We start from the raw sequence: 144,179 nt of genomic DNA on the forward strand, positions 1-144,179 counted from the left end.
TTCTATATAAACATAAACATAAATCCCTTACCCCATGACACACGAGAGGAAGAATAGTAATGCAAATGTATTGTCATTCCAGTGTTGAAACTCCATAGCCTTGTCTAGATCACCGGTGAAGTAAGAGACGGCCAGGGTCGGAAGAATCATAAAGACTGCATTGTAGTAGAGGATACCATACTTTCCCAGCTCCTATATAGGAAAATAAAATGTGTAATCCTCAATGACAGAGAGGTTCATGAGTGTCATGTTTACATTTCATTATACTTTACTAGTAGAATACTTCAAATCTAATTCATATAAATAAAATAACCTTTTCTCTCTCCTGAGGCATGGCCATATTTTTGGTACAAAAATAGAGAAGCTTTACCCTGTGAATAACTTCATGCTTTCCCACTGAATTTCAATATATTTACTACAATATTTCTAATACAATTCAAATATATATATCCGTGTATATCTTCCCTAATCAGACGTTGTCCTCGTGGTAAAGATATTGGGCAATGCCAGGATATTGAACATACCTGAACGAATGCAGTAATTGACAAATGAGATTTTTTTAAATAGAATAAATGAGCAGAGTTATATTTGTATACTGCACCTTAGAATTGAGTTTCTTCTTCATGACCACGCCATTAGCTGCTGTGAAGACATCGTTGGTTAGAATAAAAAAATACCCTAAAGCATCGAAGGCCAAGTCATCGCTTCAAGAAAGAGGGGAGAGGGAGACAGAAATATGAGTCTATGAGGGTCCTGTATCACACAAGCTTATTTTGGGTATCAAGTGTGACAAATATGCTCTCAGCTAATTAATAAGGAACAATATATATAATTCAAAGTAAAACTTTAGAAAAAAACATGACATTTTGCCATTTTATAAAATTGCAGTAAATGGAAGAGTAGTCCTTGCTTTACATCACTATGAAAATCATCAATGCAGCCAATTTGAAGTCACCATGGGAATAGTGATTACCAATTTTTACAACTTGTAAAAAATCATAACTTTCTTTTGTTGTAGCATTGTTCAAACTCTCACCTATCTACTTGTCTGATTATTCTTTTTCCTCTAAAAACAACTTTTTACTTAGATTGGACTCCCCTTTCAAAACAGGCAATGGTTGATTTATCTTCTCAAAACTAGGAGCTATAAGTTTCCTTATAGATAAAAGCCATGATCTTTGTACCTTTTCCCCCGATAGCATATAACATGTCATTGATTTCAATACTTACCTTGCTGCAATGATCGCTCCAATTATCATAGAGACAACAACTACTTGCACTCTTGATGATGCTCGTACTCTGAGGAAAAGAGAGCACATAATTTATTTTCAAGGGCTACTTTTTACAATCTATAGCCTTAATCTGTAACATTGGATTTAATGAATGAGAAATTTATGGGCCTTTCCTCCATTTTCCAGGGGTTATACGAGCAATTTGGGAGCAAAATCGCCTTGAGTCGCCATGTAAATGCTTTCCTGCAAAATACTTTATCAAAATATAAAAATACTGAGTCATGAATTCGGTGACATGTCACATAAAAGGAACAATACCGTAACTGGTATATCTAAAAATCACAGCATACCATATGGCTTGCATAGGTCTAAATTTAGTAAAACACTGCATTTTGCTTTAATATTTCCATAACAAACAGGATGGTCTTATATGAAGTTACAGAAAACCATTACAGTATAAAAAAACTAATAACTGCAAGCCTTTAATTAATAGTAACATCCTAATTCTCTAATATTGCAGTTTATTGTACAATTACTGTACCAGCATTTCATTCTGAATTGATTTTACTTTTATACCATTGAATATAAATCTTCAACTTAATATTCATATCATTTATCTAGAACTTAGGACAGAAGTTTGTTCCATCTGTAAATATTCTCATTAATTGTTATAAAGTTTTATTTCAAATTTAAATCAGAGACTAATCGTAAGGTGTGTAGTGGTCATAAACAAACTGTATACTTAAGATTTACAATTCATAAGACAAACACTTGGTGGTAATTTCATGGGATTCTGTTTTAACTCATTTTGAGATTGTTGTCACAGCTGGAATTTATGATCAAGTATGGATGATTCGAAATACTTGTGCAATAGTACATTGTTATGTGTCAAGCGGTCATAGACGGTATGACACATCTAGTGCTTGGAAAATCTAGATTTTGTTTATACAAGCATTTTACATGACAAGGGGGGTGTTTCACAAATATTTAAGTATGACTTAAATCGCACTTAAATGCCGACATGTATCTGAAATACAACGCGCAATCTAATTGATCAATACGCAGTAGTGCGCGTCTTCTTTGCATGATCTGACCAATGCGGTTATGCCTTTTATACCGCACGCAACTAGGCATTTAAGTGCGATTCTAAATCATGCCCTGGGGGTGTTTCACAAAGAGTAAAGTATGACTTAAGAGTCATACCTAGTCCTGACGTGTACATGGTTTGCAACGTGCATTCTTATAGATTAATACGCAGTAATGCCCATCCTCTCAGCATGATTTGTCCAATGCGGTGATGCCTTTTATAAATTTATACCGCAGGAAAATGGGAATTTAAGTATCAATCTAAGTCACACATAACTCTTTTCGAAACCCCCACCTGGGCAATGTTTTGTATTTTTGTAAAATCCTCCCTAGATTTTGCTATGTCATTTCTGGAGCTTACGTAAAATATATCAATCAATGAATCGTTTAGGAAGTTCAATGCAACTCACCCCAAAATTAAAAATTCTGCAATCATAGTGAATAATATAGAGAATCTCCTGAGAACTGTGAACATGGGAAGGCTGTAATAGAGTAAATAAAAAACATCAATAATTCATTCAAAATTGATAGCATGCTGACAAATGAGATGTGTAAGCTGTTATTTTTGAGTACATGATTTTTAGTGAATAGCGGGGGTCCCAACATTTTCGCGGGTTGTTGAATTCGCGATTGGAAGATGTACCTAACACTTCCACAGCATTTCAGAGAAGCAAAAATAGTGCAAAACATGTGCAAAAATATACTCCTCAAACTCTCCATGTTGACATGTCTTTTGTATAAATATGTCAATTTTTTAACCACACAGGATATTTACAATAGCAAAGCTTTGCTGCAGGGGACATTGGCACTGATTACTAAATTTGTCCATATTTTCGCGCGCTTTTAAATACGCGGCCGATCGGCAATTCGCAAAATCTGCGTAAATAAAAGCCCCACGAAAATAACAGCTTACACAGTAAATTTCCTTTGTGATTTACCTTAAATCAAAGGCAGCTGACCACCAAGTCCTACGGAAAGGTGGCAGCTACAAAATATCACGAAAAAGATCTTAAGTGATCTAGTACGAATAAGGCTATTACTGTACATAAAATTATTCCCAAGATCTTAAATGCAAGCAAATGATTGATGTTTCTTGGGAATGTGATACATCAAGGATTGAACCATCTATAAGATGAGGGGGGGGGGGAGGGATGACCCTCCTAAATAGGTTTGTGCATAAAATTTGAAAATCAAAGGGGGGGTATGTACACCCCCTCCCCCTAATCCAAGTATCACAAAGCTCAACAATTAACCTTGAAAATAAATTGTAAACATATTGTGCTTGCAACAAAATTTTGAAATAAAACAAGGCCCCCTTTTGGGCCCCCAACCCTGGTCGATCCTAGATACGCCATTAGACGTGGTTTACTTACTTGAGACGTTTTGTGCTTCCTAAACCAAACACAAGATTCAAGATGTAGATGAGAGGTAACGGCCATATCTGAAACAAATTATCCAAACAAAAATAATTAATTTCTTGCATCTTCCCATACCACACATATCGTGTTGATTATTGCATGGTGCATTATGGGAGTCAATGAAAATATAAGCTGTACCTCATACATGTTCCCTGGGGCCGAGGTCACTTTTGCACTTGAAATGTGCAAAACATTCCATTACCGTTGGTTTAAAAACAAAAAGTCATTTTGGAAAGAAGAGAAGTAAAAAAAAAAAATAATAATAAGCCACCCCAAACATAAAATTGTTTTTCCTATTCTTCACTCCAAGACCTCCAAAATTATACACATTATTACCAAGCTACACCAATATTCAGTTGATTTGCATTGGTATAATGACAGTCAGCAAGCAAAACAAAAATAAACATCACTCTACATAATATCATGATAGTTTAATTTACTAAATTTAAATTCATTATTATTTTGTAATTTTTTAGATCAAGGGGTAAAGTTGATATCAACTGATACCGGGCATGGTGGCTCAGTGGTAGAGCACCTGCCTCATGAATGGGAGGTCGTGGGTTCAATCCCCGGTTGAGTCACTAATGATAACATGGTATGTTATGAATGGCCCACTGGAAGTCCAGCTTACAGCTGAAGTGGCTATCCTGGGTAAAAAAAAAGAGTTATTTTTTATCACCATTATTATTATTAATTAATTCTGTGAAACATTACCTTTCTTGGGATCTGCCAGTTCCAGTCAGGGAAGTGAATGATACCCAAACTTTTACCTAATAACAGAATGACAATTGTTGACAGCATCTACAAGAAAGAAAACAAAAGAAATAAATTGTTATTTGTCAATAAAATTTTACATACTGTGTGACATGTATTGTCTTTTCTTTTTAATTTCATGTAGTAAATATATTGCCCCATGAATTTATAGCATAAATGTTCAATGTCACATATATTTACAATCAGAACAAATCAGTTCCATTCTGGATGTAGGTCCCATTTAATGTGTATCAATCAAGACAAAATTTATTAATGATTGTAGGTAACCATGTCAACCAACTTTTTTATCATTCAGCATACTTTGTCCTACCCTACTATAAAACACAAAGGAACATATTGCATCTTATTCCTAATTCTTACAGGCCTTAAAATTTTGAATATCTATATAAAAATATCCATCCATGACGATGCAAAATTTCTTGTTAATCACTTTTCTTAAAATCATTTTGCAAATAGAAATTTGATAGCTTACCTGGCCTAAGCCAACCATTTGAAACGAAGGAAATCTGTAATGAAAAGAGTAACTATGAATAAGTGCATAACCGAATATCAATCTTTAAAAGAAACTTGTATAATTACAATAGAATTTATCCAGTTCAAAAAGTGAGCACAACATTTTTGTTTAATTAATGAGAACATTCTTATGGATTCATGTGCACAACTGAAAAGGTAGGAAAGGAACATGACAGAGAGATAGAGAAAAAAGAGGAGAAAAGGAGCAGTGTGGATAAAGCATTTTAGTAAGATATAGTTACACTGTAGAAGAAAATAATATCACCACTTTAATAAGAAATAAAAGTAGAAAAAAAAACCAATTCATCTAAAATCACATCCATGCAAATCTACAACACTCCCGTAAGTGAAGACGCAGTGTTTTAAAACATGTTTTTTGTAGAATGACAGGTGCTTTAAAATGCTGTGTTTTAAAACATTTTAAAACATTATAAAATGTGTTAAAACACAGCATTTAAAATGTGCCAACCCTCCACAGAGCAGAACTCGAAATTTTCCCAGCAAAACCATGGGCAAATTAAGAAACCAATCATATGATCACAAGGGCATCCATCATTGGTCTGCACAGGTCTGTCATGACTTATTGCCTGCGTCAGCTGTGTGATTAAATTTGCGCTGGATGCCATTGCCATTAGTTGCTACTCTGGGCGCCAATGCAGTTTCTCACCGCAGTCACCGCAGTCACCGGCCGTTACCAGCATGCCTCACCACCAGTAATAAGGTTTATCGCTAATCAAAACCGCAATGCACCATCATGGGATCGAAAAGGGGGCAAGATAGCTAGCTCTGCGCATGCGCACTGCCGTCTCTGCCCCCATTTTAATCCTATAATGCTTTGCGGTGCAGCTTCCTCTGCTGATATTTTGCCGATTCGCGATAAACCTTATTGTTCTCAAATGTCATGGCAAGTCTCACAGTCACATTTCGAGGTCAATATACCCACCGCTTTTCCGATTATCGCGATCAGGAATGGCTGTATTTTGGCTTCGATCTCAATGTCATCGTTTGAATCCTCAGTCAGGCATCGCTTTGCTTGGCCTGGCTTCGCCGCGCGCCGTAATGTTGATATGGACTAAAGTTAGCGACCAAAAGATTTGCCTGCAGTGAATATGATTTCATATCAAAATTACAGCAAAGCCAAGCGAAGCGATGTCTGAGTATTCGAACAATGATGTCGAGACTAAAGCTGAAATACAATCAGCAGTTAGTTGGATTTGGAAAAGCGGCGGGCATATCATCATCTAGACCGAAAGCTTCAGTCTCTGTATTGTGGTTGTTCCGCTGAACTACGTTGGCTTCATTCACCAATACATAGACTGAAGAGTTGTTGGCCTGTACGTATAGACAGTGGTATACTGAACTAATGTTTTATAGGTCGCGATATGAAACTGTTTTAAGCGACGAAATTTACAGTTTCATGGTTTCCATTGCCAGGGACATATAAATAACTTAAGACAATTGCGTACCTTGGACCGGAGTTATTGAAAAAAATCATCTGGATGATTGAGAAATCTTTCATCTAAGACATTTTCACCTAAGCCGACGGTTTTTCTTGCAAGTTGCCATCTTGAATGACGTCATTATCCTTATTAACTTTTTAATGCTGAATGTCGTCTGCTACCTGTGATCGTAGCGGTTTAGCTCGCATATGGATCAGATCGTATAATATCTAAAGCAATATCAATATCACATTCGTAAATTGTTGACGCCCTCTCCGTTCGTTGGTAAATATTTCATATTTTAGCTGCCATTTTGGGGGGTAATTCTCGAGACCAATACAAGTAAACATCGGTAACGTACTATTTCAACACCTTTTAATCTCTTCTTTCATGTCTTGATTCTTTAGATATTTAAGACACTATTTAGGTAGTTTATGAATCCTTAGACTGTAAATGAGATTTTTAAAAAAATATTGAAGTCTAGATCTATATCTAGACACTATTATTAAATCGCCCGGATTGGGCGACGTGATAACACATGCAAGCTCACACTAACTACAGTCGGTGAATGGGGATTATACTAGTAAAATGTCAGAAATTGTTAAATAAATCCCCAGAAACAACGGTTATTCCTGTCTAATCAGAATCATCATTGTTTATTGACAAAAATTGTCAAATCAATCTGAGTACTTTCAGATTTAAATAAAAAGCTTGTACAATTCCCCATAAGCTATGTATTATAAATGTGCCATGCCCAAAACAAAGAGAATAATAAGATTTCGCAATCATCTTTTGTCCACAAAAAGCCCTGTTTATGTATCACAAAGATGACAATAACTCGACTTCTAGATATCGGAATTTGAAAATTCAAACAGTTTTGTGAATCATAGATATTGAGCCTCATTGTGAGCATTTCAAACATGCTGGAACCACCCACTGCAACATCTCAGCCGCCGACTACAGAATAATTGAAGGCAAGGCGCATTCAACAAATAAAGTTTATTTACGAAAAATTAATACGAGGACTTACAGAATGAAGTCCTCCTACGAAACTTACGAAACGATGTGAAGTCAATTCCTCATAATTTGATGAATATCCCTCAAAATGCGTCATTTAAGCGTTGATTTTTCTTCTCGTTGACAAAATACGAGAGCTACCTTTCTAGCTCTCAAATTTTTCGTCTAATGAGTGAAAGAGGGCGCGCGATTTATCTTCATATCAAAGACACTACAATTGAAAGACTAGACACAGAAATTATCTTACACGTAAATCGATGCAAAGCGTTACGCAAAGTCGGCAAATTGTTCAATCTTTTTATGGTAAAGACTTTGGTGGAACGTTAATTGACAAACGAACGGTAGCACTTGCAGGCTTTATTCAAGCCTTCAAGGTACATAGAATTTTCTATATTTTTTGTTTAATTTGTCATCGTTTTGAATATTTTCCAAAAAGTATTATCGTCAGCAAAAATAATAAAAAAGTATGTTTTTTAAGTTATTGCATTTATTGGGGTCTCTATTTTATCAAACAATTATTGGAATTGCGCATACAATGAATCATGAATCTAGTTTTAAAAATACCACCAAGCTGAATTAAGGTTGTGAACTGTATTAGCTCACCAATGACCTTCCTTTTATTTCCGTGGAAGAGACGTGCGAAGCCACTTTCCAGGCGGAGGTAAGCGATTTTGCTCTTTTTTGTGTCCTTTTTAAATTACAAAAATATGTTAAAAATTGATAATGGAACGCTTTCTACCAGAAAAAGCCCTGGTGAGTAGCGGAATGGGTTTCGGCTAACATCATTCACGTTATGAAGCGATGTTAACGACAACTCTAAAATCCACTACAAAAACACGTTGGTTGTGCGAGGTTCGTATAGCATACTATTTTTACTAACCTCGCAATAGTGTGAGTGTGCTGGAACAGCCTTTCCTAATTTTCACCTGAAGTGCCTATTAATTATTGACCTCAAAATCGAAATGTGACTGAGCTGAGAGACTTGCCATGACATTTTTTAACAGTAATACTGGTACTGGTTAGAACTACTGGATGGTGGTGAGGTATGTTCACTGGGCCGAGGGTCAGGCTGCATGATCCTGCAACCATGATCTTGAGCTCAGCTTCCCCATCACGTCGGCGGAACTTCTCCTCGAGTCACGACCGAGAGCGCTGCGGTGCCTGTGCTGTGCCCGTGGAATTCAATTTGGAAACCTTCGACGTGGCGAATCCTGCGGTCACACAGCTCTGCAAAAATGGACATAAACAACGCATAATATAATGAAACTGGCACATGAAACTACTGAGACTTACTTGTATGTTGTCAGGACCGATTTATTGATGAATACTATCATAATTGAAGATACTCCATAAAAGACTGCTGCCAGAAATCGGCTGAGACGAGGAGGGGAGTCCCCCATCACCTGCCCACCTGTACCTTCACCTGCCATGTTTATCCTATACCCGGTATATGGGATGGTGGCCTCGAACAGACGAAGGTAATTCGTAAAATTGGTCGCCCAAGCTGCTAGAAAGCGGATAGTACTCTAATATAGTAGGCTTATGTGACGACTCTTTGCTCTGGCCGGGTACCAGCAAATAAAAGTGAAAAAAAAATTCAACAAACAAACGAACAGGTCAAATCCTTATTTTGATTTTTTTTACTTAGGGAAATGTGAACATGATGAAGGATAGCTTTTTTAATGATAATGGACGGAATCCAACGGCCAAGCAATAAAATATTTTCAGTTTAGATATTGATTACAATCACAGTATGTTTATGTCAAAATGCATTGTTTGATCTGCAGTAGATTGAATGACCAAGACAAGCAATCTTTTCCACTGTCATCAATTACCTTTGTAATTCTGAGATTTTTGTGTGCGTACTGTGAAGTGAATTGAGGCAAAATTTTTAGGTCGGGGTTTTTTGGGGGGCAAATTTTTTCCCCCCAAATATGCAAACAAGCAATTAACGACAAGTCATCGACATAAGTATACAAACGACGTTAAAGGTCACCGTGGTCAGATGTCAAGTATAAGAAATTCAATAAAATGATGATGTTGAAAAATACAATAGACATCAATTCTATAAACATCATTCTACAGACATCATTCTATCTTATATATACCACAAATACCAATTTTATTATTTTTTGGAAGGACGGGGGGGGGGGGGGATATGCATATGCATCCCCACGGGGCTGCAAAACACTAAATTTTCTCCACTATAAATGAAGTCATAATTCAAATGAGGCCATGCAGTTGAGCAGTACAATCGCATATTATATTTAGATTTACTTTTGGAGGGTCCGTGGCTGAAAGCTTAAAAACGAAATGCAAGGAAGAGGAGGAAGACTAGTTTACACGTAGTTTTTAAAGACTGCTGTAAATCCTAGACTTAAAGCAGATCTATACCATTGCATTATTAAGTCTCCCCGTCCTATTCTCCCATACTTCCCATGGGTTATTTTTATACCAGTATAATTTCAACGAGATCAGTCACGGAAATGATTCATGGCGCCATGCTTGACGAGTACCAGTGGAATGTGAATATTTATGGATTTATGATAACAAATGTCACCAAACTGTTCCCATCATTGTTTTGGCACATTAAACAATGTAATAAAAAGATAAACAATAATAATCTTCCTTGTAATGGACTATTGTATTTCTTATTCGAAAAGGGCATGTCTTTCTGTCTCTCTTTCCACCTTTACCATAATATTGTAATAATTATGCTATATAGCATTTTATGAGGAGCGGAATATCTAGTTACATAATATTCAATGGCGGACTATATATTACACCGGCTTTAGCCCAGCTGCTAATTTATGCGCTTGATGCAAGGAGTTAATTCTGTTAAGGCGACCGCACACCTTACGATTGGTCTGCGACCCGATTTCAGAATAAAATGTAGTAGAATTTGATGCTAACATTGAGACTTGGAATATCTTACTGTGTAATGTTCTAAATCATCGTACGAAAACCTATGTTCAAATCTGTGACTATGCTATCATCCTTCATAGAATAAAAGCAAATTTAATATCTTGTCGTAATGACGTCATAGCAGTCGTCGATTGGCTACGATTTGAAACTAATTTGGCCTCAAGTTTACTCCGAAATAAAGGCTTGCAATCTTTCATAAGGGTTATATTAGTATTCTTTCAATTAATTTAAACCTCAAATAAAATGATACGTCCCATTCACATTTTCAGAAAATGAGCAAAATGCGTTTTTAAATCGGATCTCAGACAATCGTAAGGTATGCGGTGGCCTTCAGGGACCCATTCACCTCACAGCACAATAAAATAATAATAATGGTGGATTCTTTCAAAGCGCACATTTCCGCCAGGCATGACGCTAAAGGCGCTATTTACAATCATAAAATATAAATAGCATAAAATTGTCTTACATCTTACAATTAATAATTACAAACTTTCATACTTAATGATACAGAATTGAAACTGGAAGAAATGTATGCAAATGTCTTGCTGTAGGAAAAAAAGGCCTAAGAAATTAACATATCCTATTCGTGGAAGGGGTGCAGAGGGACTTTTATGATAGGTGTAAGTAAGCCCATAGTTAAAATCATTATAACAATGGAATTCTATATGATTTAAAGTATACTTTACTAGATATAAGTTAACAAAAAAGATAGAGAAAACGTATATATAAACCCCTCAAAAAAAGTTTGGAAATCTGATTTTGATCGATAATCCCTTTTCGGTATTAGTGAACATTAATGTGTGATTGATACCAATGAAAATATCATTTAATTCCTTTAAAATGATACCCTACATGCTTTGATTATGGTTCGCATGGAGGTGCAGTGCCTTGAAATGTGAGGCAAGGTTAAAATTCAAAAGTTGCAAAATAACACAATATTGAAAGTCACTGTTTTTTTTTTCATCGTGGTTATGAGTGAGTTTAGCGGTTTCTTTTGTTCTCATGCAGCTTAACATCGACTTTAACATGGAGATCTCTGAGATAACATGGTTTGAGTCGTGGTTTGAAATACCATGCATGCATGCTTTGTTTGTTTGTTATGTGTTTGCTTGTGCAGAGGTGTATTTGATTCCATGTTAATGTTGATGTTAAGGTGCATGCATGAAAACAAAAGAAACAACTGAGAAGCTCCCTCGATCATCACCACGGAAAAACGAACAGTGATTTACAATATTGTGTCATTTTGCAACTTTTGAATTTTGACCTTGCCCCCACAATTCAAGGCACTGCACCTCCATGTGAACCATAATCATATCAAGTAGCATATCATTTTAAAGAAAATTAAATGATCCTTTGAATGATATCAAAGATGCATTGTGTAAAATTGGGAGTTGGGAGAAATTAATGTTCAAACTCAGATTTCCAAACTTTTTTAGGAGTTTATTTATAAAAACAACATCGGAGATAGGGACTATGGAAAGAGAGAAGGGGGGGGGGGGTATAGAGTGTGTGCTCAAGACCCATAATGGCAAAAACTTCGATACTCCACTTTTTTCCTCTGTCAAATCATGTAAAGCAGTCTAGCGCCCTCTTTTACAAAATTATTATAATTGCTTTATCGATATGTTCCCCCATAGAGTTGGATAAAGCGCTTTATCCAACTCTATGTGTTCCCCTCTTCAAATTAAAGGCAAAATACCATAAACATGGCCATGCCCATTATCTTAAAATACATAATTTCACTTATAAAAACACCCTTTTTTAAAACGTTTGTGAAAAAAAGGTGAAATCTCATACTTCACATATCCGAAATTGTTCAAAGTGGCGTGGGGCCGGGGGGGGGGGGGGGGTGGGAGCAGTCAAATATATTGCTGTACACATGCGTGACAAAAAAAAAAAAAAAAAACGCGTTGAAAGGCTTTTTTCAGTTTTGGACGCTGGCCGCGCGTGCACTCGTTAAGGGTATCAAAAACACTGATTTTCAAGAAAAAGGATGGTTTTGAAAGACTGGTCAATGGTCAATTGCGGGGTCAAACGTATTTAGGATATGTTTTTTTTCCAAAGCTTTTTTTTTAAAGACTAGCCAATCGTGTCTAGGGTATGTTTTTTCCCCAAGCATTTTCCCCGGGGTCATATTCTAGCTACAACTTGTTTAGGAGCCAAAATGTGTAAACAAAGCTCGCGAAAAACTCATTTAGGGGGTTATTTTCACACAGAGAAAAAAACTCGTTTAGGGGGGTGTTTGGAAATAATTTGGTTACGCATGTGTACAGCAATACATTTGACTGCCCCCCCCCCGGGGGGGGGGGGCGTAGTCTTGAGTTTCTTTTAATAGAATTCCAGTGTTACGGTGAAAATATGTCCCTCAGTTATTTTCATCTTGTTTGTAGCTCCGAATCTTGCATCATTAGCGAGTTTTTGCAACCGTGACGCAGAACGGATCAAGAACACAGTAAATGTATTAAAATGCCAATCAAATGGCAATGAACAGCTGGGAAGTCTTTGTCGAAAACTGGTGGACCGGAACACCAGTTTCGTCCTAAGTTTTGGAGCTGACAACGAATTGCAAATTTGTTGTTTGACCAGTCCAGAACGAAGCTGCTGCTTTGATTCACAAATTTTCAACAAAGACTTCTTGGTCGCTCATTGTCATGAGGGGCATTTGATAATAGATTTTCTATGTTCTTGAAAGCGTTTTGTGTCGCAGTGTGAAAACACCCTAATTTTCATATTCCATCCACTTTTCAACGTGTTTCTCTTTCTTTTCTCTCACTTCTCTTCTCTCTCTCCTTTCTTCCTCCACCTTCCTACTCTCCCTTTTTGCTCTCTCTTTCTTCTCTCCTCTCTTTTCTTTCTCCCTTCTTCTAATTCCTCACCCTTCCTTTGTCTTGCTGTCTTTCCCTCTTTCTTTCTCCAATCAAATATCCCTTCTCAAATCCTGATCTCATCTCTTCTATGTCATTTCATTTAATAAAATCATTACTTAAATTGCTGGAAAATTTAAGATTTATCTAAATTTCATTTACTTATTTATTCATTTGATTTATTATCTTATTTTTTATTTATTTCATTTTTATATTTCATTATTATTATTATTTATTTATTTTTTGTTGGGGGGGGGGGGGTGGGCTATAGCTAGAACTCTAAATTCTAACATTTTAAAATAATATTTCCATCCAAACCTGAACCTTACTTAACAGAACATGCGCTTTCTGAAAACAATCTACATGTATATTCAGCACCACAAACATATGATAATACTTGTAATTTATACATCTTCTCAGGCATTTTAATGACATTCTTTTAATACAAAAAATATTCCAAGACATAGACAAATCATTTGATTCTTGATTGAGCAGACTGCCAGAAGGCAAGATAGGAAAATATCTTGACCCAATCCAGATATAGATAGAGTACCAATATCTAAATACTGTTGCATTTAATGTGACAGTATTTCTAATAAATTTGATTAAATTGTGGTACAAATTTACACAAAAAGTGTTTGTTAATAAGTTAACAGTAAGAAAATTAAAACAGCATCTGTATTTCACAAATTTAGCTATTGAAACAAAATACCTTTGGGGTGATATATGGCCTGCCATATTCTAGTTGACATATAAATAGACATGACTTCATTGGTTCAAGAATGAGATCAGTCAAGGAACATAGATAACCAAAGTCTGAGGAAAACACTGTTGCAATCAGAATTTCACCATAAATGGTTTGAAGCAATTATCCGAAAGCATGTCAATGTAGTCTTGGTCCTTGGTCACAAAGACATGATTCACCACTTCTATGAGTTAGTTTGTAATTTATGCATTTGTTCTAAGGTTTTGGACAATCTACATAGATTGAAAGAATTCATGCGGTTTATTCACAACTTGAGAACAAGCTAATCATAATCAAAATTTAGCAGACAGTATGAAAATGATGACCATTGGTTAAGGTGATGGGACTAACTACCATTTCGAGGCGATTTGGGAATTTTGAATGCTGCTACCATTCTGAAAAGCTGAATAAAAATTATGTTGAGATGAATTACAATATTGAATAAGGAATCCCAATCTTCAAGTAAGAAATTGTTAATAACATTTGATAAAGCTGGTATTGTTATCAAATATAAAATCATGCTTTTGATTTAGGCCATAAATAATGTTAGTAGCACTTACGGCTCGGGTACTAATCCCAGCTTGTGTTGCCGGACGTCAGAATCCAAGGCATTTCTGCCTAATTTCACGAAATTGGCTGGAACTATCTTTGGTAACATGACTGGGTTTCGACAAATCACCCATTCAGATCATTATGATGAGGGCATACAATACACTTTCACATTGCACATTCCCCGGACATGATCAATGTGTTATAGCTGTTTTAATACTTGAGAGATCAGTGAACAGCAGAAACATCTTGTTTCGTTAATCATGTGATCCAATTTCTCCATTCAGATAGCAACATTCTAGGTATGTGAAATAGGTAAACTGCTGATTCGTCTATTACCAACTCGTCCACTCATCATTATGTAATCATAATGTTAAATTATTTATTATATGTTACAAGTAAGTAACGAGTCTGTAGAGTGTGATGGGGTGTGTGTGTGGGTTTGGGTGCTTCTGTGTGTTTCTGATGAATCTGCTGACGGCACAGAGGGTTAAATTGGGATTTTTAAAGATTTATTTCTTGTATATTTTGCATATCATGTACTTTATAATTTGTATGTATCTTGATTAACAGGGCCCGATTGCAAACCAGCTTTTTATCATTGTTAATGATTTTTATCGTGTATAGCTGAATTGGTTACCCTGTACAATGATGTGAAATAAATAAATAAATCACATGGTCTACCTTCATTTAGTCTAATACCATTCCGTCCATCAACATTTCGTCTAACAACCATTTGGTCCAATAACCATTTGGTCCAATAATCACTTCGTCTAATCACCAGTTCATCTATGACCATTTTGTCTAATAACCAGTTGGTCTAATACCCATTCTCTTTTCATTCATTTCACCCAATAAACACTTATCCAATTAGACCAAACAGTTTATGGACTAAATGGCTATTGGACCAACTGGTTATTAGACGAAATGGTGAGTGGACGAAATGGCAATTAGACCATGTGGATAGTGGACGGATTGATGATAGACCAAATTGGTAATTAGAAGTATTGGCATTAGACCAATTGGAAATAATGGAATATATTAAATCAAAATTAATAATAATATATACCAATTATGAAGGGCCCAATTATCTTGTTGCCTATTCAATGGCGCACTATATATTACCCCAGCTGTTAGTAGCTCCAGCTACTAAAAGGCTCTTGGTGCATTCAATGAATTAATCCTGCCGTGTATCCACTCACCTCGCCTGGGTTGAGTGCAGCACAATGTGGGTAAATTTCTTGCTGAAGGAAAACACGCCATGGCTGGGATTTGAACACACGTCCCTCTGACTGGAAGACGAGAATTGTACCCCTCAACATTACTTAATTTACCTGCAAAATACATAGAATCGCATGTATTCTTTCGATGCAGATGAGATGTTGGGTGAAATACAACCCCCCCCCCAAAAAAAAAATACATGGAAAAACATTCCACTATTTGAAATTGTATTAGTTTACCATATTATTCAAAGCCATTTCCTTTTGCTCAATCAACTTTAAAAGAACAATTGAAAAATTCAGTTGTTTTGAAATTTCCTTACAGGTATTCTCCTAATTTATAATGCAATAAATTATGTGTTTATCAACTTGATAATGCTTTCTCCTCATATAACACTTCAACCTCCTCCATCTTTCTACTGGAGTCTATTCCACCTGCCTGAGCTAAACCCTTGATTTCACTCAATGTGATCTTTCATTGGACTTCAGAGTAAGCTTTAACTGGTCGCATGATGACGCCACAAGCAAAAGAGAGTGAGCAGAAATCTTCAATCACCCTGCCTTTTAAGTCTATCCAGTATCGACAGTGGATATCCCACTTTGGTCCATTAAGATCAGCTCTAGGCCAGATGGCAAGCAGCAACCCTCAGTAAACCTGTTGTTCAAGTCTGTCACATTTGTCACAGGCCTCCTCTCTGTTGTTCTAAAGATTGGCGCAGAACAGAACAGGTCTCTTCTGTAGCTTTCTAAGTGTATAGAAAATCTGGGTCAAAGTGCTATTCAGCATCCCTCAGTCTATTTGGTGTTCTAGTCTGCTGCATCTGTCACAAGCCTTCTCTGTTGATCTAAAGCTTGGCAATCCCTGATCCAAACTGATCTGCTTTCTTTGGAAGCTCTATGGAGGCAACTCTCAGTTTACTAGTTGTTGCTCCAGTCATTTGGCAGCTCTGAGAATACATGTACTCTAGGGCCAAGACTCCGTTCTGCAACACACAGTCTCCTCATTGCTCAAGTCTGTTGCATCAGTCAGACGGCTTCTCTCAGTTGTTTCCAATCTTGTCAATCTTGGACCAGAACTGGACAGCTCTCTTTTGCAGCTCTGAGAATACTCCAGAGCAAAGACACTGTTCTGCAAATCTCAGTCTATTTGTTACTCCCGTCTGTTACATGGGCCAGAAGCCTTCTCTCTGCTGTTGTCTAGCTTGGCGATTCTGGATCGGAACTGTATTTCCCTCTTTGGACCTTTGAGGACACATCCAACCCGAGATGCTGTTCAGTGAACCCTCAGTCAACCTGTTGCTCAAGTCTGTTGCATCGGTCAGAGGCCTTCTCTCTGTTGTTCTCAAGCTTGGCAATCCTGGATCCAAACTGAATCGCCCTCTTTGGTAGCTTTGAAGATGCGCCCAGGCCAAGACGCTGGGCTGCAACTCTCAGAAGAAGCTTCTCACCAACCCCTCTTGGAAGATTTAAATCAGCCTGTAATGGTAAGATGGACAAAAAAAATGCATATTCATCGATAGAACCCTTCACTTTAACATGACACACTGTATCTACTTTTTATTGTAGTATGACATTAAAGAGGAATCCAAACATTGGTCATAAAATGTTGAGTGAGAGAAAAACAAATAAGTAAAACTAAATGGTGAAAGTTTGAAAGAAATCAGACAAGAAATATAAAGAACATTATTGGTGTTTAAAATTGACTCCTAAATTGGCAACTGACTTTGTACATGAAATCATGTTTTTGAGCAATTTTGGTCTGACATGCACTTTCATAATGTTGCATAATTTATAATTATGTATCCAACCTCACAATAGGTTGAAAGAAGTTTGCACAACGGATTTATCATGAAAAATACTAAAGGGGCTGAAACGCCCCCATCCCCAGGCAAGTAACACAGTAGGCTAAATTCTCAAGAGGTTAATCATTACAATTACTTGATTTGTGTAAAGAAACAATTATCATCTCTCAATTTCAAATATTTTACAACTAATTACAAATAATAAAAAAATAATTCATTTGAAAATAATTTACAACTTATTTCAAATAATTTTCAAACAATTCTAAATAATCATAAATAGTTTAAATTTCAATAATTTGCAACTTTTAGTTGGACATACCTTGAAGTACATGTATAGACAGGGTGTGAATGGAATTTCAAATTTCAATAATTTACAACTAATTTCAAATATTTTCAAATAATATCAAAAATTTAAAATAATCGCAATGATTTCAAATAATTTTGGTGATTTGCAACTTTTAGTTGGACATAAATCTAAGTATTTACAGGTTTGAATGAAATTTCAAATTTCAATAATTTACAACTAATTTCAAACATTTTCAAATAATTTCAATTAATTCAAAATAATCACAAATGATTTCAAGAAATTAAAAAAATTGTCAAATAAATTCAAAAAAAATTAGACTATTTCAAATAGTAAAGTCAAAAAGGGGCCTAAGCTTTCGATCCTAGCAGAATCTTCGTCGGAGGCAAAATGACAAACATATAAAGTGGAACAACCATAATATAGACCACAAACAAGCTACAGCAACACTAGAAACAAGGAGACAAATGGGGCATTAGTGAGTAGAGAAGACCAATCAGGTTAGTGAAGGGGATGAAAGAAAAGGAGTAGGCAGACACAAAGGGAAGTTAGTGTAAGTAAGGCCAAGAGGGATTAAGATAATGAGGCAGGCAACATCAAACAGGATCTGGAACAAAACAGTGATAGAGGGATGAATAACTAGAGAATTAGTGAGAGGTGGGTCAAACAGGTTACAAAGAAAGGCTTAATAAACTGGTGCATACATGTAAGAGGGGGGGGGGGGGGAAAGAAGAAAAAGAATGGGGAACAACTGATAATGTGCAAAAGACATATAAGTATATATGATAAAGCATTAAACCAACTAAGAGAAGAAGGTAAGTGTAAATATGTATCTATAAGTGATATGTATATAAATATATCCAAAAAAGAAATGTATATGAAAAAATATATAAATATATACACATATGGTGTAACTGATATGGTAATCCGCTAGGTGTGATGGGAAAAAACATAAGACTATATAGTAGGAAAGAAAAAAAATCTGTATATGTGAAAAAGAGGAAGCAAATTGCCTAAAAAGGTAAAAGCAAATATAGAAGAGAGGGGGTGTATTATGAAGAAACCATAGTATACATGTAAATAAGCAAATGTGGTAAATCTAAAAGAGGTGAGTGGAGAAAAAACAAATATATATTTATCACTTGATAAAGAGTTGCAGCGGCACTCGAAAGCTCGTGAACTTGTAAGCTAGTGAACACTTTTTGCGAGAGTGATCACGAATTTCCTAGAAAGCCAGTGAACACTTTTTGCGAGAGTGATCACGAATTTCCTTGTTGACCATAGTAGATTGCGAGACAAATGAATACCCTCTAGCGATTATATATATATATATATAATAATTATTATATCGCCTGAATAAGGAAGGAAAAATTGGAGCTGAGCTTGTATGAGATATGGGAGGAAAGTAGAGTAAGAAACTATAATGTAACTATTCAAAAGAGCTGAGGGGAAAAATTATATGTATATATAAATTGAAAGTGGATAGGAAAGAAAAATCAGTTGTTCCCCTCTTGGATGTTCAGGCCATGAGGTTGGGTGGTGCGAAGTCGTCTCATCCAGAGCTTCTCCCTGCTAGTACGGACTGAGTCAGGACGGGTACCTAAAGATTCGATGCCCTGTAGCATCATGTCAGTGATGGAGTGGTTGGGGAGGTTAAAATGGCGGCCAACTGGAGTGTCCAGCTTTGCTGTGTTGACGGTGGATCTGTGCCCGTAGAATCGTTTCTTGAGTGTGCTACAGGGCATCGAATCTTTAGGTACCCGTCCTGACTCAGTCCGTACTAGCAGGGAGAAGCTCTGGATGAGACGACTTCGCACCACCCAACCTCATGGCCTGAACATCCAAGAGGGGAACGACTGATTTTTCTTTCCTATCCACTTTCAATTTATATGTACATATAATTTTTCCCCTCAGCTCTTTTGAATAGTTACATTATAGTTTCTTACTCTACTTTCCTCCCATATCTCATACAAGCTCAGCTCCAATTTTTCCTTCCTTATTCAGGCGATATAATAATTATTATATATATATATATATAATCGCTAGAGGGTATTCATTTGTCTCGCAATCTACTATGGTCAACAAGGAAATTCGTGATCACTCTCGCAAAAAGTGTTCACTGGCTTTCTAGGAAATTCGTGATCACTCTCGCAAAAAGTGTTCACTAGCTTACAAGTTCACGAGCTTTCGAGTGCCGCTGCAACTCTTTATCAAGTGATAAATATATATTTGTTTTTTCTCCACTCACCTCTTTTAGATTTACCACATTTGCTTATTTACATGTATACTATGGTTTCTTCATAATACACCCCCTCTCTTCTATATTTGCTTTTACCTTTTTAGGCAATTTGCTTCCTCTTTTTCACATATACAGATTTTTTTTCTTTCCTACTATATAGTCTTATGTTTTTTCCCATCACACCTAGCGGATTACCATATCAGTTACACCATATGTGTATATATTTATATATTTTTTCATATACATTTCTTTTTTGGATATATTTATATACATATCACTTATAGATACATATTTACACTTACCTTCTTCTCTTAGTTGGTTTAATGCTTTATCATATATACTTATATGTCTTTTGCACATTATCAGTTGTTCCCCATTCTTTTTCTTCTTTCCCCCCCCCCCCCCCTCTTACATGTATGCACCAGTTTATTAAGCCTTTCTTTGTAACCTGTTTGACCCACCTCTCACTAATTCTCTAGTTATTCATCCCTCTATCACTGTTTTGTTCCAGATCCTGTTTGATGTTGCCTGCCTCATTATCTTAATCCCTCTTGGCCTTACTTACACTAACTTCCCTTTGTGTCTGCCTACTCCTTTTCTTTCATCCCCTTCACTAACCTGATTGGTCTTCTCTACTCACTAATGCCCCTTTTGTCTCCTTGTTTCTAGTGTTGCTGTAGCTTGTTTGTGGTCTATATTATGGTTGTTCCACTTTATATGTTTGTCATTTTGCCTCCGACGAAGATTCTGCTAGGATCGAAAGCTTAGGCCCCTTTTTGACTTTATAATTTACTCCATTGGCTCTCTTTTATTAGATAAGCAGTTTTCAGCAGCTTCTTTTTGCCATATTTCAAATAGTCATGAATAATTTCAAATAATTTCAGACTATTTCAAATAGTCACAAATGAATTTCAAATAATTTTTAAAAATTGTCTAAAAATTGTCTAATAATTTCAAATAAATTCAAATAATCATAAATGAATTCAAATAATTTCAATAACTTGCAACTTCAGTTGGACATACCTTGAGGTTAATAGGAAGACTGTTGAGAAAGGAGACAACGTCTTCATCTAGGTAGGGTAGCCGAGACTCTCTTCCATGATCAGATATTACTCTACAGAAAGTACAGAAGATTTGAAATGAGAAAATTAAATTATTTATTTACTTATTCATTTATTTATTTATCTATCTATTTCTGATACTTTGTCAGGGTAGCCCATTCACCAATAAGCAATGATCTTCCATGGTGCCCTGAATAATAATAAACATATTGCATACATTATGCATACAAAATGCATAATGTATGTACAGAACGGTTTGACATTGAAATTCATAGTTAAAGTTGAAACTAAACGTACAAACAGATCAATGATAGACTTAGCACAAGCGAAGCGCAAACGAAAATGGGCACCTTCAAATAAATACTTCAAAAGAAAAAAGAAAGCTACTTAATACAACTAATGTCAAGGTGGCAATTCAAAATGCAAAGAGCATTTTTAGCATATTTTGAAGATAAAATATCAAAGCTGAGATGAAATATGCATGGATAGTCAATAAACATATACAATCCCCCAAACCAAACAACAAAATGGAATATGTTGTATAGGTTATAAACAGCAAGATGAGAAAATTCAACATGGCCTTTGAATATAATCAGACGATGGTATTGGTAGTATCATTTTCAAACATCAGCTTAGATCTTCACTTCTCAAATAATAATAATGGAAATTACAATGAAAGAAATTCAGGTTTGTCTTTTAAAACTATAGTACAGCATTTTAAAGTGACAAAATCAATGCTTTATCTGATCTAATAAGGAAACAGAGTAGCTTGTACAAGAACCTGAACTTAACATGGAACGCTCATCAATGCTGTATAATTATGATCACACTTTTATGAAAAAATAAAGATTATTGACATGGATTTAACAACTTTTAAACAAACTTTCATGTTAAACAGAGATTTTCTAAAAAGTAGGCACATTATTAAACCATTTGACTTCATGATTTTAAATCAAAGTGTTTTTTATAGAAAGAATATTGATTTTGAAAGTGATTTCTAAGAGGGGTCTCAAAGTTATTTTTTTTAAATATCTCCAACGGAAACGGACCCTCCCTGCAAACAATAAAGGTATGAAAAAAATGGAGGAGCATAAAGATTAAATTGTAATAGACAAGGAACACAATCACAAGTGAGCTTAATGAAGTCTGTGTAAATATATATTTTTCTGGTTTTTATTGATTTAAAGAGAACAAATTTCAAATGAATTATCAAAAAAAGGAAGAAAAAAAAAAACAAAGCAAAAAAAAAATGATGTTGATGTGTATCTTTGGGAATAGGGGCAATAGAAGAATCCAACTTGCAGATAAGAAAGACTACTAACACAGGAAGTTATGACACATTCGAACAACTAGAGGTGATTTACGAGCTGACACTAAACCATGAACACGTGTCAATAGCCCACATTCTTAACATTACTCCCGAGACACGTTAGACCTCATTACACTTCACACAGTGACTCCGCACATGATCCCGTCATACAAGTAAACAAGTCGGCCATTAGGGACTCCCCACAATTGTCTCTGAACATACATAGATGTCTCAAAAAGGCAATAAAAATAAACAATGCTCTTATAAAAGTCACTGCTTGTGAAAAGGGGGGGGTGGATCCCATTAGTAATAGCAAGAGGATTGGTGAATACACGGATCATGTGGTTAATGAACTAACACAACACAGGTGTCTGGTGTAACTTAAGGGTCGTAAACTGTAACCAGGTCAGAAATTTGTGAAATACAATGCTGCCCTCTTGAGTCTGATAAATAATAAATACTATTCCATTGGGCCACATTGGGCCACAGGCGTGCGCCTGTAATCCAAGCTGTGGGGAAGTTACAAATTGATGCAGAGGTTCGAGGTTCGAGCCCTGGTCACGTCTTTCGGATGGTGATGTTAAAGGTCAGTCCCAGACGTAAATAATCATATCTGATTGATACACGTCTGACAAAACTCAAATACACACACACATATTCCATTGGGCGCACCTGCTCTATATCTGTCTGAAAGAGGATGACAAGAATTACACACGAGTACTGGTATACATGTATATCAAATCACTTCTACTTATCGATTTTTTTTTTCCAACACTGCCTTCTCTTAGATAAGTGAAGTTTCACCTTTCAGTGTTTGAAAGTTAAGTAATGTATTTAATATTTTTCCCCTGGCTGCTATTCATCTACGCTTCTTGTGTATGATAGCTGGCCACTGCATTCAAATTTCTATTATCTATAGTTATTATCATGTAACTGTCACATTTGTAATTTGATCAATAAGTTTGTATGTTTTATGTATTAAATCCTTATTGATATTTTTTTCATTATCATTAACAATAAATGAAGAAACACCTGCTGAAAAAATAATCTGATTAACAAAAGAGAATGAAATATATCTCCCATCCAAGTGATTTAACATAAATATTAAGTCCTCCCCCAATGGTCTGACTAGTCAAATGGAATAGTATACAAATAGCGAATAGGCATGAGTGCGATGGTGCGAGATTTCGCATGAGGTGAAAAAAAGATGCTCTATTCAACGAGGCGTTAGCCGAGTTGAATAGAGTGTTTCTTTCTTTCACCGAATGCGAAATCTCGCACCATTGCACGAATAAGAATATTCGCTATTTGTGTTGTACAACGCCTCGGAGTTTAGCGAATTTATGAAAAAACAAAGAGTTTTTCCTGCAGTAATCTATGAAAAGGGAGCAAAAATATGAAAAGCGAAAAGCAAAATCCCACAAGCGAACACCTCGGGCATGCATTGCGCATTTAGCCAGCAGGCTATACGCGTATTGCACCTGCATTTTTACTGAGCGCAATGAATTGAATCGTATTGTGACGTCACCTCCTAAAGCCGTGCAACGGTACATTTTGGACGGTACATTTTGGATGGTACGTCTTTTGTGCAACGGTACGAATGTTTGACATTCAGCCTCCCATTTGCTCGCGTACAACAAGCTAAGTAGGCGTTGTACAATTGTTTTTATTTCATCTATACAGGCTTTCTGTAAAGGGGGGAGGGGGCATTCTGTGCCTATAGAAATGGATAACTTTAACTCCTTTCAATCCGTTAAAAATAGAAATTACTGCATACCACATGTATTACTTAAAGGGGTACTTTTTATTATATCTAAACAAATAGCGTAAAATTCACCGCGCAAAATGCTGAAAACTTCATCAAACTCTGAAAACAAATAACGAATACATATATTTGTTTTTTAATTTAGCAATATTTTGTGAAAACAGTTATATACATGTTGTCATGAATATGCATTAGGTGGGCTGAAGATGTCCTGTCATGCCTCACATTTTTCTATTTCTTACGTTATTACATGAAATCATAATTATTGCATATTTTCATAAATGCATGTACATGTATGATATGTCTTCCTTACAATAAAAGAAGTTGCAGCAATGAATATCTAATGCAATAAATTTGTTTCCAATCCATTTTTTTTTAATTCTTGGGGGACGAAATTTGAATGAACATAATGTTGTATACTTTAATACAAAAGAACAAGTGGGGATATGACATCATCAGTTTGCTTATTGTCATGAAGATATGCATCGAACCTGTTTCACCGAAACAATGCAATGCTTTAAAAAGTAAAAACTCCAAGGAGTAAAAACTCCTTGTCCGATTTTAATGCCATTTTCAGTGTTTAGTTTGTCAGATTTTACCACACTATTCATTAAAATCATATCATTTTCAGCCTGGAGTACTCCTAGCTGAATGTCAATACTAACCTGTCATCTCTACCAAGATTACGAGCAGAGATGCGATCCACCTCCATCTTAATTTCTTCTAAGAGACCACGCCAACCTTCTGACCTGAAGGATAAAAAAAAGAAACGGCCATTATTGCTAACCCATGCATTCAATAACTGCATGTACATTAATACATATTCCAATTGAACATCACCATCAACATCATTATTTGAATAATAATAATAAAGTAGTATTTGTAAAGTGCACATATCCACCTAGTTAGGTGCTCCTATATTACCCCGGCTAAGCTAGTCTACCCATTCCGGTGCTCACAGCTTTTTGAGGAATTACTTCCTGCTGGTACCCATTTACCTAGCCTGGGTTGAGTGCAGTGTGATGTGGGTAAATTTCTTGCAGAAGGAAAACACGCCATGGCTGGGAATTGAACCAATGTCCCTCAGATTGAAAGATGAGAATATTAACCACTAGACCACGATGTCCCACAATGGAATAGCATGGTGTAGCGATCCCCGCACAGCTGCCTTTATATGCTATAAAGGTACTTCCATCAGTGGGTCATCAGTCATTTATCAGTTAACCAATTTGTGAGTGCCCAGGGGACCATTTCATCAACATGTTTCTTTTGACAAGTTGTCAGATCTGACAAATTTCCTTGATTCTGATTGGCTGAGACGCACTGTTACTATGGTAACTGTCAGATGAAACAGGACTTGAAACGCTCCCAGGCCTTGTCCCTGGATCTCTCTCCATTCCAAGGGTGCTTCCAAGAGCAGCTTTTGACTTTGGGGTGTTGCAAGAAACTCGCAATGGATCGTAATTCAATTTAAGGTCCCAACATCAAATGAAAGTCATGCATTTCATTGCAAAATTGCAAGTTATACATGTAGATAAGAGATAAGTCATTATAACTTTAAAAAATACAGTCTAGACCCTTTGCTTATCACCAACATCATCATGATCATGATCACCATCATCATCATGATCATGATCACCATCATCATCACCATCCTCATCATCATGATCATCATTATCATCATAATCATAATTCTTATCACAATCACAATCATTGTCATGATTACAATCATCATCACCATAATATTATTCATCATTATCATTAGGCACCATCATCACCATAATCAACATTGTTGTTGTCGTCGTCATCACTGTCATCATCAAAACCACCATCACCAACACCACCACCATCATCATCATCTTCACATGGTATACATCTTCCAGTTATTTACAATTAAGATTTGAACCCAGAACTTTCAAACTTGAAGACCAAGGCTTAGCCAATAGAGCTTTAACACCCCTTCAAATGATTTTTTAACAAACTTACTTGAACTTTGATCTGTGTCTTGAGTAACCAGCTAGCTGCTCATCAGCACCCATGCCTACCAACACAACCTACATGTATGGACAAGGTTTAGAAAATATTGATAAATTAATGAAATTAATATTACAAATACACTCTATCTTATCTACATGTTCATAAGTGTGTTGGCTCAGTTGTTAGAGCATCCATCGTGTCAGGTAAAAACAAATCTTTAAGAAGATGGGTGTCGCTGCTACACTGTTTGGCACTCAACGAGTTAAGGATAGAGCAATGTCGATCTGGCGCTGCACAGTGGCTGCTGGGTGCACAATCAATCGGGCAAGTGAATTTTCAGAGTCTTTATATTTCGGATTTCTATTTCGAATAATAGAACATGGATTTCATTTTTTTTTCATTTTCATTTTCACAAGATTGTGACACATGTAGCTATACAAGATTTCTGTTCTACCTGAAAAAAAATAAAATGCTTGCTCTACTATTATAAACTTTTTTCTTCATTTTTACCCCCAACAATATAAACACACAGGTAAACTTCTGGCACACAAGGACACTGGACATATGTTCTGCACCTGGGTAAATTTCCAATTAACGTTATACATACAATGACTGCCAAAGCAAGCAGAGTATTAAACTTGAAGTGTCATTGCAGATAAGGGCTATCCCTATCTCATTAAATACAGTGCAGTGTACACGATTAAGCTTGAAGTGTTCCTTCGATGTGCCCAAAGAATTGATAAGTTGATAAGGGCCATCATTTTTTCCATGATTCCATGAATGTATCAAGCCCATGGAATGCCTTGAAGTGTCATTTTGATATGGGCTTTCCTCATTTCATTAACGTGATATTATGTACACTTTGATTGCCGTTAACAAAGTAAACAGGAGCGACTTTGACGTGTCACTTTGATGCGTCCCCAAAACCAATTACGGGTCATCATTTTTTCATTAATATTACACACAATGACTGGCAAAGCAAGCAGAGTATTTAAACTTGAAGCATTATTGTGATAAGGGCTATCCTTATCTCATAGATATATCAGGTACAGATAGACAGCAAAGCAAATAAGAGTCACTTGGAAGTGTCACTTTGATGTCTCCCAAAGAACTGATAAGGGCTATCACCATTCTAGTCACTCATGTCATTCATCATGTTCAATGACTGCATTTATCATAGTAAGTCAACGTAACTTTGAAGTGTCATTTAATAAAACCCAGGAACTAACATATCCAGCTCATGATGCTATACATCAAATACAGCGACTGCATGAGGTAGCCTACCATATTTCCAATGCAATTTGAATTGTACTTTTCATGATTTGAGATGAACAAACTGTATTAAGGATGCTGTTGTTGTGGACATAAATGAAACGAGATGAAATCTTACTATAATTTAAGACTACTGTCTTGACACATGTGTCATAAAAGTCCTTTCACAGACCAGCATCTCAAAACAATTAGTGGACAAGTTCAGCAGGGGTTAATGGTTGCCTTTGCGATCCACAAGATGGAGTGAAACAAAGACAATGCAGCACCATCGAGCGCCAGAACGACCCAAGCCAATCTCGTGATCAAGTAGAGTTTAACATGGGATTTTGGTGCTTCTGCAGTCATGTACATGTACATGACCCGATCTTGTGTGTAATTTACATCCTGCGATTTCAGCCCAAAGTGTCGTAAATGAATGAAAAACTGACCAACGTTACTCACAGGACATGCACAAAATCCATGCTGTTTTTCTTGATTTACTCCAAAAGAATCAGGACGGACTTGGGTCTTTCTTGTACTCATTGTTCTCACGTATTCAATTTGAAACCTACTCTGGGATGACGTGATAAACTGAACCGGAATGTCTGATACCCCAGCGAGGGGGTCATTAAAGACAAAGAATGTTGGATGTTATCATCCCAGCGAGAGAACATAGTGTCATCTCATCATCATAAACATCAAATAATGTTGATGCAGAGAGTGCAACAATCTCATATAATAATTCCACATTGTTTGGAGGGGAAAAAAAGCTTTTTGAGGTCACTGCCTGATAAGCATACACATATTCAGGGCTCCACACTAACCCTTTTTTCTACTGGTCCAACCTGTTCATGTCGGACTAGTAAGGTACCCAGTTTTTCAATTTTTTACTGGTTCAAACCTTAAATTCACTGGTCCCTCAAAATAAAGAAAAACATGAATAAAGATTTGTTTATTTTGCTATCTTTTATTGCTTTTATTGCCCCCCCCCCTCCAAAAAAAAAACAGAACACACACACACACAACACAATTCATGAGAACCATTTCTCAATTTTGGAAAGCCATTTTTTAAGATGCCAAAGCCATTTTTATTATTAACTAAAGAGGAGAAAAGATCATTTATATTGATAATTTGATATATTTTTTACTGGTCATGTCAGACCAGTAAATCTGGCTATTTCTGAAAAGCTACTGGCCCGACAGCAATTTTTACTGGTCTGGGACCGTCGGACCGGTGCCAGTGTCACGCACTGACATATTCATTGCATTCTTTGAACATGAAAAAACCTGAATGTTGAATAACTTATTGGAAATAGAACTTAACAAAATATGCATGGATTTATGTACATGTATGAACACAGTTAATTCATGGGAAGCGTTTCAAGAGGAGTTTTGTCAGTAAATTTCACTGAAAATTATTATAAATACTGAAAATTATTATAAATACTGAAAATCATTATAATTATTAGAAATTCAACGATATCAAATAAAACCACACCCAAATATATATATATATATGTATTTTTGGATATATAAAGAACTTATTCAGTGAACCCAATAGGTCCTCTAGAAAATGATCTCAAAAGTTATAAAAACAACATACATTTCATGTACATGTACATGTATGCTGGAACTAATCTTCTAATCATATCCCCTAAGTACGTACATGTATAAACCTTTCGTGACCAGGGTCATTTGGCATAAAAGAATCATAACTTTGCCATCCAATGGTAACTTCCATGTAACTAACAATGACCTTTGACCTTGTGACCAAAGAATCTGATCAGAATATCTTTGCTTCCATGTATTAGCAAACCAAGTTTGAAACTGTCACTTCAAACATTTTTTTAATTGAATGCTGAAACAAAAAGAGACAGACGGACAGAACAGGACATCCCTGAAACATGCCACCGGAGACCCACCAAAGGTAGGTGGAGGAATAACAGATTCAGCAAGATTATCAAGAAGCATACCTTAGCAGGGCTGTTGTAGGATTCTTCAAGGCAGTTCGCTCTGTGAGGTCTGGGATTGATCAGTCTGCCTAGACCCCTGGCAGCAAACCAGATGGCGCAGCCGATGCTGTCGTCCAGGACAGTATCTTGAGGATAGATCAGATGGCACAAATGCTCAGACCTGCAGTGGAAAAAAGAGAATGGATAGACGATGATGATGAACAGGATTAGTATAGTGCCATTTATCTGTAAAAAACATTCAAAGACATTTGTAGTACGGGAAGGCGGGGTACATGTAAGTTGTGACACTTCTTGCATTTTGCATGTTAGAATTGATACGACTAATAATATTGTAGAAATAAGTACCTTGCCTTTAAATTTGATTCTTGGGAAATATTTTTCACCTAGACGGAACTTTCTACCCCCACACTGAATGTCATTGTGAACTTTGAAAAAAAACGATGTCAAATGGCTCAACTTGCCCCACCTTTTGGGGTAAGTTGAGTCACAAAACTATGTACAAAATGTATGCGGGAAGAACCAGCATGTCAATTTTTTATTTAAAGTCTTTTCACTTCCTAATTCTCGATAAATACTAACATCCTCTAAAAGCAAAACTGTCATATTAATTTGCTCCTTTCTGTCTGCATATCAATGGCTTTTTAAGGTTTGTTTATTTCTATTATACATTACCATATGAATTACCATGGCTCAACTTGCCCCATGTTGGCTGGCTCAAATTACCCCAGTCCAAACTTAATGCGATATTTTCACATCCACGCATTTCTTATGCATCAATCATGTAAAAGACTATGACAAGAATGAAGATCCATACCTGGACTAACAATATTGTTCTTATTTCTTTCTTATATTTAAAGACGTGTGTGGGTAAAAAGCACTGATCGTTTTCACACCCTTTTTTTACTTTTTTTGGCTGAACTTTGCATTTTTCCCTCTTAATAAGTAATTTTTGTTTCAAAGTTGAAAACAATGTGGTGGGGTTAAGGGTTAAGTAATGGGTCATCAATACATTACACCACCCCAATGTCTGACTCATTCATTTTTGGCCTGGGGGTGGTGGCTCAACTTGCCCCTATGCTCAACTTACCCCACCTTCCCCTACAGTCCATAAATGAAAAATGTTTGTGCAATTGGTGAAAAATGAATCACTATATTGTAATAAATATGCCTGTGAACAACACAGTGGCATTCTGTGTTTCACTGATTTTCAAGTCAACAGCTTCCATCTACGATACATGTTCATATCTGGAACATGTACACAATGAAAGTTTGATGCACCATGTACTATCTTTGCTAACAGTGTGTTGCCCCATGTACTACTAGCGCGACAACTAATACTATCATCCAGAAAAGTATCTTGAGGGTAAAGATTAGTAGGCATAACTGGTTGGACCTACAGCGATAAGTTTGTTGACTGTACGTTGTTGTACCTCTAGGCACACGGTATGAATAAGTGTCAATACAAACTGATTACCAATGCATGCACAATGTATAGTAAACAAAGGAATGATTTTTTGTTTGCCTAATTATTTCAAGATTAAGTGTTAAGCTGAAAAAGATATATAGTCTAGATGAGGAAAACTGACAGATCTGTACACGAAAGATCAAAGACAATCACAGGTTATCTTATATGTAACATACCACTCATCATTAGATGTAATCAGTAGGCAACTACATAGAAACACTCAAGGTGAATTTGATTGTATTGTTACTGTAATGAAATATTTATATTCTGTATCAGTGATTATCAATGACTTCATACATACATGTAGCCTGCCCTATTGAAATAAGAAAAAGAGGAGAAAGAAATGGTAAAAAAAGAGGAGGATAATGACGAAAGAGGAAGAAAGAAGAAGAGGAAGAAGAAGAGGAAGAAGAAGAAGAGGAAGAGAAAGAAGAAGAAAAAGAATGGGAAAAAGAGGAAGAAAAAAAAGAGGAAGAAGAGGAAGAAGAAAAAAAACAAGATGGAGACAAAGAAGAAGAAGAATAGGAAAAAGAGGAAGGAAGAAGAAGAATAGGGAGAAATGGAGGTGAAGAAGGAGAAGGAGGTGAAAAAGGAAAAGGAAGAGAAGAAAACAAAAAAGACGCAGAATAGGAGAACAAGTTGCACAAGCAATAGAACCCAAACGAGGAGAAGGAGAGGGAGAAGAAGGAAAAAGAGGAGAAGAAGGAAAAAGAGGAGAAGAAAAAAGAAAAAGGAGAAAGAGAAGAAGAATATGATGATAGTAATGGTGATGAAGATAGTGAGAAAGGGAAAGGAAGAGAGAAGAAAATGAAGGAAAAAAAACCCAAAACAGATTAGGAGAACAAGTTGCATAAGCAAAGAACCCAAGAGGAGGAGAATGATAAATAAAAGAAAGCAAAAAAAAAAGATGACAACTACAAAGAACAAGAAAGAAAAAAGAAAAGTATATTCCATACTATGCACTTTTATCCATACAATACTCCATTTTTGGCAGGAATCCTCCTCTCATACTTTCCACAACAATAGCTTGGGGAATCTTCATGGTAACGCCTTCCAGATGTTCAGGACATCTTTGGTTTGTTTCTGGCTCACGTCCAAATCCCTGAGGAATTGCGGTTACATCACATTCATGTGGCTTCTGCCAAATTTCAATATGTTCCGAGTTCTTAAAGGTCTAACAGTAGATTGTATTCAAGAATCCAACAACTTAACTGAATGGAAATGTACATGTATGTATTCTTCATTATTCATATCCATTACATGTTACTTTTTGCTCATTAGCAAGATAATTTGAAAATCATAAATCAAAATACACAGACTAGCCTTCTGTCACTTTTCGTTGGTATAAAGTTTGACTGATGTTAGTTGTGACTAAGTTTGGTCAATTATACTAGGTCTTATTACCTTATTCGTTATTAACCACATTATCAAACTATTAACAATTCAAAACGGATACAGAAAGTGCATTTGAATACAACGCTACTTGTACAATTAAAACAGAGTTTCATTGTTAAATTTGTTCACAATTAAGTTTTAATAGGCTACATTGCATTAGCCATTCAACCTATTATTTGAAATCACTCCTTCAAAATAGGAAAAGCTGCCCTCAGTCCCATCTTTGAAAATATTAAAATCTTGAAGAATGTCAAATAACAATGTCCCTTTCTCCTAATTTTACGATAAATGTTGGTTCATATTCAGCTTTAAATGGATGGTCCGGGCTGAAAATATTAATAGCTTAATAAATAGTTATTGAATTTTAAAGTTTAGCAATATTTTATGAAAACAGTCGTCATAATATTCATTAGGTGGGCTGATGATGTCACATCCCCACTTATTCTTTTGTATTTTATTATATGAAATTAGGTTTATTCATTTTTTTTCCTCCAAGAACTAGAAAAATTGGATTGACAACTGATTTAGTGCAATAGATATTTATTGCTGCAACTTATTTCATTATAAGGAAGACATATTATTCACACAAGTATGAAATAATGAAAAAAATATGATTTTAAGTAATGACATAAGAAAACAGAAAGTGGGGATGTGACATCATCAGCCCACCTAAAGAATATTCATGACGACTGTTTTCACAAAGTATTGCTAAACTTTAAACTTCAATAACTTTATCATTTGTTATCCGATTTTGATGAAATCTTCGGCATTTTGCTCAGTGAATTCTACTCTATGTATTAAGATATAAATATTTTCAGCCTGGACCATCCCTTTAAGCAATCCAATATGAAGCTTAGGATCTCCATCCAACTGTTTGCTCATAATCTCCTGGATTCTTGGAAAAAAAATTCTTCCAACATGAGTTGGATTTTTGAAAAAACAACCATTGTTTGACATATAGCTTCTGAATGTCAGGCAGATGTCAATTAGCAGAACATTCTGCCAAAATGAGAACAATGGCTCCTTAATAAATTATCAAGTATTCTTGGCAATCAACTCAAGACAATTACGACCTTGATCGTGTACTTGTACGTGCTCGCAAAAAATCTGGTTTTACACTTGGTATGATAAACTGCTTGCCAGGATGAAAAATGTCAAAATGATGATAGAAAATAAAATAATGACTTTTAGATTATGGAACAAAAGATGAAAAAATAGGATGTGATGTGAAGCATTTGGCAATAATCTCTTTCAGCAAACAAAGAAATAAATGGGAATGAAATATCTGTCATCTTGTTATTCAATATCCGTTTGCACAGTGGGCGTGGATGTTCCTGGAAATCTCTCATAAACATTTTAAAATCCCAAAGCAAGGGAGTGTAGAAGTTGGGAACATATCTCAACAAGCAGATTTGATGTTCAGACCTAAAACAAACCTGTAGACTATAAAATTTTATCAAAATTTTATGCATACTTATCAAACAGAGGTCGTTTTTGATAACTTAACAGCACGCTATCAGGTATGCTAGGATCTAGCAATAAGTATTTCATTAATCAATTGTAAATAATATCAGACAATATTACAAAGCACAAACATCCACAATTACTTTCGCTATTTTGTGCATGACTCTTGAGAAAAACTGGAGCAATAGACATTTTCTATCTTCTAAAAGATGTCCGGACATCGTACCCCCTCCTATAGCAAAAGGGAATTCATGCAGATGAATATATAAAATAATATATTTTTCAGGGGTCCCAAAATCTGGAATACTATACCAATAGAAATAAAATCCAAGCCCAACATTAAATTATTTTAAAAGGAAAATGAAACTTTTTCTACTTCAAAACTATTCACTGGTAATTCATACTCAATAAAATGTGTGTGTGCACGTTCAAATTCGTAAATAGGTGTTGATGATGTTATGTACATGTATGAATGTGCAGTACCTTAAATCCTTATCTTTTGTTTAAATCAGTGATATATGTTTTGGTTTATATGTTTAGAGCTTGGCTTTTATATAAGGCTCAGGCTTCCTTTCACTCCTCATACCTTCAGGTCTGTCCGAGTAAAAGTAATTCTTCATTCTGGTTTTTTTTTTACATTGTTTGCTTACTTTTTATTGTCATAATTATTTGTTTTATATCTTGTCTATGTTGTGTCTCTGTACTATGTCTGTTTTTAATGAAAGTATTAAATAAATGAATTGAATTGAATTTGCAAACTGGACTCCAAGTATTTATTTTATTAACATCTAACAAGTTAAAATGAATACATAACTTTCTAGGTCTCAGGAAAAAAATTCATACATTCAAATTAATCTCTTAAGTAAACATTCCTATTGAAGAATGAATTATTGAAATGAATAATAGACATTATGAAGATTAGCCACATGGGTGGATTTGATGTGCGGATATGGCAGTGAATAAAGTGATTTTAAAGGGGAAGATCACCCTGCTGGTGAGTTGGGTTTAATAAATGCATAAAAAATAGAGAAAATATTGGTGAAGGTTTGCTGAAAACCCTAAAGTATAAGAAAAGTTTAGAATGGTTAAAGTTGCTTTTGTTTGTGACTTCACTGCGAGCAGCTTCATCATACATGTATATCATGTAATACAAATTCCACAATATCCATCGAAAAAAGGAACATGGTGATTGAAATATATTTTACCTACAGAAGGGGAAGGGAAAGATGTGTCTGCACAAAAATATCACTTTCAATATTTTGAGAAAATTGCACTAAAAAAAAATATCATGTGACATATTGAGGGGCTGCTCGTCTGTGACATCACAGAATAGAAACTTAAAAATTTCATAACTCTGTTATTCTTTGATGAATTTTCATTTCATTTTTACCAACAATTTTTATTTATTTTTTCTGCTTTTATTAAAATCAACCTATAGTCAGGGTGAACTTACAGCAATGATGATTGCAGCAAAACAATATTACATGGTGATAACTTTAGATAAATGTTAAAGATAAATGCCAGTTGTGGTAACAAATTAGAGAATCCAATAAAATGACCACCAAAGTGTCTGTTTGTATGAATAAAAAATATGTGCCAAAGGATTCGGGAAGAAATTGTGTAATTGCTGAGAAATAAGCAAAATAAGCGCGGATTTGGGCACTTCCATCGGGTCTTTATTTCAGCAATAAAAATATACACTGTCCAACGTGTGCCTATCTGTGTTGGCGATCTTTAGTGTGATCGTTTTTTCAGCTTAGATTTTATGATTTCACCAAGTTCAGTTTATGTAACTGTACCAGATCTAGATCCACGATGATATAGTAATACTTAACCTTGGTTTTACAGACTTTCTCATGAAATCAGTGTTTTACTGCAACTACTTTCATTTAGCTTTAATGTTGTTCCTACTGACAATCATGACAGTTTAATAGTGAAATGGGTGCAGTGAAAAAAATAATGTAGTGGTGAAAATAATACCAGTTAACATATGTGTATTACCCAAGGGAATTGTGAGAAAGGAGCCTCAAGTTCTGGGCCCCATCTTACAAAGAGTTACGGTTGATCCAATCAATCGTTACTCTATGGAAATCCATCAGTGTCATAATTTTTTATACAGGAAATTGTAAACAAAGGAGAACACGCTAAATTGTCAAGAAATCAACGAATTTATGGATATACATTCATATCTAGAAGAGTTTTTGAACATACATGCATTTTTCTATGTTGACTTTGCTGGCTATCATCGCAACTCTTTGTAAAAAGGGGCCCAGATGTTCTTTTTCCAAATAAATCACCTAGTTTTCATGGGTTCACTAATCAATATAAATCTATGCTTTTTGTTTTGTATTTGCTCAAATGACTTTTGTCAATAGATCACAACATTAGATATTTAGACACAGGATATTTCACCTAGTTTTCATGGGTTCATTATAAAACTGTCTTTTTTCTATTGTTTTTTTTACATTTCTTGCTCAAATGACTTTAGTCAATGGCTTACATCATGCGTGGCGTTTGTTTTTCTAACAAAAACAACTACACAGTTCATAAGTTCGCCGAGGTGGCTAAAAATAAACTCAGAAATCTGAGCACGATCTCCACGTATTTACTCTACGGCAATAATGGTTTCATCTCTTTCAATCTAAAACCCAACTTTGACACCATCATTTTAACTTGAAGCTGCTCGAAAAGCATGCATAAACCCCTAGTTACTCCCTTCATCTGTCATCGCAATAGGCAGCTGCTCGGAAAGAAACTGTGCCAAGAAACGACATGGTTTTGATTGCTGTGCTCACCTCATTGCTTGGAGTTCTTCCAAAGTGACATCGATCTGGTAGTTGAGGAGAAGAGAGAGAGAGAGAAGGGAGGGGGAGAGAGGGAAATAGTGGAAAGGATATATTGGAAAGGCAGAGAGAGAGAGAGAGAGGGTAGGAGAGGAGATTAAAACAGAGAAACAGAGGGGAGAGGAGGAATAAAGAAAAGGTTTTGCCGATGAGTGAGAAGAATTACCAGGGGAACAACAAAAGATTTTTAAACAATGGATAACTGATTTCAAACAGATTGAAAGTACATTTTCAGGTAAAAGGCTTACTCGATTTGTGTCAAACATATTCTTTTCATCTTATACTGTATTTGGCCTATTTGATATACTCGCATTTAAAGTAAGCACAATTTACCAAAGTACTGAAACTGTCATGCCTGTTCCAATTGAATGAATCATTTTGGTAGTAATTATGAAAGAAAGGTTTTGAATTTGAACTGTGTCTTCATTTCAATATTTGTTGCTGTTTTTATGATAAATATCATTTCTTTTAACTTTTTGCACATACAGTACTGTATAAGGTGAATAGCAACCCACTTCCCGACGCCCCAAACATCTTAAATACAGCAACACTGAAAGATCTTTTGATTTTATTGAAATTCTGAACATCATTTCATTCTACATCCCTTAATATGCCCCTTAGGATATGTTTTATATAAGTCACCTCTACAAAGTTCCATTTTCTAGAAGGGCTGATTGCTCGGAGCTCCTCTAAACCTGATATGCCGGTCAGACGATCAGGAACATCGAAGCTGAAAAAAAAATGGATATGGGAGTCATCAAAACATATTCTCATTCAAATTCAATTCTAACATGATTATAAGAGACTTCTGAAATATTATATATAATATAACATATGAAATTCTATACAAGTCCATATATGTACATCCCCTATCTATTCAGCAATTGCAAATTTTAAATGTCTGAAAAAACCCAAAGTATAGGAGAGAGTTCATAATGCGATAATACTTAAAAAAATTCTACTCCTTTTAAATTTGGGCAAAATTCAATTTATTTCTAATGAAGTAGTTGTTTGATGTGTTTTTTTTTTACTTGTTTGATTGATCTGGTTGATAATAATCGTTTCTTGAAATCTCGAAAGTTGATTGGAAAATCAGTAGTGAATGTCAATCAGGGAGGAGCCATGATAGGCCTATGGCTTTTTGCTACTCCCTCCTATCCCATTAATTACTTTATGATTTTGTATGTTGTACAAATTTTACAATTGCCATTGTTGTTTTATGTCATTCAGGAATCATATGCTTCATTTCAATCTCGATGTAATGTGTCTTGATTTTTCTAGAGGTATGGAAATAAATGAATTGAAAAATATGAAAAATAATCAATGATTTTAATTCATATTGTTTTGAATAAAAATTGCACTTTAAAATCCCCCTTTTTTTCAATCTCACCCTGACATGATTTTGGCAAAGATTTACTTGTTTTCAAATCCACAGAAGGATTGGTTTACACAACTGAGCCTAGGATTTACCAGAGATTTACAGATCTGAGATGAAACGACTTCATCTGTGACCTGCTTTCGCGTAAGAGGTTGTTGGGAATGATATTCTGATTGCACACATGTCCTTTTTGGCTTGAACGTACACATCACAAGGATACATGTACTTTCTATCAAAGAAACAACTCTCATTATTCCTCCCAATTTTATTCCAGTAAAAGTCCTCCTCCTCTTCTCCTTCTTCCTCTTCTTCCTATTCTTCTTCTCCCGCTTCTTCTTCTTTGTCTTAATCTTTTTAATTTTCTTCCCAATCTTCTTCTTCTCCTTCTATCAGATACATACAGAAGAATGTTAAATGTTGATAGATGCCTAATTGTCCCATTAACCCTTTCCACGCGTACTTCGCACCAATGCACACTCGGTGCCGTGCGAACTTCGCATTTCACACTCATCAAACAATGCATTGTTTCCCTCCCTGAAAATAATTCAGTACAGATGGGTTCATGGTCCAGCGCACAAAGAGTTAACAAATTTAATTAATTTCTATCAAACTGTTTTTTTTTCATACCTGGGTAAACAATCACTACTTTGTCAAGAGTTTGTAAAAAAGTTATATTTACCAAACTGAAAGAGGCTGAATAATAATACTCCCATCTATACAACTTTAACTCTACTCCTCAATGTACCATTCTAAGTTGCAAATTTAATTTTATTTTCAATAACAAATCTCTTTGATAGTTCCTCTCCCCTTTTTCTTTTGCTCATCCTAACACTATCTACACTAACATTTGTCCAGTTTTCTACAGCCCTATAAATCAATTTGTCTCATTATTCCTTGCTTGCTTTCTGACTTCTTGTGATTGTTAAACACATCTCTTTCTTTTCTCTCTTGGCATACCTCCAAAAAGATTTGTAAACATTATGACCAACCTCTAGATGTTCACTGCTCTGTCAACATATACCAGGAATGAAAAGTGTTGGGGGATTATAGTGGTCTAGTTGTTCTGACTCTTGTCTTTCACACCAAGGGATGTGGGTTCGAATCCCAGCTGGTGTGACTTACCGTAAGTAACGGTCTATTAACCGCACCTTTTTCTCGGCGGGATAGAAGCAAAAGTCGGGGGTGCGGTTTATCCACGGTGACGGGTCAGAGCCAGCCCGCCGTAACCCCTCCCGAACATGTAAGACGTCTGCCAGTTCACAACACATCGAGTGGCCGGGCGTAGCCGCCCAGGGCAATGTCGTTTAGAGGGGTAAAAGCCGCGGGTAATGGGAAGCGATTATTACGGTCTTAATCAAATATTGTCCATAACAAACGCACCCACCTTCATGACACTAATTTCGACTTTATTCTTGATTCAAAGCAGCGAAGTACCCTGGCTAAGTTCAAAGAGAAACCAAGCATACTCGGTAATATTTTGTCACAGCTGAGCGAGAGTTGAGCGAGCTGAGAGCAAGAGCTAGCTTGCGTTGTATTGTGGCTATATAGCTAGTGCGACTTAAGCTGGTGCTATTCATTTTAACCCCTCCCGGCCGGGAAAGTCCCGTTTCGCGCCAGCTTATTTTTTCTTTCTCGTTTGCTTTTCATAAGATACCATGTACACCACGCAACGAGAGAGACGGCACGAAGCCGTAAAAACAATTGGAAAAAATGCCAATTTCTTTGTTTCTTGAACCTTCTTGTAATCCCGTATCCAAAATTCATGCTAAGACATTGAATGCTAGACAAATTATGAAAGTGATTGTGAGGTTGTGATGCAAGAAATGTGAATGTTTCTTCCTCCTACGCCGGGAAAGACACATCATAATTTGATAAGATGTACTACTGGTACGTATCGTAGTTTGCAATGTAAGAACAGCAGTGCTGTGTGTGTGTACACTGTGACTGTGAGGTGAGTGAGTGTGTTAGTGGCCAATATTGTCGGGACTTTTCTTTCTTGCTAACATTTAGATGAATTGATCAAGAACAGCAGATTTCCGCATACCGGTAATCTCTTTGGATACCTTGAAATCTTTAACTGAGTTTTTGTTTCTTCGTACTTCAAATATGCATGTAAATGTGAGAAGGATTTTTTATTTTATTTATTTTTTTAGTCCAAAGTTGGGGGTGCGGTTAATACACGGGTGCGGTTTATAGTCCGTTACTTACGGTACCTTTCAGCAAGAAGTATATCTACATTGTGCTGGACTTGACCAAGGTGAGGTGAGTGGGTACCTGGTAGGATAAAATCCTTGATACTCCAAGTGCTGGTGATGAAATGGCAGCTCAAGCTAATAGTTGTGCATTGTATCAATTACCATACTTAGTTATACAGCTGTTGTGACTGAGTGGATGAACCATGAGGTTCGGGGTTCAGTCCCACTACAGCACTCCTGTCCTTTAGGAAGGCGTTTATCTATATTTGCCGCTTTCTATCCAGGTGTTGTAAATTCCTGCAATGCCTCAGCACCTAGGCAGCCCAGCTAAAACCAGGGTAATACTAGCATAACCATGTTAACCAGGAAAGAACAGTTTCTGGATCGAAGTGGCTACCCTGGGTAAAGATGACATTATTTCTATAATGAATATTATCATTACAGCATTTATAATAATAATATGCAACAATGATATAGCGCTTAATACATCGTTTATAAGTGCGGTACACTATCACCCCCCCTCTTAAGCTTGGCTACCCTGATCAGGTGCTCAAGCATGCAAGGAAATCCTTCCTACCCATTTACTACACCTGGGTGGAGAGTGGCAAATGTAGATAAATGCCTTTATTCCTGTAATTTTCAGTATCATATTACCTTTTCTTCGGTAGTTTGGGGTCTTTTTTCTTCCTGCCTTTGCTATTGGTTTGGTGAGTAATGTTCCTCTGCTCAAAGGCCACATTGAAGAGATCTATAGGTTGATCATCAGGTACATACCTACATAGTAAAGCAAGCATACACACTCACATATCATCAGTGCATTTACTAACAAGCATAAACCTCATTTTGGAAATTTGAGGGTTTTTTTGCATTTTCTGAAATTACAATATTAAACTGTATAGAATTAAAAATTCACATCAAAATTCTTATTGTTTAGAATAAGATTGAAATTTCCCATCTCTGATTTCACAAAGCATACTAAACCTATGTTTCTGTAGAAGTTTCCAGAATGGCGCGCAGGAGTCAAAAACTCAACCTGCATGTAAATGCTGGACATACATGTATGCATTGGGTGATTTTACAAACTAGCATAAACCATAAGCATGATACGTGTGTTTTTACGAAAAGACCTAAAACCCCAGTTTTCCATAAAATAATCACGTTTCTGAAGCGCCTACCTACACTTCATTTCAAACATTAAAAAATAAGATTCAAATTGTGAACAAAATTTTGCAAATCATCACAGGATAGAATTTATGATTTAAAAATTGGTAAAAATCATTGCTCTGGTTTCTTTCAAAGCGCAAATGAGCATCGGAAAAACATCTGAATTTGAACGTGGTTATCTCAAAATCATGTTTTGGAGACCAGCTGAGGATTAAACTGATTCATAAAATTGCTGACAATATGTTTAAATGTAAGAAGCAGTGCATATATTTGTCGTAAAAAAAGTTACATTGCTCTCTTGGTCCTCATTCATTTTGCTTATAAGGAGGCTATATTGGGCTTAATTACTCCCTACAATCTCATCCCACCATAAATACATTGGCCTGATGTTTTATAATCAACAAAAACAAAGAAATATTGAAGTATCTTACACTAAATAGAACCACATACCCTCTAATCTTCATAGAAATGGTGCCCCCGTACATTACACTCATTTCTAGCTATATGACTTTCGTAGATGAAAACCTATACTGACGTGAACAGATTGAGTGAAGCAAGGCTGTCCATTAATGTATATTTCCCTTCTTAAATTAGAACAATTGCAATGCACTTTTCTTTCTTTTTATTTATCTTTAACTTTTCTCACTTTTTTCCTCTCTCAATATAACAAAATCTGGGTTTACATAACAATGATTACCATGAATGTTTTCATAAAAACACTGACAAGGGACCAATCAGAAGTGTTGCTTTACATTTGCTATCCATTGTAACCCTTTTTTTTTATTACAGGGCCCAAGTGGGTGTTTCATAAAGCTGTTTGTGAAATTAGGCACAACTTTACGCACAACTTGGACATGTATGTTCTTGGAGGCCAAGTAAGTTCTGTAGGGATATATCATGAAGTACAGGAAAGGATTACCAGTCGTGCTTAAAGTCATCCGTAACTTACAAAGAGCTTTATGAAATACCTACTGGATCGCTTCTGAATGTTACCTATCGGCCAGAGCAGCCAGAACAATGGAATCCAAGCCACCGGAGAACAGCACCCCAACTCTACTGCTCTTCGTCTCTTCCCCCTGACCACGAGGGCAGCACACTGCAGAGGAAGACGAGGTGTTGCTACATGTTGGTATGTCTCTGTCACACTCCCGATAAACATTCCCAGCGTGCACACGGTCCTCCGCTCCGGGTGAGGCAGTCATCCCGCCGTCAGTGGGAGATGATTGACACCCGTCAGGAGATGGGTTCACGGTTCCGACAAGGTCATTGCCATGGCAACGAGGGATGTGGTTTGCTTGAGGTGAAGAATAGGAAGGATCATCACCTGGCTTCCCATGAATCATGTTAACATCATGGAAGATTCTGTCTCGATGATTCTTGTGCCTAGTTCTTTCCTCATCTTTCCTGTGAGCCGCTTCATGACCATCCTCTTCAGTCCTGAAACATGGCTCTGTACTGGACAAGCCTGGTTTCAGACCATCATCAGAGTGAGATTCCAAATGGAGATTCTGAAGCCGATGGCTTGCATGAACTGCTTCGGTCCCCAAAGGCACATTGGTCACTCTCTTCCGAACTGCCTCTCCGAGCACCCTGATCAGCTCCTCAACCTTCTCCTGCAGTTCTCTGCTCGCTTGAAGATCAGTATCTGCATCATTCTTTCCATCCCCCTCATCATTCCTCATCTCACAGCCCACACTGGATGCTGCTGACTGGTCTGGTAAGAGCATATTCAGAGGAGAGATGGGGTTGTCTAGGCAACCGTCCCCAGTGATGCACTTCAGAAAATCACCAAATGGTGACTTCACACCATCTTTCTCCAATGTGGTTACAGCTTGAACGGGGAGAGCTGGATCATCACCTGTGGACCCATCTTCGTGCGCCCTAGACTTGGTAGAAGTTGGTGTCATCAAGGAAGAGCTGGGTAGAGGTTGTCGCCATGGATACCACACAATTTCAGATGACCTCCCTGTAGATGCTTCAGAACACCAGGATGCAACATCCAGGCAGAAGATACCAGAGGCTGGAACTTCCTTCCATTCAGATGCCTTGAAAATAAAAATAAAAAGAGATATTTCAAATAAAGTTATGCTGTCATAGTGTGCCCTTATTCTGTCAATAAATACCTGAAAGGATGAAAAGTAAATAAAAGTATACATTCTTGATTGGAAAATGAGATAACACATTGAGGAAAAAATCTACTTCTGTACATGGAGCTAGCTCCATGTTCTGTATGATAAAATAAAAAATACCATGACCTTTATCCCTTGGCATAAAATTAGATAAATACACATGGAATAAGTGAATTTCAACCTCTTACTATCCCTCCCCCCAATGATTGAAAAGAAATAATAATGATGATGATCATCATCATTATCATCATGATCATGACCATCATCATCATCTTCATCATCACTTTCATCATCATCATCATCATCATCATCATCATCATCATCATCATCATCATCATCATCATCATCATCATCATCATCATCATCATCATCATCATCATCATCATCATCATCATCTTCATCATCCTCATCATCATCCAAACAAAAATGAATAGAAAATTGTATAATCAAAACCCTGGCAATAACACAGATGCAATCAAAATCATATTACGATAAGAGGTGGGAGGTCTGTGATATTACGAAGCAGAATGCAACCCTGTGATATTTTTTCCCTACTGGCCTGGAAACTAATTTCCAGGGCCCGAATTCAGGTTTTTTTGCCTGAAAGTAAAGCCCTCTATTGTTCCACCTCTATCTGATCTGTAATAGCTCATGACAAACCAGCAGGTGTCAGCTCCTTTCTAATACTGGTAATAATAGTGACAGCCTTGCATGATAATTGGAAGTTTAAGGGTAGTCACAATTCCTTATAAATAGCATCACTGATGATCAGAAATTGAAGCTATCTACCTCTCCTTTTTTTCCACCCTTGATTTTTTTTTTCATCCCTGCTCCAAAATTTGCCCCCACCTTGTGTTGCAATACTTCCAAAAGATCCTAATTTTCCCACCATTTTCCCATATTTATTTTTAAACTTTTATTTTGATTTTTACTTATCATTTATTTTTATTATATATATATATTATTTTTCCCCCCTTTTTTTGTGGGGGGGGGGGGGGGGGGCTAACATGTTCCCCCTCCAATGGTGTTTTCTAAACCCCTCCTCTCCCCCTCCCTTTCTCTCTTCCGCTCCCTCTATTCCCCCTCTCTCTCCACCCCTCTCTCACTCACACTGAACTGAACTTCATTCCCCTCTTTCAATTCTCACCTTGTAAATCAGGCTAACCTTTTTACCTTAAAACTTAATGCGGTGGGTGACACACGATAAACAGGGTGCCAATTCAATTTATATGGCGCCCCCTTGTTAACTCATTTAACACAATAATATACACCCAGGAATCTTAAAGGTCAAGTCCACCCCAGAAAAACGTTGATTTGAATCAGTAGAGAATAATCCAACAAGCATAATGCTGAAATTTCATCAAAATAGGATTTAAAATAAGAAAGTTATGACATTTTAAAGTTTTGCTTATATTTCACAAAAGAGTTATAAAAAAAATTATATTCAGTGACATACATGTACAAATGTAATCAATGATGTTCCTCACTCACTATTTTTTTTGTTGGTTATTGTTTGAATTATACAACATTTCAATTTTTATAGATCTGACAATAAGGACCAACTTGACTAAGCTATAAAATGTTAAAACAATGGTAATACCACATGTTCAGGGAGGAATAAAACTTTGTTTCACATGACAATGAGAATATTTCATATCTCATATAACAAATGAAATACATGTATAAAATAAATAGTAAGTGGGTGAAGTCATCAGTCTCCTAATTTGCATACCGATCAGAATGTGAATATAACTGTTTTGTGAAATCAACCAAAACTTTAAAATGTCATAACTTTCTTATTTCACATCCGTTTTTGATGAAAATTTCAGTGTAATGCTTGTTGGATTTTCTCTTTTTATTCAAATCAACTTTTTGGTGGAGTGGACTTGTCCTTTAATACTCCCTGATGACACACTCCTCACACCTTGCCGCATCATGGAATTCACACGCTCTCCATGACGCTACATCATTAATGTGCATTGAGGTTATTGAAAGTTAACGTGGGTTCACCAAGTGACATGGTTTTAAGTTTCAAACTTGTTTTTCATTTGTCTTATCATCCAACTGGCCAACCATGATGCACTTCAAATATAACAATTCAAAGTGGGATTCAAATATATGATAAAAAATTGACAGATATATTCAGAACAAATGACAATACCCCGCATGTCATTAATTATTCTCCCCTCTTTAGTGTGATTAATAGACACAAGGACTTAAAGGAAAAGTTAGCCTTGCCAAAAAAAAATACAGAAAAAATATAAAAGATAATGGTGACATTTTCTTTAGGGAAAATCCATCAAAGATTAAGAAGGTTATTAGAAATTGAAGGTTTTGATTTGTGACGTCATATAGAGGCAGCTGCCCAATACCCTATGAAATATGAAATGCATATATTTTAATTTTATAATGGTTCATGACTCCCATCTTTTTTCTTTTAGGAGTGTGAAATGAATTGTTATGTTGATAAACTAAATGTACAATAAAAACCATTTTCAATATCTAGAGAAAATGACACTTCACTTATTTCTTTACCACATGATATATGGGGAAGCTGTTTGCATATATGACGTCACAAATAAAAAATTATGATTCCAATAAATTTTTGTAGAGAAATTTCTTCCGGGGGGGGGGGGGCAAGATGCGTAAAAATGTGAGCAAATCAAACAAACTTATCATGGTAACGCTTAGGCATTTTCTGAAGTGAAATTGAAGGATTCTGTGCACGCTATTGGTGAATTTTATGAAATTTTTTTTCAGAGAAAACAATTTGAAAATCACACCCCTTACATACTGAGAAAGAATTATCTAATAATTTGATAATTCAATCATGAATGATCCTAGATAACCAGTTTCGCAACCTAAATACATAATTGCACTGGAGATTCAACTGGGTTAAGGACTAAGAGGAGGGTAAACAATGCCCCTAACAAGTGCCAAATGACCAGAGAGAGAGAGAGAGAGACGAAAAAAAGAGAACCCGGTCTCACTATACTTTCTAAAACTAGTTTACTGAAAACCGGTGCAGGAAACCAGTTTGGAAGATCACTTTGCTAGTGTTCCCATTTGATCACTCAAAAGAAGTTTTCAGAACCACTTCGCCTAAAGCGGTCTCATTGCTGCGGGAATGCTCTCATCAGTGGGGTGACATGAAGACATGAAGAAGAAGAGGAAGAAGAGGAGGTGGATCGAAAAGAGGTCTGGGTTGGGAAGTTCTATATTACCCCTTTCATTCAATTGAGAAAAAAAACGATGTTACCATTAGTTTATCCCCCCCCCCTATATCAAGCTACCCTGGCACCATACATTCACCTGTACAGTAAACTAGCCCTTGACAACTACCATTTTGACTTCTTTGAACAATCAACTAGTGGGGTATATAACACAAAATTAATGACCACAAAAGGCCTATTAAACAACTTTAAATCACCAGCTTAAATTCATATAAATGGAGAGTTGAGGCCCAGTGGATTAGTCTTGACTTTGAAAGAGAAGGTTGAGGGTTCGTATCCCAGCCATGGCATAATTTCCTTCAGCAATAAATTGATCCACATATTGCTGCACTAAACCCAGGTGAGGTAAATGGGTACCTGGCAGTGATTTATTCCTTGAAACATTGAGCACATAGTAACAGTATCCTGGCCAAAATCTGGGTAATTATAAACCCCTCAATAAAAGTTTGGAAATCTGAGTTTGGCCATTAATTTCCCCCAACTCCAAATTTTACACAATGCATATTTGGCATCATTCAAAAGATCATTTAATTCTTTTTAAAATGATACCATGCTTGTTATGATCATGCCATCACAAAAAGAGCAGGATTCAAAGTGTTGGATGAAGTCTGAATTGAAAAGCTGCAAAATGAGCAAAAAAAAGTTTGGAAATCTGAGTTTGGCCATTAATTTCTCCCAATTCCAAATTTTACACAATGCATATTTGATATCATTCAAAAGATCATTTAATTCTCTTTAAAATGATGCCATGCTTGTTATGATCATGCCATTACCAAAAGAGCAGGATTCAAAAGTGTTGGATGAAGTCTGAATTGAAAAGCTGCAAAGTGAGCAAAAAAAGTTTGGAAATCTGAGTTTGGCCATTAATTTCTCCCAACTCCAAATTTTACACAATGCATATTTGATATCATTCAAAAGATCATTTAATTCTCTTTAAAATGATGCCATGCTTATTATGATCATGCGATTACCAAAAGAGCAGGATTCAAAAGTGCTGGATAAGGTCTGAATTGAATAGCTGCAAAACGAGCAAAAATAGTCATGAATGGGCAATGCACAACATGATTCTTTTGTCTGTATCAATAGAGATGAAATCCATTCAAATCAAGCCCCTGCTTCTTCATTTTTATGTTTTGTTGTGGTTTATGTAGTGATGGTTTGTTTGTTTGTTATGTGTTTGCTTGTGCAGAGGTGTGTTTGATTCCATGTTAATGTTGATGTTAAGGTGCATGAAAACAATTAAAAGAAACCGCTGAGAAACTCAATCACCTCGGAAAAAGAACAGTGACTTTCAATATTGTGTCATTTTGCAACTTTTGAATTTTGACCTTGCCCCATATTTCAAGGCACTGCACCTCCATGTGAACCATAATCATATCATGTAAAGTATCATTACACATTGATATTTACTCAAACCGAGAAGGGATTATCGATCAAAGTCAAAAGAAACCACTGAGAAACTCACCCATCATCAAGAAAAAAGAACAGTGACTTTCAATATTGTGTTATTTTGCAACTTTTGAATTGTGACCTTGCCCCACATTTCAAGGCACTGCACCTCCATGTGAACCATAATCATATCATGTAGGGTATCATTTTTTAGAAAATTAAATGATCTATTCATTGATATTAATTACACGTTGATAATTACTAAAACCGAGGAGGGATTATCGATCAAAGTCAGATTTCCAAACTTTTTTGAAGAGTTTATATGCTGCATTTATTGTAGAGCTCTTATAAGTCTTTTACACTTGAAAATATTTCCTTAACCCTGTACTATAGGTGGAGCTAAATAACAAACCCCACCTATAGTACAGAATTATTTGGCCCTGCAAAATAGCAGGGTTAGCCGAGCAATTGCGGTGCTAAGAGAGATAGTCGGGGGGGGGGGGGGGGGTTACGAATTGCTAGTGTAAAAAGAAACCCAGCCAAGCCAAGGACGTTGCTCAATATATGCCCTTGGGGCAATGGAACCATCACTGACTTATGATTTCCATTACAGATCGAGCATGCGATCTTATAAACACATAGGAGTAATGCCGAAATTTTTTTTTTCAAATTAAAAGTAGTTGCAGCAAACAATTATTTCATCAAAAAGTCTTTAAAATCTAGCTTAATTGTCACCGTATTATCAAAAGATCTGAAAACTTATAATTCTGATGATCACTAACACAAAAAGGCATAAGTAGAAAAGTGTATTACTATTGCTTGGAAAAATACCCAACATTTAATGCTTATTTCTCAGCAATTAAACGTTTTCTTCTAGAGTTTTGGCACATATTTATTATTTATACATATGCAAACACAAAGGTGGTCATTTTATTGGATTGGGTTCAAACTCAATAGATCATTACCACAACTGGTATTTATCTTTAAGGATAGTATGGGGTTAGCATTAGCACAGGGTTAAGGAAACGTATCGTAAAAAGCCTATTGGAAACCTCCTGATAAAGAGGTATTAGGCGCTATGCAAGTATAAATAGCATTGGCGTGCCCTGGAATCTTTAGGTGGTTTCAGACCGCCTCGAAGTTCGTCAGTTCCAGGTATTCTCTGATCGGGAAATTTACCCCGATCAGAAAATACTAGGTATTTTGGTAATGTGAAAGCAAACTACGCGTAATTTCCCCGAAAGAAAATACCCGCTAAATAGTAGGTACATGTACTTGGCGAAATTACGAGAACTTTCGCGGGGATTTTTCCAAGGTCGCAGGTATTTTGGCAATGTGAAAGCAATTTACGGGAACTTTTAGCCCAGCGTGTCGTTGGGCGCGGGCGCCGTGGGTGGCTGCTGGGCTAGTGGTTTTGAATCTCGCGCCTTGCCTGCTTATAAGACCATACTGCGCATGCTCCTAACTTATCCCGAAGGGTATGTTTTGGGGCGGTGTGAATGCAGGAATAATTAATGGGTATTTTTTAGCCTAAAAATGTTCTCGTAATTTAACGGGGATTCTTGTGATCGAGGCGGTTTGAAACCACCTACTGAGATTGCATCGAACTTTGTCCTCACATGCCATGCCCCAGTGACGAAAACATTCCAATGTTTCAAATGTTCCCCTCAGTTTTTTACACTCCACAGACCTTGTACTGTACATATCAAAGTCAATGATGATTCATCAGTAACACTAAAGTAATATAAACTCAAATTAAATTGCACTTGTCAAACACTGTAATAATGCTCATTGTATTCAGTTGTGATAGCTTGTATCAATAATCGGAACAATGCTACCAAATCCTATCAGCTGATACCTGTTGTCATTCAAGTGTCAGTTCTGAAGATATACAATGATTGACAATGATTGGTCTTTGACAAATTTGACTGATTTCTTGCAATCATCATCAAAAGAAATACATGCAGGCCTTCTACATGTATTCAATTTTAGAAGCAAAGAAAGAAAAAATTAAAAAGAAGAAAAGAGCTGTTTGGGCAACATTCTGGAGTCCCCCCCCCAAAAAAAAAAAAATTAGTTGTACAGGAATGAACTCTTGGCTTAGTCTGTTTCGTGAGTTCAAAAAGTGTCAAGATTTAGTTTACAATTTTTTTTTTGCAATGATCATCAAAAGAAATAAGTGTAGGGTTTTCTATTCAATATTAGAAGCAAAAAAGTATTTAAAAAAAAGAAAGAAAGAAAAAAAAAAGAGCTGTTTGGGCTTCATGTACATGTTGGATTCCACTTCATTCTGGAGTCCGCCAAAGTAGGTGTACATGTACAGGAGTGACCTCTTGGTTTCCCTGTGTTCAAAAAGTGTCTCCGCAATTTTTAAAACAAATTTTTCGCAATGATCATTTATAGAAAGAGCCCTTATGTTCAATATTAGAAGCCCCCCTCCCCCCCAAAAAAAAAGAAAAGAAGAGAAAAAGAGCTGTTTGGGCTACATGTAAAGATGGTATCCAGTTCATTCTGGAATTCGCTGAAGTAGTTGTACAGGAGTCAGGGCGAGGAGTGACCTCTAGGTTTCCTGTGTTCGAAGAGTAGAATTGGAGGCCTGTGGCCAATCAACAAAGCGAATGCTTGTTGGAACTTGGAATGGACAAAATCATGTCTCTGCTTCTCTCAGCCATAACCCTCACTGTATCACTTATCTGTTCAACTTCCCATTCTTTTCATCAGATCTTGGACTTAGGTCCATTTTCTGATCCACTTGTCTGTTTCTCCATTCATAATTCTCCCTTCCCTACTCTTTCCCTTGCTTTCTTTCTCAGTTTCTTTATGTCTTCTTAATAATAATTATTACTCCAGCAATCGGATTCAATCAGTCATTCCTGTACAAAATTAATGTATGCACATCATTCACTCCCTGGGGAGTATTCAATCCAGTCACCATCGAGGTGAGCGTAATACTGGACAAGCTCTAATGACTTTAAAATCCTACCGGGTAATCCTTTAGCACATGGGTAGAGGGTGGCAAAGTGTGGATAAATGCCTTGCAAAAGGAAAGCACAACTAGGCCGCAGTTGGATTTGAACACATGACCCTCTGATTACAAGGCAAGAGTCAGAACCACCACACCCTTGTTCATCCATTTATGTTGCTTTCATTCTTTTTCTCCGTCTATACATCACTCTCTCCATGACAAGCAACATGCACCCTTCATACTCTCTTTCTTCTCCCTCTACTCATCCTCGTGCTCACTTCCTCTCCCTCTCTTATTCTTCCTCACTGAGTGACTCTCTCACTTTCCGAATAGCACTTGGGAATGAACGGACAAACATATCATTCACCCCCTTTCATTCAAGTTCCACGTGATGAAGTAATCACGTGTATGAAAAATAGAACGCTTGGGTCAAGTTCATTCACTCACCTTCTTGAAAATCATGTACAGTAGTAGTATTTGCACATACGATTATAAAGTTGGTTAGGATGAAATTTGCTGTGGGGTATCAAGGAGGGGGGGGGGGAGGGTAGGTGCACTAAGTGCCATCTTCAGGGGGGGGGGGGTGTAAAAACATGCAAAAGTATAAACAAAATCTCAGGAAGTGAAATGTGAAGAACAAATAATGAGGTAAACCCAAGTCAGATGGTGGAAGAGGCACGAATGCTTACGACTTGTCCTGCTTTTCCTAGTGATCATTGCCTTGCTCTTTTCTAAACTTCATTAGTCTATCTTAGATTAGCTCATCTGCCACTCGGCATTTCATCTTCATTTAAGATATATGTTAACTTGCAATAATGCACGTAAATTAGGAACAAGGGAGGGAAAACAAGACAGAGAGAGAGAGAGAGGGGGGGGGGAGAAAGAGACAGAGAAAAAGACGTATAGTTGACTAGAGGTAGCAAGATCTTGAATGAAAATAGGAATAGGGGGAAAATAACAGAAGAATGCGTAAGGAAAAGGAGAGTGACGAGAAGGAGCGGGTTGAGATAAGAAGAGCAGAAAAGGACTGAATGACATCATGTCACCTGACCTGATATTTGTTTTCCTCCTTTGCCTCACAGCTGTCAATTTGGCGACATAAGAACCCTTTTATCCATCCACTCTTTGCATTTATGTTCCCTTTATAGAAATATGGGGTTGTTGAAGTACAAGTAGGCCTACGGTTTCCGGGTAATAATTTCAAACTGTGAGAACGCAAGTACAGTACTAAATACTACTATAGCAATAGTGTTTTCATGGTAGTAAAAGGCACCCATAATACAAAGCTGAAACAATCAAGACAATCACAATATATTACGAGTAAAATCGCAGAGGATCAATGCAGATCACTTCTGACTAAAATCAGGCCTTTTACAACAAATAACATTACAATACATGAATTATCCCTGTCCCCCCTTCCCTTCTCCCCTACCACACTCTTTGGAGTTAAATGGGGACATTCATGACATAATCCCATAGTGGCCCCCAGTAGGCAGTTCATGAAAGGTGCCTTGGGAGTTCACCCCCCTCTCTCCATCCCCCTCTCCGATTCCTCCTCCCCCGCCTCACTCCCTCCTTCCCTTACTCTTTGGAGTGAAATGGGGACATTCATGACATTATCCTATAGTGGCCCCCTGTAAGCAGTTCATGATAGGTGCCTTGGGAGTTAACTCCCCCTTCCTTCCCTCCCTCCCTCCATCCCCTCTCCCCTTCCTCCTCCTTCCACCTCACTCCCTCCTTCCCTTACTCTTTGGAGTGAAATGGGGACATTCATGACATTATCCTATAGTGGCCCCCTGTAGTCAGTTCATGATAGGTGTCTAGGGAGTTAACCTACATTCACCCTATCCTGTCTCTCTTGCCATACCAACAGGTGCATATACTTGTTTACAAATCTCCTAATACCTCTCAAACATTCTTCATTTAATTGGACATTTTCACTTTATTCTCTCTTTCTACGTTCATATCTAGGTTTCAAGGGGGGGGGGGGGGAACTCGAATTATAACATGATACCTATGTGCTGCGCCAACTCGAAAATAGGGTCTCCGGAGCAGCTCTTGGATCATCGATTGCTAAAAATGCAATGCTCTGGAACTTATCACATCAAAAACGTTGGTCTCCGGAACTCATTAGATCACAGGCGTAATCGGTAGCGGCTATGTAAAAAACTAGATCCATAAATTTTCAAAGTTATGATAGTAATTCAACAAATACCCCCAACTTGACCAAAGTTCATTGACCCTAAATGACCTTTGACCTTGGTCATGTGACCTGAAACTCGAGCAGGATGTTCACTAATACTTGATTAACCTTATGCCCAAGTTTCATGAACTAGGTCCATATACTTTCCAAGTTATGATGTCATTTAAAAAACTTAACCTTTGGTTAAGATTTTGAAAATAATTCTCCCAACATGGTCTAAGTTCATTGACCCTTAATGACCTTTGACCTTAGTCAGGTGACCTGAAACTCAGGCAGGATGTTCAGTAATACTTAATAAAACCTTATGTCCAAGTTTCATGAACTAGGTCCATATACTTTCTAAGTTATGATGTCATTTCAAAAACTTAACCTTAGGTTAAGATTTGATGTTGACGCCGCCGCCGTCGCCGTCGGAAAAGCGGCGCCTATAGTCTCGCTCTACTATGCAGGCGAGACAAAAATAGGGATTTCAATTTTTATTAGGAGAAATTACAGTGTAAGTGATGTTGCTGTATAGACCTACAATATATCGAAGAGCAAAGCAAGCGCCTTTGTGTATGGTTTTAAATTACATTCCACGATTTGACCCCACTGTTCTAGTAGCAACAACAACAACAGTAGCTTGTTATAAGATGAAGCATCGCACATCTCTGAACTGGTTCAGTTCAGTGGATCGGTCTAGAAATGTGACTGTGTCAGTGTGAACGGGGTCTAGTCAAGTCCAATATCAGTCAAAAGCCCTGGATAGAGCCGGCTAATTGATCCTTTAGGTAGTGTACAAGTGTAGATAGTAGGCGTACTCAGACCTCCTTGAAGTTAAAAAATACCAGATAGGCCTATTCTCTGATCTGGAAATTTGCCCCGACCTACATGCATCCCGATCCGAAAATAGCAGTTATCTTTGCCAATGTGAAATAATATTAATATCAATAATATTCCCTATTAAAAAGACAATACCTGCTAAATAGTAGGTACTCGTCAAACTTACACAAACTTTTGCAGGGATTTTTTCCAAGATCCATGTATTTTGGTAATGCAAAAGCAAATTACAAGAACTTTCTCAACCAAGCGAATAGTGGGCACAGGCGTTGTCAGTGGTTCTGCTGAGCACGCGGTTTTGAATCGCGCACTTTGCCTGCGAATTAGACCACAATGTGCATGCTCCTAAAGGCTTGGTCCCACAGCACTTTAATAGGGATGCAGAGAGAATGTACATCGGAAACGAATCTTGCCATCCGTAGAAAAACCTTATGTATCCGTTGTGTACTCTTTGCATACGTGTTTCATACTCTCTATATCCATCGAGCATCCGTCCACTGTGATTTCATTGTTTGCCCATTTTGTCCATTGTCTGGAGCGGACGAAAACGGATGGAGCCACCCCAAAATTTTGCTTGTCTCCTGTATCCATTATGAATACGTTTTGTATCCATCGGCCAGTGGGACCAGGCCTTTAACCGCAAAAACTTATCCTAAAAGAGTCTGCTTTGGGTCGATATGAATGCTGAAAATAATCATTGGGTATTTTTTGGAGCCTGAATAAATTCTTAGAATTTAACGGGTATTCTGGTGATCGAGGCGGTCTGAATACTCCTCCTGTGGATACCCCCTCTGTGGGCCAGTGGTTAAGGTCACATACCTGTCTGTGATGCTTGCCATCACATCAGTCAAGTGGCAGACGGGGGCAACAAGTCTATTGTGCACCTGTCATCTCAGTAGTGCTACCAAGACTTTGACATTCAGACCGGCCACGGGGTGGATGACATGTTTATTGGAGTAATGTGTCCTGGTATGCTCACGCTCTATGGGGGCTATGGCACAGGATTGTTTAAGAACTTCATGCATGCACCTCGGATACAAAGTGTCCAAGTATGAAATAAATCAAGGTTCTGTTATTATTTCTATCATAAGGAAATAATTTACGATATTTTTACAGAGGCCTATATGTACATACACTGTACATCATCATATTTGTTCTTAAAATAATAATAACATATTATGTTATGCAGGGCCAGTTGGTAAAGTAGTTTCCTAACTGAAGTGGCTACCCTGGGTATAAATAAAATGTTATTATCATTATTATTATTATTAATCTGTAGGCTTACACATTGATGAACAAGAAGTAATCAAAATTTAAATTTAAACAACAGGTTGTGCAAAAAAGGGCAGGATTTGTTTTTAATGTTATAGGATGAGAATGGATGCAGACTCATATTTACAAGTATACATGTACCTACATATATAATTCCCAACAGGCCTAAATAATGTAATTATTTTCCCTGGCATCGGCTTTCGTGGAAAGGAGATTATGTTTTGCTGAACGAAGAATCAATAAAAAAAAGAGGCGAAAGTATTAAAGAGGTAAACGGAATAAAGAGCTATCAAGGAAGCCAGCAACCGGCTGTCCGAGCAAAACACACCACACCTACCCTTTCGGTCAGGAGTGAGAATACGACTTCGCGTTGCTAGATCAGTAGATAAAACATAACATTGTTTGTAATAAATCTTTGCAGATTAGAACTGTGAAACGCGAAAGTGCAGTTAATACCATGAGAGAATGCTCCCTTTCGGATGATTTTAATATTGAAAGGCTCCTCACGATTCGCTGTGAATTAGGAAGAGTGATATCTACTGCTTGGATTGGACTAGTTTTAGTGCGAACCTGCGAACCCGGCACAGACATGAGGTAAAATAATATCTGAAAGGGGTATTACATAACTGTTTACCCAGCATTCCAAGCAAGACATCTTCATGACGACATCTACTTCCCATGTACCCAACAGGCCTACATACTTTTAATGATATGACATTAATTATCACAAGCAATCTTCAGGCAGCGTGCAAATGTAACCAAAGTTCACAGATAACTGGGTCACATTCCCTGCAATGTGAACATTCGGGACTGAAGGTGACATTTAGATAGAAATGTGCAGTACATGTACTTGACCCACTTTACCCTAAGGTTTATTCACGCACATTGCCCGCTGCCGATAAAAAGAATTATTCCTTCTATTTATTATTCGACAGAAGAAACCTCTTGCAAGTAATTAACAACTCAGGCAAAAAATTATCATTTATTTATTCATTTATTTATTTATCTATTTATTTATTCATTCATTCATATAGTTATTTATTCATTCATTCATTCATTTATTTATTTACTTATATATTTATTTATTCATTTTTTTTTTTTTTGGGGGGGGGTGCTTTTCACAACCTATTTGCCTAAATCTACAACAATGGAGAAGCTTTAACATTGTAGCGAATGGGGATTTTCCAGGGCTTATTATTATTTATTTTTGAGGGCTATTTTGAGCATTTCGGGGGCGAAATCACTGCGAGCCCTGTGATATACTACTAGATTACTAGTGAGGTATTAAGGCAACTTAAAGTATTGGTAAACAACATCATCCATGTACTTCAGATATCCTATCATCAAGATGGCAAAACCTATTTGTTTTTTGTATTACAGAATATTGAGCTATTTGTTATTAATCAATTAATATGTTAATTCCTCCAATTTCAGTTAATGGCCTGCTCACTCGGTCATAAATTAATCAAATGGTTCATTATTTCATTCATCCACTGATTCACCCATTTACTAATTGTTTATATATCAATATATTAAGGCATTAAATAATTAATGTATCATTAATTTATTCATGCATTTATTAATAAATTTTTTATTTATAAAAGCTATCTATATTTCCTTATATATGATTTGATATATCCGTCAATTCTTCCATCCATTTATCTATTTATTCATTTAGCATTCATGCATGTAGAATTAGATATTCATTCACAGACACATTCATTTATTCATTTTGTCATGAATTTATTATTAATTCATTAAATGTATGTAATTTATCAAATATATAATTGTTTGTCCACATCCATCCATTCATCCATCAACCAATCATTCAATCATCATTCAATTTATTGTTCGTTCGTTCTTTCTTTCCTTCGTTCATTCCTTCCTCATTAATACGTCTGTTCATCCATCCATCCATCCATCCATTTCATCCATCCATCTATTCATTCATTCCATCAATTTTTCATTCTTTCATTTATTCATCTACAACTGTACCCATCTTCTTCTTTTTCATTATTATTCTATTACTATTATCTCTAATGCCTAATTATTCATATCACTGAATTTTCAGAAACATGATCAAGCGGCTTTATCCGGTATTAAATCTGTCCCACTTTAATCCACCTGAAGCACTATACCATATAAATCCATCAAGCCATTCATCCATCAATCCATCATCTGGTCAATTACCCTGACATATCAACATACCACAGGGATACCTGTCTCTGTCTTGGAGGCAACAGACGAAAGGCCAAAGGTCATCGTCCTTGCACCAGACTGCGCCCATAGCCACAGGAGGCTGCGTCTTCCGAAGAAATCTCGTCCGAACCAAAGCTGCGAAGTCTTCTCCTATACGGAGACATGATAAAAGGTAAATTAATATACTACTGATTACTGAAATTTTTTTAATACAGGGGGAAGAAAATCACACAAGGGCTAGGGGTAATATTGCCCCTGAACTGTTCAAAAGAGACCTGGGGGGTGTTTCACAACGATTTAAGTATGACCTAGAGTCGCACTTAAATGCCTATTTGCATGCAGTATAAAAGGCATGACTGCACTGGTCATATCATGCCAAGAGGACGCGTATGGATCAATAAGATTGTGCATTGCATATCATGTACGCTTCGGCATTTAAGTGCGACTCTAAGTCATACTTAACTCTTTTTAATCTGGAAACTAAAAAGGAGCCCTGGAAAAGCCCCATTTATTACTATGTACATGTAGAAGCTTATCCAATGTTGTAGAATTAGGCAGTAAATTGTGAAAAGTAGCCCCCGAAAAAAAAAAAATTGCCTTATTCAATGAAATGATTACATGTAGATTCAATTTAATTTGATCAAAAGATTAAAGGATCACTAAAAGTGTATAAATTAAATAATAATCTGAATGAAAGGTGCAAAATATGTTGGTTTGATATGGGATGAGTGGGAGGTGGACAAAATGTATCATAGTGAAAGCAGGTCTCTGCCTCTATATAATTATGGCAATTACAAATGAATAAATAAATTTTGCCAATTTGATTTTTGTATGATTGAAGGATCATTAAATCATTTGACTTTTGAAGGATTATTAAAGCCTAAAAGGTGTGCAAATAATACTATAAATTAAATGTGCATACTAAAGATAAGTTTCGCTCTACAGTATGTAAAAGGTAGAGAGATACAACGACTAAAGACAATTAGTATATGCCATTAACATTAATTAATTCAATTGAATGATTAAAGGATCAGCAAAGGTACATGTATACAAATGATAGCTTGAATTCAAAGTTGCATTGTTTTCATACTTAAGTGGAATTTCTTCCTACATATGAATTAGGCATAGAGAGATGAATGATAATTTAAGAACTAGCACATCAGTGATGTGGAGCTCATCCGGCATCTTGCAACGAAGTTTAACACAATTTTAATTTCAGCCCAGTTGACAATGTAGTGAATTATATTGGTGACATAAATTGAGGATATAGAATTGAAAATGATGAAGAAATGACATAGAAGCATTTTTTTTTTATCTATGAATAAATACCATATAAATTAAGCATAAATAATTTTCTAGTCAAAATTCCTATGTAGAACCTTGGTGAACCTCATGTAGCTCTCAGATGGAACAAAAATAATCAAAATTCAACAAATAAATAAGTATTTTTTGTGAGTTTTGAAAATATATGAATAGATTAGCATATTTAATGAGTTTCAAAATTCTGTGTTGAAATTTTGTATCACCACTTCGAGCTATCATATAAAGCAAACAAAATTGAAATTGATCAACAAATGAAGAAGAAAATTTTTTATTTTGGTTATTTGTAAATAAATTTTGCATAAATTAGCATAAATAATTTTCTAGACAAAATTTCAGAATTTTGTGTCTAAGTTTGGTGAACCTCGTGAAGTTCTACCAGATGGAAGAAAAAAAAATCAAAATCGGTCAAGAATCAAAGAAGAAGCATTTTATGTGAATCTTTAAAAATATGCCTCAATTAATTTTGCATAAATTAGCATAAAAATTGTTCTAGTCAAAATTCTGTGTAGAAGATTGGTGAACCTCATGACGTTCTACCAGATGGAAGCAAAAAATTAAAAATCGGTCAACAAATAAAGAAGAAACATTTTTGTGAATTTTGACAAATGCGCATAAATTAGCATATTTAATGAGTTTCAAAATTCTGTGTAGAAGTTATGAATCCCCCACCTAGTGCTATCATGTAAAGCAAACAAAATTGAAATCGGACTTGAAATGGCGAAGAAGAAGCATTTTGAAATTGTGGACGGACTACAGACGACGACGACGGACACCACGGCATAAGCTCATCTGGCCCTTCGGGCCAGATGAGCTAAAAATTAGTACCGGTATAAAAGAATATTTAAATTAATTAATTAAAATGGAATCTAAATTAAAGGTAAAAGACAGTAGTTTCAGCAAACAATTATTTCATGAGAAAAGTCCTTTTAATCAAGGTTAATTGTCAAAATATTATCATACATCTAGATCTAGTATAGTAAAATTATTATCTCTGTAAAATCATGAAATCTTAGCTCAAAATCGATAATTCTGATGATCACTATTCACTAACACATAAAAGCATATGTGGGACAGTGTATTAATATTGCTTTGAAAAATACCCAACATTTGATGGAATTCCGTGCTTAATTTGCTTATTTCTCAGCAATTACGCACATTCTTCCAGAGCTATTTGGCACATATTTTTTTATTCATTCATACCCTGTACAAACACTTTGATGGTAATTTTATTGGATCCTGTTTGAACTCATTTTGAGATCCTTACCACAACTGGTATTCTTCTTTAACAAAACTCATAAGTTCATAGACATGCCCCTCAGAATTCTTCAAAGAGAAAGTTTCCCCATTCTGAACAAATTACAAAATGATTGGATATTTCAATATAAATAAAACTTGTACAACATGGGTTACATCATCAAATTATTAAATCAATCAAAAACTTAGAAATACATGTAATTTCTAAAAATACAGCAAAGTAAATCAACCATTTTACTACAAAAGCCAATATTACAGTAAGAAAACACATCTATGAGTATTGAAGCTAAATAAGTTCAAGACACTGTAACGGGTAAAAAAAGTCAAGAACAAAGAATACAAAGTGAAATATTGATTCTAATAAAAATAAATCAAATTAAGTAAAATATTTTATCATTCTCATCATCATAACCATCGACGTCATGGTCATCATCATCACCACCACCATCATCATAACCATTACGTCATCATCATCATAATCATATTCATTGTTGTTGTTATCATCATCATCATCATCATCATCATCATCATCATCATCATTGCCACCGAGTTAAATTCTTGTCATAATTTACTCTTTGTTCTTTGCTTTTACATTAATATAATTTAAAAAAATATCTAGAATAAACCAACATTTTTATTGGGCAAATCAAAGATAACAATCCAAAAGAACAAAACAAGGGAAAAAAATTACTGTTTCAAAGTGCTTTCCTACCTTTTTTGTAAAGGTTGAATACAAGTATATAGCGAGGAAACAAGATCACGTACCTTCCAATAAATAAAGCTCCATGGACCTCTAATGGCTCCCATCACATTCAGGATATCTTGTGCATTCCTTGCACGGCACAGGAGATCAGACAGGACTGAGGTGTCATTCCGCCCTTGAACCTACATACAAGGAATACATTTTCATTTTCATTCATCTTTAAATTCAATCAATTATCAATTTCATATTATGATACAAAGAATTTATACAAAATACAAAAAAAGACATGCAAAATAGTGGATGGTGTAAAGAATGCAATTTATAACAACAGACTGAAGAAAACAAAACTAAAAAAAAATAGATGTGAAATATGTATTGGTCAAATAGCAACATATTTTATTAACCATACCTCAAGACCATCGAAGACCTCCCCGTTCCATAGCAAGATATTCCCCTGCTCATCTTCGACAGGTTGAGGGGTTGGGTCACCACGGAGATGAAGCACCTGTCCGAAGAATGAACCGTACACCGAGTTGCGTTCAGAACTTCCACATTGCTTCCTCTGTTTACTATCCGTCGTATCAGAACCTAAGTTCTTAAAATCTGTTGTTGCTGTACATCCCTTGCTATCGCCTGTATTGTGAATATCCGCATCATTTTCAGTATTTTTCTGTATTGCTAAAGAGTCATTTTCAAAGTTTAGTTCTCCAGAAGTAGCATTCTTCTTTGATATACTTGGATCCAAAGGGTACTCTTGGCAATCCTTGGGAGTGTCACTTCTCTCAACATCCACACCCTCACTGAGATAGTGTTCTATTGGTGGCTTCCTGCATCTTGTTTTGTAAACAGGATGAAGACAGAGCACTCTACTTTCAACTGCTCCCGACAAATCAGGTCCCCTTTTCTTTAAATTGGACAGTAGCTGTTAGAACAAAACAAGAGGTTTATCGTGAGATAACAGTGGTGTCTGTAAAGGCACAAACGACCCTTTAAAATTATTCACCATATCAATCCCCTTCACAATGAATAATAAAAACAAAATTGCTAGTGAATTAATCATGAAGTCAAATGCCGAAATATATAAATCACTGAGCAAATTCACTGAACAATTTACAAAAATATTAATCAATAACAGAATGAACAAATGAATGAACATGAGCAGATATAACTAACTTAATACATCAAACTCATTATTGACATAAAAACAATCATACAATCCAAGATCCACAGTAACAAAGGCTAGTCACTCGGTAATTCAAAGGTGAATTGTTTTTTGTTTACAAACTTGATGTATTGATATTGTTGCATGTATTGATGCATGTAAGTTACATAGCAAAATCAATTTGACAAAGCATTCATGTCAAGATTTTAAACATCTGAATATAAATTGCACAGAAGTTGAACTAGGGGAAAAAATATGAAGGGGCTTGGGGCAATTTCACCCCCAAAATGATAAAAATGAGCCCTGGAAAATTCCCATTCACTGCAATGTTAAACTCTATTGAATGTTGCAGATTAAGCCAGTAGCTTGAGAAAGTAGCACCCTAAAAGAAAACATTTTGGTTTTTGCCTGGTTGGAACATAATACATTCAAAATTTAATTTCCTCTATAATTTGCATATTGTAAATTTTATCTATTTTTAATATAACATGATCCAAGGAACATATTTCAGTGTTCAACTACTATATGTACAGTACATCAATTACCTTAGAGTGCAGTAATGCACCAGGACATGAAGAAGTTGATAGCACACAACAAATGCCACACATATTTCTTCCTCATTCACAAAGAATCATTTCAAGATCTGGGGATTAAAAATAAGAAAAATTGAACCAAGTCAGAACCTAAAGTTTGAGTTTTTACTCAAAATCTGACCAGTGATAGAAAACTTGTAGAAAAAAAGAAGCATCTCCCTAATCTAAGTTAGTGAACATCAACAAACCACTTCATACAATCCTATTTAGACACGGTGTGATAAAGCTCAGCAGTATGATCTTCTTCCTGTAGAGTACAGACTGCCGTTGGCATACTTTTGAACTAGTTGAGCTTGTCAAGTGCCCAGATGAATAGTGCCAGTAAAAATCTCTACAAAACTATGCGAGGCTAAAAGAGGCCTTATGGATAACAAAGCCTCCTTTGCTGCACCTCCTGATTGAAAGACGCAAGGGAGGTGCTATGGACAATCTTTGCTAGGAGTGAGTTCCATATTCTAATAGCATCAGGAAAGAATGTCTTTAGATATATTTGGGTTCTGGCATATGAGACTTGGAACTTGTCAGGAACTTGTCCATTGAATGAGTGCACCAGGGGTATTCCATGAATGCAATTAGGTATTACGATCAGTGATACGTGATCACCCGTATGTCCACATTTCGTGAACTAGATCCAGAAACTTTCAAAGTTATGATGGCAATTCAACAAATACCCCCAACACAGCCAAAGTTCATTGACCTTGGTCATGTGACCTGAAACTCACATAGGATGTTGACTGATGCTTGATTACTCTTATGTCCAAGTTTCATGAACTAGATCCATATACTTTCAGAGTTATGACATTTAAAAAACTTAACCTTGGTTAAGATATTGTTTTGATTCCCCAAACATAATCTAAGTTCAATGACCCTTAATGACCTTTGACCTTGGTCATGTGACCTGAAACTGAGACAGGATGTTCAGGAATACTTAATTACCCTTATGTCCAAGTTTTATGAACTAGGTCCATATACTTTCTAAGTTATGGGCTTATGATGACATTTCAAAAACTAAATTATTTATAATCAAGTTTCAAATTTTATTATTTGTTAAGTAATAATTTTTATCTATAAATTGTTCTTAAAAACGGCATTTTGTATTAAACATCGCTTTTTAATATCAAAGCTACGTCATAACGAAGCAGTTCAAGGGTCAAGCCTATTTTATCTGCGGTATTTATGAATGGATTGAGGGATCTACACGAGATCGGCCATTTTTGTTATAACAAAAATGGCCGATTGAGACCACTCACACTAATACGAGGTTCGTATATATATACGAACCTCGTACACCGGACCGTGTTTGACCGTAGATTTCGAAGTAGTCAGCAAACATTGCTTCATTGCTGAAGTAATATTTGCCGAAACTCCTTCTCGCTACGCACCGGGGCTCTTTCCGGTAAGTAGCAATACATAACAAAATTATACATATGGGCATTTTCACCACAGATGGACACAGAGGCAAAAAAATCAAGTTGATATTCATGTCAAATGCTTTATGTTTTTTAATAAAACACGACCTGAAGTTTCTGAGACAAAAAAAATTTCCGACTCTGGCAGCCATTTTTATTTAAAAATGGCTGCCAAAGTATGGATACAAATTAGTGTTGAAAATAGTATATTGATACATATTTTGTTTTGACAGATTTTTAAAGAACAGGTTTGATCATGTTGTTTTCGCCTGTGATTTAGCTTGCTATTATAACACTTTTTAAAATCCCACAGAAAGAAACACCAGTAATTCATTCATCTGATAAAAAAACATTGATGAAGTATGTGATATGGTATGTAATGTCAGTTACCGAAAACATGAACTTTTTTTTCTCATTTCCTGGAAAAGAGGATATATTATATGAAACTTGGTAGATTTCCTCTCTAGGTAACACCCCTCCCTTCTACACCAAAATTAAAGATAACCAATTAACAATGAAGCCATAGGGTACCATTAAATATATGTAATGTCAGTTACCAAGTGGAAAATGTAATGTCAGTTACCGAGATGTAATGTCAGTTACCATGATAAAACGTTGGTTACCAATATTGAAATGCAAATATGTGGTCAATTTTATGGTGAAGAAATATTGTATACTTCTTTCACTTTAAAAGTCACACCAGAAGGAGCTTGCTATTGACTTTTAAAAGGTATAGTTCACAAGGAATACTATATGAAATTATGAAGGAAGTTGCATTCCCATCGTGCAAAAAAAAATTACTATGAAATTGTTTTGTACATGCACTTACCAAGTACCTACAGTAATTGTTTGTAATTTTGTATCAGACAATTTTTTGTTTGGTTTTCGAGGGGGGGGGGGGGGGGTAGGGGGTACTTTTCCCAACCTATTGCCTAAATCTGCAACATTTTTTAAGCTTAACATTGTGATGAAGGGGATTTCCAGGGTCCCTTTTTTAGTTTCTAGGATTCTTTTGAGCATTGCCTCGCTAAAAGTAAATTCCTGGATGTGTGATACAATTTTGTTTTTGGTTTACAAGTATAGATGAAAAGTGAAATTTGACAGTTCTGATCAATGTTGCATGGATCTACTAAAACTTTTTTTTTTTTTCTAATTTACAAATAGTTCAGTTTCAGTTTAGAAGCTGTAGTTTATTTTTTGTTGACAGCTTAAAAAAGAAATTAGCAAAGAAAATGATTTAAAAAATTATGAAGAGAATTGAAATCCGACAGATATGAACAAGCATTGCTTGCACTGACCAGAATAGAAATCAATAAAACTACATGGCTGCATGAGATTCGGGGGAGGGGTACGTGTAGCATAGGGGAGGAAACCCTTATTCATTTTGCCTTTTTTGAGGGGAGGGGGAGTTTGGAGAAGGATAAGGTTTAAAAAGTCATTATAAAACTGATGAATATATTATGGGTGTATAGTCAGAAAAATCCATGTGTACAGTCAATGCAATATTAAATTACTATAGGAAAACATGTAGCTGCTATGACCCACCCCCCCCCCCCCCCCCCGAATAAGTAAAACATACATTTCTTATCTTTTGATAATTAAAAATGTTAAGTATTATGAAACTTTTATGATTTTAAAAAGCCTTACATACATTTAAGTACCAAGAAAATTATGCCTTTGAAAATCATATAGCGCTGGTAAATGTTAATGTGTATTGTCAGTTACCGACAAGTAATGATAACAAGTGGAATGCCTCTGGCCGTCTCACCTGCATCACGCGATTCAATATAGCAGCAGTGCTGATTTTGAAAACTACTATAACTCGCACAAGATGTTCAGTGATACTTGGTTACTCGTATTTCCACGTTTTATGAATTAGACCAATACACTTATAGAGATATGATGGCAATTCAACAAATACCCCCAACGTGGCCAAAGTTCTTTGACCTTACATGACCTTTGACCTTGTTCATGTGACCTGAAACTCGCACAGGATGTTCAGTGATACTTGATTACTCTTATGTCCAAGTTTTATGAACTAGACCAACACACTTTCAAATTTATGGCTGTAATTCAACAAATACCCCAATTTGGCCAAAGTTCATTGACCCTAAATGACCTTTGACCTTGATCATGTGACCTGAAACTTGCACAGGATGTTCAGTAATACTTGATTACTATTATGTCCAAGTTTCATGAATCAGATCCATAAACTCTTAAAGTTATGATGGTAATTCAACAGATACCCCCAATTCGGCCAAAGTTCATTGACCCTAAATGACCTTTGACCTTGGTCATGTGTCGTGAAACTCATGCAGGATGTTCAGTGATACTTGATTAACCTTATGTATAAGTTTCATGAACTAGGTCCATATATTTTCTAATTTATGATGACATTTCAAAAACTTAACCTTAGGTTAAGATTTTGATGTTGATTCCCCCAACATGGTCTAAGTTCATTGACCCTAAATGACCTTTGACCTTGGTCATGTGACATGAAACTCAGACAGGATGTTCAGTAATACTTGATTAACCTTATGGCCAAGTTTCATGAACTAGGTCCATATACTTTCTAAGTTATGCTGTCATTTCAAAAACTTAACCTCAGGTTAAGATTTGGTGTTGACGCCGCCGCCGCCGTCACCGCCGCCGTCGGAAAAGCGGCGCCTATAGTCTCGCTCTGCTATGCAGGTGAGACAAAAATGTTCAAATCAAAGAAAGGAATTAAGAAAAAGAAAAAAAAATTTCATAGAAATGTTCCTAGAAACTCAGGTATACTTCCACATCAAGCTCACTTTCATGTGAAGCCCTGCACAGAAGATACAATGCAATGATTCCACACATTTGACTTCCATGTGTTATCTCTATGGCAAATTAAGTGTAATGTCAGTTACCGTAATGTCAGTTACCAGCATGGTTGTGGAAAAATTATCATAGCCCCCAAAAGACAAAAATGAATTGTTTAATATTTTGACACATCTTAACCTAGTAACGGAGGTATATTTACATATTCAAATTATTACTCTATCTATTCAGGGACATGAGATATTTCAATTTTACTGAACACCCTGAAATTGCATGTCCTTTTGCGTAATGTCAGTTACCGACACATTTTTGCTTGCTGATGCGTAAAAAAATGTGGTTACATAGGAAAACTTAGTATCAGAGTATACAGCAAGGTTCACTTTATTAACTCTATCAAAAGCAAACTCCCATCATTTGTTGTTTTAGAGATACACACAATGAAAGGTGTGAAAACATTGTGCCGTGTAATGTCAGTTACCGTGAAAATGCCCATATGATATTTAACTCATTTCATTTAAAAAGAGCAAATTTCGCTTACCTCGGCCTAGCAAGTGACTTCGTTTGTCTCTTCTACGGAAATACAAGGAAGCCCGTTAGTGGCGCTAATAAATTTCACAACCTTGATTCAGCTCCTCGGTAATTTTATAACTGTGTCTAAATTCTTTGAATGCGCAATTCTTATGATTAATTTACTAATTATGGGCACCAATAAATAAAATACCTTCAAAAACATAATTCAGGATTACTATTGGCGATGATAACACTTTTGTTGCAATTAATTTAAAACGATGACTAATATAATTTTTTTTTTTTAAATACACATGCCTGGAACGAAACCAGCAGTACAAGCAGTATTAACGAACGTCACGGTATACCAAAGTCTATACAATGAAAAGATTGGACACTTCACGGACTTCGCGTAATGCCTTGCGTCGATTTGCGTGTAAAATAGTGTAGGTTCCTAATCTTTCCCTTGTCGTGTCTTTGATATGAATATAAATCGCGCGCCCTCTTTAGGCGAAAATTGATATCTACGCTGACCAAATTTTATCTCCGTGAAATCTTCACTAAAGATCAAGAAAATATACATATTTTTAAGAAAAAACTTCAAGGAGAAGTCACGGAAGGATCTAAATGATTCGGTAAGTGTCATAGCAGAATGTGAAATACCAGATTATTGGTGATATTTTATGTGGGCAAAAGCCCACTATCTTTTTGACTTGTCGTGTGTGTCGCGTGCATATGACTGATATTCCTTCGCACGCGAGATGATATGAACCCATGGGTGGATCGAGACTGGGGTAGGAGAGAACTTTTCGTTTTTTGAATTTGAGGTTCCAGTCTGTGCCTCCATGACCATGTCAGGAAACTGCCACTCGTTAGACCTTCATCCATATAATCGTGGTAAGTGCATAATTTCTGTTTTCACAATTCATTTGGAGAAATATTTAGACCATAAATCACGCTAGTCCCGTGAGTATGGTCAAATACACGGTAAGCCCCTGGGCTCCCGCCCGCGAGAGCTCCCACTCCTAGTACCAATGAGGTCCAAACATTAACATGTATGGACCTCATAGGCGACAATGCGTTAAAAACAGGTTAGAACTTCTAAACGTACTATTTCCTGCACCCAAGTATGATATTACTCCCAAAATATGAGTTTTGTCCTCGTTTGTTTATCATTTATTAAAAGATTGCCCATTAAATATATTCCTATTCCTAATTTGAATTTAATAAAATAAAGGGAAACTTACATTTGAGTCATTTTTCGATCTTTTTTTGGCAGTCAGTCCGGTCACCGTCGAGTGCGATCAAAGCGGTATGAAGCTGATTTTCAGATCACGTGATACGTGTGGTCATCACCTGATCAATCGACTATCCTTTTTTAAAGACCGCAACAATTATAAATTTTATTATAAAATATATATAGAATGAATAATTGCATGATATTATATATATTTCTACAATTAAAAATATTTTGTGATATGAATTTAATATTTGACGTAAAAATCGCTATTTAACAAAATATTTATTAAAAATAAAAAATCAAACAAAATAAAAACGCCTTGGACACAGTGCAAAAAACCTAACAATTTGGCCGCGTTCTTAACAACTATCGTAAGGGGCGCTCTATTTATAAATAAAGTTGCATATGTAGCTGTCTACCGCGACAGGAACAGCCGCAGAATTGAAGCCAGAAGCGTGGGAAATTGCCAGAAAATTCAAGAAAAGAACCGGTGAGTACCGATTTAACAGTACTAATTTATTAAGTAACATTTATTGAATCATTACAAGATTTATTTTTTAGTAAAACAAAGCTTAGTTCTAAGCTAGGGCGGCCCAAATGCGCGTGAGTGGAGTCCCAGTTTATTAGCACGGGTAAGTATTGGGGTGTCGCCTAGACTAGAGTGAGAGCTCCCTGGGTTAAGTTACTATATAGGCCTAGGCCAACTCAACTGCCCACACATAGGCCTACGCAAAAACCGATACACGGGACCGAAGTAAATGTACCTAGACCATTCATTCATACCACTTGCAATTCAGATTCAAAACGAGTCAAAATTTCATTCATATGACATATGACATGTATCAACAATTCTCATAAAACAAATTACATATAAAACTGTTTCCACAAACCACCAAAGGTGAAAATGAGAAGTAAGACCAAATCAGAGGAAGACGGTAGTCGCCACACGGCATACAGCTAAAAATCAAACGCCCTCTATTAGGCGCCTTGAAAGAGAGGAGGAAAGACAAAAGTGGAGTAAGCAAATAGTAATTATGATAATATGAAGGGGGTGATGGCGAGGGCAATGTTGTTGTTGTTGCCGGTGTTGTTGTTGATGATGATGATGATGATGACGATGAAGATGATGAAGAGGAGGAGGAGGATGATGATGAGGATGATGATGATGATGAGGAGGATGAGGAGGATTGTGATAGTGATGGTGATGATGATGAGGAGGAGGAGGATGATTGCGATAGTGATGGTGATGATGGTGATGATGATGATGATTGTGCATGGTAACGATGACTTAATGGAAATGTTGGTTTAATAATGTAACATTGTCGGAAGGAGGAAAATTACCTGTGACGGAATGAAAGACACATGATAGTGTATAATCAACATTACGTGGAATTTTTTGACATATGGGATCCATCAATGAACTTTACGTGACATTGTCGTATATTACTAGTATTATATCAAACATTCACATAGTAATGTTATATTGCATTGTGATTTATCATCCTGTTTGTTATTTATGGTTATGTTATATACATTTTGGCTCACTCGATGGGTTGCAGGGCCTGGTTCGTATGATATGCTATGATGAACATGATAATTATACCACATAAATGAATAAATAAATAAATGCAATCGATGAATCATCTATTTTGAATCTCGACAAGATTACTTATTTCACTCTTAAAAATGTTTGGCAACATACTGTCCACACAAAAATTGGTTAAAACTTTTAACCAATTCTGGGTAGTTTTAAACCAATAATGTGTGCTTTAACATACCTTGTTGTGGGCGTAAAGTTTTACCTACAAAACTTGTTTGCCCCTCTCCTCCTTCAATTTTTTTCAAATCAATACAGTGGAAGATAAACTGGTACTGGTTATATGGCGATGTGTGGTTTCAGCAGATAAAGGTATTAATGAGAGCATGTGCAAGTAAACGATTGATCAGGGTTAAACTTTTCCTTTTGAGCTCCCAAGTTTTCTCTAGATTTGACTTGAAAGAGTTTATGGAAGTGCTCTTCACTACTTGATTTGGCATTTTATTCCACTTAGATACTCTCGATGTGAGAATGAATTCTGCCTTCTTCGAGTATTTGCTCTGGGTTTCTCTATTTTATAAAATTATATGTCCTCTGGTTTTCATGGAGTCTTCATTGAGTTTGAAGAATTTTAAAGTCTCAAGATCATCAGTCCCTTGAATTATTCGGATGTTCGCGGATGTTGCAAAAACAGTCGTCACCTCGTAACCCTTTTCATTAATGATAAAATGTCAATATTGAAACTATTTTTAAAAGACACGAACGTCGTAACATTACAACTGGTGCTATCTTTTATTTACTCCATTATATTTTCCAGGCTTAATTCTAAAAATAGGTTCGCCAACAAAGTAGTTCTAAAATAGACACGTATATCAATATAAAAAATCTAAATCATTAGCATTACTAAACGAACTCTGACACAAATAGATTAAATGATTAAGTCATTGATGTGCTTCATGTAAGGTAGTCTATGCAGCACTGAATTATGCGAATGATACAAATAAAATCGTTTGAACAAGCTTTGCGTTTGTAAATCTTTTAAATGGGAAATTCAGCGTGACGAAGAGTTTATTGTAAACATAGCAGAAATAATAATAATTAATAATAACAATAATAATAATGATACTAATGATAATAATAATAATAATAATAATAATAATAGCAAAACACAAGGGTGTAGGTTTGAGGAAAATCCATCAAAGTTTATGAACGGTATTAGAACTTTAATATTTTGATTGCGACTTCATATGCGAGCAGCTTCCTCATTATAGTAAAAAAAAAATCAATGGAAAGTCATTTCATAAAAAAAGGTCTTTATTGTAACTTAAAATCATTTTACACCTGCTCGAGAAAGAAACAAATCTTTTACATAGTCATCATGAACCATTTAAAAAAAGGAAAATTCATACATTTTATATTACATAACACATGGAGAAGCTGCTCGTTTACGTCACAAATAAAAAAAAGTCAATTCTAGTAAATTTCTTAATCTTTGACGGATTTTTCTCAAATCTTCAACAATAAATCTTATAAGTTTTTGTGGTATAAAAAGACAAACTCTTTCGTCAGAATAAACTTCCCCTTTAGTTGTTTTACTAAAAAGAATATTGGGAATTTAGGCTAACACAATCTTATCTTCCCACGGAAGGCGTGGGTAGAAATTTGTCATAAGTTTCTTATTTACACCCGAATTCAATGAAATTTTCAGTTTTATGCTTCTTTGATTTTTCTCTTTTTATTCAAATCAACTTATCCGGCTCCTGTCCCCTTTTAAGAGCCATAATATTTTTTTTAATGTGAATATGCCATTTTACCCAAGTATGCCCCCCCCCCCTTTTGCGGACGAAATGACCTTAAATTTTAGTTGAAACCTTTTTTTTTTGCTTGTCAAATTTTCATCGCGAAAATGTGCCACCCCACTTTTGGAAAATTTTGGATCCCCCTGCCTACAAGACTATAGGACGGGGCAAATTCACGTTTCAGCATTACCTCCCCCCCCAAACTCAACGGAGATGGCCCCAGCGTCACCCCTCCTCCTTTTTTATAATCACTGAGTATAGGGGCGGGGGGGGGGGGGGCTTGGGGCGTGTCCCAACAAAGTTGCACGACCAAGATATAAAAGGATAAAAAAATAAAGAAAAGGAAAGGGAAACGGTGAAATATTATATCATTTTTTGAAAATATATATTTTTGTTTAAATCTACCGCAATTTTTTTTTCTTTTATTTCATTTTCACTCGCTTCAGTCGCTCACAGCCTTTTAGAAAACCATGGCAGACCGCCTCGTTTTTTTGCTCATGACGTCACTCTTCATAACGGTAGCTGTACCATTTTATCTTACACATACATGCACAGCTACTTTTGTAATAAGTGTCATGTAAAAAAACAGAAGAAGAAACAATGGCAAATGGTTTTCAGTATGTCATCGTGTCTAGTGTCATAATCACAATGTTCGGATGACATTTACAATGGCTGGCAAAATTTGATGGTTTCCTGAAATTAATATCTCGTACGCGTCTAGACAGTTTACAGACCACCTTGTAAGCAAATTCATCTAATAACAGCAGGTCTAATGTGAAACTTCCTGGTCATAGTGATATCCTATTTTCCTGACCATTTTCAAGACTTTTTTGTCACCAAACTTGTTCATCAAATCTAGGCATGACGTCATATTCATAATAACCAAGCATTGACTTGCCTCGTTATATGGTGAGCATTTGAATAAATAGAGAAAAATAAAACTAGCATAACGCTGAAAATGTCATCAAAATCGAACATAAAATAAGAAAGTTATGACATTTTAAAGTTTCGCTTATTTTTACAAAACAGTGGTATGCACAACTCAGGGACATGCAAATGAGACAGTCGATGACGTCCATCACTCACTATTTCTTTTTTTTATTGTTTGAATTGTACAATATTTCATTTTTCACAGATTTGACAATAAGGACCAACTTGACTGAACCATGTAGTATTAAACAATTAAACTACACATGTTCAGGGAGGAATTAATCATTGTTTCACTTGATAATGAAGAGAAAATTTGAATATTTCATATTTCACATAATAAAGTACAAAGGAAATAGTGAGAGGGTGACGTCATTGGTCTCCTCATTTGCATACTGACCAGGATGTGAATAGAACTGTTTTGTGAAATTAAAGGTCAAGTCCACCCCAGGAAAATGCTGACTTGAATAAATAGAGAAAAATCAAACTAGCATAGTGCTGAAAATCTCATCAAAATCGGATGTAAAATAAGAAAGTTATGACATTTTAAAGTTTCACTTATTTTTCACAAAACAGTGATATGCACAACTAGGTGACTCAGTCGATGATGTCCATCAATCACTATTTCTTTTGTTTTTATTGTTTGAATTATACAATATTTCATTTTTCACATATTTGACAATAAGGACCAACTTGACTGAACCATAGAGCATTAAAACAATGCTAATTCCACATGTTCAGGGAGGAATTAATCTTTGTATCACTTGACAATGAGGAGAAAATTAGAATATTTCATATTTCATATCATAAGATACAAAAGAAATAGTGAGTGGATGACGTCATAGTCTCCTCATTTGCATACCAGCCAGGATGTGCATATAACTGTTTTGTGAAATTAAGCGAAACTTTAAAATGTCATAACTTTCTTTTTTTACATCCGATTTTGATGAAATTTTCAGTGTTATGCTAGTTGGATTTTTCTCTTTTTATTCAAATCAACTTTTTGTTGGGGTGGACTTGTCTTTTAACATGACTGCCCTTTAAGCGAAACTTTAGAATGTCATAACTTTCTTATTTTACATCCGAGTTCAATGAAATTTTCAGTGCTATGCTTTTTGGATTTTTCTCTTTTTATTCAAATCAACTTTTCATTGGTGTGGACTTGTCCTTTAACATGACTGACATAATCATATACCATCTGACCATAGCCAATTTTCAACTTCTTCCTTTTTTCCTCCCACTCCTCTTCCCTTTCTTCTTCTTCTGTTTCTCCTCCTTCTTCTTCTTCCTCTACTACTCTTCTCCTTTTTTTCTTTGCCAAAGAAAGTGAAGAAAGGGCAAGTTATGCAACCGGTATGCAACCAAAGAGAGGCGTAGAGCCGGCCAAAAATATAACACTTGTCATGCCAGAACAAAAACATGATATCATACGTGTTTTAAAGTAAATCTGCTCACGTGTCAAACTTTTTTTCTTCATTTCTTGGCAGAGGTAATGCGTGGGCAGGCGAGCAGGCGGCGGAGCTCCGGGAGCCAACACCTATATACATAAGCTTGCGGCAAGACACGACACCGGCTGTGGGCAGGTCGAGGGCAAAGACACCCAAATAATGCGTCTCCTGTTTGCGGCGGGGTAAACATTAATGTAAAGATATCGGAACAGGCAACATTAAAGGGGCGCTCCAATCTGAAAATAATGCGACTTGAACCATGGGTAGTAGGTCCATGCCTGAACAGATGAAGTAAAATTAAACAAAAAATACACTGAATTAGAAATAAAATAAAAATCGGACATGAAATAACCAAGTTCTGGTATTTTAAAATTTTGTTTTATTTCGGTGAAACGTTTCTTTGTCTTCATGAATATGCAATGAGCAAGCCAGTGGCGTACGGTGGGTCACGGTATTGTGGGGCACCAGCTAAAAATTTTAGTCACTTATTGAGCGCGCGAAGCGCGCTCAGTTGCCAAGTATACTGACCTAATAGAGGCATTTTAAGGACAGTGCCATTAAACGGATATGTATCTCACTGATTAAATAATCGAGCGCGAAGCGCGAGCTGAAAATGTTTGGTATTCAGACCTAAAAAGGGAAATTATATGCAAATTTTTGTAATCATGATACATACCTTTCTCGCTAATCAAACAATGCGAGCACGAAGCGCGAGCTGAATTTTTTTGTTGTATATACTGACCCCAAACATGGACATTTTAAGGACTGTATTTTAGGAATCCATTAAGAGTATACATATCTCACCATAGTCATCTCATGCGAGTGCCAAGCGCTTGCTGATTTTGTTAGAATTGTATACATCTAAACACATGAAGCACTAAATTTGTAGTCTATGTAATCATGATGAACATACGCATCTCACTAATCAAATATTGCGAGCGCGAAGCACGAGCTGAAAATTTAGGAAATTCAGACCTCTAGAGGGGCATTCTAAGGCTTGTTTGTAGGAATTCACTAAGATCATACGTATTTCTCTAATCCACTAATGCGAACGTAAGCACGGACAGGCAATATTTCATATTAAGACCTTAAAATGGGGCAATCACGTTAAGTAGTCATGAAAAAGAAGCATTATGTCACTACATAAAGCAATAATAGCATGAAGTGCGAGGAAATATATTTGGTGTATATTGACTTAAAAAACGGGAGGTTTTAGTACAACAGGATTATATATCTCGTTATACAAACAATGCGAGCACCAGTAACAATAAAGACATAGGCCCTGAGCAAATTATGTTTCATAAAGTTATGAAAAAAATGTTTCTTATGTAACATAACATAACATAATTATAACATAATATGATATAACATTATAATGAACAATGATTTATTCTTTCCCACTGCGTTTCTTTTCCTTTCTCCCTCTTTTTCTCCTTTTCCCCGTTTTTGTTTTTTGTTTTTGCCAGCGGATTGGGGGGGGGGGGACGTGCCCCCCCGTAGTTACGCCACTGGAGCAAGCTGATACTGTAATTTATATCCACACTAATTATTTTGTATTTTATTAAAAAAAAGTTTTATTTATTCATAATTTGTCCACTAAGAATGACCCAAAAATGGATTCACAACAAGCTTGATAATAAGATCATCATTGCTGCAACTTATATTTTGCAAGAGACAAATGATATTGTGGGGGCGTCGTGGTCTAGTGGTTATGACTTTCATCTTTCAATCTGATGGACGTGGGTTCGATTTGAATACCCAGCCATAGCGTGTTTTTCTTCAGCAAAGAAATGTCACCCATAATGTGCTGCACACAACCCAGGTGAGGTGAATTGGTATCTGGTTGGAAGAAAGTCCTTAAATGTCAGAGCGTCTGTAAGGAGTGGAGGCAGCACGGCTATAGCTGGGGTAATAATAGCAGCGCTTTGTATATCCTCAGGAAAAAAGCGCTTTGAAAACCCATTATTATTTATTAATATTAATTATTTTCAGTCCGGAGTACCCCCTTAAACATGTCATGTCGAAGATGATGGGTGGGATAGTAATGGAGAAATGGTCTTGTTTATGGAGGTAGCTGATGGGAAGGGGCGGACCCCTTCATGATTTGTCTCTTCAAAGCTCATCGTGGTCTGTTTCTTTAGGTCAAGGGCGGCTCTACTCTCTCAAGTAGTAAACTCAAATGCGGTAAAAAGAAGAGAAGGACAAGAAAAGGGAAGAAAGGTGAAAGAAAAATATCAACAAGACAGTTTTTAGTCATGAACTTTATATTGATTACCCCTTCTATTTAATAATAATAATAACAATAATAGTAAAAAATTATGTAATTTTTAGGTCGGCGTGCCCCCAATAAAAATACCCAGTCGCCGTCCATTTTTTTAAATAGTTTATTTCGAAGTGTATGTTGAAACAATCGGAAAGTATGCAGACAATCATGTTGAATGCCATCGGTTTTACATTTCATTGACAGATTTATTTTAATCATGATAATGTTGCGAAGTGACGTATATATTTACCCCATTGGTAATATTGTATGGGGGTGCTTCGTTTGTTATTCACCATGGACAGCATCCCCTAGAAATCAGGTTGATATGTTAAAATGTAGACAATTTACCAAAATTACCTTTATCTCGGAGCGAATTTTTTTTTGTTGCTTGTCATTTTTTTCTCAAAACCAGCACTCCCACTTCAAAAATAATTCCCAGGCCCCTGTTATATTGTATTGTATTTCAATATATTTTACCACGGAGAACGTCCCACCCCCCCCCCCCTTCCCCACAGTCTCTCGTAAAGTGGTAATTAGACAGATTATCATCATATTCGAATTTGAGAGAATGCAGTGAAACTAAAACCCCTAAAAAAAGTTAGGAAATCTGAGTTTGGCCATTAATTTCTCCCCAACTCCCAATTTTACACAATGCCTATTTTATATAATTCCAAAGATCATTTAATTCTTTTTAAAATGATACCATGCTTGTAATGATCATGCCATCATGAAAAGAGCAGGATTCAAACGTGTTGGATGAGGTCTGAATTCAAAAGCTGCAAAACGAGCAGAAATACTCATGAAGGGTCAATACAGAACATGATCCACTCAAATCAAGCCCCTGCTTCTTCATTTTTGATGTTTTGTAGTGATGGTTCTGTGAGATAACATGGTTTGAGTCGTGGTTTGAAATACCCATGCATGTTTCTTATGTGTTTGCTTGTGCAGAGGGGTGTTTGCTTCCATGTTAATGTTGATTTAAAAGTGCATGAAAACAAAAGAACCCGCTGAGAAACTCTCATCACCACGGAAAAAAAGAACAGTGACTTTCAATATTGTGTCATTTTGCAACTTTTGAATCTTGACCTTGCCCCACATTTCAAGGCACTGCACCTCCATGTGAACCATAATCAGATCATGCAGGATATCATTTTAAAGAAAATTAAACGATCTACTCAATGATATCAATTAAACATTAATATCCACTCACACCGAGGAGGGATCATCGATCAAAATCAGATTTCCAAACGTTTTTTTGAGGAGTTTATTCAGAAGAAAACGCAGAAACCCCATAGAAGTAAAAAAAGAAAAAAAAAAAAAGAACATCAAAGACGGGCGAGTATATCAGAGTAAATACATTAAGCTGTTTTGCCACTTCGCAACCGAGCGATTTATCACTTGTCATGCCGATGACATGGTTGACATATTCTTAACTTTACTGCTAGTCTCGAAAGCCAAACCATTAGAACATGGGACAAAAGGTGCTCTAAGGTCTCGAAGTGTAGGCATCCTCGCTGCTCATCATTTATGAAACTTACATTATACAATGATATATTTTCATAACTGGCATACAAGCCCCCCATCCCCCCCCAAAAAAAAGGAAAGGGTGAAATGTTATATTATTTAAAAATCTCTCCAAAATATATTTTGTATTAAAAAGGTCAACATTTTTTGCTCACTCTCATCGCTGGTTCGCATTTTTTTAAACTCTCGCTCTATCCGCCCTATCTAGGCCCCTCAAATTCTTTGGCTTATTAGTAAAAATATTACGCCAAAGGTTTTCACGAGTCTCCAGACTCGCTGCTCATGATTTATGAAACTGTTGGATTGACAAGTCTGTCATAGTCATACAATCACTTTTTGCGAGTTGGAAAAAAAAATGCCCGGACGGAAGGGATGGTGGCTGGTTCCACCTGGGTACCCCTTTGTCTGTCGTTGCAGAATGGATGAGATATCAATCTTGTTTCATATCCAGGCCAGAATTAATAAAGATGTGTATGGGGGACAACTCGCATGGCGGGGGGGGGGGGGGGGGGCAAGTATAGCAATCATTAATTTGTGTCTAACAAAGGGCAGGGCAATGGAACTTCTGTAACATTACCCCATGCGAATTTGAATATGTTCCTCCTATCTTAGAGTGATTCAATAGTTAATCATCAACAATTTCAATTAAAATGCAAACTAAAATTCAAATACATAACTCATTTAGTTCATTGATCAGACCCTCACAATTCAAGATGACAAAAAAGTACATAATATCAAGCAATAATAAAACTGACGACTATATAAATGTTTATTCAACATGATTGTTATATTTGTCATGTTTGTTGCGGCCCGGGTTGTGTTGAATGTAGAGATTGGGCGGGGTTTAGTATTTTCCATTCTCTCTGTGATCGCTCCATGCTAACTCGTTGAAATACTTGAATATGAATTCATGTCGACAGTTACAAAATATGATTTGTGAGGCTCGAGAGAGGGCCCTGGGAACGTTTTTTTTTTAAACAGGGGGTGTTGGTTTAAATTTGACAAGCAAAGAAAGAAAGAAAAAAGTTTTCCTTAAAAAAAAACGAAGGTATGTTTTATTCAATTTCTGCTATTTCGAATACCTACCATATTTCCAGGGAGTGCTGCCTATGGTGAATGATACACGCAGCACCCCCAGCTAAATCTTAGGGGTGCTTCGGCATCCCCAGCACCCCCGCTTCCCAGGGCGATGGCTCGAGAAAGGGTTTAAAGTGGATAGTAGGACCTCTTGTCGATTATGAGTATGAGTGGAAAGACTAAACTGACAGCTTGCGTTGACGAGGCCCTGTGATTGGTTGAACAATCATTTTATTGACCAGCTGATCGTGTTTGCTCACTATGTACCTGTGCAGTGCGTCGAGCTCGCCCCTCGTCAGCTGAAAAACAACTCGACACCGCTCACTCTGCTTCCTCACTGTAGAGTCCCAGCCCATTGACCGAGGAGCACATCCACACCTGCGTTTCATGTCCCGGGTCATCTTGGTGATATCGCCCCGAATAATATTTGTCGAGGAGTCTGACAACATGACAAACCTGTCGGGTCTGTATTTTCTGCAAGGGAACGCTGTCCTGCTTGCCTTTGCGATGCTGGTGTGGTGCTGTCCCACCACGCAGGTAACGCTGCATCGGGACCGCAGGGTTGTGGCGGTAGACGACCCCCTGGTTGACGGCGTCCGATCTGATGGCCACTCGAGCTCGTTGCTGGTCTCTGGAGTTGGAACTTCAGTCATGCCGTCGTCAGTCGTTGTCGACACTCACCGGCAGGTATACAACAGGGAGTCGGTGTCGGGTGGGACACGGTCGTCGGGGAATGACGTCCCCAGTGGAGTGCACAATTCCATGCATCTTGACTCCACGAAATTCCCGTCGGTGAGACCTTCCACAAGAGAAATCATTGAGAAACAGTGGGGAGGTGGGTCTAGAGAAAGTACAGGAAGGGGGCAATCGCCATCGGGACACACGCGGACAGGAGCATTACATAAATCAGGAGGAGCCGCCGCCGCCGCTGGAAGCACCGGCAAAGGTGTCAGGAAGGGTACCCAAGAGTCGTCAGATCTACCTCCAGAGGCCGATGGAGGAGGGGGTAGAGGAATGGATGTAATTGGAGCAATACCAGGAGAAGGGAATAATGAACCATCGGAAAGAATCATAGACGACTCGCCGATAGCAGGAGGGGGAATCGACGTCGACGGAGCTGTGAAATACGACGTCCCGAAGCAGACGACGTGTGAGAAATGTAAGAAACAGCGCGACGAAGAGCTCCTGGAGCAGTACGATCCCAACGCCCTGATGCAGCTTCGGATAGAAACCATCAAACGCCGCATCCTTGACAAACTCCGGATGGAACGCCCCCCTCAAGTCAACATGAGTTCAATCAACGTCCCAGCGCCTCTGTCAGAGGGTGCTTTCATAGCTGGAGGCGAGGAGGAAGTTCGGCATCATGTCCATCAAGTTCCCAGTGATGCAGAGGAAGATTATGATACATCGGAGGATTATTATGGAAAGACAACCAGGGTTATCATAACGGCCAAAGCAGGTGAGTTTATCACAAATTTCAACCATCCGAATATTGATTTCAATCATTTGATCAGATTGTCCTTATCCAGGGCAGTCAATGCTGTTCCCCTCCTGAGCCTTGCTGTGTTTAATACACTATCATTGAAGCAATTCTTTACAATTATACATGTCATGATTTGTGTTGAATTGAAAATTAAAACACAAATCTATTAGGTTATAATCTCTATTCCTAGACATTAGAAAGGTCCCAGAATTTGAACCAAATTTAATCGGATCTGAGCTCTCAGTGGATGTCTTTGCAATATTAGGCTGTTAGTTTGAGGATCGTTTGAGTTATTTTCATGTCAGGTAAAAAAAATGTCTCATTCAAATTGACAAATCTCTTTTAATTGTAAAAAGCAAACAATGCACATTATTGCGCGACTGCATTTATGGTGCCATATAGATGATGTGAATCATCACCATTATCACCACCACCATCGTCATCATCACCGTCATCGTCATCATTACCATCACAGTCTCCACCTAATCCCCCTTTCCTCTTCCCATCCCCGCTCATCACGTCCCCTCCTCCTCATCATTCATTATCATCATCATCAACATCATCATCATCTCTTTGAAAACGGATTTAGTAGAATGGTAGAAGAATCATGCTTTGAACTTCCAAGCATTGGTAAAACATCACGTGAGATTATGAAAAGGTTTTCGTATGGATGCACTTTGCAACAAACTGTAAAACTTGTCCTTAAATCCACTTTCGAGCAATGACTACATAACGAAGTTTAAAAGAAATTTTTCATTATGTGTAATCAAAAGAGACTTTGAACATCATTGAAGACTCTTCGACAATGTCATAAAATTTGCACTTGAACTTGTTCACAGATCTTCACAAATATTGGTGTTTGCCATCCATTCTCTGATTACAGAATAGTCATAGAAGTCTGATCGGCAAAGCGAATATAATCTTTGGACACGGACCATCGAGATGGAATTATTCATTTATACATGAGAGATTAAATCATTGAAGAAATTAGTTTCAGTTTATCTGCAGATGTGAAAAACTCTTTACTAAAAAGGGCAATAACTCCACTTTTCATGCTTTTATTGTTTTAGCGAGAAAAGGGAGTTATCTCCTGGGCCCCTATCAATGAATAGGCACTTAGCCATGACTGTATTACCATGGAAATTATTAGTTGATTATTTTGATTAGATTCTGAGCCATGTTACAATTGCAGTTTCCACGATTGCCAAGTTACCATAGTTGTAAGTCCTCTTGAAATGGGACCCTGACTTTGTAAGCATAACGAATAACATATATTTACAAAAAGTGATTTGTTATTTTTCATTTTTTTAAAGAAAAGGTTCCAAGACATTAACCCTTAAAGGTCAAGTCCACCTCAGGAAAATGTTGATTTGAATCAATAGAGAAAAATCAGACAAGCATACTGCTGAAAATTTCATTAAAATCGGATGTAAAATAAGAAAGTTATGACATTGTAAAGTTTCGCTTATTTTTCACAAAGTAGTTATATGCACAATTCAGTCACATGCAAATGAGAGAATCGATGATGTCCCTCACTCACTATTTCTTTTGTTTTTTATTGTTCGAATTATACATTATTTCAATTTTTGTAGATTTGACAATAAGGACCAACTTGACTGAACCATAAAATGTAAAGCAATTGTAATTCAACATGTTCAGGGAGAAATAAACTTTGTTTCACAGGACAATGAGGAGAAAATTAGAATATATCATATTTCATATATTAAAATACAAAAGAAATAGTGAGTGAGTGATGTCATCACTTCCCTCATTTGCATACCGACCGGGATGTGCATATAACCGTTTTGTGAAATTAAGCGAAACATTAAAATGTCATAACTTTCTTATTTTACATCCGATTTTGATGAAATTTTCAGTGTTATGCTTGTTGGATTTTTCTCTTTTTATTCAAATCAATTTTTTGTTGGGTAGACTTGTCCTTTAAATAGAGCCCAGTTATTTGATAGCAGTGCCAGTGTAGATGTTAAAGGGGAATCCAGCCCTGGTCATAATATATTAAGTGTGAAAGGAGAAAAATAAATAGAACAGAATGGTGAAAGTTTGAAAGAAATCGGACAAGCTATAAGAACGTTATGGCTGTTTTAAAATTGAGATCTCTAAGACCATGTAGATTTCAAATTGGCAACTGGGTTAGTAAATTATGACAAAAGGCAAGGACAACTTTCCCATAGGCCATGTACTTTATTATCAGTGATTTGTGGTTTTCTCCTAAGTACTCATTCCCCTGGGGCTGTAATCTAAATATAGCCTAGGTAGTATATTGTTGTATGTCCTCATTAAAGAAAAATAAAATTTGAAGTAAAACATTTGAAAAAAATATAATTATAGTCATTTTATGTATTGGAGTACATGGAAGAGTAGTCCTTGCCTTACATCACTTTGACATCACATTTGTTGCCAATTTGAAATCTCCATAGGTATAGTGATTACCAATATTCACAACTTTTAAACATTCATAACTTTCTTGTTGTTTGTCCGATATTGTTCAAACTTTCACCTATCAACTTGTCTGATTTTCCTTTTTCCTCTAAAAGCAAGTTTTTATTTGGGTAGGATTCCCCTTTAAAATTTCAATCGATACACTTTTCAGCTTATTAGGGTTTATTACCTATTGCCGTGAAGTGCTTTTATAACTTGCATTACATTCTTGAGCAAAGTATTCGATCCACATTATACTTTCACTGCATGGCTCGAAATTTTTACCTTAGAAACAACATTCCTTGGTAATGTTCCAGGATAGTGATTTTCTCAGAAATTTCACTTTTATCTATGCCAGTCAAGCGTTTTACAACTGTTTTTTTTTTTCAAGCTCGTATGAGAATGAAACATTCACAGGAATTTTTTTCTGCTTTTTAGATGGACCACGCACTACATGTATATATTGTCTTGTTAAATAACTTGTTAAAGTTGTGAAAGTTTTCTGTATTAACTTGTTAAAGATTCAGTGGTCTAGCGATCTGGTGAAATGATTTGAAGCCATATGTTGATAACCATTCTGCTGCTCTTTCATGTCTTTGGTATGGTATTAATCCCCATCAGGTCCCTCAGGGAGGACTTCAAGCCATCGGCCGTCTGTTTAGTTCACAACAATTATCATATGCTTCGTTAATAGTCGGATTAAACAGCTTTCAAAAAACCATTAAAACCACATGAATTTTAATATGTTTTTTAAGGTCTTCCCAAATATATAGTTCGAACTTCAATTTAATGATCCCAACTGATGACTTTGTATTTTTTCTCGACGTGCATGTATGTCACGGAACGTAGGACCAGTAACAATTCTTTGGTAGCATACTGGACTTTGATATTTGTCTAAGGATGGCAAGGATTTCCCCATCATTTGACTCATGTCATTCGAAGATACCACGGTCACGGGGTAAGCTTTATGACAATGGTTATACAAACCATCTTTAAGGATGACACAGCGACTGCTGCACTTATCGTAAACTGGGATCGAAGTATAGGAAAAGTTAACATACATTTTATGGCCATTTATGGAGCTGTCATTTGTTGTTCTTCTACTGATAATGATAATTTTTATTTACCCAGGGTAGCCACTTCACCTCTTATGAACTGTTTTCCCAGCGGGGTCCTGCACAGCGTAAATTTATTATTACCCGTTTTTTTTTCTAACACGTCGAGCGCTTGACAAGAGTGCAGAAGGTCCCCATTTCTCGGCCGGAGATCGAACCCATGACCTCCCGTTCGCGAGGCGGGCGCTCTAACACTGAGCCACCTTGTCCTTGTCTCCGGTACTCAAACCCAAACTCGTTACCCCCTTTAAAAGCTTGAGGTTGACCGAGTGACTGAGTGTAGCGTCCGAGAAGGAGAATTTGTTATTTTCACACAATATATTCATCATTTTGAACTAAGCTTTGTAGGTGTTTCGTTAAGCTTGTTCGAAAGGAAAACACAAGAGGTGATCCGTATGGTTGCTATAAATGAGATTTCTTTAGTTCTTGCATCGATGTAATCGAATTTATATAACATTATTTAAAGTTTGAAAAAAATAAATAATTACCTTCAGATGCTTCATAACAATAATAGCATTCCGCCATTTTTTTTTTATTCATGCTTGGTATTTTTTTAAATAAATTTCTTAACGAGGTGTATAACAACAATTTGCGGTGAAAAGGGTGCTATGTTAGCCAGTGAAATGAAGCATTTTCAGCCTATATATATTAGGATATTGTAGTGCAAGGGCACTTGTACGTGAGAGAGCGTAGCAATCAAGCCAAAAATAGCTACTTGAACTAGTGGCAGGTCCCAAATAGACCTACCACGATCCCCGTCAAACCCCATATTCGTTTCAAAAGGTAGGGGTAATGGACATTTTTTTAAATATAATTTTGAATGTTTTATTAAGTATATATTTTAATATACAATGATAATGGGTGTGAAGTATGGCCTCACGTTCGTATCCTTGGCTAAGCCAATGTTTGAGTATTAATAAAGAAAATTATATTTCTTGGATTAGATATTGAAATGATTGTAAACCAATTCTAAAGTGTACACAAATAAAAAATGGGGAGATTGAATCGGTAGTTTACTCATTGCACCATTTCTCACAGGACAAGTAGAGTGTAGATATACGTAACAATTCCCAGAAACTATATCTTTAAAAGCGAATTATAAAATTAGTATGGAATTAGTAACAATGCAATGAAAACCTTGATCATATTTATTGCTGACTGAAAAGCTTGGGCATGGTGGTTACACTGCAAATTGCAAATTTACCATAATTATGATAATCGTAAGTTCTTTATGATAAGGTCCCGGATTTTATTATTTATATTCTATGAATTTGACGATTACATCCCAGTGATCTATTCATAAACTGAATAATGTACTTCTAGCATTACAATAATATATTTATGATTTCATTGATTTTCTATTATTATATTTTTCTATTTTCCCACTTTCTTCAAAGCCCGTAACAAAAAAAGAATAAAAAGAGAAATTGAGACTAAAAAAAAAAAGACTTCTCGCAAACTAGTGCTTTAGACAGAACTTATACAATAGTGATAACATAATAAGTATAATATATCGCATAACGAATTAGAAGAAAAAGGGGAGTAAATTATGCCTTAACAACAACAATATGACCCAAACTAGTGCTTTAGACAGAACGTACACAATGAATGGTGACAAAATAATTTTAAAAGTGGCCTGAAATGATTGATGAAACTGCCTATTTTTCTGGTCATTGAATAACTAATCTCATTATCAGGCTTTAAGTGACCCAGTAACCTATGAAATGTGACAATGATAATGATAATAAAAAAATCCCCAAATCTCAGCTGATCCGGGCTAAAAGCTTTACCTGTGTGAATTGTCCAGGCACGCACACGAGACCCAGGTGAGATGACAATCGCATCTGTTTACCGACGATTATCTCTGCTTTTTTAAACTTTTGTACTGGATTGCCATCGCTTGGGGAGCGGAGCAAGGCAAATAGAAAAACAACTCTTTCTTCCCTCAGAAAAATAAAAAAAATATGTACAATTGACTCGATATCAAAGCAAGAAACCCACTCCAGGACTTTTGTTTGCTGACCGTATTTTTCCTTCTGTTTTTTCATTTTCTCTGCAATCTGCGCCCTATTCTTTTGCTCTTACACTCTTTTGAACAGATGCGCTCCATAAAGCACCACATTTGAAAGCATTCGTCATTAGAAGTTGATGTATTTATCAAGTCAGATAAAAGGTAGAATTACGACACAGCCAGGGGCCTTTGGCACGAGATTAACACCAAATTGTATGAAGCATCACCTGGAATGGGTAACAGAAAATAAGGATTCCCTCAAAATATATTAACCGTTAAACGCTGAAAAATACAGCATTTGTATGTTTCACAACAGAAGGCATTATTATTTGTAAGAGTTGTTTTTAATCTTTCCAAAGCCCCCATGATCTTTGGGTAAAACCTTCTAAACCCTGCTATGCATAGAAACCATATAATATACCAATTCTAGAGCACAAGCGAGCCTTTTGTAAGAAGTGATCGCAACACAATACAGATTTCATTATTCAATATAAGCGAGTGTTTATTTGTTATACCAGCTGTATTCCAATGCATTACAGAGGTTGCTTTTTGTGCTCAATATTGAGTTTGCATTATCATATATTTATGATATCAATGGCAGTACCGATGACCAGTTGGCCTTGCAAGATTATAAATTGCATAAACATGATAAGTACTGTTTTGTCCGTCTTCTCATTGTATTGCAGATACAGATTACACCTTTTCTTCCTTTATGAGATTACGGATTACACTTTTAAGTTTCGTTCCTTGCTTATCCTTTTTTATAATATTTTTTCGGTAAATTAAATGAGGATAAACAACATCTAATAATGATGGCCACGATAATCAATGAATCACAAGAAAATGAAACATTTACAAAGTATTAAGTCATGAAAGGTCTGTGCAGCGCAAAACCATATAAATGTCAAATTATCCGTGATCAAACGCTAAAATGGCTGTGTGCGCTTCCATGCCTACTAAATAATATGATTATTGGTATTATTAAATGGTTTCATAATATCAATACTATACTTAACCGAAGAAAACAATATTTAATATGATATGATAAAATTCTCCATGGCTATTTAATGATAATATTTCATGGTTTCGTGGTATTAATACCAATAAACTGAAGAAAAATATATGATATAATAAAATTCTCCTCTTTTAAGTACACGTTGTAAGGATTTATTTGCATTAAGCGTTCAAACCACTAATTTGGTAAAGCATTTACTCCAACAAATCCGTTTTATCCGACAGTTACCATAGTAATAATTAGACAGCAGTGCTTCTCAGCCAATCGAAATCAAGGAAAGAAGTCAGATCTGAAAAAAAAAATTGTCAAGTGACAAAAAAAGATAACCCCACCCCCCGCGGAGGAAATTTATTCCTTGAAACAGAAGGCCCATGAGAATTGCTCCGCTGATGTATATTTGTAGAACGCAAGTAGGGAAAGTTTGGGGAACGTTTCATGGGGGGGGGGGGGAGACTTGTCGGACGTTTTTTTTTAACAAGTCAGACTTGTCAGACGCATGCATGAATGGCAATGCTCCTCGGATGAATGCATTGTTATTGGGAAATTGTTATAAATGTCTTAAGCAAGGAATTGTTAGTGGGACTCCATAATGCATAAATATTTATGAAACATGGTGATTAATATACTTGAAATGAATACACAAAACAAACAGCCGAAGACCCCCAGCCTATAACTGCGATAGGACGTCTATTGCAGAAGTTTCGATCCTTGTGGTCTAGTGGTTAGAGCATTGGACTCATGATCGTTAGGTTGTCAGTACGAATCCCCGCTCTGCCATTGTGTCCTCTTTGATAAAAAGACCCAGGATTAATTATTGACTTCTACAAAGTCTGAATTGGATGTAAAATTTTTCCTATGTAATTTGTTTATACCAGCTTGGCGTTTAGCAGCAAGATCATGCCGAGTTCCTACGGGAGCCATAGCAGATACAGAAAGTTTCAAGCCAGGTTGTCAATTCAGACTGGAGTGAGGTTCTGGATTTTTTCCTTTATTCGTAAATCGGGGAACATTTTCTCACCTGTACCTTCGTAAACCTTTAGCTCGTAGTGGAACGGGTGTTATGTTGTAATTGGAAACATGCGAACCTTGACACGATGGGCTTCATAGTAAATCTACCCGGTAGGACAGACAACCTACTTTTCTCCAAGGTCAAGCGATCAGAAGCTGAGCATCAATGTGTGCTGCTATGTAGGTGGAAACACGAGTGCACCCAGACATTATCGAATGAATGCAAATACATTAGATCAGATAAAAAATATATCGAAGGTCAAATGAGATGAAAAGAGTAAAAAAAAGAGTAAATGCTTGTAACCAAGCGAATCAACACAACTTGCAGTGATTAATTTCTCAAAGCTTGATTGGTTAATGATAAATAATAATAAGTTACATTTTATATAGCGCTTAATACTTTTAATACATGTAAGTATTTTACGTTTTAATCATTATTTCCCCTCAGGGGCGTCACGGGGGATGAGTGTGGAGGTTACGAACGAACCCCCTTCAGACAAAACAAGTCATCGGCGAAGGGGGGAGGAGGGTGCATGGTGGAGGGGCTTTGAGAAGGTCAACAATTTTTTATTGGTTGTCTTTTTTTTCCCAAATCGCACCCCCTTGAAAAAATTTTGGTGACGGCACTGCCCCCGTCGTCGGTTTCGTATCGGGCAAAACTTTTATGAAAAAAAGTTGCGAGTGAGTGAAGCGAGCTAGCAACTATTTCGATATTTTTATTACAAAAAAAAATCAAATTTGTGATAGATTTTGACATTATATTCAGAAAATAGTATTACATTTAACCCTTCTCTCATTAATTTTCTTTTATTTTCCTTTTTTTCTTGGTTGTGAAAAATCGGGGGGGGGGGCGGGGCAAGCGCCCCCAAGACCCCTATCTGTACGCCACTGATCATGTGCCTATTTGGTATTTACCTATCGCAATTTCATTTAGGTCTTTTAATTTAATAAAAAGAAAACTACCACTGGGCGAATGTATAGGCCTTTTTTATCACTATTATTTCAAATTTTGACTCGGAATGGCGGCAACTGAGAGTTAGGAAAGGAGTCAGATTTATTCTAGATTTGATAGATAACTAAGATTCTGATTTAAGTTCACTTGGATGGTGTAAAATCAGATGAAAACCACTCAATTCCGAGTCTAAGTAACTTAGAGCCCTAGTCAGTTTGACTAGAAAGATAGTTGATTCCCAAATGGCGCCATTCCGCGTCAGATTTTATATAAAGCAAGCGTGATTGGCCATAGATTAAGATATTACCAGGCCAAGGAAATGAAAGATATTAAATAATTAGAATATATTTAGACACAAACTGGTGACAAGTTTTTTTTTTTTTTTTTTTTTTTTTTTTTTTTTTTGGGGGGGGGGGGGGGGTGGGTGATTACAACAAGGTGTTTGTCGGTAAATGAACATGGCACATACCAGATACAACTTGTCGTTGCACCTCCGGAAAAGACGATAAATACAAAATATTGTTTCTCTAAGAGATGATATAAAATACCGCTCCGAAGATCATGACAATGCGAATGTTTGTTTAAATGCTTCAAATAGCTGCCGCCTTCTAATGAAGTAGGGCGTACCATTCTGGTTCAAAATTGTTCAAACGTCTTGGTCTGGTAAAAAACATGAATGATATCACAAAACTGTAATCTGGCTATTGAAATTTAAACAAATATTATTTTGCACAGATTCCAAAAGCTCAAGATCTGTGTCTTCAATCGTGTGAGGACAGCCACGGTTCATCGCTCGAACATTAAAAGAGTTCTAACTGTTTTGCTCAAAACTGATATTTCCATGTTTCAGAGTTCAAATAGAAATGTTAAAATAGTGAAAATTGATAAAAGGATAAATTTTCTCATGGTTTTATACCCTGCATGAACTGGATATAAAGGGATGAATAAATAATGGTTCACATCAGGTTGTTTTTCTCCGAAGGGGCTACTCAAAGATACGGGTCTAATTGTGAAAATGCATCTTTGCTCTCCACTACTGTCCGGTTAATTTCAATTACGATAAAGTCACCTTCATGACGAGTTATTCATAGTCCATTAGGTACATGATATTACAGAGTACAGTATTCGGAACTCATGTTTAATATAAACTCTGGTTTAAAATAGTATTATATAACCACAGACAGCCAATTGTGACAAGTACACTACAGGTTAGTTTGTCAGCTCAATCATAAATGACTGGGAATTTAGTGAAATAGTTCTCCTTATTATATAAAAAAATAAGTATAGAGCTAAGTAAAGGTAGGAAACATATTATGTACATGCAATTTTGAAATAATTGTTGGCTTCTCATAATTTTAACACAGAGTTGGACCCGGGCCAGGCCAAGGTGTCAGTTAATACATACAATATATATATATATATAAATGTGTAAAGTTATACATGTACAACAGCATTGGCAACTCTTTTTATTTAAATATTGTAAAGAAATATATATATATATAGTCGGTTAAATACTTCTTTTATTAATCAGGGGAGTGTTTCATCAACATTTTTCGTCTGGTAAGTTGTCAGATCTGACAATTTTTCTTGATATTTGATTGGCTGAGAAGCACTGTTACTATGGTAACCTGTAGGATAAAACAGTACATGTCGGTTAAAACGTCCGAAAGTTCCTTTCATTAACGCTCCCCCGAGAATGATAACGTCACCTCTGGTTCGTCTAGCCCCCCTTAACCTTCCTCCACTAAAAAAAATACATTGACGCCACCCTTTTGATATCTACCTTAGATAACGAAATATAGGTACACAAAATATACATGATTCTCTCTTATCCTCTTCTAGCTTCATTTCTTTTCTTTTCCAATGAATTCCATTCAAACATAAAACAAAGTAACATAAATGGGATAAAAGTATCAAATTTACAGTTGAGAGAAAAGCAGTATTAAATAGAGCGTATGGATATGAAGGGGTCCACTAAATGCAATGCTTGTAAAATGTGGATTCTCATTGAAAATATAAAACTAATTTGGTACTTTAGATGACACATGCGTATCATATGGCTCTCATTCCAAATATATATTTTTTGTAAAACCCTAAATGGGTATTTATTCAAAATCACATTACATAGGCAGTAACAAGAAAATCAAAATATGACATTCAAATCAAATGAGACATTAAAAAAGAGAAAAACTTACAGCATATATATATCATATGTTTCGGTAGGCTGTGATACTGCTTTTCACTATTCAGATCTGCTTTGATTCTTTTATATATTTCTTGTTCAAGTTATATATTTATTTATTTATTTATTTTGTTTTATTTATTTTATACTGCAGGGTAGGCCTGTTCAGTTCTTAAAACTGCTTTACAAAGGCGCCCTGCAGTTAGATTCACGATCTTTTCCTTATTGATTCCGTATATACCTATAAATACACCAAAAGACATAAGTATACATATGTGTCCTTTTAATAACGGGCAAATGAGACAAGAAATAAGAGACCAATGGCGGATCCAGGCATGGGGACATCCTGCCCGTGCCCGCCGCCCCCACTTTGAGAGACTTAAAATATTTTTAATGAGCACCTTTTCTTTTACTTGTCCTTACATAAATCACCCAAAATACCCCCTTTTGGGAAATCCTGGATCCGCCCATGCATGGATGTGATCTAGGTATTCGTAGCTCCTCGGTATAGATTACAAAAAATACCCCCCCCCCCCAAAAAAAAGGGGAAAAAGTCGTCCTTGAACGAGAGGTGGTGTGAATTTGAATGAGAAGGTCTTTTGAATTAGTTAAAACCCAATAAGTCTATTGTATATTTTCCTGTTTGTGAAAGGGTGTGACCTAGTCAAACCTTTTCGTCACCAGTCCATTATGTTTGTAAAAATATTGGGACATTGTGCGAAAGAAAATTGTTGTTCCTCTCCAGAGGAAAAAAAAAGATTACCAAAAGCTGAACTTTGGATGCTCTGTTGGAACACGAATAATAATTAAGATCTTTAGAGCGCAGAAATATAGCTGAATTATGCGTTCTAAATGACGACGTGCATGTGTGCGCGAGGGCGTGTGTGTGGGTGTGAAAGAGGAACGATTGTGTTATTATTCGGGAGCACTTTAAAGTCTACTACTACCTTACTAACTTCAATGTTCCATATTTTTTTTCAAAATTTCATGAATAATGAACAACGATTTTATTTTTGGTCAAACATGAATTGAGTTGATCATGGAACCACATTATTTTTTCTTTTTGAATTCCAATACATAGCTAAAGAGATTTAAAAATTCCACTCTGAAATACTCTTTTAACTGGATCCACGTTCTCCCATATCTTTAATTCGCTCCCAAATCAGATAATATCTTATGAAGAAAGTAAACATATGATATTTACACATGTATATACATTTATTCTCCTTCTCATGACGTTAATCAATTTCCCTTATAATTTAAAAGAGTTTTGTAACAGATCCTTGACGATAAGGTATCCATTCTGTCATTTCTTTGCCATTTTTTTAATGTTCATACTCCTGCCATTCCTGAAAAGTATGAAATACATCTTTTACAATAATATACTTTATTATCTCTCTATCATCGTCTGTATATTGGCCACTTTCTTCCTACACATTTGGCAGCTTTCAACGGACGTTTGACGGGGGTGATTCCACCATTAACCCAAAATCAATATTTTGATAGGAATTTAGCCAAGTTATTTTGAAGGTCATCGCCTAACCTTCCGATCAGATGCTCTCCTATAAATAGGAGTGTACTCACTCTTGGAGAGCATCAAACTTTGAACGTTGGCAAAGTGTAGTATACAAAATGTAAATTGCCACTTGGTCTCTACACTGAATTGGTCTATAACCATTTGGTCTACTTTCAGTTTGTTCCAATCCCACATGGTCTAATCTTGGTCTACTAACCATTTCATTTAATGATTTGGCTGATTTTTTAATTTTACTATTTGAAGACCAAATTATTGTTATAGCTATTTCCAGAGAGCCTTCCCTGACGAAGTATTGCTGGTTTTGGGGTGGCTGGACATACTGACTAATTTCCAGCTAGTTCAAGTTCAAGTTTATGTATTAAAAACCCCCAAAACATCACATTATAATAAAACTGAATATACGTACATTGCATATGAGTACATAAACACGTATCAATTTGACTACAGCATAGACGAATTGGTTTTAGGAACCTTTTAAAAGCAAGGCTTGTGAGCGGGGCCCTGGAATACTTAACATGATAAATAACATAAAATATAGGATATACTAATCTACAGAATACAAAAGAGAGAGAAAAAAGTTGTTTATAAGGTTAAGATGCTAAACTAGACTGGAAACTATTTACAAACACACATATACGCACACACCCACAACCACACCCACCCACACATGCACATGCTTAACATTAATGAGTAGGTCATCAAGTTAAATGTAAGAAAGTACTCGACATATTGAAGGAAAATAATCATAACCTTTCAGGAAAGTTAGTTTTGGCTAACCTTTTGAACATGGAAAAAGTTATTTTTTTATTTTTTATATCAACATGCAAACTGTCCCATTCTAGTCTAAAGATTTAAACACATATCATTAAAAAAAAAAAATCTTCATTTAAACGTGCTCATAACGCATTTCGTCTAACGTCCACTTCACTTACGGCGATCAGGGGGGGGGGGGGGGCGATGGGCGTGTCCCCTTCCCTCTCGATTTTCGAATTTCCTACAGGAGCTTATTGGAGAGGGATTGACAAAAACATCTCACGTAATCGCCGCTTATGATCCACTCGGTCTAACACCAATTTGTATATCAGATGAAATATAGGTCTATATAAACCAAATAGTCTCATTAAAAAGTGCGTAAAAGTAAGTAAATAAAATGGAAATTAGACCAACTCCCTTTTTTGTCAAGTTTCTACGAATCATTCAAATTTATCATTTATTTTATTCTTTTTTTTTTCAAGATGTTTATAATCATTATCTTTACTGTCACCGTTATCATGAAGTAGTAATTGTTGATGTCAGTTTTACTTGTCCTTTTATCATTACTGTAAAAATGATGTAATTACATTTGTTTTGCCCATTGACTCTTTTTGCCTTCTTTCTTCATATGATTTTCAAATGAATAAAGAGTCACCAGTGTGTCATTATCAAAGCAATAGTATCTGTGAGTAAATTATGATAGAACGTCGATAATTCGAATCTATTGTTATAAAACTGCTCGCTTTTCACGTTGTTACTATTATGCTTCCCATACTGTGACTATCATAATCTCTACATTTCTGTTCTTAACAATGCAACAATGTCACCTGAACATGCTGGATGTCAAGATTGTCAACAGAGATTAGTATGGAGAATGGGGCAAGGACTATAAAGGACATTGTTATCAATGTGATAACATTAATCATTATCATAATCAAACATGTTTGACCTAGCTTAATTTATTGGCATTAGGCCTATATTATTTCGGATGAAAGGGCTTTTGGTAATAAGTCAATCGCTCAGATGTAGGTAAAACACACCAAACTATAGGTTTCTGAATAAATTAGGAGTATCTATTGATAAAACGTCCATCTGAAAATTATTATTATGGTTATTGAAATTATTATTATAGCTATTGTTATCATTATAATTATTATTGTTATTATTATCATTATCATCATAATTATTATTATCATCATTAGTAGTAACATTATAATTATTTTCCATTATAATAATGTACTTAGTAGTAGTACTACTACTACTACTACTAGTAGTAGTAGTAGTAGTAGTAGTAATAGTGACATTTCTAGGATGAAAATGACAATATGATAATGAATAATAACTGACTTGAACCTAATCGAACCTATGCCCTGAACGTTCTGAACTACACCTGCAAATGATACATATATGTTTGCGTTCATGTGTTCTTCTATTCTTCTTTTATTTCATGCCCCAGTTAGGTGTTGTAAAAGCCATTCCTTAAAACAATGGCATGTGGGATTACTCACCCGAAAGCGATCTATTTTAAGAGCAAAGATCAGCTGTGTTTGGTGACAAGATAACTGAGGACAATTGATATTGTCATCATGGACTTTGCGTTTCTTGGTTTAACGCTGTTCCAATCCAAAATAAATATAGTGATTTGGAATTGATTTCTTCGTAAAGTATATTGGGTTAATTACAAGGATTCGTCATGACATAATGACACAAAGAATTTGGGGTATGTTCTTCTAGTCCACAAAGATGTTCAATTATCGTCATATGTCATTTTTAAAATTATTATTACTATTATTATCATTAATATTACCATTATTATTATCTTTACGATTACTATTATTATTATTAGCATTATTAATGATTATGGTCATTATTTTCTAATCTTAATATTGTTATTTTTGCAAAGATGGGAATTACTATTCACAAAAACATTTCACAACTATTTTTTTTAGTTCAACAGAAACTCAATTTTAGTCAAAACAAACAAAAGGCGACCTTGTGATCAGTCGCTTCGCTCCCTCGCTTAGATTGCATTCTTTTACAATAATTTTAGATATCAAGGGGGAAAAACAACATGAGTAGGGCCTACATGTTTGTAGATGTTGTGGATCAATATTAGTTTAGGAAATTGGGACATTTGTGCCAGATAGTATTGCTACATCCCCCACCGAATGCTTGTCCTGATTTACGCAACTGCCATGACTGCGCTGAAGCATGGACCTTTAGGTCCATGACTGAAGCAAGGCCCGTGTACAAGTTTTAAAAGGCCAAGCTGTGGAAAATACTCTATTATTGCATGTTACATTTTTGTGCTATAGATTTCCTCATTTTGAAAGCAAGAATGAAACCCCTTCGTAGTCCAATCGGTCGCTTCCCTCCCTCGTTTACGACAAACATTTTACATATCACCTCTTAGGAAAACTGCGTATGACCAAGGTCCCGTCTTACAAAGAGATTTGATTGATCCGATCAACCACAACTATGGACGGCCAGCAACGTCAACATCTATTATGCATGTTTGCTCAAAATATTTTCTAGATATGATGTGTAATTAATACATTCATCATTCTCATGGAAATTTAGTATGATTCTCTTTAGATTGTGCAAATTTCCTGTAGAAATTTATAGTCTAGATGGATTTCCATACATTTGGACTGATTAGATCTATCGTAACTCTTTGTAAGACGGGGCTGGCCCAGGATTGGTATTAGGTCAATTGCAGTTCTTTTTTTTTAAATAAATTTAATTCATTGAATTGCTAGTGTGATTGCATGTTAAGTGATATTATCCCGACATAGCATTTACTGAATATTGTTAGAACACATAAAGCCTACTTGAATTTTGAATCACTAAAAATGACGAAATTCAATGTGCTTGGCCGTAGGCCCGTGACACAAATCGTAGCAATGATTGTAGATAATTTTTCTACGATTGATTCCATTGACTACAATACACAATCAATCGTGAAAATCAAGCGTACGATTAATCGCTAACCTTTGTGTTACAGGGCCCTGGAGGTTGAAATTAGTCCAAATTGAATAGGTGACGAGGATTGAATGCATTTTAGAAGATTATTGATAGGTAGCCAATATAATGATCTCTGTTTGATTAAAGGATTTATTATCCAACCTGTCACTCAAAGGTGTCTTATCAATATTTACTTACGCCTCTCGAATAATCTAAATTGCACTTTTGTTGTGTTTAGAGTTATCTATCTCTCTCTTTCTTTTGTCATTACTAATCTTAATTTGAAGTAGGACTGCACTTAAAATTGAACAGTTACTGTCAGTGGCCAAATCGCAATTTTTCGGCACAATTTTTTTCGGTGAAAATATCGCAAAAATTTACAAAAGTCACAATTAATTCAATTGCCACGGTGAAGACAAACTAAAAATCACAACTATATATACGGTGGACAGTCATGTAGTAATTTGACAGGACATAATGTACTTTACTGATGATGGTGATGATCATGATAATAATACTATTACTAGTAATAATGAGGATGATGATGGTGATAATAATATTCAGTAATAATGATAATAATAATAGTAATAAAAATAATGATAATAATAGTAATAATAACAATAACAATACTAATAAAAAATACCGTAAATTTCTGCAAGACTTTCAACCATAACTTATCATGGTTTACTGTAAGACGCTTAATTTATTGGGGGGGGGGGAATTCAAGGATATATGGTTGAAAGTCTTGCAGAAATTTTCAGTAATAATGATAATAATAATAAAAATAATGATAATAATAGTAATAATAACAATAAAAATACTAATAAAAAATACCGTAAATTTCTGCAAGACTTTCAACCATAACTTATCATGGTTTACTGTAAGACGCTTAATTTATTGGGGGGGGGGGGGATTCAAATATATGGTTGAAAGTCTTGCAGAAATTTACATCACCGCAAATTTAGACTTATCTTATAAATTAAATGTTAATAACCTTTACTGTTTTTACGATGTCTTTGTAAATATATAGCGCTTTTGTACAGTTTACCCTTCTACACTGAATGGCCCGTATTCTGAAGTCGGGTTCAACTTAGACCATGGTCTAACTCTGTGCAAAAATCATGGGAAGCCAAAAGTGTCATTTAAAAAAAATTAAGTTGTATGTTTCTTATATGTTTACTGTGCTCTTTCCTGATTCATCGATGGTGAAGACAGTCATCTATTTATACTTCCTAGACAATTATGAATGATTTGAGAGCCAAATGAGATGAAATATGTTATCTCTACTGTTAGTGATTTATGTAACAATTGGCTATCCATACTTAAACCACAACTTTAAACCTGAGTTTAAGTTAAACCCGACTTCAGAATACGGGCCAATAAGTTCAGAAAATGTTAGGGGCGCGACGGGAATGGCATGGCCAGTATTCTGAACTCGGGTTTGATATAAACTCTGGTCTAAATTAGTGATTTAAGTAACTATGGATAGCAAATAGGTTCACTCTTCTATTACCAAGCTTTCGACTATTTAAATGTCTTTTTTTCAGGGATTTTGAGACACAAAGATAAGGAAAAAAATAACCAACTGCAAGTATGCAACAAAAACCTCGTCAATGCAAGTGAAATTATTTCTTACATGCCGCAAGCCCGCATCAACATTCTTTCATTCGACACATGTGTAATATCAATGCGATACTGCACCCAACACATATGCCTTCATGGTCGAAGTATTTCCACATTAGTTTCTCATTTCCCTAGTTGAACATAATTTTGTTAGCTGCAATGTATATGATAAACGGAAGACTTGATGATGATGATCATAGTTCAGAACATCTTTTTTTTATAAATATGTGCATGTTCCAGGATTACAAGAAAGTGCCGTTGGATAAACGTACTCGCTGCCAGCTGCTGCCAATTGACACAAACGTTATTATGACGCTTACGCAGATGCCATGTTATGAATGTCCGAATTGTGACGATTCTCATTTCGCGTATACGCTTCGGCCGCTGTTCGAAGATCTTGGCAGGTTGGCTCCGCCTCCTTTTGCTGTGTGAAGTGACGTCATCATATCTTTTGGCCAACACCGATGTCGCCAAAATACAGCGCAGCGTATGTGTACCAGTCCATTAAAATTTAAAATTTAAAAATTAAAATTTTGTTACTAGTACAATGAAGTACTAGGTCCTCTATTCTTCAATATCTTCGTTCACACAGTAAAAATGTATTAATCGTTCCTTCAATATCAACAAAAAACATATGGTGAACGTTTATTGGATCATTTAGCTCGTGCTTTATGAGGTAAACTTCCAAATTTCCTTTAAACAATTGATCCAGTTGACAAATTCAAAACGGCTCTTGAAATTTACTTCAAAATGTATCTCAATTCAACAAAGTGAACTCTTTATTGTTTATTTTCTGGAGCGCACAGAGACACAGTTATATTTTTTGGTATAAAAACTGACTATTGATATTATCATTGTTTTCATTATCATCGTTATGTTGCATGTGTGCATGTGCTACACAACTGGCTGATGATTGACAGCTGCATGGAATTACGTCAATGATCCTCGTAATGAACATGGCGGCGAGTACAGCACGCAAAAAAAAACTACCGAACTGAAAATAAATACAAAACCGTCTAACAGCACTCTCTTTAATCCCGGGAATGTATACCTTTAGCCATTCAATATTGTCAGTTTGGTAACCATTTTTTTTCTTTTCTCTTTCACTTACATCACAGAAGCACCGCCATGTCCTATGACTTCTATGGCATCGTCATGCTTTGAGTTCGATATATCGGGAATAGTTCGATCAAGAATCGCTTCAGCAGAAATCTGGTTGTACTGGAACGGTCAGAGTTCATCCACCTCTTCCACAAATCATACCTTAATAATCTCACAATTATCAGGACATGGATTGAGGACTAGTAGACCAATCTTAAACCACCACGTTCCAGCCTCACAACCTGCGGGATGGATCACCGTCGACATCAAACACACTGTACGTAGATGGCGCTCTCATTCCCGCCTTGATCAGGTGGTGAAGATCACGTGTCCAACTTGTGACTCTAACGACATTTTACCTTTCGCGGCCGAAGAAAGCTACCGGCCATTTATCGTCGTTCGCGTCGCAGAGGAAACGACGTCGCGACGGCGACGGAACGTCAATTGCGACGCAAACACCACCGAATGTTGCCGTCAAATATTCCGCGTTGAATTCCAAGACCTAGGATGGGACTGGGTGATTTCCCCGCGTGGTTTCAACGCCAATTACTGTCGGGGGTCGTGCGCAAGCTTTAACAGCCCGTCACTGACGCACACGAGCATCATGCACACGGCAAGATCGAAAAAACCTGAATACAACATTCCTAGACCTTGTTGTGCGCCCAGGAGCTCGGGGACGCTTTCCATGATCTATATGAACGAAGATGGCCAATTCTACACCGTGGACATGCCAGAAATGAAGATCCTGAGCTGTGGCTGTTCGTGAGGGCGCTATCCACTTCCGTCGACAATGCTGTGTTTCTTTAAAGTGTAAGGTCCTGAAATGCAAATGCGGTGCTTATACTGTATAAGAAAGTTTTGCATTGAATACATGACTGCACCGATAGCTTCCGAGCGAGCAGAGAGATGCTCTTCTTTTCGATACTGAGCTGGGATTGTTCGAGTCTCGGTACAAATCCCGCTGGTCGTGTAACTTCACTGCATATGGAACTTGATGAATCTAATTGCTTATTCAGTTTTGTACGAGTTCTGTTGTTATTCATGTAAAGCATGTAAAACATTTGGATTTCTAATATGTACTATTGTTCGTATTAGAAGTCATTTCTTAATAAATGGAAACGTTTTGAATTGAAGGCACGTTAAGATGAGCCCAGTTTCCTATCTGTTTCCAATAATAGGAAAAGGAACGTTCTATTATTACGGATGCCGCGAGGAACTACCTGTTTTAAGCATAATAGATTATGTCGAGGGAATATGTGTCTTAAAGTTACATATTATCAAATTTGAATGCCAATGTTTGAAGCCAGTTTATGTTGCATTTTTCTCAGTGGTTGCCATATTCCTTGATTAACCTTGGTGAATTTATTGGTAAAGTAATATGTATGGAAAATCTCCTACCCTCCTTGAAAAGTGTAAGGCAAGCATAGGCTCTCAAGCCTATACCAAGGCAAAGCCGCAATGTTGTTGCCTTGTTATTGCCAAAACGGGAATGTAATCACTGTCACAGTGGAGCTATGTGTGCTATAGCGAGAGAGTGTTAGTGAATAAAGATGATAATTGAAGTCTTTCATTAAATGGGGCAAATATATAATTGCTCTAGGAATTTATTTCGAACACATTCTTTTAAGAATACTCAACATCAATTTTTGTTAGATATAAGTAAAGTTTCTTGAGGGGACAACTCCCATCAGTTCCTATTAACTAAAATGCCCCCTTGAAGTTCTTCATATCCTTTGGTAATGAAAATTTATATCTTTTATCTCTTGTACCTTTCAGAGTTACCATGGTAACCTACAATTGTATACTTTCCATTCCAGTGGGTGTAGGTTTTTAAGGAAAAATAAAGCGAGTAGTCATTTCCGTGTGGGTGCTCATAATGGTAATTTATCTTTTCCAGTTTTTCCTTTACCTGATCACCTTATTATTACACAATGAATGTTCCTATTGTTATATTTTTCATGGGATTATTCTCCTTACCCGTAATGACTCTATGACGAGGTACTTTCCCAAAACAAAAACAAAAAATACTACTGAATTGAACGATTAATTTTGTGACGTAAGGTGGTGAGGTCACAGACTTGCATACATGGGGAGTATAATTTATTGTAAGAATCACAGTCTCATAATGTCTTTAAGTGGTATGTTAAAGTGTGCTGTGTTTCGATGATGGGGCATAGTTAAGAGAAATGTGTCGCACAGTGTAGAAACAGTGGGGCACAGTTGCAAGCAGTGTGAACATACCAGAAAGCACAGTTGGAAATTATGTGAAAACGATTGGAAAATGATCATGAACGTTCATCTGTGTTGGTTGAAAATAGCGAAAAGTTGAACTTTTGTTCTCAACACTTCTCAACATACCGAGGTAATTTTTCGGATTTGAACAAAAGTTCAACTTTTCCTAATGATTAGAAAACAATGTTAACGAGCTTGCAAAACAATGTGAACACAATGGGAAAACAATGAACGTAATCGGAGAACAATTTAAACACAATTGGAAAACAATGCGACACAATAGGAAAATAATGTGAACCGGTATATGGACAACGGTGTGGACACGATTTGAAAAAGAAAATGTGAACAGAGTGAATATTGAATGTTCATACTGACTGTAAAGATATTTCCGAAATAATACAGACGGTGTATGTAACTATTCTGCCACGATATGGAAATCTTTCAAAATTATATTATCTATGCAAGTGTGATTGTCGCATTGTTTAATGACTTTATGAACACGGCTTCTGCTGTATAAACACAATGAATGTGTTGAAAAATTTACTTATTCATAATTATTTTTGATATACATGTGACACTGTGTAAAGAGAAACAATAATTGTTTCGTGTTTTATTTCTTAAATGTACCTTACACACTGCGATAATTATTGATACTTATTTACATCATTATTGTGCCCCTATTCATGTCGACTTAACCATGGTCCTGGGAACCGGGGGGGGGGGGGTGCTGGGGGTACTGGAATTAGTTTACAGAGGGGGGAGGCTGAGGGCCATGGACCCCACCCCCCAAAAAAAAAAATCACAACTAAGAAAAAAAAACAAGAGAAAAGGAAATAATGTGTCAAAGTCACAAAATTTGATTTTTGCAATAAAAAAATGTCAAAATCTTTCCGTTTGCTTCGCTCACTCAAAACATTTTACAAAGTTTTCTTCATACGCCATATCTGGCCCCCTCAAAAATTTGGCTCATTGCGCCATTAGGTGTGGGATGCTAGAATATAGAGATATGACTGAAATTCGTTCATTTTCATGTTAACAAATCAGAACCCCAGAACCCTCTGTTTACAATTGATCGCAGGCCCCTAAAGACTTAATCCCCGCCTAATAAAAAAGAATATACGCGTATGCAATGCAAGTCGACTATAACAAGGGAAAGGGTTCTTTCATGTTTAGTCCTACATTCAGTGGTGTTGGCATTAAATAGCAAAGTGTAGTGATTATTTCGTTTTTTATATTCATAGATGCTTATGTGTAAGCAATTGTTATCAAGCCTTTTTACGAATTCAGTATTTATTAGCTTTTAAAGCTTCGTATTTATTCACATTTTAACTAAGTCGCTCACATGTGAATCAAATGAACTGTATTTTTTTTTGGTTTCATGCCACAGTGTTTGTGTATGTTAGACGTGCCAATTTGATTGGTTTAATGTGTGTATGCTTTAAAAGTTTATTTTTATTCTCGTCATTTTATTAAGGTCGCGAAGCATAGTACAATCTTTTCAAGTAGGCGTGACATGAAAAGTCACAAAAGTTACATGGCATATCAAAATACATAGACATATTGGACACTGGATTTTATAATACACACATTTATCTTCATACTGCTAATGGTGTTTCTTTTAACCTTGGAGTTCGAGGAAATAAGATCAAGGCATTTTTTGATGACCACCCTTTCACCGTACACAGTATAAACGCTGTTTAAAATGCTTGTACAACAGTAGTTGTCTAATAGTTTAAACAAGTGTTTAAAAATTAAAACAACCATTCTCGAGTCGATCTATTGAAGATCAAACAGAAATTTAACTTTATTGTTTAAGGTTTAATTAACAAATGTTTAAATTGTTAAAACAACTACTGTAAATTTCATGTAGTAAACAGTGTTGTATATAGGAAGTGTCAACAGTATTTTTATTGTGTGGAAGCCATGCAGAAGCTAAATAAAGACGCAGGAATATCATCCATCGTGACTTAAAATTTGCCTTTCAAAGCAGAAATGGCCGAGGTGATTCGAAACCAAATGGTCCTTGAAAGAGAGCGATAGATGTTTAAAAACATGTTTATTTCCTTTATCAATTTCCCTAGTCCTATATATAACGTTTTAATGCATAACGTAACAAATGTGATTAATATGTGATAGTTTCGAATCCTAAATATAGATCGATAAGTTTTTATTTTGGTTCAGTAATTTCGGTCTATGTAATAACATGGATAATGGATGGATGGGGGGGGGGGGGGGGGGTTGTCGAGATGCATGACAAGTTAACATCTAGAGATGAATCATTTTCAAGATCTTTGATTCTGTGTCAATTATTATTATTATTTATGGTTAAAATTTACGATTAAAACGTCTGATTAAAGAAAGTTGGTCACCTACAGAAATGAAAAATTGTGTATTTTTTTGTATTCTTGTTGTTGGAATAAGAACATGTGTTAAGCAAGGTAAAGTATTATAACATAGCAGGATGCAATTTTCATAACATGGCTTAGTACTTTCTGGTATACAATCACTTAATTTGTAATAAAAGACATCAAAATTCTTCTATTTTAGGAAAAAAACATGTATCCGAGAGAGCGCATAAACTAACTTTATGTTCCTTCAAATTTCGATTAGTGTAAGAAAAAGGAGACGACTCATTGACACATTACCAATTTCCTTTGAAAATTGTATTTCAATGCTTTCTTTCTAATCCACTCTTTCTCTTTTCCCCTTGGTTGGTTGGTTGGCTGATAATGATTTTGGCAAATCTGTCAATTTTGATTATTTTTTGTCTTCTTATACATAACAACCAGAAATAGTTTTCGTTGTGAAGTTCTGTTATCAACATTCACCCACTCACAAAAAAAAATTAAAAAAAATCATGTGTTGGGATTTTTTTCTTCTAAATTTTCTTACTTTCCCATCCTCTTCCATATTTGGCACCCAACTAGGGGCATCGGGCCCCTGTAGATACGACACTACGCATGGGATTGTGCCCCCCTGATCCGTAGATGGAAGCTGGTATCATAATACAAAGTATACATGGTTTGTTTTGAAATGTATCGAGGCCTATGCATCATTACCATGGCAACGGAAATGATCTAGCCGCAGAATGTAATGTTATTGCGCCGAGTTCAGGGTCGGTGATAGGTGAAGATAATACAGATATCAGCAGTGGCGTACCGTGGGTCACGGCATTGGGGGGGGGGGGGCACCAGCAAAAATTTTGAGTCACGCAGTTGCCAGGTATACTGACCTAATATAGACATTTTAAGGACAGTGCCATTAAATGGATATGTATCTCACTGGTCAAATAATGCGAGCGCGAAGCGCGAGCTGGAATTTTTGTAAATATTGACCCCCCAAACAGGAAAATTTCAAGGACTATATTTTAGGAATCCATTAAGAGTATACACATCTCACCATAGTCATCTAATGCGAGTGCCAATAAGCGCTTGCTGATTTTGTTAGAATTACATCTAAACATGCACATAAAGCACTTGTACTCATGATTATCAGATTAATCATGATTAACATACCCATCTTACTAATCAAATCTTGCCAGCGCGAAGCGCGAGCAGAAAATTTAGGAAATTCAGACCTGAAGAGGGGCATTTTAAGGCTTGTTTGTAGGAATTCACGATGACCATACGTAGTTCACTAACCAAATGATGCGAGCGCGAAGCGCGGGCTGAATTTTTTTAATATTCAGATTAGAAAAAGGGACATTTTAAGGAGTTATTCTAGGAATTCATGGAGAGCAGACATATTTCACCAATCCACTACTGCGAACGTAAGCACGGAGAGGAAATGTTTTATATTAAGACCTTAAAATGGGGCAATCACTTTAAGTAGTCATGAAAAAGAAGCATACTATTGTACATAAAACAATAATTACTCGAAGTGCGAGGAAATATATTTGGCAGTTTGGTGTATATTGACTTGAAAACGGGAGGTTTTAGTATAACAGGATTATATATCTCGGTAAACAGACAATGCAAGCACCAGGAAGAATGAAGGCATAGGCCCTGAGCAAGTTATGTTTCATAAAGTTATGAAAAAAATGTTTCTTATGTAATATAACATAACATAATTATGATATAATATAACATTATAATGATTTTTTTTTTTTTGGTCAGCCGATTGGGGGGGGGGGGGGGGCACGTGCCCCCCATGCCCCCCCCCCGTAGTTACGCCACTGGATATCAGTGTATGAGATCATATACCTTATACCCTTGCAGTAAAGAACACAGTGTGATCCCAGTGTGTTAACACAGTAGACTATGTGAAAATATTATTCACACTGTTAAAATGATCAACTTTAACAGTGTAAAAGGAATTTCACATTGTGGCTAGCTCTATGGTGGATGCTCACAATGTGTTGGCATAGTGGACTGTATGATTCATACTATTGAAATTCTCAGTGTGGAGGTGATTTCACATTGTGTTCCACACTGTGGCACGTACTGTGGAATACTGTGTATTCCGTATAGGGTTGGCCGTACGCAATGGAGGGGGGGGGGGGGGGTTGAGAGAAATTTCTAGAACATCCGTTTTTAATTGCGAACTATGTAAAATGTGCACCAAATGGAGATAAATTTCTAGAACATTCGTTTTTATTGCAAATTATGTAAAATGGGCACCAACTCGTTATGATCGTAAAACACCCGCAAACCCACCCCCCCCCACTTTCATTGACGAGTTCGGTCGCTTCCGCCTCACTTTATGGTTGCGCACGAACCGACTAAACGAATACACGTATTCAAGCTTAGATTATGTTCGTAGGTATTTTAGAGAGGTAAAGTTACACCATTTATTCCATTTTTCCATACCACGTGCAATATATCGCCCCCTTCCCAGTCGTTACGAAAAATTTATATAAAAAATGCCCCACATGCACTTGACAGTCCACTTCAATATCGAGGAGGGGGTCCATCGATTTGGGCCTTTTTATTTCGTGAGAAACGGACTATAGTTTCGAACATTTGGCGTAATTATTTTCCCGAACCGCCCCTGATATACATGTAAAACACACACACACACACAAAAAAAAATCGCGGAGAGCAATGATATCATAAGGTCTTTAGACGGTAATGTTTATACAAATATATACAGTTACTAGAATTCTTGCCCTGGCAAATATGTTCTACAACTACCACGTAACTCCACTCTACTTGTCCTAAATTGTCACTCCCGGATCAATCAACTTGATTACTGTCCTAGTCTAGTCTTCAAGCACAGACCTTTGCTTTTTGCAATTCGCATAGTGCATTATAATGCGGAGTCTGAAGCAGTGAGACGAGATTCACTATGTGATATGGCTGCCTCGTATTTCACACATGCAGTCAATTTGGGATCTAGTCTTTACTCTAATATATAAGCGTCAAATTTGAGTCTGTGTTTGTAGACTGCGTCGAGTCCCAGTCCAGAAAGATCGAGGGTGCTAACTTCCGGGGGTGTGCTCCGGAAGTGATACTCCTCCATAATTATGTACTGACTGCCCTGGGCCTCAAGTGAACATATTCCTATCAAACTCTTAGTTACCTTTTAAATAGATGTGCAAAATACGCGTTAAAATGGCCTAACCCAATGTCCAAGTGTCCTACATTTCTGGTTGGTCTACTTGATTTTATATTGACCTGGATTGACCCGGAGCCGGAAGTAGCTCTTTGGGAAACAAAACGAGAGAAGCAACCTTCACATTCAACAAGGTCCACTCGCGTCTAGAACTGCATGCAAGGCCCTGCTTGAAGGCAGACCTCTTGGAAGATCAAGATGTGTGATACAAAAGAAACGTGTTACAGAATCCCAGGGTCTCCATCTTACAAAGAGTTGTGATAATAATAATAATACTAATGATGATGATAATAATAATAATAATAATAATAATAATAATAATAATAGTACAGTTCTTAATAGACGCATAACGCCTAAAGGTCTCTATGCTTGAGGAAAGCGGGAAATATGGTTAGAATTGTAAATGTAAAAATAAAAATTGAATACACATTATATTGATTGATTCGATTAATCTCAACTATATGAAAATCCATCATTGTCATGATTTTTCTACCGAAATTTTGCACAAAGTCCTTTTGTAAACAAAGAGGAGCACATCAAATTGTCAAGCCAACAATGAATGTATGAGTATACATCATTATCTACAGTAGAAAACATTTTGAACAAACATGCATTTTAGATGTTGGCATGGCTGGCTTTCCATAGTTGTGGTTGATCGGATCAATTGCAACTCTTTTTAAGACGGGACCTAGACGGTTAATTTTAAGCCCTTGATTATTTTTGTCAGATTCTAGAAAACAAATTATATCATTATCTGATGATTGTATGTATGTGTACCCTCTGGTGGGTGTTTCATTTAGCTGTTCGTAAGTTACGAATGACTTTACGCATGACTGTTGATCCTTTCTTGTGCTATGTGACATCCCTATGCAATTGATTTATGACCTAAGAACATGTTCCAGTCGTGCGTAAAGTCATGCGTAACTTTAAGAACAGCTTTATGAAACACCCACCTGGTACTGCATTGGCCTATCAATTGGATTACGATATATAGGCAGAAAAGGCCATTATAGTATCGTGTTGCTATTTGCTACGAATTTCTTCAGGTCATAATATACATTTATGCTCTGTACTTTCAAATGAAATTATATGCATAGACATGTTATGTATGCCATTGCCTTGATACAACAAAAATGCTTTGAAATTAATTTCAACGATTAAAATTTTTATATGTAAGATGACGGATTATTCTGTTCTGGTTCTTATGCGCTTGTAGATGTGTGTGAGGGAGGGTGTGTGTGTGTGTGTGTGTGTGTGCTGGCGTGCGAGAGTGTGTGTGTGTGTGTGGGGGGGGTTGGGGCATGTTTGTGTGTGTGTGTTAAAGAGAGAATGTAGGATTCCTCCAATTGAATGTCATTAATAGAAAACTTAAAAATAATCGATGCACGCATCAAACCCATAATTCTTTGCATTAATATTCCGAAGTTTGTGGATTAGAAAAAAATACTTGATGACCGAAGGAATATCGAAAAATATTAAATGACAAATTTTATACCAGAAAATATTAAATAAGATTTCTTAAATATACTCTTGGTTTGAATAAAAATGCAGTAAATAGTGCAGTCTTATCAGAAACCTTTCGATACCCAATGGCTTTATCAGTTATAAGATCAGTTACTAGTATAAGTTTTGGCATCATATCATGGAAGCACCAAACACAGGTATTATAAAAATAACATTATATGGAGGGATTAAAATTAGAATTAACTCTCACTAAAAAAATAGAAAAACTTTTTGATGTAGCGGGATTCACACATGTATGGGAAAATCAGAAAACATTCTCAGTAAAGCGTCTTGAAAAAGCACTAGTTGATAGATTTAAAGAGAGATATTAAAACATATTGGAAAAAAGTTTTGATGAAAATAGTAATGAATAAAAAAAAAATCAAAGTAAATTGTAATGATCTTGATATGAATATTGTTTTTTTCTGAAATTGAACTCTCTTTGAAAAAAGGGTACGAATTGGAACCTGTTTTGTCCCGTATTTGAAACCCTCGAGGAAATAGGTTTCCTAAAAGGTTCCTAACGTGCTCAAGAACGTTGAATGGTTTTATTACGAAGCTAAAAAAGGTTCTAAAGTAGCGATTTAAGAAAATGTATATCCTTATGTGAATCATTTAATTCAGTTCAATTCATTGTCTAACCATCAAATACAAAAACAATACAAACAAATTGACCAAAAAACACATGCAGTGATGGTAAGGTACCCCGGAGAAGCAAGGCTTATAAAAGGGGTACACCAAATTACAAAAACAGCAACAATTATCAATGATACAAACATATCTATAAATAAAACACTCATAAGTAACACGCTCATGCAACAAAAATGTACATTAGAATTTGAAGGAGGTTAAGAAGTTTACATCGACCTGTATAACTTTTTAAATCTACAAATAGTGGATCTGTTTTTAATGTCATTGAGAGGTTTATTCCATCATTGTGGGAAATTTATTTTAAAAGAATTAGAAACAACAGAAGTTCGAACTTTAGGTAGGCGAATGAGATCACTCTGACGAGTATTAAAAGTATGAATTGATGAATTTGGGAAAAAAATATATCTTAGGGCAGGAGGTAAAAATTTTGGTATGGAGCTTGTACATGAAAACAAGAGAATTCAGCGATATTAAGTCTTTTAATTGTAAAAATTTTAATAGGGTAAATAGCGGTTTCAAATGGCAATTAAATGCAGCATTACATATAATTCGGATTGCTTTCTTTTGTGAAATGCATAGCTTATCTAAGTGAGTTTTAAGTGTATGACCCCAGGCAATTGTGTGGAAGAAGAGTGCTGTTGTATAAAGTAGTCAAAATAGTCCGGGGCATAAAAATTCTAAGTTTGCAAAGAATTCCAATAGATCTTCATACTTTAGTACAAACCGAGTTGAGATGGGATTTCCAAGAAAGGTATTAATCTAAACGTACACCTAACATAGGATATTATGGACTTTAGAGATAATATTTCCACCAATAATACGATTTGTAGTATTCAAAGGAAACGTCCTGCCTCTTCCTCTGCAAATGATGTACTTGGTCAAAATTCAAGAGCAGTTAAAGGGGAATCCAACCCAAATAAAAACTTGTTTCTATAAGGAAAAGAAAAATCAGACAAGTTGATAGGTGAAAGTTTGAACAATATTGGACAAGCAACAAGAAAGTTATGAATTTTTAAAAGTTGTAAATATTTGTAATCACTATACCCATGGAGACTTCAAATTGGCCGCATATGGGATGTCATAGTGATGTAAGGCAAGGACTACTCTTCCATATACTCCAATACATATTATGGCTAAAATGTCATTTTCCCCTAAAGTTTTATTTCAAATTATATTTTTCTTTTATGAGGACAAAAAACAATATACTAACTGGGTTTAACATATTTAGATTACTGCCCCAGGGGAATGGGTACTTAGGGGAAAACCACAAATCACTGATAATAAAATACATGGCTTTATGGGAAAGTTGTCCTTGCCCTTGTCATAATTTACTTACCCAGTTGCCAATTTGAAATCTACATAGTATTAGTGATCTCAATTTTAAAGCAGCTATAACTTTCTTATTGCTTGTCCGATTTCTTTCAAACTTTCACCATTCTGTTTAATTTATTTTTCTCCTTCCCAACACAACATTTATAGCCAAGGCTGGATTCCCCTTTAATTACAAACAAACCATTTATGTACACACTTAAAATGTTGGGCAACATACTGTCCACTGTGTTAGGTAATGTAGGTTGGTAATATATATATATATATATATATTCTGGGCAATTATTATCCAATTAAAGAAATTTATTACCCAATTATTAGTTTTTATTACCCAATATGGCAGAATTTAACCAATGTTGTGTGGACAGTATGTTGCCCTGGGTTAGTTAAAAGTTGGGCATTTTTTACCCAACTATTTTAAGAGTGTAGTTTATCTAATCTATTATTTGCTGATGATTACGAGACCGTTATTTATTGTGTGTGAGTGTAACAGAAGTATCATCAGAAAATAATGAAAAATGTAAAACTGGAGAACAATTAATGATATAATTTATATATAAGAGAAAAGGAGGGGACCTAAATCAGACCCCTGAGGAATTCCACAAGATATATAACTTAGATTAGATTTGACACCATCGACCACCACTTGTTGCCCTTTTTGTACCAATTCATCTTTTCTAAACCCAAATTGTTGTGATACTAATATGTCATTGGACAAGAGAAATTTGAAATTTAATGGCCACAAATACTGGACAAACATAGAACTCTCGAAGAACCCTTATTTCCTTAAAATGACGGATTCTTTATACATGTTTGGCGGATTTTTGCGATTCCTTTTTAATTAAAAAATAGATTTTAGCATCTCCAGGGGGAAGGGAAAAGTGCCCCTAGCCCCCTACACCGGTGCCTACGACCACGGCTATGACCTGGCATCTAAATGAATAACCTCGTCAATGGTGTTTTTTCCCCCAGCAAAAGATCAGAATGGAGTTTACATCCTTTAGGAATGATCTAAAATAAGGGTACAAAACACCAAAATAGGCCTGCAATTTATAGGTATTTCCTTTTTAATTAGCATATGATATTTTTCTCAATAGAATGCATTCTGCTTTGACATAATTGGTCTTCATATAATTTCATAATTATTATAACTGTTTTTATCTTATGTTGCGTAGCTCGGATATCGAGCTAAAATGAATGAGAGATGTAAATGATTTTTCATTGTATTTTGATCATGTACATACACTGTAGAATAGGGATGTCTATAAATGAGATTCCTTTTCCCCCGTAATAAGCTTTAAAAAAAATCTTCGAGAGTATTCCTTTAGCAAAACATTTTAAGAAATCAAAAATGTTTGTAGGGCCTATCTCTCCTCGGATTATTTCTTTAATTTTGATAGGCACGTTTTAATCTGCCCTTTCTCTCCTTTAGTTGATGATTGATTTCCGTCTTCATCGCTGTCGACCATCTATTCCGGATATGTTTACCAATAAATGTTGTTTACGGGCAATCAAGAATCAGAATAAAATCACAAACACAGCTGTGAAAAAATATATATTCAGGCCTTTTCTGATATTGGTTCTGGGTTGGTTTTAAAAAGAAGGCATAAGACTCTTTTTGAGAAAAGTAGCAGATAGCGGGTTCGGTAGAGTTGACCTTAAACACGGATCTCAAAGTGACCTCTCGAGCTCCAAACTACAACAACACCTACCACAGCAAGTGAAAGTGATAATTAATGATTGCACAATTCATAATGAAAACAATTATATATATGATAAAAAATAAAAATCGCAGAGTCAAATTCGAATCGAAGTCAATCTTGAATTAAAACAGTATCAGAAAAGGCAAATTGATGAAAAAAGACGACTTCCTCATCTTGCCCCCCCTCCAGCATAAGGGCATCGCAACTGGTTCACGTGAGCATTGGGAATAGCACAATTCAGTTTATTTGCTGTAGCACCTGTTTGTGTATCATATTTTCCCTCAATTGTATCACTATAATTTGTAAATTTTGTCAAAATTTTGATTTATTGACGCCCGTAGGTTATTGTTCATGTCAGGATCGGTATAAAACGTAATTGAATGACGTCACATATTGTCAAGGAGTGCAGGTGGAAGTCAAGAAATATGAAAGAATGTATGCACAAAGAGTAGCAATGACAGGTGTGGAGGAAAGAGAAGGGAAGGGGGGGGGGTGATGGAGGGAAGTTGTACAGGAAACCTGTGTTAAAGAAAAGATCAAAGAGCAAATCAGAGAGAGAGAAAGAGAGAGAGAGAGGGGGGGGGGGTAGAGACGATAAAGGGAGGGGGAGAGAGGAAGGGCTATTTGAAGGTAGTTAATAGGAGAGAGAGGGAGAGGGGGGGGGGCAGGACTATGCCAAGATTTCGAGGATTTCACAAGGAAAAAAAAGCCCCGTAAGAAACAGACAGATAGAGTGAGTGGGAGAGAGAGAGAGAAAGAGAGAGGGAGAGAGTGTGTGTGTGACAATGACGGGGGTGAGGGAGGCCGGAGTAAGTTAGCCCGTTAACCTCGTTATCGTTCACTCAGTCACTTGTCAACGTGCAAGAATGTTTTTTGAAATCATAATATTTGTTTAACCACCTGGTCTTTCTACAATATGATTTACACCACGTCATACGTATTTTTCTCCTTCTTTTTTGAATCATCACGAGAAAAACAACGGCAGGACTTCAAATGATCAGACATCTCTCTGTTGAAACATGACTTTAACAGGTTCTATCAAGAAAAAAAATCAAATAAAAATTTGATATATTCAGAATGAATAAGAGAAAGAAGGCGGTATTTTAGTGATCAGAACGTGACCGGTAAAATTGATTGTTAGGTTTTGTCGAGGTAAATCTGATATCTTTTGAGTTCCATAGAAGAGAGGAAAATCAACATGGTTATTGTTAATCGATAATGAATCTGTTTGTCACGTTTAAAACACATTGCTGACAGACATTGAGTCGTTCCCATAATTATTAACATCATCACCATCAATGTCAGCATCGGCATCATAACATTCTCCACTCCCCCTCTTTTTCAATATTCTTCTTTTTCCTTCTTAACTTTTCTTTTCTTCTTTCATCTTCTCATCACCACCACCACCACCACCACCATCATCATCATCATCATCATCATCATCATCATCACCATCATCATCATCATCATCGCAATCATCTTCACCACCACCATCATCATCATCTTCATCATCATCATCATCATCATCATCACCATCATCATCGTCATCATCTTCATCATCATCATCATCATCATCATCATCATCATTATCATCACTCATCATCTTCATCATCACCACCATCTTCATCATCATCATCATCATCATCTTCATCATCATCATCATCATCATCATCATCATCATCATCATCACCATAATCATCATCACCATCATCATCATCATCGCCATCATCCTTCTCCTCATCGTCATCATCACATTCATCATCATCATCGCCGCTGAAAAACAATTTCGAATAGGAAACAGACATCCGAAGAGCAGTGTGCATTGGCTCATGGCTTTATTGCATTAATGACCAAATAAAAGAATACAAGATTAATATTTCAAAAATATTCAAGACATTGGAATGATATCAATTTACAACAATCTTTACCTCAATTCACTAATCAATTACTTCTTCATATTACGATCATTTATACATTATGATTACGCATTGCAATATCACCTTTCGAATCTCATTTTGCACTAATTCCCTTTTCTCTCCAGAAAAACACAACAAACGTTGACGGAATAAAAATTAAATAAAGTTCGCCTCCAAATCGCAACCAACCGCAACCAACCAATGGCCATTATCATATTCCACTGCCTATGTATAATCTTTCCCAAGCATGATCCAGAAAACTTTTCAGAAATTTTGTCGACCATGAAAATAAAATGGATCGACATTTGCCCCCTTAAGTAATTGGCAAGTCCCCCCCCCCCGAAAAAAATATATTCATAAATGAACAAACTTATCAACACCAAAACTGTTGACATTTGCCTTCTCGAGAATTTTTTTTTCTACGTTACAGGGGGGGGGGGGGGGGTTCTCTCACCCCCCGCAAAATCCTAGAATGTGCGGCCCTGCAATCTCAAACTATTCAGGAAGGAGGCCAAGAGCGTTATCGATCAGAGCGACTCTGTTCACAATGCCCATCTGGGCCGAACCGGCAGCGATTCTTTTTTTTCCGTCAGTACTTGTGTACCCTACGCGAGAGGGCAGTATACCGTAGCCGTAACTGTTTTCATGAATAAGTGTATGGGAATGACGATATAATAGGGTTTATTTAGTCAGACTACGCCTAATGAATATTCATGGCGACACGACACGTTACCCATCTGTCAGCTCGATTGGTTGGGCTCGATCAGTAAGCCAATCCTGCAGTCGAGTTCATTGATGCATGTTCGAGTCTCGCCTAAAACGATTGAAAAATAAAAAAATAAAACAAAAATAAAAGATTGAGGCCAGACTCGGTGAAATACAATTCCAAGATTTGTAGTCTGATTTAAAGCCTACAAAAAAGCTCTCTCGAGTCGGGTGCACAAGCTGACATAAAAAAAAATCGTGAATCGGCACGAAATAGGATTGATGGTGATTGGACGTCTTCTCCAATCGGCAGTGGAAACCGGGCATATAATCCAATTTGAGATATTTTGAAATTTTTTATAAATGATTAAATTAGATTTACAAGAAACATACTGTTTGCAGTTGTTGGTAACTGCCAAAACAAACCATAAAAATATATCTTTTGTATATAAACTTACTTTGTTTTCATTCAGTGAAATTCGGATCATACATTTATAGTCTTTTATAGAACCCTAAGCACGAGTTCATGATATATAGCTTTTGTAAATAGTCGTTATGATTTTACATGACTAAAATATTATGAAGAGATCATATTATCAAGAATCCATAAGGAAGAACGAAAAACTCACAGTGATACAGAGGTTCAATTTAAGCACTTTTCATAAAATTTGAGTTTGAAAATGACTTTTGACGATTTTTTTTACTTAACTTTGACAAGATGTATTAAAATCGTTACACGAAGACAGTTATTTGTGCATATAAATGATCACAGCTACTAGAGAGCTTTCGCATCTAGTACGCAGACGTTTTCTGCAACGTTCAGAATTCATAATGCCCATCAAACCACAATGAACAGCTTATAGGCGATTGTCGAAAATTGGTGAACCGGGACAGCAGATCGTCCTAAGATTCTGAGCAGACGAACAATTGCAATTATGTCGTTTGTCCGGAGTCCAGGACGAAACTGTGGCTGTTTTGATTCACTGATTTTCGACAAAGGCTGCTTTGTCATTAACGGCTTTAGACAATAGATTCCCAGCGTTCTAGAAAGCGTCTGGGTAATGTTGTGAAAATTCCCTTATATATTAAAGAAACGTACATACAAATATTTGGCGTTATTTAGAGACTGTGCCGAGTCTTTCGTTTAACAAACTTTATAGGAAAATGAAAATTTAACATTAAACTGTTACTACTATTATTGTACTACCACATGTACTAGTTGTACTTTTACTACGACTACTACTACTACTACTACTACTACTACTACTACTACTACTACTACTACTACTACTACTACTACTACTACCACTACTACTATTACTACTACTACTACTACTACTACTACTACTACTACTACTACTACTACTACTACTATACTTCTACTTATTACTTCATCCAAATTTTTTTATTTCTTTCTTATTATTTCCCTTTTCCGCTTCTGAAATTATTTATATTACATATGATAATCATGATATGAAATCAATAATAATAATAATGATGATAATAATAACAATAATGATAATAAATAATAATAATAATGAAAATGATAATTACAATTATTATAATGATAATAATAATAATAATAATGACAATAATTATAATACCAACAACAACAATAATAATAAAATGATAATATTAATGATGGCAAAAATAGGTAACAATAACCATTTCAACAAAACATTAAGTATAGCAAGACAACAACATTAGTCATTTTAATGATTTCATAGATGAATTTTTAAACAAAACTTGCATGCCAATCATTGGAATCATATACAGATATCATTGATAATAAAGTTACAATACATTCGCTTAATTATTGATGGAAAGATGTTTATTTACGAGTACAATAATATATTTGAAAGCGAACTTACTGATAATTTCAGTTTGCACGTCTGTAGCGATGGATTTGCCACGCAGTGCAATCACACACGAGATAAAAGTTCCGATCACGTTTGCAGTATTGAGCAAAACTATAGAGATACATTCCTTCATTAAAAAAACCCAGCAACTATTTAATGCCCAACTCTTTTCCAGCCATAAACGATTTTGTGAGGATTTGGCAGCCCTGCCATTTTATTGGGCAAGGGAACGGGTGGGGGGGGGGGAGGAAGACTTGAATACACACCTCACGCTGAATTCAAAGACAAGAGTTTGAAAAAAAAAATTACAAAGAACTAATCATCGCATTTCAAATGATGTTGTTGTTCTACATTAATGTAGCCCTTAAATGCCAAATGAATTGTAGATATTCGGACGACTTTTAGAGGATTAATCAATTTATCAGACATGCACGTTCCGAATTATTAAAACATGATATTGTTTCCGATCAAGTTTTATTAAACTTTCAGTTTTACAAATTGTCAAATAAAACTTTGAAAATCTACGACAGACTGATGTGCGTTTTCCCCAACTATTTGACACTTGTATTATATACCATAGCGTCATCAAGGTCATTTGATAATTCTCTTTTAAATTTGGTATTCGACGACACCATCCACTACGCGCGGCTAAGCGCACCCACACTCTCTAACTATCAAATTAGGTATCGTTTTCCGATAAAAAGTGCTATCGTCACCGGAATTTATGAGCATCTGAACCTCGCCGAGACGTTTTGGTGTACAGCAAGGCATGAGACGCATGCGTATGCTACTATTTGATTCCCTCATCGTGTGCGCGTAAAAGATGCTGGAATGATTAAAGATGGGGCTAGTACCTGAATCGCAGGACCCCCGACAGTAATTCAGTCGGATATTAGCCGGAGCGATGAGCCAATTCCAATTTAAATCATCTCTGGAAACGGAGAAGGGTTGCAAACAACAGGCTGTCGGATTATTCGACTGGCACTCGATGCCGCGGCGCGTACGCCGACGGTGCGCGTCTTCGCGCGTCACCACGCTTACCTCTAACACAGCGCCGGCAGCGAGATCGACGGTCGGTTGGGCGGGGTCTGGAATGACTTCCATGACTACCGACGACTCCCTAGCTGACCACCGACTCGATGACAAATCGATGCTTATCCAACTCCCTGGCGATGGTGTACTCTCCATGCGATGGACGCCGACGACATTCGTGCCGAAATATTTTCGATACAACCGTTGGATGACGAACAGTGACCCGGTGGTGGCGCTCGACGAGTTTGTGATACCGAGCCAGAGTTTTCCCCTGACAGAGTTAGCCCGTTGAACGTCAGCTGGTATAACGAAACTGAGTTTGACCTTATGCTCGTTGCCATAGCCACCTATCTCACCTGCATGATGTAAACAAAGAGAGAGAGAGAAGAAAAAAAAAGGGAATAGTGAGATATTTTTTTTCGCCTTCAGCTGAAATTCGATCCATGATTATGTAAAAAGAGGAGCTAGATCCTAGAAGCTAGTTGTCGAGAAAGAACGATATAAACACGTCGGATTTAAAGGTCAAGTCCACCCCAGAAAAATGTTGATTTGAATAAATAGAGAAAAATCAAACTAGCATAACGCTGAAAATTTCATCAAAATCGGATGTAAAATAAGAAAGTTATTGCATTTTAAAGTTTCGCTTATTTTTCACAAACAGTGATATGCACAACTCAGTGACACGCAAATGAGTCGGTTGATGCTGTCCATCATTCACTATTTCTTTTGTTTTTTATTGTTTGAATAATACAATATTTCATTTTTTACAGATTTGACAATGACGACCAACTTGACTGAACCATATATTATTAAAAAATGCTAATTCCATATGTTCAGGGAGGAATTAATCTTTGTTTCACTTGTCAATGAGGAGAAAATTAGAATATTTCATATTTCATATAATAAAATACAAAAGAAATAGTAAGTGGATGACGTCATCAGTCTCCTCATTTGCATACCGACCAGGATGTGCATATAACTGTTATGTGAAATAAGCAAAACTATAAATGTCATAACTTTCTTATTTTACATCCGATTTTGATGAAATTTTCAGTGTTATGCTTGTTGGATTTTTCTCTTTTTATTCAAATCAACTTTTTGATGGGGTGAACTTGTCCTTTAAAGAGATGGTCCGGGCTGAAAGTATTTATAGCTTAATAAATAGACAGAATTCACTGAGCAAAATGCCGAAAATTTCATCAAAATCGGATGACAAATAACAAAGTTATTGAATTTTAAAGTTGAGCAATATTTTGTGAAAACAGTCGTCATGAATATTCATTAGGTGGGCTGATGATGTCACATCCCCACTTGTTCTTTTGTATTTTATTATATGAAATTAGGTTTATTCAAATTCTTTCCTCCAAGAACTAGAAAAATTGGATTGACATCTGATTTAGTGCATTAGATATTTATTGCTGTAACTTTTTTCATTATAAGGGAGACATATTATTCACACAAGTATGAAATAATGAAAAAATATAATTTTATGTAATTACATAAGAAAACGGAAAAGTGGGAATGTGACATCATCAGCCCACCTAATGAATATTCATGACGACTGTTTTCACAAAATATTGCTAAACTTTAAACTTCAATAACTTAATTATTTATTATCCGATTTTGATGAAATTTTCGGCATTTTGCTCAGTGAATTCTACTCTATGTATTAAGATATAAATATTTTCAGCCCAGACCATCCCTTTAAGTATTTACTACAATCATATAGACTGAACCGCGGCGGAAAATATGGCGTATTTCTGGCAGTTCGTGTTGAATACTGGTGTTGAATATCGTCTGCTGAACCGAGCATTACAGCTAGTGTTGACAATCTACTAGTAATTTCTCCATTCTCCAACACCAACCACCAGGGTTTGGGAAATCGTGATTTCAAGTTCGGTATTGGGGATTTGAACCCCACGAACAGGTGGCGAACAGGATGAAACATTTCCCGTAAAATTAGCTTTTATAGTTAAAATGAGTACAAATCATTATAGCTTTATACATTTCAATGAACAATAATATTTATCTATTTTGGATTCTTGGAGGGATTGAAGCCTTTGCATTCTGTACGATAAGATTTTACTGCAATTTCTCATCGATCTTCACTTTCGTCGTCGAGACTTCTCGCGTGCGTCAAGTTGAGATGAATAGCAACGCAGCGCAGAGGCGTGACGTCATGGGCTTTCGATAACACGATCGGTATCGTTCTCCTGAACCCAGCTTAGAGTTGTGTTGGAGCTCGACTCAGGGTCCCGTAACACAAAGGTTAACGATTGATCGTTAATTTCAAAGAACAATTCTGATTGATTCATAGTCAGTCTACTTGATTGGTCATTTCATTTAGCGATTGATTGCAAACCTTTGTGTTACGGAGCCCTGGGCGCCAATCAAGATCATCGTTGCACGCACTCTGTTTAAAAGACTGACCGGGAGCCAATCAGTGCGGCTCTTTCATATTTAGTCTTTTCCGAAAACGCTCTCTACACCAACACCGAACACCGGACTTGGAATCGCCCGCTCTGCGCATGCTCTCGTGTGAACACTCCATCTCTTGTGCCCTAGTCACACCAAACCGATCGATGGTATGTCATTGGAAATGACGTAATTGCTTTGGTTGGTCTGGAATTGGTTTTGCCGATGTGACTGTCACATGACGGGTCACATGATGGGGTATCTCGCTGAGTGACGAAATGCTTGAAACCAAGCGAATTTGGGATTCCGCCAGGGTGCGAGAAATGTTTCCATATACGATGCCGGAAAGCTCTTTCTTGTTGCAGTAGTTTCAAACATACAACAACATACAAAACATTTGCGAACTTGTTTTTAACTACTGAAAGACAAAATCGTTAGCCAATGCTAGCGATCACATGACCATATGATATCGTCCCACTAAAGTACAGTTTTATATGCTATTGACCTATATATTTTAAAGGAACAATGAGACATATCGACCACTTTTACAAAAGCGAATAAGTTCCCAGATGTGTCCCATGATCAATGTATCCATGTACGAGGACTCACGAATGGCATGCCAACATTAACGAGTTCTAGAACACAGTAAATATATTGAAAATGCCCGTTAAATGACAATGAACAGCTGGGAGGTCTTTTCCAAAAATTCGTGAAACGGAAGAGCAGTTCGTCCTAATTTTGGGAGCTGACGAAAAATTGCAAGTGTCGTTTGAGTCCAAGACGAAACTGCTGTTTTGCTGTCACCAATTGTCGACAAAGACTTCATGGTTACTCATTGTCATGGAAGGCATTTGACAATACATTTCTATGTTCTTCAAAGCGTTCTGCGTGGAGGTGGGGGCGGTGCAAAAACTACGATGTGGCAATAATGCCTATCTCTGAGAAGTCCAATGTGTATTGGAAGAAATAGTGCAATGACCTTTACTCCTGCGATCCTGCGATGCCACTTTGAATGGAAATTCGAAATACTAATAGTACTGACGTCTTATATATCATCACACACAATCGTAGTATTATGCTCTTTGACATAGTAGCCACAATATAAGGCCATCGCACACGTTACGACTGTTCGCGATCCGACTTTGGAACAATCGCGTTTTGCTCATTTTCTGAAAATGTGAATGGAACATATCATTTTATTTGAGGTTATAATTAATTGAAAGAATACTAATATAATCATTTTGAAAGATTGCAAGCCTTTATTTTGGAGTAAAGACCAAATTAGTTTCAAATCGTAGCCAATCGTACGACTGCTATGACGTCATTACGACTAGATATTAAATTCGTTTTTATTCTAAGAAGGATGATAACATAGTCACAGATTTGAACATATGTATTCTTACGATGATTTAGAATATTACACAGTAAGATATTCCAAGTCTCAATATTAGCATCAAATTCTACTACATTTTATTCTGAAATCGGGTCGCAGACCGATCGTAAGGTGTGCGGTCGCCTTGACGTATTTTTGTGTTCTACATCCATCAACCAGTTAAGTGCGTGTTACGAAAGACAATACCGAGGTTTCGCAATAGCAACGGGGATGGAGTCTACAACATAGTAAATCTATTGAAAATGCCCGTCAAATCACAATACACAACTGGGAGTTCTTTGTCGAAAATTGGTGAACCGGAACAGCAGTTTCGTCGTAACTTTCGGAGCTGACGATAAATTGCACAGTATGTCATTTGACAAGAGTCACGTCGGACGAAACTGTTGCTCTGATTCACAAACTCTCGACAAAGACTGCTTTGTTATGAAGGGCTCTTGACAATATATTTTCTATGTTCCCGAAGGTGTCGTGCGCTATGGAAGTGGAAACCTATTTAGGAGTTTTCACACCGTGACGTAGAACGCTTCCAAGAACATAAAGAAATGTATTGTCAAATGCCCTTCATGACAAAGACAATCAAGGACTCTCTTTGTCGAAAATTTGTGAATCAAATCAGCAGTTTCGTAATGGACTCCAGCTGGATTTATGAAGCGCTTTTTGCCTGAGGATACAAAGCGCTGCTATTATTACCCCGGCTTTAACTCGAGCTACCATCACCGGCGCTCAGTGCATGCAAGGAATTACTCCTGCCGGTTACCCATTCACCCCACATGGGTCGAGTGCAGCACAGTGCGGATAAATTTCTTGCTGACGGAAACACGCCATGGCTAGGATTCGAACCCATGACCCTCTCTTTCAAAGGCGAGAGTCAGAACCACTAGACCACGACGCACCCACAAACGGCATATTTTCAATTTTTCATCAGTTCCGAAACACATGACGAAACTGCAATTCCGGTTCATCATTTTTCGGACAAAGACCCGCAATTTTTACAATCATTTGACGCTTATTTTCAATACATTTACTGTGTTCTCGTCGTTCTGCGTCGCGGTTACCAATATTCACTTTAAAAAATACTTGATTCCATCTCATTATCTCTTATACTTGACTTTTTTGGAAACAACATATAATCTATCATGTCTATTCTTACCTGCTACGCCTACTATAAGTTGCTTGTTGGTTTTCTCGACGTCATGCTCGTAATCTTCGTCATCCTCTATTTCGTACTTTTCTGACTCGCTAAAAATTTTCTCAATAACCTTCGGGTCAACGTTCGGAGTGTCACCTTTGACGAGCGGCGGAAACTGGAGGTGCAAGGCATCCAGGATGTGCTTCTTGAGAGCTTGAATTCGGTATTCCTTCTCAGCCGCAGACATCTTCGTCGACAACGACCCCTGATCACCGACATCGGGTTTTATTGTATTCCGCATACGACAGTTCGGACAGGGGAATGATGTGTCTAGTTGTTGCGGTGGTTGAGATGACGTCGAAAATGAGGATGATGTCAGGGGATCGAACGATAAAGGCTGATGATTTGAATGAGACGATGACGTCTTAGTTATATGGAGATTATTCGAACCCGACGACGATATCGGCGGTGAGGTAATGACCTCGGTGGAAGGGGGTATTCTGCGACGAGGCGACTCATGAACGCCGTTGACTCCGAATATTCGGAGCTTTGGCCAGCTGGCTGAGAGGCGGGCTGGAGAAGCCGAAAGATGGATGCAGTTGCATAGCAACACAAAACAGAAGATGGATAACTGGAAGGGATGCGATCCGCTAACAGTGTACATAGTCGATGCTTCAAGATGTTTAGGTACCTCAAGGAAAACCAACTCGCTTCTACCAACGTTAGAATCGTTCTTGAGGCGGACTTCAAACCTTTCGTTGCAGTATCCCTAAATATATCACTACGAAAATGTTGTTAACATGGCTATTGAATTCTCACAATTGAACGCTCGTAGTAGTGCGTCAACGAGGGCTAAAGTATAACTTTGAAATTCGAAACGCAAGATCTTCGAACTTCTAAATTGCTACCATACCGGGAGGGCGTACTGGTGGTGATTAAGGAGATGTAGTAGGTTAAGACAAGGTGTGAAGACACAATGGAACCCCTCAGTATCCATGTCTCTCGCTTACGACTCGCTAAGGCAAAGTGATACAATTAGAGGAGCGCATTCCGCTTTAGATTCCCGCAATGTTTTTCACCTTGATCGGGTTTTACGTCGCCGCCCACCCCATTTCACTCCTATTTAAACTCGTTGTTTTGATGACAATTGGGAGGGATGAAAGACAAGCGAGCCGTTTAGCATTGACAAAGACCGAGCGGAATCGGGAGGAGAAGAAGTTAGAGATGGAGAGACAAGGAGAGAGCGGGGAGGGTGGGGCGGGGATGGATGTTACGAATAAGTACACGTGAAGGAGAGTGAGGATTGATATTTATGACTTTTGTGAAAATTTTCCATGCGGCTACATACCATCACGTCAGGTGAAGGTTCTCCCACGGGAGAAATGTGACAGCCGTAGTACATTACAGTTCACCTTAACCCCACAGAGATGACAAGCGAAACAGATTACACCTTCCTATTGTCATGATTGTTACTCGAAGACAGAGAAATCATACAAAACAAAGAGAGTGAGTGATGAACGGAGAGAGTAGTTGGGAGCGTGCGTGTCGGAGGGTTTTTGTTTGGAGCGTGAGTGTGTGTGTGTGTGTGTGCGTGTGTGTGAGGGAGATACGGTTGAGGGAAGGATAGAAGAAGTGGGTGAGCGAGAGAGAGATAGATATATATGTATATAGATGCGAAGGGAGAGGGAGAGAGAGAGAGGGGGAGAATGAGAGAATAATATATCCTGAAACAATAATCAAGGATAAGGAAGAGACAGAACCAACGTAGGGAAGTGGGGCGCCCTTCCGTCAAAAAGTTGAAAATTCGCCACCTGATACGAAATATTTCCGTTCATGGTAATTCATAGGCCCATGTTTATAAATCATGAAAAAAAAAGAATGTGAGTTTAACAAAAATAAACATTATTAGAAACATGCGAAAGCAAAAGAAAAAAATAGTTGCAGCCGGATGTGATTTGTTTAAAACTCTTTACACTAGAAGAAGGCGCAGAAAGAACAAGCGGACTAGTCCATAAATGGACATAAACATTAACCCACCTCTGTCCGAACCTCGCCAAATATAACTAAAAACCTCATGATTAGGAAAGTTAGAAATTGAGGTTAATCACATCACAATGTCAGTTTGGTTTGAATTTAGTCTAACCACAAACTAAGGGTGGTAAAATAAACTCTGTAGCGAACAAATGAATGTATAATGACAGAAAAGTGGGTATGGTCTACACTGCTTGCTGTGTGCCAGAAAGGCGTTAACACCATGGGAAACATTTTCGTTAACGCCCTTCTGGTCCCACTGTGTAGATTTCCATGCAACATTTTCACCCTTGTGGTTGGCAGGGATAAATTGGACTTGGGATTTCTCTGATCAAAACAACGTTTTAGCGGTTTCAACCGCAAAAAGTTCAAGCTCGAACCACGTACGACGCAAGGTTCCCAAACATTGAACAAATAAGAGAAATCCCATTCGTTTTCAAAACAATGGCACAGAGAAAAATTAGTTGTTTGGTTTTCTGGCCTGATTTGATTAATATTCCTCGTTCCGTCAGAGAATACCTTAGCAGGTGAAACATACACCGCACATGACCAGTTTGGCATGTGTTCAAAACATGTCAGTGACACTCCAGTATCGCACACGCACACGCACGTCGCACACATACACACGCACAGCCACCCAGCCTCACAAACACCAACAGTCGTTTGGTATCCTTTCTTTTGGGTTCAAACTTTTCCTGATACAGGAGCCACCGAACAAGATTGAAAGTGTGTGTGTTAGGGTGTGTGTGTGAGGGGGGGGGGGGGGGTTGCTGAATATGCATAATATGATAATGATAATACGATAACGTATTGTACACACGTTTACAGGAAAATATGGAACAGGCGGGGGCTGTACAATGTCTCCCTCTCCCCCGATCCCGAGACCCCTGCGAAATAGGCTATAGCTCTTCTGCGAAAAAAAAACAACGAAAACAAACATTCGCGTAAGACATGTAAGAAGAAATGCACATACAATTATTTGTCCATACCTGTCCAAAAACTGCACCAATAAAATGAATAATGTCTATTGCAGAGCCAGCATTGGGGATGTTAGTAGAATGACAATGCCACATCCTTTCACTCCTAGCCCAACAGGTTTACATTCATTTGGTCCAATTGCTAACTTGTCTACTATAATTTGGTCTACCATCAGTTCGTCCAATATCCCATGGTCTAGTTACCATTCGTCCACCATTTCGTCTAATATAACCAGTTGGTCCAATAGCCATTTAGTCCATATACCATTTGGTCTAATTAGACTAAGAGTTAATTGGCCAAAATGAATGAAAATAAAACGGGTTAGACCAACTGGTTATGAGGCGAAATGGTCATAGACCAACTGGTGATTAGAGGAAGTGATGATTGGACCAAATGGTTGTTAGACGAGATGTTAATGGATGAAATTGCATTAAATAGACTAAATGAGTGGACGAGTTGGCAGTGGACGAATTGGCAATTTACCGCCCAAAATGGCGGGAAGGGGAGGGTGAATTAAAGGGATGGTCCGGGCTGAAAATATTTATATCTTAATACATAGAGTAGAATTCACTGAGCAAAATGCCGAAAATGTCATCAAAATCGGATAACAAATAATAAAGTTATACGCCATCGAACGCTACCACAACAACTACAAAATATATATATATCAACAATCATAAAAATAAAGTGTTACAATATGTCTCCCTTATAATGAAATAAGTTGCAGCAATAAATATCTAATGCACTAAATCAGATGTCAATCCAATTTTTCTAGTTCTTGGAGGAAAAAATTTGAATAAACCTATTTTCATATAATAAAATACAAAAGAACAAGTGGAGATGTGACATCATCAGCCCACCTAATGAATATTCATGACGACTGTTTTCACAAAATATTGCTAAACTTTAAAATTCAATAACTTTGTTATTTGTTATCCGATTTTGATGAAATTTTTGGCATTTTGCTCAGTGAATTCTACTCTATTCATTAAACTATAAATTATTTCAGCCCGGACCATCCCTTTAAGGAAGAAAATACAGAAATCAGATTTGATGCTGGTCTTTTTCTCTTGTATGACCCAATGTACCAATCAATCAATCAACCAACTAATTGCTTTCGATTCAATCACTAATACACTAATGAAATTCTTTATCCAAACAGTGCTATAAGAATAACTTACCCCTCTGTCTATATGCTTCATACCTCGTCTTCTCTGCTCTCTCCTTTTTTTCACTTCCTCCCTCCCCCTCTCACTTCCTATCCCTCTTGATAGATCTTCGCTCGTCTGTCTATCTCTCTCTCCTCCCCACCTCTCTTATCCTTCCTTCACTCTCTTCCCATGTTCTAGGTCGAAATTTCTAACCACATAGTCCAAGATCAAGGTCACATCAAATCTTGATCCAAAAACACCTTGTATTTCTTAGAAGTTCATAATCAATCTTTTTTCCGTGACGCACGCAACCCGCGATTTGTCAGAGCAAATTCACCCGTCAGGGCACCATGAGAGGCATTTATTATTCCAATGAAATGTACAAAATGAAATATATCATCACGATCAAGGTATGTGATTGTTTATAAAACTGTCATTCCTTTTAAACATTCGATGTATATGAAGCGATGTATGATATACATTCTTGGATGATCTTGAAGCGATTTGGAAATAACTTAAAAAATAAATCAATGGACGGGAATATTAATGTCATTCTAAATGTCTCTGCTCATTGCCGAGTCCTCAGTGAACCCCTCCGAACAAGTTTCCGGTCTGTCCAAGTCCATAGTTCAAGGTATGTGATTATCGTTACGGATTTCTCTCGATCTCCCTTATGTGACTTTAACCATGTTCAGACGTGGGTTCTTAGTCGGAGTAAGATTTTATTACGCAGAAATTAAAGTTCTAAAGATATCTTTATCTTTTCACGACCCAGTGTCCACACGAGCGATCAAGATAGAAACTAGTTTGCCACGACCTACGCATCACGAAGGGTCAGAGTTGGTAGCGTCGTGTACGACATAAAACGCACAAGAGCTGACCGCTGGCCGTCATTACAAAATGAGTAAAATTTATAAAAACGCCATCTTGTGGATTGAATAATAATTAAAACAAAAGGTGATGATGAAGCTACGCGGATGGTAAATTGTATTTATCTTTTGTTCATTATTTTTTCTGTGGAATTTTTGAAATTTAGTTATTAGATTCAGCCTAGAGCTACCTTACAACAACAACATCAACAAGATAATACGAGTAATTCAAGATGTTAGAACTACTTATTTTATATATTTCATCCTCGATCCAGCAACTTTTACAAGAGTCAATTCTGCATAATGTGAAGGGGCTCAAAGGGACAGGTTTCTGACAAATTATATTTCATACAAAAAAGTTTATGCAGATTCAGGGCCCTGGGAACGATTTTTAAATAGGGGGTGTTGGGAAATTTGTCCAGAAAAAGGTTTCACTCCAAGATAAAGGGGATTTTAGTGAGAATTTTTTTGAAATGCAACCCCCCTAAAAAGATAAAGCTAGTGCTCCTAAAATCTCCGTCATTTGGGAGCTATAACCTTTTTTGGGGCTTGTCAACCCGATTTCCAAGGGGATACTGCCTATGGTAAATAACATACGCAACACCCCCTGGAAAACCTTGAGGGGTGCTTCAGCATCCCTGCTTCCCAGGGCCATGTGCAGAATTGCATTACTTGACAAATTTGTTTCTTGCTTCATAAGAAATTGGGCATATGCGTGAATTATAAGCATGTACATGGTGATGTGATCAACTACAAAAACAATAAAGGTGGTGAGTGTGAACAAGCGTATCGCGACGAATCGATCGTCTTTGAAAAGACATTCCGAAAAAAAAATCAAAAGCGATACCCCACAATCCTTTCGCCGATGTAGCTTCATGGACACGATGGACCTATACGCTTTTCAAACAACTCATGTTTTGTCCTTTTCTTACCATGCTGATTCTGGTTGAAGCTCACCGTCTTTGTTGATAATAATTTTCTAAATGAAACCTACTAACCTAGGGCCTATCTGCTAAATATCATTATCAACTAGTAACAAGTCAATGTCTGTGTTAGTAAAATACTCCGGGGGTCTTTCCAAAGAGTTAAGTGTGACTTATTTAGGGGGTGTTGCTAGAAAATATTTGCAATCAAATGCAAATATTGTGTTGCGATTTTGAAACTGATAGATCAATTTTAACTGTAGCAAATCAGACTACTCTCCTTGTTTCAAGATTAACAATCAAACGCGATATTCGCAATTACTTTCAAGATTTATGACTAATTAATACCATGGTCACATTTGTTCTACGGCGGCCGTACGGCGAGTCGAAAACAGCCGTTTTAACATTTTTTGTCCAACTACATTTAGGTTGTTTGAATCAAAATTAATAAAACGGCTGTTTTCGACTCGCCGTACGGCCGCCGTAGAGCAAATGTGACCAAGGTATTAGGGACCGAAAATAGACTTGCATAAAGTCTATTGCACTTGAATTTGAGCGCGGTATAGAAGGCATCACTGTATTGGCCAAATCTCATCGTGTAGTGCTCTAAATCATCGTACTAATACCTATGTTCAAATAGGTAATTATGCTAATCATAGTATCATCCTTATAAGAGTAAAAGCGAATTGAATATCTTGTCGTAATGACGTCATAGCAATTGTACGATTGGCTAAGTTTCAAAACTTATTTAGCCTTTGCTCTAAAATAAAGGCTTGCAATCATTAAAAAAATGTTATGTTACTATTCCAACAGTAGATACTTTTCATTCACATTCTTAGAAAATCAGCAAAATGCGTTTTGTTCCAAAATCGGACCGTGGACCAGTCGTAAGGTGTGCGGTGGCCTTTAAACTCTTTGTGGACACCCGCCTCTGGGTTTTTTTCTTCCAAAGAGCTGCATTTGACCCAATCGATCTCAATTTTGGCAAGCTATCAATAATCGAGGTATTCGCGCTGTCGCTTTATTAACAAAAATGTCGACTGATTGGTAAGCATGAAGGAGTGTTCGACACATTGAGAGAACATTTTTCAACGGTTATAATTATGCATCCTAGATGATGGTGTCGATGGGTTTTCATGATTGCGATTGATGGGGGTCAATCCGAAATCTTCGTAAGAAGGCCTAGAATGATGCACTCACATATTTCCAGGACATGAATAACCAGAAGCGGGGGAGAAGCCATAGAGCACCACGGATACCTTGGCACCACCTGCGTCTAAACTGTTGTCATCACCTTGTAGCTGCTTCCGCATGACGCACAAGTCTGACTGCGCAATTGGTCCGGACCATTCAGAAGGTTCCAGGTGATGACCATTCAGAGTGATGTTCGATGTTGCTGCACATGGAGCAACGACGTTGGCAAAGCTGGTGGTTGTGTTTCGACGTCGGAGATTAAAGACGGGCAATGGGATAGACCTGCGCAGGGATTGGTCGTGCTCGGCGGGTTCATCTACGCTTGGAACAATCGTCAAACTGGGAAGCGAGTAGCCTGAGCTGTGAGTGAGATTGCGTGAGTTCGGAACTTGGTAGACTAAAACGGGCTGATTTGAAGTGATGAGAGTGTGCGTACTTCTTGTACCACCCTGGTAGAGCCTGTATGTGTGACCTGGTGGGATCTGAACCTCGTCCTCACCGTTATCGATTCTGAGCTTCGTGTGCTTACTGGAAGCCATCACATAGGTCGTCACCTCCCCACCGCCGTAACCCCGCCAAGCTGATGCAACAAAACGACGTCCCCATCGTTCTACAGGGGGTAGATGCTCAAGCTTATGTCCGCAACGTGAGTCGTTTTCGTCGTGATTGTCAGGGTAATAAGAATGCCCGCAAGTGGCACCCGACAAGACAGATATTGGCTTACTTGCAACAACGTGGGTTCCTGTTTGGTGTTCAACGGACATAAAGAAAAGTGCCTGGTGACGTCTGATCTTGAAACCCGCGCGTGTGCCACCATAATGAACATGATTCCTGAACCATAGGCTCCCTTTCAAGTCCAGGTTGACGAAAGTATCATCGTAGATGCCGATGATAACGAAGATTGTATTTTCATATGACGTGACAAGACGATATTGTTGCCCCATCATTGGGGTCGGGAGAGCGAGGAATGCATCGGACCGTTCATCGCTGAATGCATCGTTAAGTCCATACACCAAGACCTGGCCTTGCGTTCTCACTTCCACGGGGTGTGCGGACTCAGAACGGGTATCGTAAAGGACAACAGTGGTTAGCAGCTCAATCTCGATGCTTGGTGTGCCGACGGGGATGACAAAACTGAAAGAGTACGAGCCCGCGTCGATTTGACCGCGGATTGGTCTGTCATCATCTGCAGAAGAAGCACGGTGAATGAACAGCTTTGGGCCTCTTCGGTTCCCTCTGAAATAGGCAGCAAAGGCAACGAAAAACTCACTTCCGACTGCAGAAGTTGGAAAAGTTCTCTCAGCTGGACGTGTATCTGTAGATGGTATAATAAATGAAAGAGATCCAATTGGATAAATTCTAGTTCAACGATAATAATATAAATCAGGAAGGGGGTCATCGGGCCCCATTGAACAAAACCTATCGCGATTCCAACACTGCAAAATAATCATCCTTAATAACCTCCATAATAACCTTGATAGCATTTAGTTGAATAATGTTTCAGTGGCCATCCTCGAAATTTAAATTTATCAATACCAGGAATAAACACAATCAGAATAATCGATCGATGGAGTATTTTGAGGTATAACAGTATGTTTTCCACATTTGTGAGCAACAGTTGTAATAGTGACCTAAAGGGGATTGTATCTGTTTTCTTTTATTCACACTGTAAAAAAATGAATAATTTTAATTATTACTTCAGTAATGTAACCCGTACTACGATAACGATGGCAAATATGTCAAGACAGAGGAATCAACCCTTGGTTTACATGCCGTCCTATCAATTGTGATACGTAACAAATCGTTACAAAACCTGCAATTCTCACAATCATATACAAATTATTGAATCGGGTAAGTGATTTTTCAAATAGTGCTTTAAGGTAAAATCACTGATGATTTAAGAAAACTCACTTCTTGACCTGTCAAGTCCAAGAGGAAAACCATATCCCCCGTTCGTCCCATGCCCAAACAAGAAGGCAGATAGGAAGCAAGCCGACGAAGTTTGATCTGGAGTCGCGGTCAAATGATAGCGTCCCGGTGTCACCCGGAACTGATTCCAGCACACCTGATCAGTGATGGCTGCGAAACCCTCCGAGACCACTTCGGTCTGACCAGGATTTTCCCAGGTCAGACGTCTGAAACATGCGCAATCGTATATGACACTGAGAAGATGAGATATCTCCGCGTTGCCTCTTCTTTCCGTTGCGTTTACGGTGCTGAAGATGACACCATTAGCAGGTTGAGCCAACGGTGGAATAGTCACCATGGTAGGGGATATCTTCTTGCATCGTTCACACGCACCGTGGTAAAGAACGAATGCTACTACCAGGACTGGTTTCGTAGCGGTGATGTGAATGGTTTCGCTACCGGAAATCACAAAGTCGGGATCGTTACCTACACGTTCCTTATCCGTACCGTACACGATATGGGTGTCGTCCTCAGCTGGTATGATCTTGATCCTGGTTATGACGTCGTCAACCGGTTCGGTCTGGTCTCTGCTTCGACGTGTGCTCGGTCCGCCATTGAGGGTTCGATAAATGAAATGTTGTCCCCAATCTTTCTTGCGTGGAAGCTGTTCCACCAAGTGCCCACAACTGCTTTTAACTTTCTTCCTTAGCTTCATCGTGCCACAGTCAACACCAGACATGAATCCAACAGGCGACGTTGAATGAACCCTTGTTCCCGTTAGATCACTCGAACTCTTTATCTGTAGGACTTGGTATGGCTCCAAGGTTACGTTGAGTGTTTCCCTAGGTTGGTAGGTCACGTTCCCATATGTTATTGTTGCAACTGCATCAACGGTAACCGAACATGCTTCAACTGCAACAACAGCAAACGTCGAATGCCTTCTTGCATTATCCTTCTTTTGCTCTAGCGCCACAACAGTGTAATCACTTCCGGTTGAGGTTGAATCAGGCACAGGAAGCGCCAGGAACCCTTCGGTTTTCGCGTGACGGCCCTCCTCTGCGATCCCATAGACGATTACGTCCTCACTGGCTTCGACTTGGACACCATTGTCATGCAATCCTATTCCGTGGGCTATGGCAGATAGAGGAAGCTGGACATTGACCTGTGACCCGGCGACAATAGACACCGATTCAAAGAACCCCAGAAGAGGCATGGATACGTTGACCCGTATGCTTTGTGGACCTCCTGGAAGTGCAGTAATGGTCAGCTTCGGCCCTTGATCCAAATCTATATGTTGCTTTAGACCGTTGTCAATGAAAGCAAATGCAAATCTACGACCCTTTGTTTGAAACTGATGCTGAAAACGGACATCATCTGCGAAAAAAAACACCAAAAAAAAACAGGAAATAGAAATTCAATTGCTAACCAGTGCATATAACATATTTTTATGATGGGCTATTAAGCACTGTCTGTAATAAAGGTGTAGTTTAGTTATAATTAGATAGCACGTTCTGAAAAAAATGGAGGAACGAAACCCTGGAGGTATTGGCGTATCTTACTCAAATGCGCACGGGGATACTGCTACAATTGTAACATCTGTCTTCGCGTCTTTAGCGTTTAAACCACACCCCATCCAACTTTTTACGTCGTTAGCCGTTTTGGTTGTTCTTCAGATTAAACCTTCACTTGCTCTTGTCTTTTTTATTTTTCTAATTCCTTATTTTACTGTTGCCCTTTTCACCCCACCCCTGAAAGGAGATCCGCCACAGACTGGAGAGGAACCGAATGCAACTTGCAGTATTTCGGTTCACATAAAGCTGACAATCGACTCAATAAAGTGTTTATAAATATGTCATGATAAAAGGATCAATATTTATAATGTACTTTGCCCCTACCCTAACAATGGAATTTTCGGTGATATCTGGGCCCCATCTTACAAAGAGTTGCGATTGATCCGATCAATCACAACTATAGACAGCCAGCAACGCCAACATCTATTACTTATGTTTGTTCAAAATATTTTTCATCTACGATGTATATTCATGCATTCATTGTTTTCTTGAAAATTCACTGTGCTTCTCTTTGTTTACAAAGGACATTGTGCAAATTTCCTGTAGAAGAAATTATGACACTGATGGATTTCCATAGAGTTACGATTGATTGGATCAATCGTAACTCTTTGTAAGACGGGGCCCTGGAATCGTCCAATATTTATTAATCATTGGAATATTTTTATCTCGGTGAAATAGAATTATAATTACTCTCTATTCATTTCTTTTTAAAATCAAATACAAACTTTAAAGTAATATAAGTGAAAGCCTGCGTAACGGTTATGAGCAGCATTCCGAAAGATACCACGATGATACCATCGAAAACTTATGTTTGTCATTTGCAATTACGAATAAAAAAATATGTATATACATTTATGCGGAGGTTTCCTCAATATAATTGACCTACAGAAAGGCTGCTTTATATCTCGAAATTCGAAGAGGGACACGTCCAATCGGATAGCCACCACACCGTGCTATCATGGATACCTACATACTGGTGATTAGCGCATAAATAGATGTTGTATGGACACGTCATGTTGTAGTGACAATCATTGTAATCAGAAAATTACAGATCGGACTAAATCCTATTTCATTTGATACCGTGTGAACACGACTTAAACATAATGAAGCAAAAGTACGTATACCGTCCGATATTTTCTAAGCAAATAATTTTTAGGTGGGTTTTTTAAAATTATATTTAAGAAAATATTTCGGGGCAGAAGTCTAAAGATGTTATTTCAAAATCACGCCACTCTCGTATGTTAGTAATGTTATTCTATGTCACGTAAATTGACCAATAGGAATTGGCCCTTCGGGGGCGTTTTCGTTATAAATTATTTAGATTACGTTGAGTTATGGAGCACTGCCATTTTACTTGCTGACACTCGAGTTAACAGCTTCGACCAACTCGTCACCCCACCCCCCGATCTAATGAAGTTCTTGGACAACTACCACCGATAGGTTTTTCTAACCACTATATCACAGATTTAGTACTTTATATGCCTTGATATCTTACGGGTGTTTAGGCTACGGTCATGGCAATTTGACAATATCTAGTTTAGCTCACCTTGTATACTTGGATCGGACAGTGCGCTCACAGTAGGCACGACAGAGATCACGTTGACCACGAAACACCAGAAGAAGAGGACACTCCACGATGTCATCGACGCCATCATCATCATGGTCGTCATCTCTCTCAACCACCAGGCCTTTCTAGCTGACCAGGTTGACTGCCGAAAACCCACAAAAATTATCCGTTTTTATGCAATTTATTACTTTTAAAGCAACTTTACTGACTGGTGACTTCCCAGTTAAACCATGCTCAATTTTAGGGCGGAATTAAAACTAGTCTAGGTGTAAGATAGCAAGTTTAACAGCGGGGAAGCATACCGCTGATGTTGTTTCGGGTGTAAAATTTCGTGTCACGGTCATTTAAAGGACGTATCCGGTATCCGGACCTTTGTTATGATTTAGGAGAACTAATGTAAAGTGAAATGGTAACTATAGTTTTTCGTTGAAATATATGGAAATGAGTCTTATCAGTGATTGTTTCCCGGCTTCCTCTGAACTTGAAATACAGGGAGAAAGTTTGAGCGACGTCATAAGAGGTGCGAAAAAGTTCGCCAAAGGTTTAACACTAAAAGGGTTCGGATTTATGATACCAGCATGTTGCAACTTTTAATACACATTAGATTGAGCTTAGTAGAAAACATATTTTCTTAACATGCTTTATTATGGTATTGGAAATAATACGAATGACAATTTCATTCTTGAAAAGAACAAATTATCTCTTTTTATTATTTCTTTGTTCTGTCCAACAAAACCAAATGCACACTATGCCCTTAAAAATCAACGTAAAACTAAAATATGAACAGAAATAGACACGGGTGCGGAGGGACCCTGTGAAGTAAGATAAATAGAGTATGGAGCTACTACTCCATGGATATACAGGTACTCTGTAGATGTGGATTGAATGGCATAGAGGAAGAGAGGTAGAGAAAGAGTTTAAGAAAGTGAAATAGATAGATAGAGAGAGAGAGAGAGGGGGGGGGGGAGAAGAGAAAGGGTGAGGGGGAGGGATTGAGCTTTAAGGAAAGTGGGGAAAGAAAAGACTGAGAGTTAGGGAGAGGGCGAGGAAGGGCAAGATAGATAAATTCTAGAAAGACAAATATATAGAGAAACGGTAAGGGAGAGAGGGAGGGGGGGGGGGGGGTAAGTAAGATAGAGTGAGAGAGAGAGAGAGAGGTGGCGGATGTATCGCTTACCAACGCGGATATCCGAAAATATAATGAAAGCAGGGGGTGTTTCATAAAAGTTGTCGGCACTGACTATGTTGTCAGTGCTGACAATTTCAGTGGAATCCTTGGTTTTGATTGGCCGAGAGGCATTGGCCTCTGACCGTTACTATGGTAACTGTCGGACAGGGCCCTGGGAACGATTTTTTTCACTGGGGATGGTGATGTAAATTTGAAAAGCAAAAAAAAAAAAGTTTTCACTAACAAAATAGAGGTCAAATTATATAGTTCCGACAAATTTGAAAAGCAAAAAAAATATACTAACAAAATAGAGGTTAAAAGCGGGGGAAAAAAGAAAAGGGGGATTTATTACAAAATGAATGTCATTTTCGTTACATTTTTTCAATTTTTTTTTTACACATCTCCCGGAATACCTGGGGGTGCTGCCTATGGAGAATAATACGCGCAGGACCCCCAACACCCCCGTTTCACAGGACCATGCTGTCAGAGAAAGTAAACTTGTCACTGCTGACAACTTTCATGAAACCCGGAGCAGAGCACGGCGGCGCTAAAGAAACATCACACGATCTCATCTCTTGTATGTCATGCTGTTGGTGTCTCAATCCCTCCTCAGTCCAATATAGTTAACGGTCAAGTCTATCCCAGAAAAATGTTGACTTGAATCCACAGAGAAAAATGAAATAAGCATAACAATGAAAGATTCATCAGAATCGGATGTAAAATAGGAAAGTTATAAGATTTTAAATTTTCGCGTATTTTTCACAAAACAGTTATGCACAACTCAGTGATATGGAAATGAGCGAGTCGAGCGAGTCGATGTCACTCACTATTTCTTTTGTTTTTATTGTTTGAATTATACAATATTTCAATTTTTTGAGATTTGACAATATAAGGCAAACTCGACTGAACCATAAAATGTTAAAACAATGGTAATACTTCATGTTGAGGGAAGAATTAAACTTCACAGGACAATGAGGAGAAGATTAGGATGTTTCATATTTTACATAATAAAATACAAAAGAAAGTGATTGGGTGACGTCATCAGTCCCCTCATTTGCATACCGACCAGGGTGTGCATAAACTTTTTTGTGAAATTAAGCGAAACTTAAGAATAATCTCATATAACTTTTTTATTTTACACCCAATTTTGATGAAATTGTCAGTGTTATGCTTGTTGGATTTTCCTCTTTTTATTCAAATCAACTTTTTGTTGGGGTGGACTTGTGCACTTTGGTACCGTCAGTGGATGTACTTTCAATTTCCTTCTACTGTCATGACTGTAGCTCATCTGCCGGTGGAAGTTACTGAATTTCACTTAAAATTCTGACTTCTCATTTCCGTTGGAAGGAAAGACTTTTTTTCTCATCCGGCACGTCCGGGTTCGCTTTTCTCTAATTAAGTAAACAGAATATTGAAGAAAGACATCTGCATGATATTAATGATGAGTTCCTGACGTGTAACATTGTTTGTTATCACACAACAAAGCCATCGAAGGCATGGAAAATCGGGGGGGGGGGGGGAGATATTGGGACAGGAATTATTTGACTAAATTGTATTAATTTGATAAGATGATACCTCTGAACTAGACGTCGTAAAAGTACAGGTCGAAAGTAATATACTTGAAATCAGGCGCGTAGACAGGGGGCGGTGGCCCCCAAAAGCCCCCCCCCCCAAAAAAAAAAAGGAAAAAAAAAGAGAAAAAAGAAAAGATAAAAGGAACGAAGGTTACAACTTTATTGTCTTTCTTTTTATATCAAAAGAATCAGAACCTAAGCAAGATCTTTTTTTGCGGAAGCAAAATTTTGCTTCTGCGCTCCGCGCGGGAAATATATCGAAATTGCCTTTCCCCTTTGTTTCCCGCACCATTTTCTACTCCGTTTTACCCCTCCTCGGCTATGAGACTCGTGTATTTCTTGCCAGAAATAAAGACAAAGTATTCTTTGTGCATTTGCATAGAATTTCCGCTCTTCTGGTCAGAGCGGGTAAACACTATACCGCCACTCCCCGAGACCAGATATTTCTTCCGCTTTTCAGCGAACAATTTTGGCAAGTATCTGAACAAAGGGGCGGGCATAAAATTCGTGTCGTGCTGTAGGCCTATGCAAAAGTAGGCCCTATATTCGGTGAAACTTTATAATTCCTTTATTCTCTGCACACCCATCTCCTGTCTAATTTTGCACCATTAATTTGAAATTTTGAATATCACTCAAGTTTCTTAATTATACAAAAAGGGTAAGTAATGTAACAGGACCGTGTTGAAAAACAGTGTATTTTATCTGAACATGTTATCCTGTATAAAGATGTTTTAATGAATAAATAAGCGCTTAACATATGAGCGAAATTACACATTATAAATATATCACGGAGGTTTACGTGCTTCGCATGCAGGCATGGGAAAGGAAAAATTCCCTTAGTTCGAATCATCCCTTTTCTAGTTTGAGCTATTTTTTCATCGTAAATCGATTTTTAGAATTTAAGAAAACAATCAAATGAATTAGAGCAAGTTACATTTTCTAAAAAAGAAGAAGAAATTTCAGAGCTTCTACGCTCTTTGCAGGAAAGAATATCTCCTCCCATACCCGTCTTCTACTCTATTTTGCGAGTTAAAAATAATTCATGTTGGTAAATTTTGCTATGAAATCTGATCTGACCATGGTAGGTATTTCATACCTAGGTTTTCATTTTATACCAATCAATTAATGCCCTTTTCTGTTCTCGAATTTTTCATAAAACGTTTTAGCTTCCGCGCATTGCACTTGAAAACAATTATTTCACACTCCTCAGTCTTTTCCAATTTTTAGGCGCTCATATAATTTCTTTCGAAAACAAGTTTTTTTAATCATAGCAAGTCAATTGGATTCGAGCTGATAAGGTTATAGAGACACAAGAGATGTCTTCTTTTGATTTGAATTTGATGAGACATCGAAAATGGGAGGGGGAGAAAAAGAAGGAGGAGGAGAATGGGCACTTGAGAGAACTAGAAAAGCGATGAGCGAAGAGAGAGCGAGGCGGTGGGAGGACCGCGGGCTTCGGAATAATATAATGAAACAATAGGGAGGAAATTACCTATGACTTGGAATAATAATTAACAGCAAATTCCACTTTTGACAGACAAAAAAATATAGACGAAATATGAAAGCATATCGGCAAACATGACATTCACAGGAAGAAAATGTCACCCCAAGGACATCATTCAACGAACACCTCATCTCGTTGTCCCCTAATTGATTCGAGACGACGCTTTATTGTCTATCGCCCTTATTATCGGCAACTGAAGTGTCGCAACTAATTCTCCACTTGCATCCTAAAACAATTTCCACGAACACGTGGAACAGAAATAATACAGGACACGAGTATTATGATATTCTTTCTGCACATCCTGTGATTAAAACGATAATTGAACTCGAAAAAAAAAAAAAAACGGTTAGGACAAACAAATATATTGCAAAAGAGAAGTTGAAGAGGGAAAAATTACAGCACTGGCTGCACGTGTGACCGATTACTTAATTTTGAGATTTCGCGAAGCAATCAAGTCAACCTATTTTTTTTTATTTGCAACTTAAAGATATATACGGCAATAGGGAATAAGGTCAGCAAATTTGATTTTTCAATAACGCAAACGTTACTCCATAATATTAAAGCCAACTTGAAAAATAAAAACCAACTCAATGTTTTGTACAAGTTTACAAATTCATTTCAGAGTTGGGGATGTCAATTGCACGCCAGAGATACACAGCAGTAAGAACAGTAGTCTTAAAGTTGTGCTCATGACAAGATGATTATTAAAAACAATGCTTCAAGCGAACATGCATTTTTGCAAAAAGTCTGCTTACCAACACGCACTCTCTTTAATTAAGAGAGACAGATCTGTCAAAGAAAATCTTGTTTTCACTAAAAAGTCAATCATTTAATTGATATCTCCTGGTTGTAATTAATTGCTCTGTTGGAAGTCGACATCAATCTTGAGAAAGGAACGTGATGTGAAGGTGATTTTCAAATTCTTCACTGCCCGAAAACAGGATTCATGTTGTTATAATACCCATACATAGTGGTTCAGTGGTAGAGCGCCCGCCTTATGGACGGGAGGTCGTGGGTTCGGTTCCCGGTCGAGTCTTACAAAAGACTTGAAAATGGGACCTTCTGCCTTAATTTTCAACTTTTTGAAAATGGAGAAGGGTGATAACAACATGTTATGCATGGCCGCTTGATATTAAAAGTTCAAGTAGCTACTCTGGTTTAAAAATAATTATTTTCGTCATAAAGTAACTTTCAACATATCCCGTATAAACCCAGTCACCTAAATCAGCTCAACGAAAGTACATAAACGGAAAACTTAAATTGGAATGCAATGATCCCATTTATTAAATGGGGCGGGGGTATTGACATTTCACAAGTGAGAAAGTCACTTAAACCACTTGTGTGCCCTTTACTATTCAGAGGTCTGTTCTACAAGGACTTTGAACTTAATCTTTATTGTAACTACCATGGAAACCTTCATTGTGATTGGCTACTGAGCCCCTTGACCGTGGTAGTTGACATACTGACAATAGTTGTAACGCTTTGTGAAACGGAACCAGTCTCTTTTGAGGTTCCAAATGTCATTCAACTAATACTTTAGTTCGGAGTAACAGCAAAATCTGTGTAACAGCAAAATCTGTGTAAAATCTTCGCCTATTAACAGAGGCTTATCTCGAAGGGATCGGTTAGCACACAGCAACGCAACACTTCGAAATAAGGCATTAGTAGATGCCCAAGATATTATGATATAATTATAAATGGAGACTCGTATGAATTTTTATAAAGAAAACATGGTTTTATTCCCAATTTCAAATGCAGTATCATCCGCTTATACAGTTAGATTTTTTAAGTTTGAATGTTCATCTCAACTAGTATATGTGATTGCACTGTGTATATGTATATATTTCAAAATGGAATTGTGGACAAATCATTAGGGTTGAAATTAGCGTAATAAAAATGATAGACCCTAGACTATGTGAGAAGTTTGAGGGACAGAGTTTTTGAGTGAGGTCGGTCTGTTATATTTGTTCGCTTTGCCCAGTAATTTATGAACGAGGCTACACTAAACTAAACTCATCAAACATGTCAGCCCTATATTGAAACAATATAGAGGTTCCCATTAATTGCCAGCATTCTTCCATTCTGAAAAGTTGTCAAGTGATCAATTTGCACATTATAACAATGGAAGTTCACGCCAAAATGATCATACAAATTATTTCCTAAAATCACAACAAAGCCTTTCATTACTCGATTTGATTTGCAATGCCAGATATGGTTGTTATATCAATCAAACTTAGTAACAAAGACACCTGCACAGAAGAAAACAACAATGCTTAAAACTTTAGTGTACATTTCATACTTAGTTTAATTTGAACTTTAATAAGACATAATATTGTTAAGCAATACACAAAAAGAATTTTTAAAATCCAACTTAATAAGAAATGAAAAAATAAACATGATTCTTAAATAGGTAATGCATATTTTTGTTTAAATAACATTTTATAAACTTAATCTTGTTATTTGGCGATTCCCATCACTGATAAAATACTTCATAAAATGTCCTCTGATGTGTCAAGACAATGACCTCTAAACCAATACTAAATCTGAAAAATGAACATTTTACTGATATGTGTTTTATTTGTACATAACATATACCCAATTCTATATGGATTTTATTAAATTTTTGTTAGAATTCAAGACAGATATTAAATAAAACTGAAGCCAAATATTTTTCAGGCAGAGACATATGAATAGAATTCTCAGAATGGTGCAGATCTATATTATAGTAAATTTGTAACACAGTTAAATTATACATTAATAGGATTTACAAAGCTTCTCAAAGGTATTCCAGAGAGGACTTTAGGGTTATTGGATTGTGTTTACTGCACCTAAATGTTAAGTACATAATGAAATGGGACATAGTAAATTTCTTATGCAGTGAGAATACTAAGGTACCTTGTCAAAAGTCTGTGCCGCATCTTTTAGCAGGAATAAAAGCGCTTTGCATCTTTTCACAGCAACTTTCCTGCATTTGCCATCATTTGTCAATGATGAAGCATGACAATTGGTAATGAAAGGCCGCTTGCGGGATTCCTGCACAAAAGACAAGGTACCTAAGCCCAACATTAACTTAATGCAAGGATTAAATGAAAAATGGGCCTGTGTCCAACTCACTAGTGATATCCATATATCCACATATTTACTTGAACGAGTGACTTGAACAGCCTACAGGTGAACAGAACATTCAAAGAAGACTGTGTATTCAACAGTAATGAAAGACAGAAAGAAAAGGAAAAACAAACATTCTATGCCAGTCATACATAACCATTACTAAAACAAGCAAACATTAATATTCAAGGGTAAGCTTATGATTTTCTCTTCATGAGTTAAGTGTTTGATTTTTTTTTTTTTTTTTTTTGCCATTGGTGAACTGAATTCAAAGGGCTTAAGCATTTGACTTATGCACAGTTGATGGGAGATGGTATTTATAAGGGATGGGGCATTAAATCATTGGGTAAACCAATGAATTCATGATTTTGAATTTAAAAAGCAATTTGAAATCTAGTACTGGAACAAAAATATCAGGTACATATTCCAACATGTGAAGGTCAAGGAATTCCGGAAAACGTCCTCAACTCAAATTTCGCTTTTTTAAAGTTTAATTTCTCTTGGGCCCCATTGTCACAAAAAATAATATCATGGAAACTTCCTCCTCCAACCAATCAGATTCAAGGATTTTGGGTAAGTTTCCACTGTATGGCAGATAGTGAAACAGGGCCCAAGGGTGAACATCTATAGAGAAAGATGCTACAGGCTAATAGCGGGAAGCATGATTTATTCACAGAAATAAACCATTCAGCCTTAAGACACTGTTTACATCTGAAAAAGAACAACCATCCCTCCTAGAACGCATTTCCTTCAGAGGCAGATCATGCAGCCTGATCTCATCTCTCCAAGGAAGTGACTAAATCCTAAAAAGGCAAATGATGCAGCCTCATTCCCACTAGAGCTTATCTTCTAGGGACAGTAGTGTAGCCTAATCTCTTTGAGAAGTGTAATTCCTTCAGAGGCAGATCATGCAGCCTGACCCTTCCTTGGCTGTGAGCCTACATAGATCATGTAACCTGATTTCTTGTAAAGAGCACATCTCACATGGCAGAACCTTTTGCAAAGTGAATTTCCTCCAGAGGCAGATCATGCAGCCTGATCTCATCTCTCCAAAGGAACTGACTAAATCCTAAAAAGGCAAATGGTGTAGCCTCATTCCTCCTAGATAACATCTTCTAGGGACAGTAGTGTAGCCTAATCTCTTTGAGAAGTGAATTTCCTCCAGAGGCAGATCATGCAAACTGACCTTTCCTGGGCTGTGATCCTAGACCGATCATGCATTACGATTTCTTGTGAGGAGCACATCTTACATGGCAGAACCTCTTGTAAAGCGTATTTCCCCCAGAGCAGATCATGCAGCCTGATCTTTCCTAGGCTGTGATCCTACATAGACCATGCATCCTGATTTACGATGGAGAGCACATCTTCCAGGGAGAGTTATGTAGCCTAATCTCTCAAGGAGTTTTTTTTTTTGCAAAGGCTGATCATGCAGTTTCATTTCTTTTGAAATGGTCATTCTACCCCACATCATGTTGTCTTGGGTTCCGCCTTGTGAGGTTTGTGGGAGATAGCCCTAATTCCATGGGATGCATCAAATCTCCATCATCATGTCACCCTCTCCTATCACTTCCCCATTGTAGGATGCTGCAAAAAAGAGAGAAAAAAATAAAGAGTTTATCATTAACAGGAAATTAAACCAACTGGAAGCAAGTCATGGCGTTGTAGCCGAGCTCAAGATTTTGGTAAGCAACACTTGGAAAGAGCTTCAATTTCCAAAATGGCTACTGCAGGAAGGAGATAAGTGGAAACAGACATAGAAGAAAAATTACTTCTACAAGAAATTAATTCAAAAGAAATGAACCTATAGTTTATGGAATGATGGCGACAGACATCTAATCTGAAACAATGGGAGTCATCACCGAGTTGCTCAACCTAAACTGAGA

The 144,179-nt window shown here is 36.8% G+C and overlaps 8 protein-coding genes across 10 annotated transcripts in view; 2 read left to right on the forward strand and 6 right to left on the reverse strand.

The window, feature by feature from the left end:
* The window catches only part of LOC129270935 (nucleotide sugar transporter SLC35D1-like), a 13,898-nt gene extending 4,873 nt beyond the window's left edge, over nt 1-9,025 (reverse strand). The window contains exons 1-8 of the mRNA XM_064106928.1: nt 8,773-9,025; nt 4,983-5,016; nt 4,451-4,537; nt 3,692-3,759; nt 2,729-2,800; nt 1,231-1,299; nt 602-704; nt 32-192 (exon numbers count right to left, since the gene is read on the reverse strand). Coding sequence (XP_063962998.1) covers nt 32-192; nt 602-704; nt 1,231-1,299; nt 2,729-2,800; nt 3,692-3,759; nt 4,451-4,537; nt 4,983-5,016; nt 8,773-8,909 — 731 coding nt within the window. The 5' untranslated portion in view covers nt 8,910-9,025. The remainder of the gene's footprint in view (nt 1-31; nt 193-601; nt 705-1,230; nt 1,300-2,728; nt 2,801-3,691; nt 3,760-4,450; nt 4,538-4,982; nt 5,017-8,772) is intronic.
* Nucleotides 9,026-13,665: 4,640 nt separating this feature from the next.
* On the reverse strand, nt 13,666-45,572 carry LOC129271927 (uncharacterized). Its single transcript, XM_064107050.1, has 10 exons — nt 45,534-45,572; nt 42,361-43,412; nt 40,858-40,977; nt 37,273-37,360; nt 36,583-36,617; nt 29,464-29,623; nt 26,249-26,316; nt 24,928-25,011; nt 21,151-21,241; nt 13,666-17,258 (listed from the first exon to the last, which is right to left on the reverse strand). The coding sequence occupies exons 1-10, from the start codon at nt 45,570-45,572 to the stop codon at nt 17,067-17,069; spliced, it is 1,929 nt and encodes a 642-aa protein (XP_063963120.1). The 3' UTR covers nt 13,666-17,066.
* A 2,659-nt stretch (nt 45,573-48,231) lies between these two features.
* On the reverse strand, nt 48,232-69,549 carry LOC129271544 (uncharacterized). Of its 2 annotated transcripts, XM_064106525.1 has the most exons (6): nt 69,441-69,549; nt 62,564-62,661; nt 61,266-61,778; nt 60,919-61,038; nt 57,586-57,726; nt 48,232-50,687 (listed from the first exon to the last, which is right to left on the reverse strand). In XM_064106525.1, exons 2-6 carry the CDS (start codon nt 62,624-62,626, stop codon nt 50,679-50,681), a joined length of 846 nt encoding a protein of 281 aa, XP_063962595.1. In that variant the 5' UTR covers nt 62,627-62,661; nt 69,441-69,549; the 3' UTR covers nt 48,232-50,678. The 2 variants fall into 2 exon arrangements, with proteins under 2 accessions (XP_063962595.1, XP_054764844.2); XM_054908869.2 differs by lacking the exon at nt 48,232-50,687 and having other exon boundaries at nt 57,489-57,726; nt 69,463-69,539.
* A 9,892-nt stretch (nt 69,550-79,441) lies between these two features.
* On the forward strand, nt 79,442-88,180 carry LOC129271545 (uncharacterized). Its single transcript, XM_064107051.1, has 2 exons — nt 79,442-80,606; nt 88,086-88,180. The coding sequence occupies exons 1-2, from the start codon at nt 79,535-79,537 to the stop codon at nt 88,178-88,180; spliced, it is 1,167 nt and encodes a 388-aa protein (XP_063963121.1). The 5' UTR covers nt 79,442-79,534.
* An 11,170-nt stretch (nt 88,181-99,350) lies between these two features.
* Nucleotides 99,351-104,385, forward strand: LOC129271546 (growth/differentiation factor 8-like). Its single transcript, XM_064106930.1, has one exon. The coding sequence runs from the start codon at nt 99,365-99,367 to the stop codon at nt 100,094-100,096; it is 732 nt and encodes a 243-aa protein (XP_063963000.1). The 5' UTR covers nt 99,351-99,364; the 3' UTR covers nt 100,097-104,385.
* Nucleotides 104,386-114,113: 9,728 nt separating this feature from the next.
* On the reverse strand, nt 114,114-124,319 carry LOC129271547 (growth/differentiation factor 8-like). 2 transcript variants are annotated; one of them, XM_064106931.1, is made up of 3 exons: nt 122,772-124,319; nt 117,823-118,169; nt 114,114-115,031 (listed from the first exon to the last, which is right to left on the reverse strand). In XM_064106931.1, the coding sequence occupies exons 1-3, from the start codon at nt 123,412-123,414 to the stop codon at nt 114,981-114,983; spliced, it is 1,041 nt and encodes a 346-aa protein (XP_063963001.1). In that variant the 5' UTR covers nt 123,415-124,319; the 3' UTR covers nt 114,114-114,980. The 2 variants fall into 2 exon arrangements, with proteins under 2 accessions (XP_063963001.1, XP_054764848.2); XM_054908873.2 differs by lacking the exon at nt 114,114-115,031 and having other exon boundaries at nt 117,355-118,169; nt 122,772-123,519.
* A 3,695-nt stretch (nt 124,320-128,014) lies between these two features.
* LOC129270936 (uncharacterized) lies at nt 128,015-135,174 on the reverse strand. Its single transcript, XM_054908277.2, has 3 exons — nt 134,922-135,174; nt 131,808-133,178; nt 128,015-131,211 (listed from the first exon to the last, which is right to left on the reverse strand). The coding sequence occupies exons 1-3, from the start codon at nt 135,043-135,045 to the stop codon at nt 129,899-129,901; spliced, it is 2,808 nt and encodes a 935-aa protein (XP_054764252.2). The 5' UTR covers nt 135,046-135,174; the 3' UTR covers nt 128,015-129,898.
* A 6,297-nt stretch (nt 135,175-141,471) lies between these two features.
* LOC129270938 (translation initiation factor eIF2B subunit gamma-like) overlaps nt 141,472-144,179 on the reverse strand; it is a 19,754-nt gene continuing 17,046 nt past the window's right edge. Inside the window, exon 6 of the mRNA XM_054908278.2 lies at nt 141,472-143,880. Coding sequence (XP_054764253.2) covers nt 143,828-143,880 — 53 coding nt within the window. The 3' untranslated portion in view covers nt 141,472-143,827. The remainder of the gene's footprint in view (nt 143,881-144,179) is intronic.

This window comes from Lytechinus pictus, chromosome 11, assembly GCF_037042905.1.
Source record: "Lytechinus pictus isolate F3 Inbred chromosome 11, Lp3.0, whole genome shotgun sequence".
Lineage (NCBI taxonomy): Eukaryota > Metazoa > Echinodermata > Echinoidea > Temnopleuroida > Toxopneustidae > Lytechinus > Lytechinus pictus.

Bases quoted from the DNA above. Each gene is read 5' to 3' on its own strand.
- LOC129271544 (XM_064106525.1), bottom strand. From the start codon at position 62,626: ATGTGTGGCATTTGTTGTGTGCTATCAACTTCTTCATGTCCTGGTGCA. The intron at 61,779-62,563 runs GTAATTGATGTA...TTGTTCTAACAG, and splicing joins GTGCATTACTGCACTCTAAG to CTACTGTCCAATTTAAAGAA. The intron at 61,039-61,265 runs GTATGGTTAATA...CCTTGTATGTAG, and splicing joins AGGTCTTCGATGGTCTTGAG to GTTCAAGGGCGGAATGACAC.
- LOC129270936 (XM_054908277.2), bottom strand. From the start codon at position 135,045: ATGACGACCATGATGATGATGGCGTCGATGACATCGTGGAGTGTCCTC. The intron at 133,179-134,921 runs GTGAGCTAAACT...TTTTTTTCGCAG, and splicing joins GTCCGATCCAAGTATACAAG to ATGATGTCCGTTTTCAGCAT. The intron at 131,212-131,807 runs GTGAGTTTTCTT...TACCATCTACAG, and splicing joins TGGACTTGACAGGTCAAGAA to ATACACGTCCAGCTGAGAGA.
- LOC129271927 (XM_064107050.1), bottom strand. From the start codon at position 45,572: ATGGTTGGCCAGTTGGATGATAAGACAAATGAAAAACAA. The intron at 25,012-26,248 runs GTAAGTTTGTTA...TTTATCCTTCAG, and splicing joins AGACACAGATCAAAGTTCAA to GTCAGAAGGTTGGCGTGGTC. The intron at 21,242-24,927 runs GTTAGTATTGAC...TACTTTCTGTAG, and splicing joins AATCTTGGTAGAGATGACAG to AGTAATATCTGATCATGGAA.
- LOC129271545 (XM_064107051.1), top strand. From the start codon at position 79,535: ATGTCCCGGGTCATCTTGGTGATATCGCCCCGAATAATATTTGTCGAG. The intron at 80,607-88,085 runs GTGAGTTTATCA...TGTTTATACCAG, and splicing joins TATCATAACGGCCAAAGCAG to CTTGGCGTTTAGCAGCAAGA.
- LOC129271546 (XM_064106930.1), top strand. From the start codon at position 99,365: ATGACTTCTATGGCATCGTCATGCTTTGAGTTCGATATATCGGGAATA.
- LOC129271547 (XM_054908873.2), bottom strand. From the start codon at position 123,414: ATGTACACTGTTAGCGGATCGCATCCCTTCCAGTTATCCATCTTCTGT. The intron at 118,170-122,771 runs GTAAGAATAGAC...TACATCATGCAG, and splicing joins ACTTATAGTAGGCGTAGCAG to GTGAGATAGGTGGCTATGGC.